The sequence below is a fragment of the Kogia breviceps genome, chromosome 7 (assembly GCF_026419965.1).
Source record: "Kogia breviceps isolate mKogBre1 chromosome 7, mKogBre1 haplotype 1, whole genome shotgun sequence".
Classification (NCBI taxonomy): Eukaryota; Metazoa; Chordata; class Mammalia; order Artiodactyla; family Physeteridae; genus Kogia; species Kogia breviceps.
Window position 1 is genome coordinate 34,652,190 of NC_081316.1, and position 144,179 is coordinate 34,796,368.

Consider the following 144,179-nt stretch of genomic DNA (forward strand, 5'->3'; position numbering starts at 1 on the left):
ACTGATTGCATTGTTTAAATCTTCTATATCCTTATTGCATTTTTTCTGCTTTAGTCTATCAGTTATTAAGAACATGTAAACATTTCCAAATACAGGTGTGGATTTACTATCCTTTTTAGTTCTATCAACATTTTAAAATATATTTTCCTAAGTGTTATTAGATAACACATATTTAGAAGTTATGTATGCTTTTTGAATTACCTTTTTACATCTTTATTGGAGTATAATTGCTTTACAATGTTTAGTTTCTGCTGTATAACAAAGTGAATCAGCTATATGTATACATATATCCCCATATCTCCTCCCTCCCACCCTCCCTATCCCACCCCTCTAGGTGGTCACAAAGCACTGAGCTGATCTCCCTGTGCTATGCAGCTGCTTCCCACTAGCTATTTTACATTTGGTAGTGTATATATGTCAATGCCACTCTCTCACTTCGTTCCAGATTCCCCTCCCCGCCCCCCCACCTTGTGTCCTCAAGTCAATTCTCTACATCTGTGTCTTTATTCCTGCCCCTAGGTTCATAAGAACCATTTTTTTTTTTTTTTAGATTCCATATATATGTGTTAGCATATGGTATTTGTTTTTCTCTTTCTGGCTTACTCCACTCTGTATGACTCCACTCTGACTCCACTCCACTCTATGACTCTAGGTCCATCCATCTCTCTACAAATAATTCAATTTCGTTTCTTTTTATGGCTGAGTAATATTCCATTGTATGCAGGTGCCACATCTTCTTTATCCATTCATCTGTTGATGGACACTTAGGTTGCTTCCATGTCCTGGCTATTGTAAATATTGTTGCAATGAACATTGTGGTACATGACTCTTTTTGAGTTATGGTTTTCTCTGGGTATATGCCCAGTAGTGGGATTGCTGGGTCGTATAGTAGTTCTATTTGTAGTTTTTTGAGGAACCTCCATACTGTTCTCCATAGTGGCTGTATCAATTTACATTCCCACCAGCAGTGTAAGAGTCTTCCCTTTTCTCCACACCCTCTCCAGCATTTATTGTTTCTAGATTTTTTGATGATGGCCATTCTGACGGGTGTGAAGTGATACCTCACTGTGGTTTTGATTTGCGTTTCTCTAATGATTAGTGATGTTGAGCATCCTTTCATGTGTTTGCTGGCAATCTGTATATTTTCTTTGGAGAAATGTCTATTTAGGTCTTCCACCCATTTTTGGATTAAATTACCATTTTTTCATTGTAAAATACATCAATCTCTAATATTACATCTTGCCTCACAATCTTCTTTTTCTGATATATGTATAAATCTGTTTTATTTCATTTCATTTACTTTAGTGTTTCCCTGGCATATCTTTTGTCCATTCTGTTACTTTCAACCTTTTTGTGTCCTTATATGGAATGGTTCAAAAGAAAGCTCTGGAACTTTACCAGGGCTACTTATTCTTGGCAGAACCTAAACTTCACTACTTTTCCTAAGCCCTAAGTCTGTTGAACGTTCAGCTTAACTTCTCTTCTTTTCAGCTATTATTTTTGCTTTCAGAATCTCCAATTTTCTCAAGAGGAAATAATCACCATAAACGCCTTAACTCCCTCAGGCTGTTTTTTCTTTCCTAGATACTGGTTCTGTAAGGCAAGTCCCCCTTTGCCTTGAAATTTTCTGAAGTTTTCAATTATTTTTTTAAACATTTTACCCAGCTTTTCTAGCTGTTCTCAGGGTTCAGTGGTCTGAATAAAACCCAGAATTTTATTATGGAAGTGTAATTTATTGTTGCTGATTAAAAACAGGATGAGTCTAACATGTTCCCATTAAGAATAATGCTTTCTGTATGCTTTTCATTAATTTTTCCTCTTAAATTGATTTTTTCTTCCTTTTCCTTTTCTTAAAAAATTTATATTGCTATTCTCTTCTTTTGATGCTTACTGTTTTTCTGTCTTTGTTCTTTTTAAGTAGCCTAATTAAAAGCTATACATTTTCCCTGAAAACCACCCATAAGAAGTATTTAGTACACCCATAAAATTTCAGCTACACAGTGTTTTCAATACCATGTAACCAAAATTATTTTCTAAATTCCATTTTATGATCTATGAGTTATTTCAAAATTTGTAATATAATTTTCCTGGTTATCTTTTTATTATTGTTTTCTAGTTTCATTTTTATTGTGAACAGAGAAAATTATCTGATCAATTTTTTCACTGAAATTGCTGGGGTTTTTGGTTTGTTTGTTTGTTTTTAATGGCCTAGTATTTGGTCAGGTTTTGTAAATGTTTAGAATTTGCATGAAAAAAATTCCTAGTCTTCAGTTATTGAGTACAACATTTCATGAGGTAAATTAAGATTATTTTTTAATCACATTGTTCAAATGACCAATAGTTTAGTTTAATTTATTTATTTTTATTTTACATTTTTTTGTCCACATGGTAGTTTGTACTCTGTCAACTTGGTGAAGCTGCATTTACCAGAAGTCTTTTCCTTATATGGCATCAGATTAGAGTTACAAAAGAGGCAGACAGAAGGGAATCCACGGCTATTTCTTTCTGAGTGTCTTTGAAGCCAGTTATGGGGAGGGACACACAGAAGGGGGTCCAGTGGGCTCTACTTGTCAATACTCTCTTTCACTCCACATCCAGATCTTTCTGGCCAGGAGTGGCCCTGAGCCCCCGAGTGAAGCTTGGCTGAAAGCTCAGAGTAGTAGCTACACAGGAGCCACAGCTTTCCAGACTCCTTCCTGAGCTTTCCTCCCTAGTCTCACTTCAGTACCTGGATGTTTGTGCACACTCCAATGTGTCCAAACATGGCGGTGTTTCAGGAGAGCTAAATGGTACCTTTCTTCTGACCCTCCAAAACCTCCATCCCAGACCATTACTTTCCAGTTCCTTCCACAATTTCAAAAGGCCTATCTCTATAACAAATCCTCTATTCTACAATATTCACAGTACTTTTGCTGTCCTGATTATATCCTGTCTGAGAATCTATTTGCATTTTTAAAACTTAGAATGTGATACATTTAATTTCTCACCAGTATGCAGTTTTCTTTTCCTGAATATATTGGTAAAATATATTTAAAATAAAAATATATTGGTAAATGTATTTAAAATAAAATATATTTAATCTTATCTCCCCTCTTTTAAAAAGTATTTTCTATAGTTGTTTTATGTAATTATTTTCTTAACTACACAGGCTTAGGGCTCTGAGGGTGTAAGATTTCCATTACTTCTACACACTGCAGGATTAGAACAGTTTGACAAATTTGGAAATCCTGAGTCTACATATTTCTCTGATAGGTTGGAATGATAAATAAATGTTTGAGAGTTATTACAAAAAAATACTTCTGGCTAGGGAATTTGGCATTTTTATGAAATTCTCATCAGTCTTATATCCCACTCCCCAAAGTAACCCTGAAGATTTTAAAAAGCTCCTCTCCCAGAGACTCTGTTCCTAGGGATATGGGATAGGACCAAGGAATATGCATATCTCACAAGCAGCCCAGACAATTCCAAGGAAGCTGGTTGTGGATTTCTTTTGGGGAAAGGTGGACCTAGAAATATTGGAAAATATCTCAACACACTATTTTTCTCCTTGGGCCTTTCTGTTCATTTTAATCACCTTTCAAAGTAGAAAAGATAAAAAGGCAAAACAAAAAACAATTACCACCTTCTCCATTTTTTCTGGACCATCTAGACTCCTTCTTCAAGGACTGTGCATCTCTAAATGTGACAAACATGTAATTTTGTGAATTAAACATGTTATACGTAATGCATTTAAATATTTCTAGACAACAAAAAATGACCTCAAAACCTCTTAGAGCACTCAAATTCAGAAAAAGCATATCAGTATTTTACTGTAAGAATAAATTGAGCTATGTCAAAATGTAGTTTAAAATTAAGTATTACTTTATTCATTGTGCATATTTGAATCTCTTGAGATTTATGTATATGTAACTTGAGATATACTTTTCAAAAAAAAAAAAAGAGATATACTTTTCCTGTGTACCTGCATACCACCCTCCTTGCAAAAAAAAAAAAAAAATGAAAGAAAGAAAAAAAGAGAAGAAAAGAAAGCACTTGTTTTCTTGGTTAACCCCATGGCATATAATCTTTCATAGGAAAGACACACCTAGTCGAACAGTTTTAGGAGAGGGAAGCAGGTATCTAATACACATTGAACCATGCTTTAATATTCTCCTGAATTTTTATATAATCCTGGAATAACTGACATACTTGAATTATTACACATAAAGTAGTGGAGTAAAATACCATCTAGAAAAAAAAATAATATAACAGTAATAGGGATTCATGTGAGCAGACATCTAAGCCTGGCCAATGGTACTTCTTGCAATGCTATTTTCCTTAATAACATTCTTTGATAACATAATAACTGGTACTGATTAAAAACAAAAGAGAATATATTGTTCTTTCACAACAATATATTCACCTTTTGAATCAGCAGCACAAATTCCTCAACCTCAACTGGAGTAATCAACAGAGACCCAGGGCTACACATGGCAGCTGACACTACAAAGTCACTTTGAAATCAAAGTTTGACTTTTGACATATAATAGTTTTCAACTTGAAGTTTCTTTGGCTTTTCTCTCACCCTCATTAGATGGTTTAGGAAAGAGACATTCTTCTTAGCAACCACAGCTGCACAACGCACCTCACAACACCTCTCTCCCCATAGGAGCACACACAGGTTCAAAAGTAGGGAACTCATCTCCTTCCTCTGTCCCTCCTCTTCTTTATCTTCTTCTTTCCTTTTTCTTTTCCTTGATAATTTGCTTGATGGCTTAGTTAAAAGAAGACTGTTAAAGTCAAGAGGAGTCACGAGAGGCAGCAAAAATAAGATAGCATTCCATTTAATTAAGACACCCCCCTCTTCTTGATGGGTTCCTCTAAAAGAAATGTTTTGAAGTGGATTCTGCTTCTTTTGTGCAAAGAAAAACTGACGAAGGTGAAAATTTGAGATGACATTTGAAAAGAGGTGGGTTTTTTTGGATTTTGTACTTCATATTATTTCAAATAAAGTCTCAAATGATTTCTGGAACATTTCTGAAAAAAATAACTATGGATTTGATTGAATTATAAAAACATCTGCCATGCTGATAAATATCAACTTACATCTGGTAGTCAGGTGCTCAACTCAGCCCTCTTACAATAACTAATGGGTTTAACTAGACAAGACAAATCTATCTGAATCGATTTGGCTTTGGATTTTGTTCATCAAGCTTTTAGGAAAGTGAGAGATACTGGTGTTTCCTTTTAAAATGTGAGAAACTTCTTGGTAGACAATTGAAATGTGAATATAAAGTATCTGTCAACATTTTAAAAGGAAAATATCTACCTATCATAGGAAGTATTTACTTATCATAAAAACTATTTCTTCCCTTGCTAGTTTCTCCATACATCCTAGAAACCCAACACTTGAGTTGTTTTAAGATTGCAGTGTACAGATAACCATGTGAATTAAATTTGTCTTTATTTATCTTACAGTCTAGCTCTATAAACACTGTTAAGCCATAAAAATTAAACCTTATATCTGAGAAACCGATTTCCATGCTCTTCCTTATTTTTATTAGCTCCCAGGAAGGAAGCAGTATGAGCTATACAACATCACAGTAACAGAGTTTCCTTTGACAAGCAAAAATACTGCATCTGTGGCCAATTTCATAGTAACACTAACTGGTTCTCTCAAAGAAAATAATCTCCTCAACATGTGAAATCATTCTTCAATAATGAGATCATTTCAAATTATGCAAAAATGTTCATAAAATCTACCCAGTGGATGATAAATTACTGCCAATACTGGGGTAACTGTCTCATGGTTTTATAAATTCATAATGCTCAGTTCTAAATGCTTAATATTGATCATTAGTTAATACTACCTGCCATACACTTAATACTGGCAATTCTATAAAATCGTATTAGGATCAAATAATGAAACACTACTTTTTAAAAAATCTTGTAATAAAGTTTCTTATTTTGTGTGCAATTAAAAAACACTATTCTTTTGAAAATGAAGTGTAATTTGAAACTAGAGATTCAAATGTTATAAAATTAAACTACATCACTCTATAGTGTTTAAAATATATATTAAGTATTTTTTAAGGGAAAATAGAACAAGAATTGGGGTACATGTGCCATAGGCTTAAGTATGAGAGAAATAATTCAACAAATATATTTTTTTTACTTAGCTATCAAATCCATCATTCTTACTTGGTTGATCCACATTTGGTGTTAAACTCTGTGATTGATGTTAAACTAACAATTTCTCTAAAAGAAGCTCACACCTGAGATGTTACATCACATCAAATCAACAGTAAAACCACATCTTGTGGGGCAAAGGCATAGGAACAAGGCACTGAGCGTTGTACAGCAGTGCATCAATAGAAACAATTGTAAACTCATTAGAAGATTTGAGACTGCTTTAAACGGGATAGAATTTCATAAACAACTTGTACCTAACTTATACAAATAGTTAATGCTCAAATAGGCTTCATGACGCAAAATAGGTTTTGTGGAAGAAAAATTATTTTAAAACATAATTCAATGATTTTTTAGATTGAAGTCAATAAATTAATCAATATACACTATCTTGCATTCATTAACTACTAAGAAGACACACTCACTTCTCTATATCTTTCATTTACTTAAAGACCTGAAACAATCTAATACCTTCTTAATGCTGTTTCCCAGATAAGACAATCCAGTCTTAAAACTACTGTTTCTGAAATGTTATATTTAAAGAAATTAGTTGTTAGTCTTTTGCTGAAACCCAAATGTTCAGTCTCTTGAAAAATCAATTTTGTATTTACCTGGAAGGACTATCTGGAATTCTGATGGAAGTTTACCTTATTCAGGATGATTTTGGGAACAAACCCCTGCCATGATATTTACCCAATATTTTTAATATGTAAGTTTTCTTATCTCATCCGATATTGGTTTTTCATCTGCATAGTCTAAAATGGCAGGATATATATATGGCTCAGTAGACCTCTTCACTTCTTTTCTTTTTGTCCCAATACTTTTCTTGATGGGACAGAGATATAACACAACCCAATAGAAAGAAGACCATGAAAATGTGCAGCTGCACTGGAAGGTGATGGGACAGCTCACGTCCAGTGTTTAATTCTAAACTGGAACATCCCATGATCTTCCAATATTCTGATTTCACACATACGTTTAACAATCATTTACAGAACCCCAGAAAACCATATCTGGGGAGGGCCCAGCCAATGAAGCAGATAAGTGGTATTCTTCCAGCCTCCACTAAGTTGGCCTCTATATGAGTGTATAAAAACTTTGAGTTAAGCAAAAAAGAAGAAAGGGTAAAACTGACACTCGGCTTCTGGCTTCTGGCCCCAAACCCAGGGAAAACTGTGAAGTCAGACAGGCAACCAGCCGCTTACTTGTTATGTTGATTAGGTTGCTGATTTAGCCAGATGTACTTTGTTTTCCTGAATAATGAGATGCTTGGCAAAATCACTAGAATTCATTCTCAAGTTCTCTTTTAGTTTGTTAAGCTCAAAGTCATGGAGAATCTTGACAGTCATTAACTTTTCTCGCTTGATTCTTTCCACAACATCTTTTGGAACATCAGGGATCATCCACGCCAACAAAAATTTCATTAGAAACACAACATGCTAGAGGAAACAAAAGAAAATCAGACACACTGCTAATGTTCAGCAGATGTTCTTACAAATTGTTTCATTCGTTCAACAAACTGTGCTCGATACAGTAGCTAGAAGGAGAAACAGAGATATAGTCCCTGTCCTGGAACTTTCCTACAAAGACCAACATTAAGCAAACAAATATATACTAAAATATGTGATTACAGAGATTCCAGTTGAACCTGGTTATTGAATATACTCTTCATCTATGCTTCCTCCTGAAAACCTAATAAAATATTTGTAAAGAAATTTAAAAATTGTATTGTTCACAAAGACACACAAAAAGGAGGAAACAGTGATAACAGACTCGAGAGAGTGAAGAAAGCTGGCACTTAAACTTGTAGTTGGTGATACAGTGATGGTAGAAATCAAGACAAAAGCCAATTTTGTTTCAAATCATCAGAAAAGTTCAGAAAAGAAGGTACTAAGGACTTTGAAGGTGTAGTGTGGGTGGAGTGAAAAATAAGAGGCTTATTTAAAAATTTGTATAAGGGGCAGATGAATTTTCAGAGCCTCTCTCTCAACCATGTTCAGGAACTACTTCTCTCCAACCCCACCCTGGCAGCAACTGAGTACCTCATTTTCTGCAGAAATTATATTTTCTGCAGAAATTAAGACAGAGAGCTATGAACTCACAGGCAGCAGAGATGGTGAAAGATGCAGGTGTGGCACCATACTGAAAACAGGGCAACTCAATGCAATTCAGCATTCTGAACCATGAGATCTCTAGTCCCTCCTGCCTTTCTTGGCTCTCAACACAGTCATGAAATAGCTGAACAAACAGAAGTTTGGAGGATTGTTTCTCTGGTAAAAATAACTAATCAGAGAATTTAGAATTATAGGTATCAAAATTTTGTAGGTCTCAAATGAAAAGGCCCCTTTATCACACTACAGTGAAGCCCACCCAAGTGACGTTCTTCCTGTATGCACACAAAGCTTATAATTGGCTTTCACTGCTTCACTCTTAAATATGAGCAGATTGCCAAGAACAACCAAATACATAAGAAAGTCTCTAACATGAAAGGTTAAGACTGAAGCACACAAATAGGAACTAAGAGGATACCTAGATAATGATGAGAGCAAGAGAAGAGTAGAATAAAAAGACAAAGATATGAATCTGACTATTTATAGGAGAGAAAATAAATGATAAATATAATAGAATTTCAAAACAGTTGTAACATTTGAATAACAGAAGTCCCAGAAAGATAGAACAGAGAAAAGAAGGAAATTGTCAAAGAAATAGTACAAGCAAATTTTCTCAACTTAAAGGGTAATTACATTTGCAGGTCAAAGGGGCTTAGTGAGTGTCCAGAACAATTAATATTAATAGTCCAACATCACATGACTGTCTTGTGAAGTTTCATAAAAGAAGGACTAGTGAGAGAATCCTCAAAGTTTATTGATACATAAAAAAATCATAAACAAAGAATGGGAAATTAGAATGGTATTGTACTTCATAGCAAAGCTAGAAGCTGACAGAAAATAGAGCAATGTCTTGGAAAATTTCAGGAATACCTAAAAAGAGTTGGTTCAGAAATTTTCAGGGAAAATGACTTTTAATCAAATTCTATACCAATTAATTATCTATGTGGAAAAAGAAGAAATTTTAATATTCAAGGTCTCAAAAATTGTCCATTATTTTCCTCAGAAAATTAATGAAAGATGTGCTTTATCAAAATAAGCTAGTAATTCAAGAATGGGAGAAAAATAGATTGAAGAAAATATAGTATTCAGTATAAGAGAAGTTGAAGAGAAGTCCCAGAATGATGGTGAGTCAGAGACTGGGATGATCAAAAAAAATAAATAGAAACAAAAATTTCAAAGAATTCCTTTTGTAATTTACCAGGCTGAAAGGTGATCTAAACTGCTGATGGAAAATGTGAGAATGAAAGTGATAATTTCATAAGGAACTGAGAGGGGTGAGGGTTTAAATTACTTACATGTATAACCTTGATAAAAATAAAACAAATTAAACAAAAACTGATAGGAATTTGTGTTTTCTTGCATTAGACTTATCTAGTCTATTATTGGCCTTTACTGTCGAGTGAAAAAATGCCTAACATTTATTTATCTCTCCCTTATTGACCTTCATGTCTTATGATCTGTAGCACTCAATTTGTAACTTAGTCAAATACCCCCTCTGTATTGGTTCTTTTGTATTGCATGTCTTATAACCATAATTACCCTAGCTTTTCCACAGGTAGGAAACATAATATAGTGGACAGAGCAGAGGCTTGGCAGTGAGACATCTGGCATTGAAACCCAGCTCTAATATTAGCCGATTATCTTTAAACCAACTAATTAATTTTGCTGACTGTTGGATTCATTTGTCAAGGGTGAATAATAAAGCCGAACTTACAAAGTTATTATTATAGCCTCTGGAACCACTATTTATTAATAATAGCTATTCAGTAAAATAAGTGGGTCCTCTGCCCTCTGACTGACCTCAAAGAAAGAGGTCTTATTTTTTCTTTTCTGTTACCTTGGGATCTTCAACAAGAGTAAGTAAGTAATAGGCAATCCATTGTACTTAAAATATTCCTAACTTACTTTTTATGACAACAAATGCTTCCTTCAAAATAGTCTATTGAGATAATGCTAATTTTCTGCAGAACAAATACGCTTAGAAATATATGCCTAAAGGGAGAAAAGAGACTAACTGGCATGAAAGTTAATAAAGGCTTACCTCCATAATTATGATGAAGGTCATCTTAGCAGCAAGGACGTGCCAGTACTGCATACTATGAAAATATTTCTCCTCATGATCAGGAGGATTTCTGTAATCTCTGTACCTGAAAAAAATGGAAGTAAATGCAAAATATAAGCTATAACTTCATACAAAGAGACCTAGTATAAATTCATATTATTTCTTGTAAGAGACCCTTTCAGTTGACAACAAAAGTCAAGTCAAAGGAAAATAATTGTGATTATGAAACATTTATCTTTCCTATACAGATAAAAATAATAGCCATAAGTTACTTTTGTATAGTATATATGTAGCAGGAGACACAAGTGAAACTGCTCTCCTGTCCTTCAGAGACAAATTTCTCTAGAGAGTTAGCAAAATTTGCTCTTTCCATTCCATTCCCTCTCTTCCTACTCCTTAACACACTTAGTTCTATCATCACTCCACTGACACCAACTGTCTCCTATCATTAAATTGAAGGAACATTTTAATCCAGATCTTATTTGACCTGTGAAGAACAGAACTTGACATTGTTGACCATTTCTATTTTCTTGAAACTCTATTTTCTCGGCTTATATGACACTGCATTGTTTTTGTTTTCCTTATTATCCTTCTGGGGTTTTCTTGGTGTTCAATTTGTGAGTTCATTTTTTTCTGCAAGTGTCTAGATATTAATGTTCAAAGATTTAGTTCAGGCAGGAAGTGATGACATCAAGAAATCTGACAGTTGCCCATGTTATGATTCCTCTCTATATAAATATAGAATACAACAATGCTTTTGTCTACCTGTGTTGCAACATTTTGCTGGTATTTTGTTGTTGTTGTTGTAATCCCAGATGAAGCAGTTGGTTTAAGGTTAAAAGACTTGATGTACCATATATATATATATATATATATATATATATATATATATATATATACACACACATACATACCTATACACACATACATAAATAAATATATATAATCTTTAAATCCTAGAGTAAAACGATCCTCACAGTACATGAGACACTGAGTGTGGAAGCAGCAGGTTTACAAATCCAAGTTCACACTCCCTACATGAAGAAACCTTTTAAATGGGATGGCTGGTGAAGTAATCATATTGTTATTTCTCTCTTCCTTACTCTGCCTTTTTTGAGGACACATAGTTAAATTCAAGTAGGTTAAATGCACGTAAAATATGACCATGCTGTATGATTATAGATATTACAACTTGGGACCAAGGAGGTATTTGTTAAAGAAAATTTTTCTAATAAACTTAGAAAATAAGAAACAATTAAAAATTGACATTACCTTTACCCATAATATTATCTACTTTTGGGCATTCTACTTTTTCAAATCAGAACCATACAATGTGTGAATTCTAGAATTGATGCACTTTATCTAGGATTTTTACTGCCCCAAGTAAATTTTTTTTTGTAAGACATGAAGGAAATGGAGAACTTAAGAAATACATTTAAAAAGTAAAACGAAAACAAGAGAAAACCTGCAAGTGGTGAAGTCTCGTTTTTCCGAAGGTACAGTGTGGTTTGGAAAATCAGCTATCAGGAATATTGACAGGCTGTTATTGACATACCCTTTCATAGGCTGAATGGCATTTTTTGAGTAGGCATAGTAGTAAACTAAACGGGGAATCATGTCCGATGTAAATGCAACAATAAAAGCCTAAAGGACAAAACAAGAGGGAGATCATGAGCTAACAATGCAGTTTTACAAATGTGTGATTTGTATATCTTTCAGTTCCATATGCCTTATGGATGCAAAATGATTAGAATGCTATTATTAATCAAGTTAATATGTGAGTCTTTGACCTAGAACATAAAATAGTTCATTTACAGTGTATAATCAGTATTCCAAGATTTCATAGCTAGAAAGTGCTACATTGAAAATTTAACCTAAATGTATCTGTCTCCAAAAACACCATGCCTGTGTCTATCTCCTTCCATCATGGCTTGCCATTTCTTACATTTCTTATTATTTCATAACACAGTTCTACTCTCCTTAACCAAATTTACTGGCCTGGATATATATATATGTGTGTGTGTGTGTGTGTGTGTGTGTGTGTGTGTGTGTGTGTGTGTGTGTGTGTGCAGGGAATGGAGAACGAAGAAATAGAAGACCATACTGGTAAATTTCCCACAGTTCAGTGCAATTAACTTCAGTATTTGATGCCACAGGAATGGTATTTTCCCATCCTTTCCTAAGCTCTGGAATACTATAAATGTCACGTTTCCTTTAGGTAAGATAAGTCAATTTAAAACCATTTGGCTCTGCCATCTACAATTTTAGTGGTAGATTTTAAAAATCTTTTAATATTGCTTCTATAGTTACTGGTCCATTTCATGTTTTATTATCACTTACTGAATATATTTTGGCAGTTTTATTTCTAAAAAAGTGACAATTTCAAATAGATTTTAAAATTATTAGAATAAATGCATACATAACATTCTTATAATTTTCTCACTTGTACCTTGTAATTCTTTGAGATTTTCAATTTTATTTATTTTATCTTTTCAATGAATCAACTCGACTTATTTAGCAATTATATTGCTTTTTGTTTGTTTTCTAATTTATTTCTGTTATATCTTCATTAATTCTTTCTTACTACTTTCTATTGATTAGTTTTACATTTTTTCTTAGTTTCATAAGTTACATGTTCAGTTCATGGTTTCCTTCTTCTTTTTCAATAATAAAAGCATTTATTGGTATATAGTTTTTATAAATATGGTTCTGGCTGATTCCTAAAATCAGCTAGGAAAATTTTGATAGGTTTTCATTTTAATTAAGCTTTCCTTATAACTTCAATTTTATTTCATCTTTGTACAATAAGCTTCCTTGGAAGTGTGAATGTTAAGTAGTTAAATTTTCTTTTTTGGCTATCTTATCAACTTCATTTTTTATACCATTATTGTAGATGAATATTCATTGTAAAATTTATGCTTTTGGGAATTCAGTTTTATTATCATTTTTAATAAGTGCTCCATAAAAATGACAGGTAAATGTTGTGTATTCTGTTTGTAGTACACAACTTTATGTATAATCAAGCTTTAATTGTATTATTAAATCCTTTATACCATTACTTATTTTCTGTCTACTTTGTCACATGCTATGAAACTATATCATGGTATTTTAATAAGCATGTTTTTACAATTTTCCTTGTATAACTAAGAGTTTGCATGTCATAGAGTTGCCTATGTTGTTTAGCACATAAAAGTTTACGGATGTTTTACCTTTATGGACCATGATGAAATCAATGTAAATAAAGATTGAGTTAAACATCATTCACATCTCCCCATCCTCAAGAAAAGAAAAAAAGTACAGTTATTCCACTGAAATAGGTCTACTTACATTAGTTGCAACAGAAAGGACAGCCATTCCATAAAGAATGTCTTGCCAAACACCTATGCTATGAGCCTTAGCAGCTACAGGTCTCCTGTACTGAGTAGTAAGCTTCCAGGCATCCACTCGAATCTCTATTATATTATTCAAGAGAGCAAGAAGAGGAGCCAAAGGAAAAGAGGCCACAAATAATGTAACGAATCCAAACTGGATAACTGCAGGGATAAAAGAAAAATTCACAAACTCATTATTGTGGAGGGTAAAACGGGGAACACTCTGCCTAACTCCTGCTATTCCCTCATTTTGGAGGGATCTACATCAACAAAACACTCCAGGACTCTTTCCAGCTGTCCACGTCCTCTTCCCTATAGGAAGCACAGTGACTTATTTGTTGAGCTGGTCATGCACAGCTCAGCTCCATTCCTGCTGTTTCTTTTGAGACCTGCTTGTCTGAAGAAAGCATTTATTCTTGTTAGATAAGATATTATTATTCATAAAACACAGTCTTTTACTATGGTCTATGTTTAGGTCTATGCTACCCTAGCATTTACATGGGTACTGGGACATCAGTGGGGTAATCAAGTTTTCTATTTTGCTACTCTATGTACTTTTTAAGATCATGGATAATGACCGACACATCTGTATGTTTGGGGTATATAAAAACACTCAACTATAAACCTTATGAACGAATGCATTATTAAAGATTTGAAGATGTTAGCAGATTAAAAGGTAGAACAAAGAAGATATCTGACAACAAATCAGGAAATGAATCATATAAAGCATCAGAAATATATGTGGGCAAAGGAAATATACATATCCTGGAATGAGGTATTTGTTAAGGTCCTGATCCTCTGTACTAACTTGACATCTTTCTAAATAAGTTTTACTCTCTTTCCTCACTGAGGCTTAACACCTGTGTAAGCTGGCTTCTCTCTCCATTTTTCTTCTTTTGTTTCCATCAGTGCTTGGGGTGAAAGAATCCATGCAGCTGGCAAACTGGTAAACTGGGCTTCCCACGTGAGTGAAGAAAAAAATCACAAGAGATACAAAAAATGGCTTTCCATTGAAGGAAAAAAGAAAAAAAAAATCTTCCACTAGTCCTCTGTTTTTAGTTAGATCTTGAGTGTTTCTGGATTTCAGCTCTTCTCATAAGATTTCTCATTAGAATCAGTCTAGTCATCTACTAAACCAAGGGAACAAACTGCCTCCTTCCTGACTTCTCTACTGAACCAAGAAATAGAAAGTTAAGACAAAGTATTTTGTAGAAACAGCTTGAATTTCTAGGTTCAAATCCCAGATCTTTACCTATAATCTCTGTGGCCCATGGAAAATTACTTAATCTATCCAAGTTTCAGTACCCTCTAAGATAAAATGACTATTTCCGTAGAATGTTTCAAGATTAGAGATAATGTATATAAAATATCCAGAATAAATTAACTCTTAGTGGTGTCTCAATAAATGGTAGTTAATCTTGTTATGAAACCCTGATTTCATCTTTTAATTTCAGTTATCATCTCTGATACATTTATGCACAAATTCACTTGAAACATAAGCAATTAATTAAAAATTACAGCCTTATCACTCCATAAAGCAAGGACTACCTAATTTTATAATTGGAGACTTCTTCCTATTTGTCCTGATGTACGTATTTTAATCCAGGTATAATATATATGTTACAGTGGAGAATCGGTAACAAATTTAGGTCATCTCCGTTATTCTACCATGACTTTTATGGGCCATGAGAATAAGTTGGGAAAACAGTCCTCTTTAATTCCACCAAAGAAGCAGAGAAGGACATTTGAGAGGAAACATCCTGGATAGACTCCACAAGCAGTCCCCATTATTATCTCTCCTAAAATTTCATCTAAAGGTCTCTTCTCTTTTCAATGCTTAGAATATTTTATGCATTTCTTGTGTTCAATTTGGCTTTCCCTTGCATAACTGCTTTTTGCCTTCTTTTCGGCTTGAAACAAGGGACATACACAAAATTTATGTCAGACTCTGTCAATGTTTTTCAACATATTCTTTCTATGAGCAGTCACTGAGGCAAATGAAAGGAGAAAGCTACTTAAACTAATTTGAGACAGGTATTAAAAACTGATCCTTACTTATAACAGAATTCCAGAGATTAGCCTTAAAAAATGCAAGTCTTCATAGTTAACAAAAAGAGACTCAGAAAGATATGGCAACATTCCCTCTCTCCTGTGGACATGGAGGGAGAGACAGTGTTCTGCCTTATAAAACTAAGCCAAGGGGAATTCCCTGGTGGTCCAGTGGTTAGGACTCTGCCACAAAATGAAACAAAATAAACAAAAACCTAAGCCAAATAATCTAGGTGGACAAGGTATTAAATTAAGATCTTTCTCAAGAATTGATATTGGAGATTTGTATGAATGTTTGTAACTGGCACTCATTTCTTCTGTTTTAGGTTAAAACAAATCTGCCCTTGTTAAGTGCTGTTTGAAGTGGGGGAGGGTTTCCATTTCCCCCTCCCCCCCAGCCCCTGGCAACCTCTATTCTATCTCTGCCTCTATGTGTTTGACTATTTTGAGTACTTCATGTGAGTAGGAGTGGAATCACACAGTTGACTGGCTTATTTGATGATTTAGCATAGTGTCCTCAAGGTTCAACCATGTTGTAATGTAGAGCAGGATTTGGTTTTTAAGGCTGAATAAAATAAAAATCCATTATATGTATATGTATACCACATTTTTTTATCCATTCATTTATCAATAAATATTTTGATTGTTTCCACAAAAAAAAGTGATCCTTACTTTATCTGGTTCAACAGTATTAACATTAAATCGATAGGAAAAATATCTCTGAGATTGGTGTTATGAAATTAATTTCATTCTGCATTCTATTTGGTGGGAAATAGAAATATTGAACCAATCTTTTCCATATCCACCCATCTATCTTTTCATCCACTAGCCAATGATTTACTGAACACCTACTATGTGCAAGGTAGGAAGAACTATTAAGAGCTGAAAAATACTTATTTTACTCAGCCTGTTCCATGTTTCAAGGCAGTGGTTGAAAATTACCTGTTTCCAAGTACTCATAGAATAGCCCGAGAGAACCAAAAGTTTCAAGGTCATGGTCCTGCTCCCATCGACTGTATAGCTTTTCAGAGTTGGTTCGAGCTTTTCGGCGTCTCCACCAATTCAGAACCAAGCTGTTGCAAGTGATAAAAGTAAATACATGAAATAGGGTTTAAAAGAAAGGGGTCAGAGAATCAGTCTTAGATCTAAAAAATGGCAGTAAGGGAGGGTAAGTAAGTTTAGATCACAGAACATGTAGAGGTCAGACTACAGCTAAAGTCCAAGTCAGAACGTTGTGTTCTGTTCACAGTACTTGATGAGGGAAAAAGATCTTTACTTGGGTGATTGAGAAAGTAAGACAACCCTGACTCTCTGCAGGGAAATGTATTTACTCAGAGACAGTTCTGTTAAAGAGCACGTGGAGTAGAGGATCACTACAGGATGGTTTTTATCTATTTGATTCACTAACCTTTATGTTGTCATGATACTCAGAAGGCCACTTGTGGAAATGAGAAGTGGGTTACAATAGAAAATGTATGACTAGGGAATGAAGAGGTTATCTAACACATGAAAATAAATGCAGTAATCCTACATAAAATATTACCTAACTAAATTCTATACTATATAAAATATATCATGCTAATATTGGATTACTTAAGGAACAAAAAGATTATTTTTATCAGAAACATAATCAATATAAGAGACCATATTAACAACTTTAAGGAGAAAAATATAAAATCATGTTGATTGATGAAGAAAAAATGCATTTGATGTGTTTCAATCACCTACTAAAATCTATTTATGACTGAAAAGTAGGAAAAGAAGAAAATTACCTCAATCTGACCAAAAGCATCTACCAAAATCCTGGAGTTAACATCACTCTTAATAGGGAAAAGTTAGAAGCATTCCCTTTACAATCAAGAACAAAATAAGGGTATGTATGATCACGTTCAAGACTTTATTGGAGATCTTAGCCAGCACAATAAAATGAAAAAGAAAAAGGCAAAAGAATTGGAAATAGAGGAGACATCTATGATTACTAACAGTAATGTGAATGGATTATCTGCATAGAAAACCCAAATGAATTAGACAGAAATTATTAGAAATAATAACAGAGTTTATCAATATATTGCATTCCTATATATCCACAAAACACAGGTAGAAAATATAAATTTTAGAAAGATACCATTTACAATAGCAATTAAAATGAGAAGTACCTAGAAATGGATTTGACCAAAGACTTATAAGACCTGTATGTCGAAGTTTAAATATTTATTTGAATCCATTAAAGTCCAAACTAAATGTTCATGAATAAAAAGACCTGGCATAATAAAATGTCAGTTGTTTTATTGAAACAACTGGAATGTAGTTTCAGTCAAAAAACCAAAATACTTTCCCATGTGAAATCTGACAAGATGTTTCTAAAATTTACACAGAAAGACAAAAGACAAAGGATAGTCAAGATATTCTATAGATGAGGAGTAAGTTGGTAAAACCTGTCCCACAAGATATGAAGAGTTATTATAAAGCTGTATTAAGAGAGTGTAGTATTGGTGTAGGTATAGACAAATCCTGGAACAGAATGGAGGCCTAGTAATAGCCTTGTACTTGCCATTTGGCATAAATAGTATTGTAGATCATGGAGAGTGGGGAAGAGGGACTTCTCAATAAATGGTAACATGATATATATTATATATATATAAAATATATATGTATATATATATGTGTGTGTGTGTGTAAGAAATTAAATTTGACCTTCATATCAAACACAAAAATCTTTTCCATGTATATTAAGAATTTAAAAGAGAAAGGCAACAATAATGTTAAAATGCTAAAAATATTTAGATGTAATTATATGAGAATAGGTTTTTGATCTTAAGGTAGGAAAGGGTGTATTAAATGAGACTTTAAAAATGCTAAACCATAAAAGAAAAGATTGATAAAAATTTTTCTATATTGAAAGTATCTACTTTTGTCCATCTACAGCAGTGGTTCCCAACTGGAAGTGATTTAGCCCACAAGGGGACCTTTGCAGTATCTGGAGGCATTTTTGGCTGCCACAACTGGGGAGGAGGTGGGCTACTGGCATATAGTGGGTAGAGTTCAAGGATGCTGCAAAACATCTTATAATGCAAAGGACAGCACCTCACACCAAACGATTATCTGGTCCAAAATGTCAATAGTATTAAAGATGAGAAACTGTGATTAAAGGTACTATTAAGAAATTTAAAAAAAACTTGTGCTGGGATAAAATATTTGCAACACATATAACCAAAAAGCAAACAAACACAGTAACCAGAGTCATACAGTATTTCTACAAATCAATTAGAAAAAGATAAACATACAAGTAGAAGAATGGTTAAACAACACAAATAAGCATTTCATTGAAGAGAAAACACATATGGTCAAAAGTGACTCATTCATGTTCTTAATCAGGGAAAAGAAAAATAAGACCAAAATGAGATGTCATTTACACCCTCCAAATTGGCAAAAACTAACAAATAAGACAATATGAAATACTGTAGCAAATGTGTGAATTAAAAGGAACACATATTCTGCTTATATCAAAACCGAAATACAAAGAAAAAAGGAATGCTAAAAAGGGAAAAGAACACCTGAGATTTTTGAGACAATATCAAAAAGATGGGCATGCATGTAACTGGAATCACAAAGGAAAAGAGAACACCCAGTTCAAGAAAAAGAACTTTTCTAGGAATCACAGAAGCACTTCTATGTGTTCCATTCCAATTACAAACCCCTTGATCCCCACATAGTAACCCTCATCTTGAATTCTGTAATCACTTCCTTGCTTTCTCAAAAAAAAAATGGTTTTATCATCTATGATCCATTTTGAGTTAATTTTTGAATTAACTCATGGAGTTTTGTTATTTTGCATATGGATGTCCAGTTGTTCCTTCACCAGCTATTGAAAAGACTGTTCTTTCTTCAATGAATTATTTCTGCACCTCTGTCAAAAATAAAATGGCCATATTTGTGTGGATTTATTTCTTCAATCTCTGTTCATTTTGACCTATGTCTATCCCTTCAACAATCAACCCACGTTGATTTAAATGGTTTTATAGTAAGTCGTAAAATTGAATAGTGTAATTTCTCCAAATTTATTCTTCTTTATCAAATTTGTTTTGACTATTCTAGTTCATTTGCCTTCAATATAAATTTTAGCATCTACTTGTCTATATCTACTAAAATCCTACTGATATTTTGATTGGAATAACAAATCTATTTATCAGTTTGGGGGATAATTGGCATCTTTACTAAGTTGAGTCTACCAATCCATCAACACGTTTCTCTCCATTTGCATAGATGTAATTTTTTTTTCAACAGGACTTGTAGTTTTCAGCATAGAAATCTCATATATTTTAAAGATTTATACCAAAGTACTACATTTTTTTTGAGCTACCAATTGCTGTATTAGCCAATGGTTCTTGCATTCCACACTTTCTTTTTTCAGTAGTTCTTCCAATGAGGGTCTATGAATGTAAACTCTTAGTTTTTTCATGTCTAAAAATGCCTTTATTTCACCTGTACTTTATGTAATAGTTAAAATGCTTCTAGAAATCTAAGGTGAACATTTTATTTCACTAAGAACCTTGAAAATACTTTTGCATCTAATGTTATTAGTGAGAAATCTATTGAATGTAGATGGCATTCCTTTTTATTCTGAAAGATTTTAAGATTATTTATCTCTGATGTTCTGTAGATTGACCATAACATATCTGGGTGTGAATTTAATTTTATTTATTTTGCTTCATACTCAGGATTCATTTTCATTTCTGGAACTCATGTTTTTCTTCATTTCTGGAAAATTTTCAGCAATTACCAATTCAAAGGATTTTTTCCTCCACTATTTACTCAATTTTCTTTTTTTGAAACTACTAGCAGATTAATGTAGAAGCCACTATATAGCCTCCTGCCACTTTAATATTTGTAACCTCATTGTCTCTCTGTTGCACCGTACAATGTGGGAATTTCTCAGTACTATTTTCCAATTAACTAACTCAATTGTGTCTGGTCTGTAATTGATACCATCTATTGTTCTCTTTATTTAAAGCATGATTTTACATTTAATAATTAATTCTTTTTCATATTCATTTGTTCTCTTTTAAAAATTTATTTATTTTATTATTTTATTCTATTTATGTTTTTTGGCCGTGTTGGGTCTTCGTTGCTGCACATGGGCTTTTTCTCTGGTTGCGGTGAGCAGGGGTTACTCTTCATTGCAGTGCATGGGCTTCCCAATGCAGTGGCTTCTCCTGTTGCGGAGCATGGGTTCTAGGCACGCTGACTTCAGTAGTTGTGACACGTGGGCTCAGTAGTCATTGCTCACGGGCTCTAGAGCGCAGGCTCAGTAGTTGTGGTGCATGGGCTAAGTTTCTCTGCAGTATGTGGGATCTTCCTGGACCAGGGTTCGAACTTGCGTCCCCTGCATCGGCAGGCGGATTCTTAACAACTGCGCCACCAGGGAAGCCCATATTCATTTGTTCTTGTTTCATTTATATCAGTTTTAATTTAAATTATTTCCTTATCCTTTTTATTGACAGTATCACCTCCTTTTATGTTTTTAGGCTTTGCCAGAATCTCCTACCTGGAGTAAGTTCACTTTCTAAGAATTGATTTTGTTAGTGGCCTTTGTAGCATTAAATCTTATAAGTTTTTGAATTTTGGTCTGTAGGCTTAAATTTACTTGTTTCTTTTTTCTTTACTGTCCTGTCTCTTTTCCTCTCTGTGCATATTTATTTATTTTCCCTCTTGTGTTTGGTTTAGGGGTTACCTCCATTCTGCCTCCAGGTTCTCGATCTAGAGCTAGTATTTAAAAATAACAATTTGGTATTATTTCTCTGTGGCAATATTAGGGATGTGGTGTATCAAATACCATTTGAAAGTATACATCTATGTTCTTCCTTTGTCAGCTCATGAAATAGCACCCCAGGAGTACTATGAAACTGTGGCGGTGGGTGAGAGAGGGGGAGGGTACTTTCAACCATCTTTCATGAGTAAGAATACACCCAGTCCCTGGCTTTAAGTACAGTTAAACTGGCTAGTCCCCTGTCTTAAATGGTGCACTTTTGGTCCACTTCATCCTATAGGTGTTATACCCTGACACTATAATTTCCTAACTCAGAGCCCCACAAGATTACAGGCTTATAATTCTTCCTCTTTTTATCCATGGGAATTTTCACCTTATATTTGAGATCAACTGTCATTTTGGTTTTCTTTTTAAAAACGTATTTGTTATTGCTATGCTTTGGGGACAGAGAGTGGTTCCTTCACGTGCCAGAATTTCATTCATAAACAGTTTCTGTGCCTAGATGTGTAACTGAGAAGGACCCTATGGGGCCTTCCTGGGACAGACTCCTCCCCATATCTTCTGCTTTAGCTCCTCTCGGAAGTAACAGAGAATAGTATCTGATGCACATTTCCTGAGTTGTTTTACAGATGTGAAAACCCCCACCAAATGGAAGATGTTAACTACTTGATGACCATGAACACATAGCCCCCAGACCTGTTAGAGCCTAATGTTAACCCCTGTGACACAGCCCTGTTACCTCATCATCAACCAATCAGATAATTGTGTATGAGCTGATCACATACCCTGTACCCTGTAATCCAAAGCATTTTCAAAGTCCAGGTGAGGGACAGGGGTCCCTCACCTGGACTTTGAAAATGCTTTCCTGAAACCCATCAGGCACTAGCTGTCCCAGACTACTTGTATGGTGAGTTACAATAAACACTGCAATTTCCTTCACCATAACCCGGTGTCAGTAGATTGGCTTTACTGCAGGCAGGTGAGTGGACCCGAGTTTGGTTCAGTAACAGATGTGTCCATGACACACAGATATTTTTAAAGATTTAACTTTTAGTAATTTTGAGAAATAAAATGCAACATGTAGAATAACCTACATAGCATATAACATTTAGATTTCCCAGTGGAAACTTCACAGGAGACAGAGATAACTACCTTCCCCTAAACTTTCTCAAGCAATAGATGTATATTTAAAAGTCTGTATTACCTTAATATATTCTTTTAAAATTAACTAATTAATTAATTTATTATTATTTTTATTTGTAGCTGCATTGGGTCTTCATTGCTGCGTGCGGGCTTTCTCTAGTTGCGGTGCATGGGCTTCTCATTGCGGTGGTTTCTCGTTGCAAAGCATGGGCTTCTAGGCATGCAGGCTTCAGTAGTTGTAGCACATGGGCTCAGTAGTTGTGGCTCACGGGCTCTAGAGCACAAGCTCAGTAGTTTTGGCGCACAGGCTTAGTTGCTCTATGGCATGTGGGATCTTGCCAGACCCAGGGATCGAGCCCATGCCCCTGTATTGGCAGGCAGATTCTTAACCACTGTGCCACCAGGGAAGTCCCAATATATCCTTGACTGTTGATTAAAAGTGAAGTCTTTCTGTTGCTGTTGACTTAAACATTAGCTAACAAAGGCACAACGATAATCAAAGAATTCCATCTTCTTCCAGAGGAAATCTCTCATGCTTACTTTAAAAAAAAGCAAAAACTTGTAAGTCATACATACGGATAAATGGCTTCTTTAATGTTTCCGAAGACCTGTTTCCCAGTCATTATGATGGTCAACTGGGTTGTCAATTCTACTAGACAGCCTCCAGGATCACACTAGTAAGAAGAAAAAGGAGAAAAATAAAGTAAAGGATGAAAGATGGACTTCTGCAACAAAAGAAATCCCAAACCAGAGGGTGAGAATCTGAAGATTTGCACTGGAACAGATATTAAAAAAATATAAATGGATATTTAGTTCCAAGTTCCAAGCATGATCACCAGTCTAGCTACATTAGACTCAGCTGTGAAATATGTTAAAAACAGATTTCTGGGCCTTATTCTTAGAAAATTCCGAATCTTCATATCTGGATTAGGGCTGGAAGTTGTTATTTTCTCCATGTGATCTGGATGCACAGCCAGGTTTGGAAACCACTGAACTGTTCTAACTCTGTACCCATGGTAGAGCCCTTTTTGCTGTACCTCTAGAAATTTATTCATCCTTTGATGGAAGTCTTCAGGAATACAGAACTTACTTATTCCAGTTCATAGTTCATATTTTATACCAAACAATAGGTACAATATAACTTCTTGCCCAAAACAAACTGGAAAGTCTATCAGATAGCAGGATTCTAAGACCAATATGCTCTGTGGACAGAGTTAGTGTCTTAGACTTTTCCTGCAGCTTGATAAAAATCTGAGTTAGTGCGGGGCACACCTAAAGGTATTTAGTTAACACTGAGTTACTGAAGCCACAAACCTCACCTCTCTAGAGAATTCTTACCTCTTCACTTCTCCACACATTAAACAAATATGTGTATTTTCCAGGATAGCCCACGAACTTCCCTTTAAAGAAAGCTACATAGAAGCAGGACGAGTAAAAATTTACAAACTGAAACAGGAACATTTTCAAGGTAAGACTGCTCTCATACTCCTGGTGAGTCCGAGGAATTTCTGGTAAATAAAAAACACCAAGGTTTAATAATGCACCTTCCTGCTTCTCCTTATTTTTTTTACTCCCTGGGGTAAGTGGATATCTAGTCATATTATTCTGAGAGTCTGTTGAAATCTTACCCACTCTGGTCATAACTGACCAATATTAAGCAGCTATGGATGTGCACTAGGCTTTCTATTAGAGATTGTGTATTAATCTAATCACCAGAGAAGGCTGGAAAACTGTCATTAGTACTTTTAGAGCAGTGAAGTACTTGCCTGGGGTCACACAGTCAAAATATGGAATTCAAGTGCCTATTAGACTGAAGAGCCTTATGCTCATCCCCATAACACTATGTGATACCCTGCAAACACATCAGATCTCGCTCCTCTGTTTTCAATCAGGTTTAAACAAAGTCAATCTTATGAAGGGCAGAGGATGATTTCAAACTGAATTGTGCTTTCCTCTCATGAATTAAACAGCTTTATCAGTTTTGAAAACAATGTCATGCAAATGGTGGCAGTAATAGTACATATTTTCCCTCTCCTTCACTTAAAATGCATGATCATGATCTATCATTTTATGAATTCCAAAGATAAGAGAATGTTAGAGTCTCCTCACACCACAGTAAAACAACATGAGGCATGAAAGAGTAAGGGGTCATGCTTTGCTGAACTGATGATCTCCCAAGAGCACAAGCTGATCCAGCCAAATCCATGACATTTTCAGCAACACTGAAATAGTAACACATATTCTAAAGACACAGATAACGCTTCCATTTTACTGAAATTTAGCTGCATTCCTACAAAATCTCTAATGTGAATACAAGAGATTTTTCTCATTGACGAAAGCTGAGATATTTTTTAGGTGCTTTGTTTGTAGGTGCTAATTGCTATAATTTTTTTATTAAGTAAGACTGAGAGAGAAGAACTCCAAATTTGAAAATAGTATTTAATGACAGTTGCTTCCCAGTGCTTACTCTAGTGCTGAGTAAATACTGTGCTGCCTTTTTGGTTGCCACTGGGCACACTGTCAGTGTACAGATTTAGAGGAGGGGGGCATGAGCTCCTGGAGAGAGCAGTCCCAGAAGAAGCTGAGGCCCGGAGTTGAGTCTCTGATCTCATCTCCAACTTGCTGGGGGGCAAGGCCAGGAGCAACTGTGCTCTGTGCTAGTCTTCCTGACTGAACCTACCACTCCACCTGTGACCCCTTCACCTTCCCTCATGGCTTTAGGAGAAATTTTTAGAAGAACATAATCCAGGTTCTAACACATGGCAACTGAAAAGAGAAGCACTAACTTTTAGATTTATTCAGGAGGACCTGATTGTTCTATTTTCCTCACAATGGTTTTCAAAATCCAATACTTCCTAAACACCATACACATGAAATAAAAATTATCTGTGCTTCAGAAATGTGTGAGGATTTTATTTAGGCTTCAACTAACCCCATCAAAGAAGGATTAAGGTAAGAATACTCAAAAAGATCTACAGAGTCCTAATTCTTTTTAGTTATTTTTCCTGCTTCCACTATAATAGGCCTGAATGTAGCCCTTAGGGGATTCTGAAGTACCAGGCTATGGGTCTACCTGTAGAGCAAAACTGCCTTAAAATGTGCCTTTGAAAAATGAACTCCCGGCGCGCGGAGACCCTCTGCACCTCTGCGAACATGGCGCTGCGAGTGCCGCGGGGGGTGCGGGCCGCGGTCTGCAGCCTGAGCGCCATCTCTGCGCCCAACACGTCCTGCCAGCCGCGGCCCTGGGGACTGCAGGTGGGCGCGTCCGGGCGCTGCGCACCGGCCCTGCTCTGCTGCCCGGTCGTAAATTCACAGACAAACGTGAATGGTTAACAACAGAAAACGGTGTTGCAACAGTGGGAATCAGCAATTTTGCACAGGAAGCTTTGGGAGATGTTGTTTACTGTAGTCTGCCTGAAGATGGGACAAAATTGAACAAACACGAGGAATTTGGTGCTTTGGAAAGTGTGAAAGCTGCTAGTGAACTCTATCCTCCTCTATCAGGAGAAGTAACTGAAATTAATGAAGCTCTAGCAGAAAATCCAGGACTTGTCAACAAATCTTGTTATGAAGATGGTTGGCTGATCAAGATGACACTCAGTAACTCTTCAGAACTAGATGAACTAATGAGTGAAGAAGCATATGAGAAATACATAAAATCTATTGAGGAGTGAAAATGGAACCCCTAAATAAACTAGTTTGAAACAAAACAAAAAAAAGAACTGCCTTGGGGATTATCCAGAATGGAGGTATAGTATTGGTAGGAACCCATTTTCAGAGTCATACTAATGATTTGGCCAGCTTACCCATTTTTGTAATCCAGGCAGATATCCTTTCATAAAAGAAATTCAAGATCAAGATGACAATAAAGTTCAAGCACGATCCAGTGAGAGATGTGGTTATCTGGGGAGTGAGGAAACTTCTGACATGCTTTAAGGATGCTTCACTTTCCATGAAGCTAGCAAATGTAGCAAAGACTGACAGGCGGTATACAATCACAGCTACCATACACGCAATGACCAGAGACATCTGGGGAAGGGAAACAAAAACTGGTCACTCTGGTCTCTGAATCCCTGTGATGCATATATATATCTGAAACATACTCTTCTCTTCAACTCATATATTAAGTTTAGCAGATCTGACATGGAAAGCAAGCCAAGTCAGTCCCTCTCACCATAGATGGCAGGAAATGAAAACTAGGAACATAAAAGGGTTAGTGATAAAGCCTATGGTAGCAGCTGAGTAAATCAAAAATAGAAAAGTATTCACTGACCATCCTCTAGGTCTATCCTTTAGAACGAGTTGGAAAACTACCAGCAAGCCAGAGTCTGCTTATGGCCTTACCTGTTCTTGCGTGGCCCTTAAGGTAAGAATATTTTTTGTTTGTTTGCATTTTTAAAGGTTGTAAAGAAAAATAAAGACAATTATGTGTCAGAGACGATTTGTGGCCCACAAAGCCTATAATATATCCTTTACAGCACATGTTTGGTAACCTCTGCTCTGGGTTGTAGCTAAATGTGTAGTGTGCAGATCACTTACTTTCTCAAGAAAAAACCATTTAAAGATTCGATTTCATTTCCTCTCAGAATACTGCCATTAGTAGTCTGATATGCCTGGTAGTTTAGATATTTGTATAAATTTTATACCTTTACATATTATAAAATCACAAAGATCTTTATATCAATGATTGGAGAATTTTATTGTGAAAGTTGAGGAACTGAATCAAATTGAATGAGTACTAGAAATAAATGGCAGTGATCTTTCTAGAACCACACTCCAGAATATTTTTCAAGGAGTGTCCCAAATTGATTATCACCCCCTTTTATTCTATCATCTCTCCTAAAATGATTGTTATATCATCTAGGAAAATACAAATTTAAAATAGAAAAACCAATACCTTTATCAAAAAAGGTTAAAGATAAAAAATTATAGGACAATATGGAATGGTGAGGTTAAAATACAGTCTACAACTGCTAATTATTTACACTTCAACAGGCTAACTTCTCAAAGGGTAACCTTGCCTGTTTTCCTAAAACTAAAGGTCAACTGTAAGAGGACATAAATTTTGAAAGGGGAGGGCAAGAAATAGATTATGATGATGGAGAAATCTATCAGGTAAAAGGCATGGAAAAAATCTGACTCCCTAACAATGGGATATGCTAATTAAATTCTTCATGTAGAAGATGTAACATTTTCTTCCATTTATCTTGGCAAGAGAATGAACCTTAATGGTATAAAGTTTTTCATTTTGTATATTTTAAATGGATAAAAGATAAATTAATAATTTTTTAAAAACACTAAACAAATAGTCTGTAATCAAATTATTTATTAAACCGTTCTGGTTTCAAGTTATTACCAAATTAACAAAGAGCTGGGGAAGGGGGAGGGACGGGCTTTAAGATAAAGCACCTCCCTCTCTCCCCAACTCTTTATCCAAGGTTTAATCATGGCACATCCATGTAAATTACAGTTTATTTTATATAAGAGCTCCATTCAAGATAAAAAAAAATACTGTGGAGTGGGAGGGAAGAGAGGGACTCGAGCCATTGCAGACAAAACTATTGAGGTAATCCCAGTATGATCTTACATGAATAGATGATAATAGTTTTTAAACAATGCTCACCCATAAAGTCACTGTGGCTCCTGATAAAAAGTACCATGGAATACGACTACACAGAGGCAAGTAAGGTTCCATCTCCTGTAATTTTGAAGAAATCACAACAAAATTCAAAATCTACCCTCAAAGTTGGGAATCCAAGCAGTAGTCAAAATCACAAAGCCATGTTAAAGTAGAAACCTCCCCAATGGGTTCACCACAGCTCATGGAATACTACATTCTAGTAGTGGTTCCTTACGTTTAGGTAGAAACCTTTAGGGCTCTCAGATGAAATATTTTACAAATGATATGAGATATAAAGGATACACATTATTTCCTGAGTGTTGAATTAGAGTTGTATTTAGGGAGAAGGAGAGAGGAAAAAACAAAGTAAAAACCTGAGGGCTGCTGCTTAAGTAGACATGCCGTAATGATGTTAAAATTTTCTAATTGAGTTAAACTGAATTGAGTTGAATGCACTGCTCTGTAATTGCTCTGTATGATATTAAGTAGGGTGCTTTCTTTATATTTACAGGATTGTCTTCTTCCACACAGTTCAGGGGCCCAGACTTTTCTACAATTATGGTTTTTTAAGTCATTAATGGAAGATATTAATTATACCAGGTGATATTTTTAGCTATACTGAGAGGCAGTTAGATCTTACGGCCAAAATACTGTCATGCAGTTAAAAAATAGTTGTCAGCAGAAATCTAAAACATGCAATTCTATTTAACATATAAGATTTTACATCTGTACAGTCTCAAGGATTTTTCAGAAAGGACTGAATGCAAACAGAACATAGCACTCAGGGTAGGCTGCCCAAGAGCTCTATTGAACCCCAGGATGTGAGTGGATACATCTGATTATGTACATGTGTATGCATGTGTGTATCCAATGTGTCTGTGTGTTCGTGTGTGTGTGCATATTTGTGTGTGCACGTGTGTGTGTCCATTCCTGCATGTATGTGTTCCCAACAGACTCAAATGTAAGAATTCTGGTTGTGCTTAACCGCTGAAGAAGCACTGCAATGAAGTAAAAACAAAACAAACAAAAAAACCCTCTCATTTCCAAAGCCATTAAAGCTAAGTGAAGTAGATGATTCACAGTGTATCAATACATATTGCTTTTCAACTGGTTTCAAATGTAAACATTCAGTACATCTTGTTTTTGGTCAACAGTGTTTGGCAAAGCCAATAGGCCTGCTTTTATTTTCTTTTTTATCCCATTAAGTATGAACAAATACTTAATAATAATATTGTCATTAGTATGACAATATCTCTTTTAATATATTTTTAATTAATTTCAAATAGCCACCCAAATTGTTAATGTATTTTGAGGTGATTTTTCTCTTCATTTACTGAATTTTTTGTAATGTTTCAAGGCAATTTAATAAACGTTTAGTGAATGCCTGCACTGCAAGAAGAATGTTGAATATTATACACAAGAACAGTGTCCTGAACAAAGTAGGGAATTCTACTGAAGAGACTTTTAGAGACATATTCTATTCTCTCTTTAATAGCATCAGGTAACATGGTGATTATAGATTATGGAAAGGTGGGGACTCTAAGAATATGCAGCCAAGAGTCTGCAAAGTATCTTCCATTTTCAAGTGAAATAAAAATGAGGTACCAAGAAGTCAAATAACTCAGTCAACAACATACAGCCAGTTTGCCAGTTATCCCAAAATCTAGACTTTCCTTTCCAGACACCAGTGCAATGATCTTCCCATTATAATTAATTAGAATGGACTAGGTGAATAAACTTTGGTCGAATAAAGCAATCACTCATAAGCCCACTACCTTAATACAATACTAGTTTAATTTTCACACATTAACTTAGTATCATTTCCATGTCTATATATGTATATATAAAGCCCACAGCATGCACACTATTTTCTGTTTCATTTTATTTCACTTAGTATTAAAACTATGTATTTCATGATATGATGACTTGGATTTGCTTCAAAATAATCTAGTGGCAGGGAGGGGTAGGTGTATAAATGAAAAAAAGTTGCCCATGAAATAATAATAATTGAAGCTGGGTGATGATCCCATCCTGGGGCTCATTATACTTTTCTACCTACTTTTGCATGCGTTCAAAATGTATATTAGAAGCGAGTAAACAAGTTTATGTGATTTATATGTTGTAGAATATTTTAAAGGCAAATTAAAATACACATCATTATTTGAGAGGCCACCCACAGCAGTGTGTCCATTGAAATATACTGCTGATTTCAGTTTCCTAGTTTACCTTAGTCACTGCGTTAATTTTCCTATGTGTACACATAGCTTCAAATTCAGGCCTCAGCTGGAGCTGCTGCTGCTCCTCCTCAAAGTCCACCAGGTCCCACTCATATTCCAGTCTGGCTTGTCGCTGTTTCCAAAACTCCAAGAACAATGTGACTATGGGCAAAGAAATGTATAAAAACAAATATAATAAAGAGATGGAAGAATAAGTGAGATAATAAGGAGATAATAACTAGATTTTTCTTTACTTTAAACAATCATTTTGGTTGTATGATGGTTCTTCTGTTGCTGTTTGATGATAAAATTATAAAATTATTAATTTTGGCATAATACTATGTAATAGTATTGAAATAACTCCTGTATAGAAATACAAATTAGTTTTTAGACAGCAGTCCATGCAAGAAAAATTTTTTTCAGGCACGCTATTTTCTCTCTCTTCATTCAGATAATTTGAAATAATATTTAAACTTGAATTTTTACCAACACCTAGATTTTGTTTGCATGTCTTTTACTGAAATCATTCAAGCAATCGTACCACATTCTCAGGCTTAGGGAAATTTAAGGAAAACATAGGAGCCATTTCATAACACAGTATGTCTTTCTGTCTCTCTCTCTGTCTCTCTTTGCCTCTCTCCCTGTCTCTGTCTCTCTCTATATATATACATGTATAATATATGACATTATATAGTATAATATACTATATATAAGTTTTAAACAAACTTTCACTTAAAGAATAACATATTTACAGAAACGTATATAAAACATTACCAACACCCCCAGAAAAACCTTCCCTTATAACCCTTCTAAGGCATAGATATAACTAGTTTACATATATATACACATATATATATATAAACACACACACACACACACACACACACACACACACACACACACACCAGTTTCTTTACCCATTCATCTGTCAATGGACATTTAGATTGTTTCCACATCTTGGTTAATGTGGAGAGAGTTGCAATGCCCATAAGAGTGCTAACATCTTTTCAAGATCCTGATTTCAATTATTTTGGGTAAATACCCAGAAGTGGGATTGCTAGATTAAATGACAGTTCTATTTTAATTTTTTGAGGCACTTCCACACTGTTTTCCGGTTGTACCATTTAGTATTCCCACCAGGAGTATGCAAGAGTTCATTATAATTCTCCACATCCTCATCATTTTCGTAATAGCCATCCTGACAGGTGTGAGATAACATCTCACTGTGGTCTGATTTGCATTTCTGATAACTAATGACATTAAGTATTTTTTCATATATCTGTTGGCCATTTGTATAACTTCTTCGGGGAAATGTCTATTCAAATCCTTTGTCCATTTTTAATCAGGTTAGATTTTGTTTTTTTTTTTTAACTATTGAGCTACAGGTGTTCCTTATATATATTTTCGAGATTAACCCTTTATCAGATAGATGGTTTGCAAATATTTTCTGCCTTTCAATGGGTTGCCTTTGCACTCTGTTCACTGTTGTCTCTGCTGTGCAGAGCATTTTAGTTTGAGGTAGTCTAGCTTATTTTGTTTGTTTTTGTTGCCTGGGCTTTGGTGTCATCTGCATGAAATCATTGCCAAGACCAATGTCATAAAGATTTTCCTTATACTCTCTTGTAGGATTTTTAAAGTTTCAGGTCTTATGTTTAAGTCTTTAATCCATTTTGAATTGATTTTTGTGATGGTGTAAGATGTGAATGAAAAATGTTGCCTGCCATATCGGCAAACAAAGGATGTTGCAGCCATCAAGCCACTACAGCCCAGTTGGTGAGCCCTGAGGGAACTCAAGATGGGAAAGAACAGGATACTGGCCCTAGATAGCTAAGGTGCATATCAAAGGAATGATTTCAATTAACCCAGATTCTTGCATCTTCCCATACAAAGAAAAGCGCTAATTCATTAACTTAAGGTATCTGGTTTTCTTTAATTAACAGTAATCTTTTGATGTTCTGACTACCTGGTCTTTGTTGCAAAACTCCTACGTATCCTGGCTCCTCCCTTACCTCTTCAGAGCAGTTCCTCAGAGCTATCTGAGAGGCTGCATCCTGGTCTTGAAGTCCTCAGAAAGTCTGCCAAATAAAACATAATTCTCAACTTTCAGGTTGTGGATTTTTTTTCAGTTGACAAAGATAAGGATCCAATTTCATTCTTTTGCATGTCACCATCCAGATTTCCCCAGAACCGTTTGTTGACGAGCCTATCCTTTCCCCATTTTGTTTTCTTGGAAATCCTGTTGAAGATTAATTTACCATATGCATGTGGATTTATTTTTAGGCTCCATTCTGTTTCATTGGTCTGCATGTCTATCTTTATGCCAGTACCATACTGTTTTGATTGCTGCAGCAAACAAACAGTTCTTAAATGGTTTTCTCCCCAGGGCTAAAAGCATAGGTCACAGACACAAATGCCCAACTTCCAATCTTTCTTTGAAAGAGATCTACTTGCAGACTTTAAAAGCTGCTGTCTGAGGGTCCAACTTCCAAACAGCCTGCATCTAGGTGCTGACTGAGATCTTCCCATTTGGGACACTGATGGGTTTTGGCACCCCCCCCCCAAATATTGGGAGCCACTAAGAACAAAGAAGGCAGATTGGACAATCACAGGCCACACTTTCAAGGCTGGGAGAGGTAGCTTTTTACCTAATGCACAGAAATCAACACAGAGAGGCAAGGTAAATGAAGAAACAAAGGAAAATATGTTCCAAATAAAAGAACAAGATAAACTGCAGGAAAAGACCTTAATGAAATGAAAACAAGCAACTTACCTGATAAAGAGTTTGAAATAATGGTCATAAAGATGCTTACTGATGCCTGGAGAACAATGCATGAATAAAGTGAGAATTTGAACAAAGAGACAGAAAATATAAGAAAGTAATAAACAGAGATCATAGAGCTGAAGAATACAATAATTTAATTATAAAATTCAATAGAAGGGTTCAGCAGCATACTACACCAAATGAAGAAAGGGTCAGTAAACCCCAAGAAAGGGAAGTGGAATTCATTCAGTCAGAGGAGAAAAAATGAATGAAATGAAAATGAAAAATGAGTGGAAAAAAAGTGAAGTCAGCTTAAGGGAGTTATGGGACAATATCAAGCAGACCAACATTTGCATTATAAGGGGTCCCAGAAGGAGAAGAGAGAGAGATACAGACAGCATATGCATTATAAGGGGTCCCAGAAGGAGAAGAGAGAGAGATACAGACAGCATATTCAAATAATGGGTAAAAACTTCTCTAACATGGGGAAAAAACCAAATATCATATCTAGGAAACCCACTGAGTTCCAAAAAAGATGAAAACAAAGAGAACCACACTGAGACTTTATATTTAAAAGGTCAGGAGTTAAAGACAAAGAGAGAATCTTATAAGCAAGAAGAGAAAAACAACTTATGTATAAGGGAACCCTCATAAGACTATCAGCAGATTTTTCAGCAGAAACTGCAGGCCAGAAGGGAGTAGCATATAGTCAAAGTACTGAAAAAAATTTGAGAACCAAGAATATTCTACCAGGAAAGTTTTCCAGACAAGTAAAAGTGGAAAGAGTTTATCACAACTAGAATGGCTTTTCAAGAAGTGTTAAAGGGACCTCTTTAAACTGAAATGAAAACATATAAAAGTACAAATCTCATTAGTATAGGTAAATGCATAGTTAAATTTAAAATACTCATGTTATAATGGTGGTAGGTAACTCACTTGTAAATCTATTATGAAGGTTAAAAGACAAAAGTAGTAAAAATAACTGTAACTATAATAAAATTGTATAACTATAATAATTGGTTAAAGGATACACAAGGTAAGAAGATATAAACTGTGACATCAAAAACACAAAACATGGGGCTTCCCTGGTGGCGCAGTGGTTGAGAGTCCGCCTGCCGATGCAGGGGACACGGGTTCGTGCCCTGGTCCGGGAGGATCCCACATGCCACAGAGCGGCTGGGCCCGTGAGCCATGGCCACTGAGCCTGCGCGTCCGGAGCCTGTGCTCCGCAACGGGAGAGGCCACAACAGTGAGAGGCCCACCTAGCACAAAAAAAAAAAAAAAAAAAAAAAAAAAGAAACACACAAAACATGGGAAGGAAAGTAAAAATATAGAGTGTTAGTATGCATTTGGAATTAATTTGCTTTGCTTGCAATAGAACGTTATAACTATAAGATGCTTTATAAAAGCCTCACTGTAATCACAGAGCAAAAACCTATAAAAGACATGCAAAAGATAAAGAAAAAGGAATCTAAGCATACCATTACAGAAAATTATCATACCCCAAAAGAAGAAGGCAAGAGAGGAAGAAAGGAACAAATGAATTACAAAACAATTAACAAAATGGCAATAGTAAGTCCATATCTGTCAATAATTACTTTAAGTAATTAACTAAATTCTCCAATCAAAAGTCATGCAGTGGCTGAATGGATAAAAAATCAAGACTCAACTATGTGCTGCCTACAAGAAACTCACTTCAGCTGTAAGGACACATGTATACTAAAAGTAAAAGGATGGAAAAAGTTATTCCATACAAAACTGAAACCAAAAGAAAGCAAGATTAACTATACTTATATAAGACAAAATAGACTTTAAGACAAAGATCACAATAAGGGGAAAAGAAGATCTTTGTATAATGATAGAGAGATCCATCAAACAAGAAGATATAACACTTATAAATACTTATGCACCCAATAGAGGAGCACCTAAAATATATACAGCAAATGTTAACAGACCTGAAGACAGAAATTGTCAGCAATATGATAATAGTAGGGAACTTCAACACCCCATTTTCAACAATGGATAGATCATCCTGACAGAAAATCAATAAGGAATCATTGGACTTAAACTACATGTTAGACCAGAGGGACTTAACAGGCATTGACAGCACTTTCCATCTAACAGCAGCAGAACACATATTCTTCTAAGTGCACATGGAATGTTCTCCAGGAAAGGTCATATAGTAACAGCACAAAACAAGTCAATAAATTTCAAAAGTTTGAAATCATATCAAGCATCTTTTCTAACCACAATGGTATGAAACTAGAATTACAGGAAAAGTTAAAACTGGAAAATTCACAAATATGTGGAGAATAAAGGACATGCTACTGAACAAACTTTGAAAAATCAACAGAGAAATTAAACAATATCTTGAGACAAATGAAACTGGAAATACAATATACCAAAACTTACGGGATGCAGCAGAAGCAGTTCTAGGAAGGAAGTTTGTAGTGATAAATGCCCACATTAAGAACCAAGAAAAAGCTAAAATGAACAACCTAACTTTAGACATTAAGGAACCAGAAAAAGAAGAGCAAAGTAAGCCAAAGGTAGAAGGAAGGAAATAACAAAGATCAGAGGGTAAATAAATAAAAGAGACAAAAAGACAATAGAAAAGATCAATGAAACTGTTTTATTTTGAAAAGATAAACAATAGAAAACCTTTAGCCATAATTACCAAGACAAAAAGATAAGGCTCAAATAAATAAAATTAGAAACTAAATAAGAGACATGACAACTGATACCACAGAAATACAAAGGATCATGAGACTACTATGAACAATTATGTGCCAACACAGTGGATAACCTAGAAGAAATGGATAAAGTCCTAGAAACATACAACCTACCCAAACTGAATCATGAAGAAATAGAAAATCTTAACAGACCAATTACCAGTAAGGATATTGAGTCAGTAATCAAAAACGTCCCCACCAACAAAAGTCCAGATCAGATAGCTTTACTGGTGAATTCTACCATACATGTAAAGAAGAAATGATCCTTCTCAAACTCTTCCAAAGACTAGAAGAGGAAAGAAAACTTCCAAACTCATTTTATGAGGCCGTCATTATCCTGACACCAAAGTCAGACAAAGACACTACAAGTAAAGAAATTATACTTGATGAACATAGATGCAAAGAACCTGAACAAAAGAGTAGCAAATCAAATTCAGCAATATATTAAAAGAATTATACACGATGATCAAGTGGGATTTACTCCAGGGATACAAGGATAGTTCAACATCCACAAATCAATCAACATGGTATACCACATTAACAAAATAAATGATTAAAAAAAATCATCTCAACAGATGCAGAAAAAGCATTTAACAGTACTGAACATCCATCATGATAAAAACTCTCAAAAACATAGGTATAAATGGAATGTACCTCAATATAATAAGGGCTATACATGACAAGCCCATAGCTACCATCATGGTCAGTGGTGAAAAGGTGAAAGCTTTTCCTCTATGATCAGGGACAAGACAAGAATGCCTATTCTTGCCTCTTCTATTCAATAGAGTACTGGATGTCCTAGCCAGAGCAATTAGTCAAAAATAAATAAATAAATAAAAGACATATAAATTAGAAAGAAAGAAGGAAAGAAGTAAAACTGTCTCTGTTTTCAAATAATATTAAATTATAAAAAACATCCTGAAGACTCCACCAAAAAACTGTTAGAACTAATAAATAAATTTAGTCAAGTTCCAGGATAAAAATAAATATATAAAAACCCGTTGTGTTTCTATATACTACCCATGTACTAACAGAAAGAGAAATTAAGAAAATAATCCCATTTACAATAACATCAAAAAGAACAAAATACCCAGGAATAAATTTAACCAGGGAAATGAAAGATATGTACACTGTATACTACTAGACACTGAGGAAAGAAATTGAAGAAGACACAAATAAACGGAAAGATAGCCCATACTCATGGATTGGAAGAATTAATATAAAAATGTCCATACTATCCAAGCAATCTCCAGATTTAATGCAATCCCTATCAAATTCCAATGCTATTTTTCACAGAAATAGAGAAAACAATCCTAAAATTTGTATGGGGCCACAAAAGACTCCAAATAGCCAAAGCAATCTTGAGAAAGAAGAACAAAGCAGTAGGTGTCATATTCCTGATCTCAAACTATATTACAAAGTTATAATAATCAAAATAGCATGGTACTTTTGGCATGGCATAAAGAGAAACACACAGATCTATGGAACACAATCAAGAGCTCAGAAAATAATCCCACGTATTATGGTCAATTAATATTTGACAAGGGAGCCAAGAATACTCAATGGGGAAAGAACAGTTTCTTCTATAAATGGTTTTGGGAAAATTGGATATTAGTTTGCAAAAGAACAAAACTGAAAAAAAAAGGGAACTCTCATGCACCGTCAGCGGGAATGTAAATTGGTGTAGCTGTTATGGAAAACAATATGAAGGTTCCTTGAGAAATTAAAAATATAAATATAATAGGATGAAGCAATTCCACTTTTATGTATATATCCAAAGGAAACAAAATCATTATCTTGAAGTGATATCTTTACCCCCATGTTCACTGCAGCTGCTGGGTGTTCCATGCATAATTGCTCCTCTATTTGTTACGACATATAAGGTTAGTGTTGGTGTACAATCTCTGTCAATGGAAAGAATTGAAAACTACTACATTTGTTGTAATTTGTGTACCTATAATCCATTTCTGATTCCAAAAAATGACAGAGGCAGGATTTGGTAGCCACATGATGAAGAGATGTCCATACACTAACTTAACCAGAGGAGGTTGCTGGAGAATTGTGGGTAAGACTTCTCTGTCGCCCGTTCTCTCTTTGAATCTGGCCTTTTCTCTTCAGACCATAGCAGGCAAGCAGAAGTAACAGAAACCCATAAGAACCTCTGCTTCATGTACACACCCCCCACAAATGTTGGTGTCCTATTGCCTGAATCAAGCTACCTTGCTCCCTTGGCCAGTTTTTTTTCTTTTTTAAATTAATTAATTAATTAATTTTTGGTTGTGTTGGGTCTTTGCTGTTGCGCGCGGGCTTTCTCTAGTTGCGGCGAGTGGGGGCTACTCTTCGTTGTGGTGTGCGGGCTTCTCATTGCAGTGGCTTCTCTTGCTGTGGAGCATGGGCTCTAGGCACACAAGCTTCAGTAGTTGTGGCACATGGGCTCGTGGGCTCTAGGGCGCAGGCTCAGTAGCTGTGGCACACAGGCTTAGTTGCTCCGCAGCATGTGGGATCTTCCTGGACCAGGGCTCAAACCCGTGACCCCTGCATTGGCAGGTGGATTCTTAACCACTGCGCCACCAGGGAAGTCCCTCCTTGGCCAATTTTTAAATGCACACACTTGCGCTTATTAAAGACTTTTTTGTTAAATTGGAGAGAAAAGTCTCTCTTTTCCCAGAGCCCCCCCAAGTTTTAGACATGTTTTAGAAGTCTTTAGGCCTCCTCTTGCCAAGTTACTCTTACAGAAAATACTTTCCTCACTGATGGCGGGAATAACTTCATAACACTTCTACTTCCCATGTGATACAAAAGAGAAGAGATACTGGGACATTTCCAAAATCAAGGGAAATTCCACCTTACATGGGAGACTTTTACCAAATGGAACTGGAAGCTGGAACTAGAATTTGACACAGGAAATTTAAATTCAAATATTGATGTATTAGCCCTCAACAATTTTTGAGTCTCGTTCCAGTTTGTATCCATGACTCAATATCCTCCAGCCACCAAATACTTATGTTTATTTCTCCTGAATTAAGCACTTATTGAGCCTGTTTTTACCACAGTGCTGAGATAGTGTAATCTGAATACATATGAAGTTTTAAAAATTATAGTGTTTTTCAGAGAAATGAGCAGATGATTAATAGAGACATTTCTGGACCAAGGATCAAGACGAATGACCATTGATGTGGACTCCATCAGTGTACTGATGCTAGCAAAGAAATAAAGATGTAAAATCACCTTTGGTTTGTAAGGTATGCCAACTGCATATGTTATATGAATGGCCATAAAACAGATAACATGGAGAAAACTGTTTTTATGTAACTATTTACTCACCCCAAATTCCCATGAATATTGCAAAGAACACTGTTGACTCATTGTCAAATAAATGGGAGAACTGTAAAACAATAACAACATCACAAAGACTACTTAGTATCAAATGAGCGAGGGAAATTGCAAGTCTTTTCAACATACCAAAATACATACATACCTTTGAAGCCAAACAGGTAGAATTTAGTCTCCAATAGTCACACATTACATCACAGAGTGGGCACATGATAATCTGACCCCCAATCTCAGGGTCACAGATCTCAGTGCTGCAGAGGGAAGAGGAAAGTTTTTGTTTTGTTTTGTTTTGTCCACGCGGTATGGTATGCGGGATCTTAGTTCCCCGACTAGGGATGGAACCCATGCCGCCGGAAGTGGAAGTGTGGAGTCCTAACCACTGGACTGCCAGAGAATTCCCAAGAGCAAAGCTATTTTAAAAGTGATGTGTTTGGGTGAAAGTCCAAAGCTGTTCTTATTGGAACAACTTTATACAGCTTCTTACATATGGCACAAGGGGAAATGAACTAGCAATTTTTGTAGATCAAAACATGCTTTGAGGAACAGAATCTTTAGAGCCCATCATTAAAAACAAATTTTCCATAAAACACCAGGTGAGGGGTAGTTGCTATGTTTGGGTCTTTTTCAGAAATATCAATTATCTGCTGCCATAGGAAACATTCTGACACAAATTCCAGGAAAATAATAGCAACAGTTTCAGTTAGCATAAGATTCTCTATTTGGGCAACTCAGTTGCACTTACCTGCTTGAGTTATCATGCATCGATAATAAGCCATAAATAAAACAAGCTAAGCCAACTATAGCTGCAAAACACAGCATTTCTGTGTAAAATCCGAGAAAGACAAAATAGATGCCAATTTTTTCTCCGTAATAATCCCTATGAAAGAGGGTAAAAAGAGAATCAGAGGTTGTAAGAATGATACAGTTCTGAGAGTCTTGGTTTTGTATTCAGACAAACTTGAATTCTAATTTTGGCTCCATTGCTTTCCAGCTGTGTAATTTTGATAAAGTTACTAAACTTTCTAAACTTTAGTTTCCACATCATAAAATGCAGGATAATGCTTAGCCATAGAATTGGTGTAAGGATTAAAAGAGACAACACATGTAAGTAAGAAGCCAACTGAGTGGAAGTTCAGATTTACTTTTGAAATAATCAGGTAATTTGAAAAGCTTTTAAATTTTAAAGAGAGTTTAAATGTTTTGAAATAAAGTGCAGAACATTCTTCTAGCAATTAACAAATCAAAATCATATTCACAATCTGTGCACGGACTTTTGCTTTATCTCTCTCTAGAATTGAAGAATGTACTCAGACCACAACAGATGAGAGTGGTTGTATGTATGAACTTCCATCTTCCTCTAAATTTGGACTTCTGATGGATGCTTATAGAATTGTAAGACAGGGAGCAAACCAAGGAATCAAGAATGAGTGTTTAATAAAGTTCCATAAAATATACAGTTCAGCACTTGCTTTACAAAGAGTTAAAAAGTGACAGCATTAGTTGGCATAAATGTTCAAGTCTTATAACCAAGTTTTGGAGTTTTTTTTCTGTTGTTTTTTAAACCAACTCTCTCCTTAAGGAATCTCTCAAAGAACCAGAGAACAAGGTTTTCTCTGCCACATAAAACCAGGTTTTTTAAAAAAAACACACAAAATAGGTTAATCTTCTCCCTTATTCACGTAGAGCTCAGCTCACCAAATCCGTGAAGTCTTTCCACAGTTTCCTAGACAGAGAGATGTAATCCCTTTTGGGCTCTAATAGCATGATATATATAAATCTATTATAGCACTTTTTATTAAATTGTAATTTCCACACATGCTCAAAAAACAGGCAAATCTAAACATAAAGGGTTTAAATTTTACATAACATAAACTTATTTAATATAAACTTAATTTCCCAATGAGAAGGTTTAAATTTTTTTTCACTCAATATTAATTTTATTGAATATCCCATTCTTCAGTTTTCAAAATTTCTTATCTTTTCTAATGAAACAGGCATCTTTCTGCTTGTACCATCTTTCATTCTTTCATTATTTTTAGTGATAATAAACATTTTTACATTGTTGTTTTCCCTTGTTCTGTTTTCAAATTACTATAAACTTGAAATTAAATTATAATTCCATTGTATTCCCTTGTTAATTTACCATTTACAACTTCCTTAGGTTCACTCACACAGGATGAGTAAACTTGCTTTTTCTCTTTTTTTTATTTTTGCTGAAAAACATAGCAATTATTATAATACTGCATAACATCAAAATCTAAAAAGAAGAATAAAAACATTTGATTTGGGAAAATTTACTATTCACTGTGTCTATTTCCATTTGATGTTTTAAAAATTATAGAATCAATAATTTTTAAGGTAAAACATCAATATTACTGCTATATGCTTAACCAAAACATTATTTGGGAATTCATAAAGAAACTGGATATTTCAAAGAACTACATTTTTCTTCCTTTCAAATTTCAAGAATCTTGTTCCTTGAGAATTAAAAAAAAAGTCCTCAAGAACTCCAGACCTTTAATTAGTATTTAAAAGATTCTCAAAAAGAGAAATTCTCAAATGAACATTTATTATATATGGAATTATAGAAATAATTTTACTAAACTTTGGATTTGGGGAGCTTAACAACAGATTAACAACTAAACCATCTCTTAAGAATGCAAAAAGAAAGAGACATGTCTTAGATTTGTATTATGGTAAATACATATATATTATTTACATATTACTGAAATAATGTTTAAGATGTTAAATTCTTATTATTCAAAACAAAGAAAATGAGAAAAGGCCAATAATATAAGATACTCTGTAAAGTATCAAACATAAGGAGAATAAATACTTTTTTTGAGTATTAATTTTTTTAGAAAAATTTACCTTTTATTTACACTTATGGTATTTCTTAACCTGTCCATTTTACTTGCTAGATTTTGCACTCATCTGTGGCCCCATAACATTTAACAGGGCATCTCATAGGTAGAAGACATTCAATAGTCTTCGTTGTGAGATCTTCTGAGAAGGCACTGGTCTAATTTCATATTCCCAGGACTTAGTACTTAGTCTGAGACATAGCAAATAATCAAGACAATGATGATGGAATTGAAATAAATACATGTTTGAGGAATGAATGAACAAAATGCAAACATATGGTCTAAAGAGATTCATTTTTATCATGAATTCATGGACATCTGAGAAACTTAGCTTAGTGATTACACTATCCTGGCTTTAATAGCACCATTATAGTCACTGTAAACATATTTGTTCTAACCTATTTGCTATATAGCAGTATATCAATTTTATTTATAAGCATTAAGCCACCCCAATAGATGATATCAAAAGAAAAATTATTTGGAGCTCTTAAATTGGAAAGAAAAAAATGGGATCAGAAGACATATAAAATTAAAGACTGATAAACCAATGATGGTAACCTTTGTATTCCCAGTTCTCCCTGAAAAAATATAATCTAATATGACAAAATGCTCAGTACCCAAAAGGCAGTAAAAATATTTACAAATATTTGGACATGGAACTTTGGTTTGGTGTAGAGATAACATGAAATATGTGAAATCTAGGAATTCAAATCCTATATTCTAAATCTCCGTTCAGGCACCCCTAATCATCCTTTTTTTTTTTAACCCTCTATATCCAATCTACTAGGTCCAATAAATTCTGTCATAAAAATCTTTTTCTTTCTTTCTTTCTTTCTTTTTTATTTTTGACTGTGTCACGAGGCATGTGGGATCTTAGTTCCTCGACCAGGGATTGAACCTGCACCACCTGAACTGGAAGCACAGAGTCTTAACCATTGGGACCACCAGGGAAGTCCCATAAAAGCCTTTTTCTAATCCATAGTCTCCTCTTTCCTGTTATCAGTGCCTTGGATATGACCTTCAATATCTATTACTGGAAAATTTTAAGAGCCTCCTTACTTCCCTGACTTCGGTTTTGCATCCTTCTACTATCTGTCCTGTTTCCAAGAGAGTAATGTTTCTAAAGCACAAGATTAAACAATGACCATTTCCTCCTTCAAACGTTTTGTCCTTTCATCTTAGCAGTGTTCTTCATGATTTTTTACTGATAAAATTCAAATCTTACTAGCCATGCCTCCTAAATGAAGAACTAAATGCACAATGCTCTTCTTTAGCCCAGTGCTCTGTACTTGTTCTCTCAACCTGGGATATTCTTACCTAACTTGTTTACCTAGCAACCTGCTACTTCTCTCAAGACACACTCAAGAATAAGCACTGTGAAACTTTCCCTGAGGTTGTCATAAAGGTAGGTGCTCTTTCCTCTGTGCTGTTTTTTCATAAGTATCACTCTGCTGTAATTATTATGCATTTGTGTGTCTTCCTGCAAATATCTTTGTGTTAGGAAACCACATTCTGATTACCTTTATAGCCCTAGCCTCTTGCTGATATCTAGTGATGCTAAATAAATGCTCATTAAAGGAATGTGGGCATTGTAATTATGTATCTATAGACAATTCCTTTCTACTTTTAAGGATATTTTTATTTTTATCAAGTCTTCCCATAAAAAACTTTTGTAAAACCATAAAATCAACAAGGAGAGGAAATAAAACCACACCTGATATAGGCCTTCAAGCATCATGACAGAGAATACCATGATCTTCAAATTACCTGTAAGTAAAGAAATAAACCCAGTTCCAACTGAGTACCTATTACCAGCAGCAATACCTGAGGTACAGAGAGCAGTGAAGAAGATGCTTAAGAAATTCTAGGGAAAACATGTAAAGTAGGGTGGGACATTAGACAAACACAGACAAAATAATCCCTGGGAAAAAGTCTAACTAAATGCCATAATACTGAACACATGTTGGGACTTGGTAATTTGTAGTACTAGCTAAAAGAAAGGGATCTGAAAATGAGTAAGCCTGGAAGTGGCAGCCTCAGAAAAGCAATGTTTCTGGGGAAGAATCAGATATACAGGGTTGTACTTCTTAAAAGTGGCAGAAAAGAGAGAGAGAGTTAGGATTCTATAGAAATGAAAGAAAAAGCGCATGACAAGCACAGGATATCATCCATGAAAGAAACTGCATGGAATAGGAAAAAAAACTAACAGAAGAGTGTACTTGAATGCTAGAAACTCCATGAATTAAACACAAACAAAAAAGCAGAGCATACTATACAAAATTATGTTAAAAAAAAACCTGAAAATGTGAAACAAAGAGCCTCAGCTAATGAAAATTCTCCCAAAAGAACATGAGGAATACTGTAAAAAAGCAGTACAAACTGAATTAAATGTTCTCAAATAAATAACTGCAAATGTAAGAAAATATCAGAAATATAAAAATAAGAAGAGAAGTGGGAAAAAACAGGAATAAATAAAACGAGATGAAAGAAACCAAAAAACAGAGGAAAGAGAAGAACCCTATAAGATTATGTCAGAACTGATGATGAAATTATGAGGTATTCCAGAGAATAAATGGAAACCAAGTGAAAATCTAATAAAAGATGATAAGAAAAACAGGATACCTATCAAAAGAATGAAAATGACATACAGAAGTAAAAAGGGTCTCAGGAAAATTGTTTGATATGAAGACAGGCAAAAAAGACCAAACATACAGATAACTGGAGTCCAAAGAAAATAATCAAAGCACTGGAAAATAATTATATTTTAAAACTATAACCCAAGAACACTTTCCAGAAAAACAAACAAACATAACAAACAAACAAAATAAAAGATACATATTTAAAGGATCCACCAGGAACAGGGAAAACTGACTTAGAACAACCAATTCCAAGACATAATGGGTTAAAACAATCAGACTTTAAAACAAGCAAACAAGCAAACAAAACTCTCCAAGGCCACAGGCAAGATGATGTAAAGTAATGTACAAAGGCAAAAGAATTTCCTACTAAATGAGGACACACCAGAGACATTTCCACTAAGATCAGGAATAAGGCAAAGACACCAACTATTATTCAACATTGTTCTGTAATTATCAGCCAATTAATTGAATAAAAGAAAATAATTATAGACATAAGAATTGGTAAGGAAAAGTAAAATATTTCTATTTATTTATTTATTTTTTAAAAAATATTTCTATTTAAAGATTACATGATAATATACCTGGATAGCCTTAATGAATCAATAAAACTAATTAAATAAAGAATTCATCAAGTCATTAGAACATAAAACTAACACTCAGAAGACAATAACATGTAACATGTAAGTAAATACATAATTTATAATAGCAACAAAAATATAAAATACTTAGGATTAAACTTAAGAAAGTTTTATAACTCTATAACACTCCTGAAAAACCCAAAAGTAGTCTTAAACTAAGACATAACTTTCCCTTGATTAGAATGTCTCATCATCAAAATACCAGCCTACCTAAGTTAATTTATAAACTTAATTTGATCCCCATAAAAATATCAACCATCTTTTTTAGTAACAAGCTAGATAAGTTGATACTAAAATTTATATGGAAGAATAAACATGTAGAATGTACAAGGAAACACTGAGAGTAAGAGCTATGATGAGGTATTAGCCCAACTAGATATTAAAACATACTAAAGGTAAGCCACTACAATTAAAAGAGCCTTCTGAATCACTTTGCTGCACACCTGAAACTAACACAACATTGCAAATCAACTATACTCTAATATAAAATAAAAATTAAATTAAATAAACAGCCTGCATGGATAGTTAGCTAGATCAACAGAATAGACAGAACATCCAGAAAACAACTCAACTGCATAAAGAAATCTAGTGTATGATAAAGGTGGCACCTCAAATCACTGAGGCAATGATAAACATTTTAATAATAGTTTTGGGACAAGTAGAATAGAAAGTGCATATTTAACTTTATAAGAAACTGTCAAAGTTGTTTTTTTAAAGTTGCTATACCATTTCGCATTCCCATCACCAACGTTTGAGATTTCACGTTGTTCCACATCCCTGAAAGCACTTATTGTTGCCAGTCTTTTAGATTTTAGCAATTCTAGTGTGTGTTTGGTGGTATCTTAATGACATTTTAATTTTTATCCCCTTAGTGAAAAAAGATGTTGTACATCTTTTGATGTACTTATTGGCAATCTATAAATATACTCCTTTCATGATCAATCTTTTATCTTTTGTCCATTTAAAATTTTGTCTTATTATTGAGTTGCAAAAGTTCCTTAAATATTCTGGATAAAAGTCCTTTATCGATATGTGTGTTGCAAGTATTTTCTCCAATCTGTGTTTTGCCTTTTTATTTTTGTAACTGTCTTTTAAAGAGCATACATTTTTAATTTTAATGAAGTTAAATTTATACATTTTTTAAATTGTGCTTTTTGTGTTTGATCTGAAAAGTCCATGCCTAACTCCAAACCACATATAATTTTCTCCTATATGTTCTCTTAGAAGTTTCATAGTTGTAACGCTTATAATTAGTTCTCTCATCCATTTCAAGTTAGTTTAAATTTTTGTACAGGAAAGAAGCAAGATTCACATTTTTCACGTAGATAGCCACTTGTTCTAGCATCATATGTTGAAAGGACTATCCTTTCCCCAATGAATGACCAGGCACCTTTGTTGAAAATCAATTGACTATATATATGTGGATCTATTTCTGGACTCTCCTTTTATTAAAGATTTTTCTTTGGAATAATTTCAAATATATAAAAAAGTTACAATAATAATTCAAATAATACCCATATATCCTTTAATTATTTTATTGTAAAAATATTGTTCCATTTGCATTTTATCTCACTTCATATATTATATTTCCCCATATATATATGCCTTTTTCTGAACCACTTGCAAGTAAGTTGGTTGAATATGTACATCATGGTTCTTTACCCTTAAATACTTTATTGTCTATTACTAAGAATAAGGATATTATCCTACATAATCACTGAGAAGAAACCTTAGGAATAAGAGCTGTTTTCTGCAGTTCCTCCCTCTGTGATAATATAGTGTTTTCTTTCTTGTCTTTTCTATTACCTAGTTAAAAACTTTACACCTAGCTATCAATTCCTTACATTAAATTGTGTTAAAAATTTAAGTTTATTTAAAAAATTATTTCATTACTGAAATGGAAAAGCAGTATAAGTTGCTATAAATGAAAAGTTATAATAATAGGATGAAAAGCTTTAAAATGTTATTAAAGTTAAGCTAGATACTGCCATCTGATAAAAAAAATCTGAGCTTCCACTTTGTTGTAAAAGAAAATCAGCAAATGCTAACAAGGTACTGACCTGAGGTGTAATGCATTTGTCTATATCAAGGGTTATAAGTATAAACCTTTGGGGGATATTTATAGCAGAAACATCTGTAGACAGCTAAATACTCTCAATATATTTTGAACAATGTAAAATATGTAAACCTCATTCTGACAACTTTGCTTTTTTGAAAACATACCATGAAAATATTCCCCAAGGGCACTAACTGTAATAGTGAAAAATTTGAAACAGCCTAATCTTTTTCAATAGAATAGACAAATAAGTTATGCAAAAATTATAATATGGTTCCCTGTGTTGTGTTGAAAAGCACAAGATAGATCTGTATGTATGCCAACATACTATTTAGTGATAAAAGAAAATCTTAGCAAAAAAGTAAATAAAGATTCCATTGCTCCAGGAAAAAAAAAAAAAGTGTATATATTTTACTATGCATGCACATAAAAATAAGACTGAATGGCTATTACCAAATAGCCAGAGTTACTTCTGTGGAATTCAATGGAGGTGTAATTTCACTTAAAACTTTGCACATCTCTTTATTGCTTGGAATTTTTTAGATACATGTCCTACTTTTATAATTAAAAAAATTAAATGGCCATTTATCAGAACAATTAAAATATCCATCCAATCAAGAGTTCATATAAAGATTTACGGAAACCACAGTTTATATGGTAGTTGCCTTCTATTTATTCTTAAAAATTTCCCCTCTTATTTGCCTTAAATGAAACTGTTGGAATAACATTTCACTTGATTTGGATGTAGACATCAAAATCAGTCTCATAAAAAGGAGGCTGTGATGCTGTGCAAGCAGAGCAGTAAACGCATACCTCACTGAGTGAAAATACTGCTACTAGCAACCAGGGGCCTCTAATCTGATTGTTTATTGAAATCATAGCAGGAATCTCCTAACATCCTGTATGCATGTAATATTGTCATGGTTCAAAGCAAGAACCTGCAACCATAGTCTTCTGGCATAGCTAATGAAACTGTCTAAAGAATTGAGATAATAGAACAATTGCCTTCACAACTTTCTGAGATCAACACACACACAAACATCCATAAATGACCTTTCTGCTACGTTCTAAATTCCTAGACTCAGAGGAAAACAAACAAACAAAAAATTATTGTGTTAAACACTAAGTGCTAACCCCACGCTAAGAAAATATACATATATCATTTAATTATCAAATAACCCCATAAGGAGAGTACTATTGCTATTCCTATTTTACAGATATAAGTCTCATAGAGGTTAAATAACCTGACTATATTTATATGCTTCTAAGAGAAAGAGTTTGGATTTGAACCCCATCTACCTAAGGCCCAACTTCTGAACCATCAAGGTATCTCTGCACTGTGGTTAAGACATTCTGGCAACAGCATTTTGCTCACAAATGAATGACTAAATGGTGGCATAGATACAAAACTGGGAAGATGGGAAATGTAGTGGGTAAGAATAGTAGTAAAAAGAATGGAATACGATGCCATTGCGAATAAAAACCACATAATTAAGTTTTAATCAGTTTGATTCTGTGTAAGAAACTTACCTAATCAAATTAAAAGGCTGCTCCTTGTAAAAATAGGAAAACCGAGCCCAGTTCTGGCAAAGTGTGTACCTTTTATTGACAGGATTAGGAGGTTCTGATGGCTTCCAATATTGACCCTACAGACATGCAAGAAGAAATTACTGAATGACAAAGCAAAAGACAAGGGTGAATAAAGGAACACTGCTTTTATAAAAAGCCTAGTGAATGAGGCAAATGTTCTCTTTCACTTTTCGATTTGGATTTTCATATTCTATTGATGTAAATTACTAAATCATTTAGTGTATTGTAGAGTGTAGTACATTTGCTACACTCTACAATAAATGAAAATAATAGTGCTTTATTTATTAAATTTTCACACTCAGCTATCTAAAAACACAAGTTGAAGTCTGAGACTTTGGCTTTACTCAAGCTGTTCCTTTGACCTGGAGTCCTCCTTTCACCTCTACTCAAATTCCAACAGTCACAGCTCAGGGATTCCCACAACTATATAACTGGCTGGGACTTTGGAAATAGGCTGACATTTTTATTGTATAGATGGAAAAACTGAACCCCAAGCAGAGTTAAGTGAATGATCAAAAGTCACACAGCTATGACTGGAATCTCCTCTAGGCAACCTGTCTTGTCCTCACTGGCCATCACTGATACCTGTTTCCCAAAGAACTTAAAATATACAACAGACTTTAGCACTTAAAAGACTCAATATTGTTTCACGTGTAAGTTCCTTCCCCATTTTTAGGTACTGAGTAGGCTTATTAATATAAAGTTAATTAGGGCCTAGCAGAGCACTATCTACACATAACTGTTCAATATTTTCTCTTTAACTGTTTGCCTAGGCAAGTAAACTACTGAAGACAACACTGAGCAAACACCCAATCTAAAATTAAGCACATATGAAAATCTCTGTATGACAAGGTATAAGATTTTATATCATCCAGATTCCAAATTTTGTCTTCTTCTATAGCTTGTCCTACTGAATCTTGAAAAATGAAATAGAAAAAAAGAAAAAAGCTGCCTATTTGCTTATCTTTAAAAAAAAAAAAAAAAGGTTCTCTAAAGCACATAAGAGAAAAATCCAGTACCTAAACCTGTATTCAGGAGAGAAGAAAGGAAAAAAGGTAAAATTAATAGTAAATGATAGCTCTCTGTAGCAAGAGCTCAGTAACACTGATTTTATAGTGACCGTGGAGGACTCTGCTGGAAGGCTAGATATATGGAGTAAAATTGCTGGTGACTGAGGACAGTTTGGCTTTAAGACCTGGTGAAAGTAAGAAAAGAATCAATGCCCTAAAAACAAACAAACAAACAAACAGAATCCTCAAAGTCTTCAAAAAAAGAATGAGCCCTTTTGTGAAGAATGATTAACAAAGAATGTGTTACAAAGTGTTTATTAACCGGCTATCAAATGCTGTGACATTATTTAGAATCCATAATCCCCTAGAAGTTCTTTTGCCCCAGGGAAAAGTGTGTGTCTGTGTGTATGCGGGGTGGGGTAGTTTCTTTAACACAAGTTAAATTCACCTGAATTGATACTAGTGTTAAGAATTGCCACTCATTTTGGAAAATTCCTCTAACATACCAAAGATAATCAACTAACCAATGTTGAACAGACCTAGAGTCAACAGTTAACATACTGTTGAATAAATATTGACAGAGGAAAGCTGGAAAAGAGAGATTGGCTTTGGGCTTTTGGAAACCATGACAGCAACATCATTTTCAAAAACATGGGCAGGACTTCCCTGGTGGCTCAGTGGTCAAGAATCCACCTGCCAATGCAGGGGACACAGGTTTGATCCGTGGTCTGGGAAGATCCCACTTGCCGAGGAGCAACTAAGCCTGTGTGCCAGAACTACTGAGCCTGCACTCTAGAGCCCGGGAGCCGCAACTACTGAGCCTGTGTACTGCAACTACTGAAGCCTGCGTGCCTAGAAACCTGTGCTCCACAAGAAGAAGCCACAGCAATGAGAAACCTACACACTGCAACGAAGAGTAGCCCCTGCTTGCTGTAACTAGAGAAAGCCCATGCGCAGCAACCAAGACCCAATGCACCCAATAAGTAAATAATAAAATAAAAATTAAAAAATAAAATTTTTAAAAAGGGCAATGATTTAGATGCCACTTGTTTAAATAGAAATACCTAGTTCTTTTATATTCCAAAGGAATGTGTTTCTCGAAAAGAGGTCATCATCAAAAAGTCTTTATAAGTATAGCAGAGTTAAACAGGAAAAAAGGAAACCAAGGTTCCAGGAGATGATCCAAAGTACTTTACATGTGTTCAGCCAAATAATATCTACTGACAACAGGTGATGAAATTTAAACACTGAATATCCAAAAGGAAAGGTTTCTCTCAGAAACCCCCAGAAACAAGGCTATCTCGGTTGACAAGCCAAGTTTTAGGTTTGGTTGAATGGTGCACCTTATAAAATGTCACTTCTTTGTTGAACTCAATATTTTTGTACATGATCTGCCAACCTCAATCCTACTCCAGAATCTCGGTTGTCTGAATCTTTCTTATGGACTGAAGTCTTTAGCTTTTATTGCAGTTGTATTTATGCTTTATTTCCCAGAAATTCCTAGTCTGTGAGCTTGGATTCATGGTTGTGTTCCAGTAATACCTAACAGAATGCTTTACATATAATTAAAACCAATTATACATTTGATGAATGAATACATGAATGCATGCAATTTAAGTCCTTTACAACTTAAAAACTTTATAAATAAGAAAAGACTTGATGGATAGAAATTTCCAAAAGTTATGTTCTAAAATGTTCTTTTAATATAACTATTTTCAATATGGGTTCTAAAGAAAATTCATGTGCAAATGTAATAATTTTTAAATGAATTTCCACTGAAATCTCAATGTAGAGAGGTATTAACTATGTGTTTCAGCATAGTTCTCAGCTTGGACCTAGGGAGTCTGTGGTGATTTTCCCAACATGAGCGAGATTAAGCAACCTGTCATAAAACAGGAAGCAAATGGAAGATTCCTTCTCCCAACAAGGCAGCCTCTGAATGTGGGAAAGGGAAAACAGGCTCAGTATTTCAAGACCAAGCACATACTTACATCATGGAGTGGAAAGGCAGATGAATAAGTGTGAGAATTTAGGAGTCTTTCAATCCCAAACCTTTTCTTCCCATCCTCTAGGCCAAAAGGACACCGTGAGAGAATATAATAAACCTATAAGGTAAGCATAAAGAAACACACATTTCAGAACTTTATGCTTTCTATATTTTTTTCAATTCACAATTTAACAGAGTCTACTTTGCCTCAGTACAGTCTCTGATTATGGAAGGAACCTTCCCCTTTTTGTTTGGAGGAAGATGTAGAGGTTGGGGTTGTATGGAGTCACAGGTATTTCACTTCCTGGGTATGAGAGCTCATTATTCCCTTGGGGAGAGGGGGAATGGGTGATATAAGTTATTTTTCTTCTCCTGTCCCAAGCTCCTCTGGGAGTCCTTTGAACCAGAATTCATACTATAATCAGGGTCTCAAGTTAAAATCTAATACCACTGCTACTAATAGTTCAGGTAGGATAATATGGAGTAGAATTGACACTTGGCCAAGCTGTCTTGAATACTTTTCATTAATTACTCTGATATTTTGAATAGGGCCTTTTCTTTTTTTTTTTTTTTTTTTTTTTTTTTTTTTTTTGTGGTACGCGGGCCCCTCACTGTTGTGGCCTCTCCCATTGCGGAGCACAGGCTCCAGACGCGCAGGCTCGGCGGCCATGGCTCACGGGCCCAGCCGCTCCGCGGCATGTGGGATCTTCCCGGACCGGGGCACGAACCCGTGTCTCCTGCATCAGCAGGTGGACCCTCAACCACTGCGCCACCAGGGAAGCCCAGGGCCTTTTCTTGATATCAGAATTTATTAACTCAAGATTATCACACCTCTGCAACTACTTTGCAATCATTTACATATTTTATCAGTTTTGTCCTCTGTATAATTTGGGCTGTGTCCTCTGCTTTTCTATATTTGTCAATTCAATCTCATCTGTTTTTTGTCTTGCAGGAACTTTCCAGTATTTCTGCTTTTCTGACTGCTGCATTTGGCCATTTTAGCACTGTCCTATTTTTCTTTAATATCAAAAAAAAAGTTTATTTCTAAGGCAGGAGAGAATAGAGGTTAAAAGAATCTTCCCAAGCTGACCATAACTTTTTTTTTTTTTTTTTTTTTTACTTTTTTGGTTCCATAAACTTTCTTTTTCTTTTTTTTAAACATCTTTATTGGAGTATAATTGCCCCACAATGTTGTGTTTCTGCTGTATAAAAAAGTGAGCCAGCCATACGTACACATATATCCCCATATCCCTTCCCTCTTACATCTCCCTCCCACCCTCCCCATCCCACCCCTCAGAGTGGTCACAAAGCACTGAGCTGATCACCTTTGTCATAGGCTGCTTCCCACTAGCTATCTAGTCTACATTTGTATATATGTAAATGCCACTCTCTCACTTCTCAGGTTATCCTTCCCCAACCCCGTGTCAAGTCAACTCTCTATGTCCATGTCTTTATTCCTGTCCTGCCCCTAGGTTCCTCAGAACCATTTTTTTTTACATTCAATATATATGTGTTAGCATATGGTATTTGTTTTTCTTTCTGACTTACTTCACTCTCTAGGACAGACTCTAGGTCCATCCACCTCACTATAAATAACTCAATTTCGTTTCTCTTTAAGGCTGAGTAATATTCCATTGTATATATGTGCCATATTTCTTTATCCATTCATCTGTCGATGGACACTTAGGTTGCTTCCATGTCTTGGCTATTGTAAATAGTATGGCAATGAACATTGTGGTACATGTCTCTTTTTGAATTATCGTTTGCTCAGGGTATATGCCCAGTAGTGGGATTGCTGGATCATATGGTAGTTCTATTTTCAGTTTTTTAAGGAATCTCCATACTGTTCTCCACAGTGGCTGTATCAATTTACATTCTCACGAACAGTGCAAAGGGTTCACTTTTCTCCACACCCTCTCCAGCATTTGTTGCTTCTAGATTTTTTGATGATAGCCATTCTGACCTGTGTGAGATGATACCTCATTGTGGTTTTAATTTGCACTCCTCTAATGATTAGTGATGTTGAGCATCCTTTCATGTGTTTGTTGGCAATCTGTATATCTTCTTTGGAGAAATGTCTATTTAGGTCTTCTGCCCATTTTTGGATTGCGTTGTTTGTTTTTTTGATATTGAGTTGCATGAGCTGTTTGTATATTTTGGAGATTAATCCTTTGTCAGTTGCTTCATTAGCAATTATTTTCTCCCATTCTGAGGGTTGCCTTTTCATCTTGTTTATGGTCTGCTTTGCTGTGCAAAAGCTTTTAAGTTTCATTAGGTCTCATTCGTTTACTTTTGTTTTTATTTCCATTTCTCTAGAAGGTGGATCCAAAAGTATCTTGCTGTGATTTATGTCACAGAGTGTTCTGCCTATGTTTTCCTCTAAGAGTTTTATAGTGTCTGGCCTTACATTTAGGTCTTTAATCCATTTTGAGTTTACTTTTGTATATGGTGTTAGAGAGTGTTCTAATTTCATACTTTTACATGTACCTCTCCAGTTTTCCCAGCACCACTTATTGAAGAGGCTGTCTTTTCTCCAGTGTATATTCTTGCCTTCTTTATCAAAGATAAGGTGACCATATGTGCGTGGGTATATCTCTGGGCTTTCTATCCTGTTCCATTGATCTATATTTCTGTTTTTGTGCCAGTACCATACTCTCTTGATTACTGTAGCTTTGTAGTATAGTCTGAAGTCCAAGAGCCTGATTCATCCAGCTCAGTTTTTCTTTCTCAACATTGCATTAGCTATTTGGGGTCTTTAGTGTTTCCATACAAATTGTGAATTTTTTTGCTATAATTCTGTGAAAAATGAAATTGGTAGTTTGATAGGGATTGCACTGAATCTGCAGATTGCTTTGGGTAGTAGAGTCATTTTCACAATGTTGATTCTTCCAATCCAAGAACATGGTATATCTCTCCATCTGTTTGTATCATCTTTAATTTCTTTCATCAGTGTCTTACAGTTTTCTGCATACAGGTCTTTTGTCTCCTTAGATAGGTTTATTCCTAGGTATTTTATTCTTTTTGTTGCAATGGTAAATAGCAGCATTTCCTTAATTTCTCTTTTCATTTTTCATCATTAGTGTATAGGAATGCCAGAGATTTCTGTGCATTAATTTTGTATCCTGCTACTTTAAAAAATTCATTGATTAGCTCTAGTGGTTTTCCGGTAGCATCTTTAGGATTCAGTATATATAGTAACATGTCATCTGCAAACAGTGACAGCTTTACTTCTTTTCCGATTTGGATTCCTTTTACTTCTTCTTCTTCTCTGACTGCTGTGGCTAAAAATTCCAAAACTATGTGGAATAATAGTTGTGAGAGTGGGCAACCTGTCTTGTTGCTGTTCTTAGTAGAAATGGTTTCAATTTTTCACCATTGAGAATGATGTTGGCTGTGGGTTTGTCATATATGGCCTTTATTATGTCAAGGTAAGTTCCCTCTATGCCTACTTTCTGGAGAGTTTTTATCATAAATGGGTGTTGAATCTTGTTGAAAACTTTTCTGCATCTATTGAGATTATCATATGGCTTTTATCCTTCAGCTGGTTAATATGGTGTATCACTGATTGATTTGCATATATTGAAGAATCCTTGCATTCCTGGGATAAACCCCACTTGATCATGGTGTATGATCCTTTTAATGTGTTGTTGGATTCTGTTTGCTAGTATTTTGTTGAGGATTTTTGTTCATCAGAGATATTGGCCTGTAGTTTTCTTTTTTTGTGACATCTTTGTTTTTGGTATCAGGGTGATGGTGGCCTCACAGAATGAGTTTGGGAGTGTTCTGCCCTCTGCTATATTTTGGAAGAGTTTGAGAAGGATAGGTGTTAGCTCTTCTCTAAGTGTTTCATAGAATTCGCCTGTGAAGCCATCTGGTCCTGGGCGTTTGTTTGTTGGAAGATTTTGAATCACAGTTTCAATTCCAGTGCTTGTGATTGGTCTATTTATATTTTCTATTTCTTCCTAGTTCAGTCTCAGAAGGTTGTGCTTTTCTAAGAATTTGTCCATTTCTTCCAGGTTGTCCATTTTATTGGCATACAGTTGCTTGTAGTAATCTCTCAGGATCTTTTGTATTTCTGCAGTGTCAGTTGTTATGTCTCCTTTTCCATTTCTAATTCTATTGATTTGAGTCTTCTCCCTTTTTTTCTTGATGAGTCTGGCTAATGGTTTATCAATTTTGTTTATCTTCTCAAAGAACTAGCTTTTAGTTTTATTGATCTTTGCTATCATTTCCTTCATTTCTTTTTCATTTATTTCTGATATGATCTTTATGATTTCTTTACATCTGCTAAAGTGGAGGATTTTTTGTTCTTCTTTCTCTAATTGCTTTAGGTGTAAGGTTAGGTTGTTCATTTGAGATGTTTCTTGTCTCTTGAGGTAGCATTGTATTGCTATATACTTCCCTCTTAGAACTGCTTTTGCTGCATCCCATAGCTTTTGGGTTGTCATGTCATGTTTTCATTGTCATTTGTTTCTAGGTATTTTTTGATTTCCTCTTTGATTTCTTCAGTGATCCCTTGGTTATTTAGTAGCATATTCTTTACCTTCTATGTGTTTGTATTTTCTACAGTTTTTTTTCCTGTAATTGATATCTTGTCTCATAGCATTGTTGTCAGAAAAGATACTTGATAAAATTTCAATTTTTAAAAATTTACCAAGGCTTGATTTGTGACCCAAGATATTATCTCTCCTGGAGAATATCCATGAGCACTTGAGAAGTAAGTGTATTCTGTTGTTTTTGGATGGAATGTCCTATAAATATCAATTAAGTCCATCTTGTTTAATGTGTCATTTAAAGTTTGTGTTTCCTTATTTATTTTCATTTTGGATGATCTGTCCATTGGTGAAAGTGGGGTGTTAAAGTTCCCTACTATGATTCTATTACTGTCAATTTCCCCTTTTATGGCTGTTAGCACTTGCCTTATGTATTGAGGTGCTCCTATGTTGGGGGCATAAATATTTACAATTGTTTTATCTTCTTTTTGGATTGATCCTTTATCATTATGTAGTTATCCTTCTTTGTCTCTTGTAATAGTCTTTATTTCAAAGTCAATTTTGACTGATATGATAATTGCTACTGCAGCTTTCTTATGATTTCCATTTGCACGGAATATTTTTTTCCATCCCCTCACTTTCAGTCTGTATGTGTCCCTAGGTCTGAAGTGAGTCTCTTGTAGACAGCCTATATACGGGTCTTGTTTTTATATCCATTCAGCCAGTCTATGTCTTTTGGCTGGAGCATTTAATCCATTTACATTTAAGATAGTTATCAACATTTATGTTCCTATTACCATTTTCTTAATTGTTTTGGGTTTGTTATTCTAGGTCTTTTCCTTGTCCTGTGTTTCCTGCCTAGAGAATTTCCTTTAGCATTTGTTGTAAAGCTGGTTTGGTGGTGTTGAATTCTCTTAGCTTTTGCTTGTCTGTAAAGGTTTTAATTCCTCCTTTGAATCTGAATGAGATCCTTGGTGGGTAGTTCAATCTTGGTTGTAGGTTTTTCCCTTTCATCACTTAGATATGTCCTGCCACTCCCATCTGGCCTGCAGAGTTTCTGCTGAAACGTCAGCTGTTAACCTTATGGGGATTCCCTTGTATGTTATTTGTTGCTTTTCCCTTGCTGTTTTTAAGAGTTTTCCTTTGTATTTAATTTTTGATAGTTTGATTAATATGTGTCTCGGTGTGTTTCTCCTTGGCTTTATCCTGTATGGGATTCTCTGAGCTTCCTGGACTTCACTATTTCCTTTCCCATATTAGGGAAGTTTTCAACTGTAATCTCTTCACATATTTTCTCAGTCCCTTTCTTTTTCTCTTCTTCTTCTGGGACCCCTATAATTCGAATGTTGTTGTGCTTAATGTTGTCCCAGAGGTTTCTGCGACTGTCCTCAATTCTTTTCATTCTTTTTTGTTTATTCTGCTCTGCAGTAGCTGTTTCCACTATTTTATCTTCCAGGTCACTTATCCATTCTTCTGCCTCAGTTTTTCTGCTATTGATTCCTTCTAGAGAATTTTAAATTTCATTTATTGTGTTGTTCATCATTTGTTTGCTCTCTAGTTCTTCTAGGTCCTTGTCAAACGTTTCTTGTATTTTCTCCATTCTATTTCCAAGATTTTGGATCATCTTTACTATCATTACTCTGAATTCTTTTTAAGGTATACTGTCTATTTCCTCTTCATTTGTTTGGTTTGATACGTTTTTTATCTTGCTCCTTCATCTGCTGTGTGTTTCTCTGTCTTCTCATTTTGCTTAACTTACTGTGTTTGGGGTCTCCTTTTTGCAGGCTGCAGGTTTGTAGTTCCCGTTATTTTCGGTATCTGCCCAGAGGGGACTGGTGCATGTGTTCTGGTGGATGAGGCTGGATCTTGTCTTTCTGGTGGGCAAGACTGTGTCCAGTGGTGTCTTTTGGGGTGTCTGTGAACTTATGATTTTAGGCAGCCTCTCTGCTTATGGGAGGGGTTGTGTTCCTGTCTTGCTAGTTGTTTGGTATGGGGTGTCCAGCACTGGAGTTTGCTGGTCATTGAGTGGAGCTAGGTCTTAGCGTTGAAATGGAGATCTCTGGGAGATCTCTTGCCAATTGATATTATGAGGTCTCTGGTGGTCCAATATCCTGCACTCGGCTCTCCCACCTCAGAGTCTCAGTCCTGACACCTGGCCAGAGTACCAAGACCCTGTCAGCCACATGGCCAGGTACATGGAGAGTTTCTTGCCTTTTGGGAAGTCTGAGGTCTTCTGCCAGTGTTCAGTAGGTGTTACGTAGGAGCTGTCCCACATGTAGATGTGTTTGATGTATTTGTGGGAAGGAAGGTGATCTCCACATCTTTCTCCTCCAACATCTTGAAGGTCCTTCTTCTTAGCACTGTTTTAGATATACTTCTCTTCACCTCTCCTTTTAAATATTTTATTGTTTAAGGAATTGTTGATTGAAATGTTTGTCACCCTTGACAAACATTAATCATCATTATCTAATCTGGTTATTCATTTTAAGGGCAGTTTAATATTATGTCTTGGTAAATAAATGATAATTTATGCAAAGCTGTTTTAATTTTATAAATAATGTGATAAATATTAACTATTTTACATATTTTGGATTATTTCCCTAGGAAAGATTTACCAAAAAGATTCTACAAAAAGAACTCTGTACTGGGGAGCTAACAAAGTGGAAAATTTTACTCTTCCAGATATTAAGACTTATTATAAAGCTATGGTAATAAATACAGCATGGTGTTGTCAAACCAAAACAAATCTCAACTTAGGAAAGATTTTAACGATTACTGCAAGAGGATGAGGGGGACTGTTGCAATAGAGAGATCTGGGAACATTTGAAAAGCCAAGCATAAAATGACTTCTTTTATAGGGAGAAGTAAGCCAAGTTCAGGAAGTGTCTTTCTTTGTGTTAAGGAAGGGCCAGTCTACATGCCAACATTGGCTAAGGTTGAGGGTGCAGCAAAGTTTAGGGTCTTTTGGGGAAGTAAGTTCAACTGAATTTTGGTTAATTTACCTAACAGTCCTTTGTTTCAAGGGATCAATGAGGATACATAGTTCAGCTAACCATTTATGAAACAAAGAATGGGAATGTGTCTAACCTGTGTCTAACCTTTATTACCATAAAGTAATAACAGAAGAAAGAAACTGTAAGGGTAAGTATAGACCTAAAATACTACTCAGCCACAAAAAAAGAAGTCAATTTTGCCATTCACAACAACATGGATGGACCTGGGGGGTATTATTCTTAGTGAAATAAGTCAGAGAAAGACAAATACTGTAAGCTATCACTTACAGTAGAATGCTATATGTATAAACTAAAAAATAAAATAAATGAATGAATATAACAAAACAAACAGATTCACAAAGATAGAGAACTAGTGGTTACCATTGTGGAGAGGGATGGAGGGAGGGGGTGAAATAGGGATAGGGAATAAGAGGTACAAACTACTATGAATAAAATAAATAGCATACATGGATATATTGTACAGCACAGGGGATATAGCCAGTATTTTATAACTTTAAATGGAGTATAATCTGCAAAATTATTGAATCACTATGTTGTTCAAAAAAAAAATGCCTAGTACATAGTAAGTGCTATTTAAGTGTTTGCTATTATTAACAGTAAGACTATTTTAAGGAATCTCAAAATTATTTTGCACATTTGCAGGGTCACTGGATTAAGTATATACTTGCAAATATGATTACTTTAAGAATACAAATTTGGAAAGAAAGAAAGAGAGGGAGGGAGGGAGGAAGGAAGGAAGGAAGGGAGAAAGAGAGAGAAAGAAGAAAGAGAGTAAAGAAAGATGGAGGGACGGAAGAAGGAAGCAAAGAACTGAAATTTCCCTGGTGCCAAATCTTACAGCATTTCTTTTAGAGAACTTGTAATTTTAAATTCTTTTTCTCTTCTCTTTGAGATGTATGTAAATATTTTTAAAAGCTAAATAAGCCTCTTGACAGTTTCATAACTCAGGAGTGTTTTTCTTAAGTTTTCCAGGAACCATCTCTTTTAAGTGTAAACATCAAGAAAGATAACATCCCTGTTACCTTGGCTCTGTGGGAGTGTAGTCTAGGTACCTGGTTCCACGCTGTAACTACCTGCTCCACATAGATAAATGAGAAGTTTTTATTTTTATTATTATTATTTGGGATAGAGACAACTAATACTGATGAACACTTCAATTAGCAGATGAATTTAGAATAAATTATGTGGCAAACAGTGCTGTCAGGTCAAACAGGGGGGTTATCTATGAATATTCTTTAAGTCATATAGGGATGGGTGGTTCTTTGCCGTAAGCGGTTTTACAGAACAAGAAGAATGGGAGATTTCTTTAAATTGTCCCGATTTTCCAGGAACAGAACTCAGGCATAGTTCAACATTGTCAGTATGGATACAAAAACAGACACAGATCAAAGCAGCAGAATCAAACCCAGAATTAGATCTATGAATATCTAGACACATGAGTTATGACAAAGAGGGAACTGTAAAACAGTATGAAAAGTTGAATGTTTTCAATAATTGGTGTAGGTCAAATCACTACACATGTGGGGGAGAAAAGGCCTCTATTTTGCACCATGAAGAAAAATTAATTCTATGTGGATAGTAGTTCTCAATGTGAAAAGTAAAATAATACAACTTCTAGAATACAGAAAATAACTTCATGATCTTGGTGGTAGTTAAAGGTTAACAGCTTTATTCATAAAGTAAAGGTTCGAGAAAGTAGACTACAGTTGACTCTTGAACAACGTTGGGGTAGGGGCACTGACCCTTTGGGCAGCCAAAAATGTGAGATTAATATATAGTTTGCCTTCTGTACACAAGGTCCCACCATATCTGTGGTTCCACATCTAAGAATTCAACCAACCATGGATCATGCAGTAGTGTAGTATTTACTATTGAAAACAATCCATGTATAAGTGGACCCTTGCATTTCAAACCCATGTTGTTCAAGAGTCAAGTGCGCATTAAAATTAAAAACATTTGTTTATGAAAAGGAATGAAAAAGGAATCAAAAAGTAAGAAAATATCAGTAAAATATATAATGAATATAAAGTGTTCAAATAAAGAATATATAAACTGTTCCTACAAATCAACAAGGGAAGACCTAACTGAAAAACAAAATCAAGAGACAATAGCAGAGACTTAACAGAAGTGCATATCTAAATGCCCAATAAATATAAACAAGGAGATCAATCTCATTTGAGATTGCAAATTAAACCATGATACATACACAAATAAGTTTCCATAGAAATAATGAAAATTAACAAATAAAAGCTCAGACAATTAACCAACCATAGCTAATTTAATCAACCAAATAAATGTTGAGCCAAAGAAGCCAGACTCAAAAGAATATATACCGTGTGACTCCATTTTTTATAAAGTTTAAAAACAGACTATGCTAATCTCTGCTGTTAAAAGTGAAAGTCTACCTCTGCTGAGAGGGTCAGGAATAGTGACTGGAAGGAGGCACTAGGGCTTCTGGAGGGCTAGGAAAGTTTTCTCTTTCGATCTGGGTGGTGGTTACATAGCTGTGTTCATTTTGTGACTGAATTCAAAGAGCAGTGCACACTTGTGGGCCTATCTCTATTTATCTTATGCTACAGTTTAAAAAGAAAGAAAAAGAAATATTGGTACTTTTTAGTGTTGAGAAAGATATGTGGAAAACAGCATTCTCCTATATTGTTAACAGGACTCTAAATTAGTACATAACTTTGTAAAGGGTGATAGTGTAACACATATACATTTTTAAATGCGCATGCTCTTAGATTCAGAAATTTTCTATGTGGTATCTATTTTGCAGAAAAATCTACATATATGCCGAAATATGTAAATACCAGGTTGTAAACAGCAGAATGTTTGCAACATCAGAAAAACTGGAAACAAACTCAAAAACTGTCAGAAGTGAAAATGTTTTATAAAATTATGTTACAGCTATAAATTAGATATTAGAAATATATATCGTGAGCCTCAGATGTCATGATGATTGTGAAGATGCTTTGAAAAGTATGAAATTCTGTACCAATGTAAGATGCTCTTGTAATACTGTACATTTGTACATACGTGAACTACAGTATTCTGGATGAAGATAGGAAGGAAGGGTATTTTCTACATCAATCTTCCAAATAATTTCCTGAACAGAGCAAGAACAGTATTGCTCCACTATGAAGGAGAGGAAATTGTTGAGGGGTTTTTTTGGAATTTTATTTATTTTTTTATACAGCAGGTTCTTATTAGTTATCTATTTTATACATATTAGTGTATATATGTCAATCCCAATCTCCCAATTCATCCCAACTGTTGAGTTTTAATGCTGAATTAATCTAAGACATTGGCACTCTTTACAAAGAACAAGTAAAGATAAATGAGTACTGACATTTCTATATCTGAGCAAGTTGCTAAGTTGTTCCTACAGGTTCACTGGCCTTTTGCTGGCAACTTTTTAATGCAACCAGTATATCTGAAGGATTTACGGTTTGCAGAGTGCTTCATGTACATTCTTTCATTTGATCTTCTGAAAAATGCCAGTCTACCATCCTCTCTGTTTTAAGAGGTTATCTTGTTTAGACAGTAGAGCTATTAACTGAAACCAGGCCATCTGATTCCATACCGTGTGCTCAACATTCCCTTAAAGGTTGCCTCTTATATTTGTTGTTGCTGCTGCTACTTTTTAATCCAGGTAGGAAAAGGAAGAAAATTTTGTTTGTGGATTTGCAATTTTTATATAAATTCTAGGCACTACCTTTTGTTTAATATTTCTGTCAGTGAATTTAAAAATATATATATAACTAGGGACTAGAAAAACGATTATTTCAAAATCCTTCTTAGACCCTTAAGAGTGCTGAACCTAAACGGAAGGAAGTCTCTCATTCTTCAGGGAAAGAGAGTAAGTAGTCTCAAGGGGAAGGGTCTTGTGATTGTTAGGACCCTGGTAACTTCATTAATAGGTAACAGATACATGGGGTAAGAGCAACAAAGAACCTGAATTTTTTTTCCTATAAAGTCAGATCAATAATAATATCTCACACTTATTGAACCCTTAGTATGTTCCAGAAACTAGTCAAAGTCATTCACACCTTAACTCACTGAATTCTCAGGGTAACCTATGAGGTAGCTATTACTCCTTTCTTAACAGGAAAAGACAGTGGCACAGAAACTGTGAATAGGAGACAGGTTTCCAATGGGAAATTTCAAGACCCTAGGACTACAGATGGAGAGGAAATATTATTCAAAAGACTAAAAACAAAAATTAAAAAAAATTAAAAAAAAGAAAGACTGAAAACAGTTTTAAATGAAAGGAAAAAGTTCTGATGTTTCTCAAATGCTATCTATTGTGAACAAAGTAATATGGCACCTGCCATGTCAGTAAACAAGGAATGTTGCCTGCCACAAAGCTGTCAGCCACTGTAGCCTCCCCACAACAGGGAATTCAGGATGGAAAAAACAGGATACACGTCCTACATAGTTAAGAGGCATAGCAAAGAGATAATTTCAATGAGCCCAGACTCTTGCATCTTCCCATGCATAGAAAAGCACTTAAATCATTAACTTGAGATATCTGATTTCTGTGATTAGTAGTAATCTTTTAATGTCCCACTACATGTATTTTTTCCAGCAACAAGTCCTATGTACCCTGGCTCCTCTCTTACCTGTTATAACAGTTCCTCAGAGTTCGCAGTAATGTCCTTGAATAAAACATAATTCTCAACTTTTAGGTTGTGCATTTTTTTCAGTCAACACCATATACAAAGAAATTAAAACATTCCATTTCCAGTTGGAATGACCAATATTCTTTCTGCTATGCACTGAATTTATAAAACCAAACTATAAGTTTATAAAACCATTTTACAAAAATCTTACAAAACCAAAGTCCTCTGGCTCTCAATTAAGTGATTTCCCCAATATTGCAAGAGGCCTCTCTTTGCTGTGTCCTCACTGTCAACCACTCATTTTTAAACAACAGCTGGAGAAGTAGGGAGGTTAACAGGGTTAAGCGGTCCAAGTAGCCTTTCAAACCTGCCCAATACCACTGAACACTTATCGAAATTTACACAGAAACACCTTGTAGACATAGTATCACACACACATACATATAAAAGCACACACAGGCACACATCCCTTACACCAAGGGATGTGCCCAAAGGTCTTCTCTACCTACAATTCTGTTTCTTGATGAGGATGGAAAGAAGCTTGACTCATCTTCAATGAGGAAGAGCTCCTGCCGATGTCTGGTGAATTGGGCAGTGAAATATTCAGCATGAGGATGCTTCACATTCCTTGGGAGCTTCAGAGGCCCAAGCATACAGCTAAAAGGGATTTTGTCAGCTCGAGGAATATCACTCTCCTTAATAGGCATTTTGATTCCCAACACTTCAGCGTAAGTAACTAATACCTCCCAAGGGGCATGGATCTTGACAAAATAAGTTTTCCCATCTTCAGAGTTCTGTATAAAATGGAGGCAAAATAACAGAAAGATTACTGAGTTGATTAAAGAAAGAAAATTTTACAAAAATCTCAAACAAATTAAAGACATCAAGTATTTTCAAGTTATTGAAAAATTTGAGCAAAACTTTGCAAATGCTCAAAACAGTTATACATATTATACTTACATCTTTATGTATATATGTGTATACTATATGTGTGTGTGTGAGAGAGAGAGAGAGAAACAGAGATAGACAGAGACAAAAAATATTTTAAAAAATATATTTCAGGACCAATGTACACTAGTTTGAAGTCCATAGAAACACATGTGGTTCTGGGAAATCTCTTAAGTTTTTAGCAACCAGCTATAAGCTTAGAACTGTGTTTAGGGTATATGAGAAATACATACAAAGTATAAGATATATTCCTCGGGCTTCCCTGGTGGCGCAGTGGTTGAGAATCTGCCTGCTAATGCAGGGGACACGGGTTTGAGCCCTGGTCTGGGAAGATCCCACATGCCGCGGAGCAACTAGGCCCGTGAGCCACAACTACTGAGCCTGAGCGTCTGGAGCCTGTGCTCTACAACAAGAGAGGCTGCGATAGTGAGAGGCCCGTGCACTGCTATGAAGAGTGGCCCCCGCTCGCCGCAACTAGAGAAAGCCCTCGCACAGAAATGAAGACCCAACACAGCCCAAAAAATAAATAAACAAAATTAATTAATTTTTTTTAAAAAAAGATATACTCCCTCTTCTTACCCAGTTTTGATGTATCACTTACACCTAAAGGAGGAACTTTAGGTAATAAGGGTTCATTACACAGGAGAATAATTAAGTTACACATAGAATATGTGGTATAATTCATATTTACTAGTTCAGTAAAAAACAGGGATAAATAAGAAGTAGAGACTATTAATTTAGAAGTAGAGAGTATTAGAGTTTCATGGACAGGGTGGGATCTGAAATAGGTCTTTAAAAGTAATTTTGAAGGAAATTCTAGAAAACCAATAAATGATAGGAGGTTAAAAAAAAACTTGGCATATTCATGAGCACAAAAAGTGTCTTGGCTTAACTAGAAGGTTTTGTTGCAAGATAGCCAGGTTAACTAGTTAGGGTGCTAGATTATAGGCTGCCTTCAAAATGACACAGATATGAAACAAAAACCATGTCTTTACTTCCTCTGGATCTTGACTAGAACTATTTATGCCTATTTTTAAAGTGTTCCACTCATCCCTTATCATCTTAAATTCAGAGCACTGACCTACTTATTTACCTGGAAGACCACAGGCCCTACCATCACCAGTTACATGTCAGTAGCCCAAAAAACTATTGTTTTACTCCCAAACACAAAGTGTAGCCAGTCAAAGGTCAGAGGAGAAGAAAATAAAACTTAAAAAACCAAGACGCTGATACAAATTAACAATTACATTTACCATTTTATCTTCAATTTCCAACTCAAGACCTGTTTTTCTGAGATTTTGTTCAAACTCTTTTCTTCTTTCCTATGGAAAAACAAATTAGTAGAATTATGTAAAACCCTTTTATTTGCCCAGCAATAAACAGACTTCTTACACAATGACTGTGCCTCCAGATGGTCCCTTGGTTGTATATAAAAGTACTCTATGTATTACCCCCATCTGAGTGCCACAGCCTGCTTTTCACCTATATTATAAATCACAGTATAACTATAAAAATCCAATATATCTAGGAATAATCTTCAGAAAATATGCAGGACCTCTATCTGAAAAAAATGTAGAAAACTTTACTAATTAACATAAAAAATTTGATAAACAGAGAGACATATTATACTCCTAGTTGGGAAGATTCAGTACTACAAAGATATCAGTCTTCTTCAAATAAAGGACATATTTAATGCAATTTTAAGCCAAAATATCATCATGACTTTTTAATCATGAAGAATAATTTCACTTAGAAAAAGTAAAATTAAATTTAATTCAATTAAATGCAAATAATCATTACTGTGGGCTTTAAAATAATGATTAATTGTTGAAAAATCTTTTGGCTTTATGATTTAAGTGTGAAAATATTATAACAGTGATTTAAGTATAATTCAAGTATGATTTAACTCATGTAAGTGTGAAAAACTGTAAATGTGACTTAAATGTAAAAAATTATGATTTAAGTGTGAAAAATAGTAACTGAAAATGTAAAAGGTTTCTCTAGGATATTACAGGACACATCTTCAAATGGATATGTCCACCTTGAGAGATCTTCAAACTTTACAAGGAATAAAATATAATTTTAATGGGTTCTTTTTCTCAATTTCTAAAGTTTACTACATGTGAGAATATGTCTATGAATAATTCTCCTTTCTCTGATACCCTTTCACAATTGCCCTTCTCCTAGGTTACCAAAGATAAGTCAGGCTGTGAACATCCAGGAAAGCAAAAACAAAACAAAACAACAGGGGCAGAGAGGGACATTCAAAATATTGTTATCAGTATTTAAAAAAGTGAATCTTTTCACTGTAGTAACAAATGCTTTTGCAAGTCATGTGGACACCAATTCTCTGAGTTCAGTAAAACTGAAGGCCGAGCTAAGAGCATTATTAGGTGACAGACCATTAAACATTACTTTTATGATAAATCACTTTGTAATTTCGGGCTACAATTCAGGAGCTCAAAAAAGATTCAAACTGCTAAAACAGTACCTTTTCTATTCCAATCTACTTATTTATCTGAACAAGCTTAATTTATACAAACATATATAAAAATAGCATATACTTGAAGCTGAACTATCTCATTCTAGGAATAATTCTCATTCATCTACGAATAAGGAAAATATTGTTTTTGGAGTTTTTTTTTAACATCTTTATTGGACTATAATTGTTTTACAATGATGTGTTAGTTTCTGCTTTATAACAAAGTGAATCAGCTATACATAGACATCTATCCCCATATCTCCTCCCTGTCCCACCCCTCTAGGTGGTCACAAAGCACCGAGCTGATCTCCCTGTGCTATGTGTCTGCTTCCCATTAGATGGTGGAATGTGGAAAATACTGTTTAAAGCCCCTGTGTTCATTTCATTAATTGATGCATTTAGGATGACTTTACTTTTGATGTTTGATAACTACTTGTCAAATATTGTAGTAGTATATTCATGATGTTTTATCAATTATACACTTGTACAGTTGTAAAAAAAACAAAAAACCTCATAAGAATTTTAAAGCTTAGACTGTTCTGGTGAAAGGAAATAAAAATATTTCAAGGTATATACACATTTGTTGTAGCAAACTTAAGACTGAACAAACAATAAAAGACTCCCAAAGATAAAACACTTAAATTAGGAAAAAATTATGTGGACAGAGTGGAAGGAAAATTTTAGGTAGAGAAAAATAAATGATGTAAAATTCAGTGTTAAAAAAGAGTTTCTGGGCTTCCCTGGTGGCGCAGTGGTTGGGAGTCCACCTGCCGATGCAGGGGTCACGGGTTCGTGCCCTGGTCCGGGAAGATCCCACATGCTGCCGAGCGACTAGGCCCGTGAGCCATGGCCGCTGGGCCTGCGCGTCCGGAGCCTGTGCTCCGCAACGGGAGGGGCCACAGCAGTGAGAGGCCCGCATACTGCAAAAAAAAAAAAAAAAAAAAAAAAAAAAGAGTTTCTTCATATAATTCATTTTTAAAAATAAATGATGGTGAGTGTCAAATTTCCATGGTATTTACCTTCTAGGGATATATGCTAAAAACTGGACCATTTACAAAACATTATAGATTATATCCTTTGCAACTACTGAAATGTATGATAAATAATTATAGTTGGGGAAGACTTGTAGATGAATCAGGCTTTCAGGGGAAGTCCAGGAGCTCATTTTAGACCCACTGAGTCTGAGATTCTGTAAGACTTCCAAGTAGAGATGCAGAATAGTCACATGGGAAAGAAGTACAAACTGGAAAGGTAAACTTTGGAATTAGCACAAACATGGTTTTAAATTTTAAAACTGTGAGACAGGATGCATCATCAAAGAAATCAAGGTAGGCTGAGAAAAGAAGAGGATTAAGGACTGAACCTAAGGCACTCAACAACAAGAAATCAGGGAGAAGAAAAGATTGAGAAGGAGTGGCTAGTGAAATAAGAAGAAAACTAAGAGAATGTGGAGACCTGGAATCTGAGTGAAGAACATAAACTGTAGAGAAGGAAATGGTAAGCAGTGGCAAATGCTGCTAACAGGTTAAGCAAGATGAGGGTTGAGACTTGATCACTGAATTCATTTATCTGAAGATAAGCAGAGTGGGTGACATTAAGGACTGATAGGAATGGGTTTAAGAGAAAACTGGGCAAAAGGGAAATTGAGAAATCGACATTAGCTGGCAGGGAAATTGAGATTAAGAGGAGGTTTTTGTGCTTGCTTTTTAATTTTTTTTTAATATGGAAGAATTAACAGCACATTTATTTGTTGAAAGAAATGATCCGGTAAAGAACAACACAAAATGCAATTTTAAGAGAGAGGAAAGAATCGTAAAAGCAATATCCCTAAGTAGGTATACAGAAAAGAAATATAACAGGCTTGAAACTGCTATCCTTAGAAAGGCCTGCCTGCAAGGTTGGTTCTGGTGTCTGGGAACTTGGTTTTTGTGAGGGTTCCTACCATTCCCAGAACTACTAAGAGTGGTTCACTTTACCTCAACTGTTTGTACAAACTATGTAGTTCATACTGAACATCTGCTTTCTTCTGGGACTACGAAATGTTGGTATGAGATAGGCAGAAGGTTACAAGGACCAGCCCCCAATAAAATCCTACAGCACTGAGTCTTTAATGAGCTTCCTTAGTAAACAGTACTTCCAATGTGATGTCATACATTGTTACTGGAGGAATTAACTGCATCCTATGTGACTCCACTGGGACAGAACCCTTATAATTGCTCCTGGTTTTCTCTGGACTTTGCCCCATGCATCTTTTCCTTTTGCTGATTCTGCTTTTATTATTTCATTGCAATAAAACATAGCCATTGAGTATGGCTACATGCTGTGTCCTGTGAGTCCTTTCAGTGAGTCAGCAAACCTGGGGGTAGTCTTGTTGACCCCTAAATGGTAAGCAAAAAGAAAGGGATCTAGAACACAAGCAAATGTGTTGGCTTTAGATAGAAGGATAAATAGTTCATCTATGGTAAAAGGAAGAAAGGTAGATTATACAGGTGGAAGATGCTGGTAGATGGACAAATGTGGTAATGAAAATTAAGAATTTCTCTTCTACTTGCTTCAGTTTTCTCAGTGACTTAGAAAAGCGGTCAGCTAAGCTTGAAAATGGGGAGGATACATAGAAGGTGTGAGGGAGAAAAAGTTATAAAACAGTCACCCAGGAGAGTGGGAAACTGAATAAATTAAGGAAGTAAAGTATGACTGCCAGATAGCATTAAGGACTGAGTTGAGATCTATCAGCACAAATATACAAATATGAGATAAAACCAGCAAGTGAATTGTATGTCTGTCTTTCTGCATGGTTCTAGCATTTTCAGGTGGAGAGCTGGGTTTAACTAAAATTGTTTTTCAAAGTTAAGTACAATTGAGAGATGGGCAAGGGATTTGATGGCACATGCAATACAGTATAACGTGATATGAGATTTAAACTGAATAAGCATAAAATAGAGCATAAAGATAAGGAGCAGCAGTAACAAGGTAGTTAAGATAATTGTGTCTTACCTGGTCCTGGTGCAGTTGAAGGAAGAAGGGTATTGGTCAGACATATTCGAGGGATTGGTCAGACAGTTGGATACTTTGAATAAGATTATAAAGAGTTGTAGTTATTGGTAATGACAAGTTCTAGGGGAGTGAATGGATGAGTTAGAGACTAAGATATTTGCAAAAGGGAGTTCAAGGAACAGAGAGGATAGGATGCCAAAATAATCATCTAGATAACCATTGAGATAATCAGTACTTAAAAAGGGAGTATTTGTGGAGAGAGTGATAGTGATCCAGGAGCTAAAATTGTTGAGAAATAGAGCAGAAGACCAGGGACAGATTAATGACAGCAACAATGCAGGGTAGCGATAACTACAATGAGATTTAAAACTCAGGAGTTTCACGGCTGAGCTAGGGAGGATAGACTGTAATCAACAATAAGATAAAAGGAGAGCAGGCATTCACCCATTTCCAGAAAAAGTGTAAGGGAAAAACCACCACCCCTTCAGAGGACTGCTGTGGAAGGCACCAAACCCACACGAGGAGCTACACTCGAAGGGGACATTCAGAGAAGAGCTGAATATGGTGATAGTGAGTGAATTTTAGAGGTCTGGTGGAAGAGTTTCCAGGCAGAGGGTGGAAGAAATGGACAGAAATGGCTATGTACAGGGCCTTATGGGGATAATAGCTACAGTTTTTTACTTTATGTGACATTTATTTCCTATGTAAGTATGTTAGCAAATGTGTGTTTATATGCTTACCCATATGAATTAATATATTAATTCATTATTTCAAATATCTAATATTTATTAAGCATCCATTGTGCTCTAACTGCTGTTCTAAGCATGTGAGTATACAGTAATGAACAAGACAAAGTCCTTGGTTTTGTGAACTTAATTTATGGTGTTAGAGACAGTAAACAAGTAAAAAAAAAAGAATAAATAATGTAAGTTCAGAAATTGATAAGGTCAGAAAGAACATAATATCAAGGCTCTTCAGATAAAATGGATTAATGAAATTTGAAATGAAAATTAAACACAAAAGATAAATATTATATTCAGACATACACCTCAAATTCTGGAGGTCACATTCAATATCAAAGGTGAGCTATATAAAAAATATATCAGTCACTTGGGAGAAGAAAAAGAAATCACTGTCCAAAATATCCAAAAAATAAAATTGACTTTACACATCCATTCTTAGGCTGCGTATTTTGTAGTCTTTTCACTCAGTTTCAGCTTTCAGTAACACTCTGGGGCTGCTAACTTTTACCACATAATTCAGAGGAAACATCCCTGTTAAAGCATAGAACGTGTTTCTTTTTATTATTCCCATCTCTCTTACATAAGTACTTACGGCCTTCAGTTCAGCTTCTTTCTTTATGTCATCAACATAGGAAAGCACAAAATCAATTTGCCTAATCCCATCTCGGAAGAAGATAGAATCTTTGCTTTGTTCATCTTTTTTAAACTGCAGGAGACATGAATGACACAACTTTAAATTATAGTTTTATTTTCAGATGGCAAAAACGTGAAAGGGGTTAGCTAAAATTTGGTCACCATCTAATTTTTTTCAGTCCTGAAATGACAGATGAAGACAACCAGAATTTTCATCAACAGAAGATCATGCTTATTTTAGAAAGTGAAATGCCATAAAGAAGTTACATATTAAACACCAAAGACTCAAGATGAAGCTAAGCATATTTACTACATGCACACACAATAAAAATGCTACAATTATACCAAAACACAAAATGAATACATGTATACATTGATCCCAAAATGCATATTCAGAGAGACTTTTTATCTTCATTAAACAATATACCAATTAGTCCAACAAATAATTCATGGTCACACACTACTTTGGGGGTATAATTAATTATAGACCAATTAATGAATCTCACTGCAAGAACATAAACTTATGACTAATGCTTATATGTATGTTTTCATAAAATTGTTACTTTCTAATTCAACTTTTGAAGGGTTAAAATGAAATCAACGTGCAGTTAAAAATTAGAAAGCAAGTTAGCTTGCCAGCTGGCTTCACTACAAGTAAACTCTCATGCAAATCTCCTTTCAACATCAACTTCCTAAGTGAGCTAAAGGCAATCCGCTGTTTAAATTTGTGTTATCTATTCTCTCAGGATAATAGTTAACCTTACAAATTCAGCTTTCACATGTGTAGTTCATTAATTCCTCCCCTTTCAAAACTGCAAAAACACTAGAGAGCTTCAGAAAGAAAAGATTTCATGTTTGACTGATTTGGTGTTCTTTATAGTTTATATATAATATGTAACAGTTAATATTTGGAATAGGCCACATATAATACCTAGAATGATGTAAATAGATGATGCAGTGCATGTCAGTGGTCTCTCTAACCCTGTGATGCAAATTTATAACATAGGCAACTTTCCAACTGCTTTAGCTAACCTGTGATTGGGGAACTGGGTTTTTAATTTTCATAACTGGTATTTATATTAGTTTATGAGTTTCTTTTATGGTACTCTATGCCGTTTTTCGTTCAAGTCAGGCCAGGCAGATCACCCATAAAAAGGATTGGTTATAGATCAGTCAAGTAAGAATAAGACAAAAATTTCATGTTTGATCTGTGGTCTATGAACAGAATAACTGTATTTTATCTATATGAATGCATAACTGATGTGTCTCAGAAAGAACTAGCTCCCAGTGCACAGGAGGAAATGAGTGGAAAAAAGAATGAAGAAACAAAAATATTCAGGGAGTCTAGAGATTACATATCAAAATACAGTAATTCAAATGTTATGTCTGAGTTCTCTACACCCCAGTCAAAGGATACATAATCATCTCTCTTTTCCTAAAAGAAAGTAAAACAAAACAAACAAAAAGAAAACCCTGAAAAAATTCAAACTGCATGTTATATCTTGATTATAAATCACTAAAAAAGGTGAACAAAACAAAAAAATTATTTGAGCTCTTGTAAATCATCACAGTATTAGCATATCTTATAAAATTCACCAAAATTTGTGGAGCCAACTGGGGAAGGAAAAAAAATACTAATTAGATTAAATATAATCAAAGCAAAAAATTAGAGGGAAAAAACAATAATCCTTTTGCTCTAAATCTGGGACAGTCATATTCTGTATGGTAGAGGGTTCTTTTAAACACCATATATTTATAAGCGGTCATATTGTTTGCACAAGATAAATTTATGTCCACAGACAGAAGTTCTGGTGATAGAATATGTGCACATAGAAATCAACAAAAATCACACTCAAGAGTTCTTGTCTATTAGGGAACAAACAAAGTAACTAGAAGAGTGAATCTAATTATTTCCTGAATGTTCAGTCAAAATGGGTGTATGTAATTCCCTTCTCCTGAAAGGTAGCCAAGGTAACCAGCCTTTGGCTACTTAGAAAAATCCAAATTTCTGTCATTATGTCAGTTTACTATAAACTGTAAAAAAAATTTTAAGTACAGAGAAATCACTGGTAGCCTTGTAAATCACCATGAGGTACATATCTTAGGACTGTTAACAAAAACTGGTTGAAGCCAACTGGGGCAGAAAAACCTGATAATTTTGTTACATATAATTGAACACTATTAAAACACATCATTCTTTTGTTTTGCTCAGGACATGACATTAAGATCATATTTTGCAGTGTGTGTAAGGTTTGTATTTATATTTTTATTTGTGTTTGATTTGTTCTTGGAAATGCCTGTTTATAGTGAGGCAAATATCTGGGTGGCTATTGAATGAGGTCATTTTTCTGAGGTTTATAAACTTGGATTCTTGATGGGGATTCGTAAACTTCTGAAACTGTATGTAAACAGCATGTGAGTATATGTGTATGTGCATGTGTGTGTATTTATGTGTGTATGTAATTACATTTTTTTAGGAAAAGTTTCCAAAGCTTGAATTAGACCCAAAAAAGATTAATAATCACCATTCTAAAACCCCAGTTGCCTGGGGAATAGGAATCAGTGACAAACTCTCCCAAATCAATAGTATTCATTGCAACAAAAATGACTCAGGCTAGCACTGCAGCACTAGCAATGCATCCAAAGCATAAGCAGCATCATTCAGCACTGGTTACCATAAGACGCCGCCTCAGGAACAAATTGTATCGCTTTGCAGACTGTGAAGCAATCAATAGAGAGTTAGCAAATCCTGCCCAAGATTAAAGAAAAGATCCCCTGCAAAAACAGACATGCAAACAAACAAGACTCTCAGTATGATCACTCATGTGAATATGCATGTGTATGTGTAATAATTAAATTGGAGGGTGAGAGAAGACAGAAGAAAAGAATAAAAAAAAATAGGAAGAAAACAATCAAAAATACATGAAAGAAAAAAAAAGGAGACTTCAAAGTAAATTTCCCTAAATCCCTTTACAGTAACTTTAAATAATACACATTTGTGGACCTGGATTAAGAAGCAAAAAAAAAAAAAAAAAAAAGAGAGAGAAAAAAGAATAATGAAGGAAAACATGAGAATGGAAATGCAAAGTAAAATAGGTGTAATAGGTATTCTGTTAAGTATGCCTATACACATCAGACAAAGAAAGCAACATTACTACAGTTATTCTGGGACCATGTATGGTATTAAAAGTTTACCCAATAGTGTAAAATACTTCATTACTGAGAAAACACTGAAATTACCATTATCATGTACATGTGTGTGTAATTACTTTTTTTTAGGAAGAGGTTCCAAACGTTTAATCAGATCCCAAAAAGATTAAGAATCTTTCATTACCATTAAAATACTTCACTACCAAAATACTGAAGAAAAAAAGGAAAAGTCATTTGATTATTTAAATGCTGAGTTGTCTTCAGTCTTCAGTTACCATGACCATTATTTTTAAAATACCAAAGCAATTAATTAAAAACATCTGGGATAATCAATATTTGAAAGAAAACCTATGGCACAAAAAAGTCAAGTATTGTATTTTATAGTATAATGAAATGATAAATTATCTAATAAAATTATCAATAAAGCGCTTCAGTTCTTGTCATGCAAAGTTTTGTTTAAACTGTTGTTTTCCTGGAATAGGCTAAAGAGACCTAAGCAACTGGTGACTAAGGCAGGAAAGTCCCTGCTCTGTAAACTGATGAGCCTACTATGTATAGGTGAGTTAAAATGCTGTTATTTAAAAACAGATACAAGATGGATGTTGGTCATTGTATAAAGCATACTTTAAACTGTTATTTTCTGTTGGGCTGAATCATTTCACCTTAGCACTTTGATTTTCTTGGGATCCTTCATGAGATTCACAAGTTACTGTTTTTCTCAGATGTTTTACCTAAAGTCATCACAGAATTGTTAAGGGAAATGAAACAGTCACACACTAAGAGGCCACATAGGACCATATTATGACTTTCATGGGCCCCTACCTCTATTAAAATTTTTTTAATTAAAAAATACTATATATGATTATTTTTTTTGTTTTTTTAAATTCTGATTTTAAAAGAAATTAAAATTAAAGCATTTCCATGGGCTCCAAAAAGTATCCTGTGCCTACTGTGCCTAAAGAATAAGTTGGCCCTGGAGTCACGGGTTAACTAGTGTCATCACATTAAGAGTACTGAGAATGCAGTGTATAAAAAGTTACCTAGGGTTTCCTTGGTGGTGCAGTGGTTAAGAGTCCGCCTGCCGATGCAGGGGACACGGGTTCGTGCCCCAGTCTGGGAAGAGCCCATATGCCGCGGAGCGGCTAGGCCCATGAGCCATGGCCGCTGAGCCTGCGCATCTGGAGCCTGTGCTCCACAACAGGAGAGGCCACAACAGTGAGAGGCCCGCATACCGCAAAAAAAAAAAAAAAAAGTTACCTAAATGTCTGGTAAAAGCCCTTTGTGATCAACACATCTAATGGCAAGTTACTTTGGAGCTTTTTCAATACCGGATACCCTCATGGTACAAAAACCAATGGGCTCAATATCAACAATTGGTCCTGAAAAAGTACTGACTTAATAGTTAATATATTTTAAACTTGTTTTAAATATATTAAATGAAGATCACCAAAGGACTTGATTACAAAATGATAAAATTAACATTCCAGAGACTAAAATTTTAGAATTAATAACTTTATTATATATTTCCAACATGTGCTGAATATGTGCATGTTTTATTACAAATGGATAACACTAAAACTTATTAGTGTTTTATTAAAAGGTATTTTTATTAAAAGGTATTTTTAAAATCGTTCCTATTTCTTTGTTACTTCAGTAACTAATTGGTGTATTTACTTCTGGTTTTGTCTATGCACTGAATTTTTTAATATAATAAGTGGTTATATTTAATGTACACATTTTTCTTGCCTTTTTAATATTACCATAATATTAAAATAAATTCTCATATATTATAAACTTGCCATAAACATAATTTGTCTATATCTTTTTCAATTCATTAAATTTAATCTAATTTAATTGTAAAAAGATTCTTTAGAGTCTCTTGTCTAGGAATAGAATTGAAAACCTATATTATTGGTGCTACATAGAAGTTGTCAATAGCATTTTTCTCTCATTATACTAATTTGAACACCTTTACTCTTAAATTTTGAATTATTATTCTGCCATGTGTTTTAAATCTGCATATTTTTTTAAACCCAAGATAAAAATTATATATATGTATGGCAATGTCCAATTGGAAATTTAAAAAACGTAATACTTACATGAGTATCAAAAATATGAAGTATTTATGGACAGATTTAACATATATGTGCAATACTTGTATATTGAAAATGAAAATATTGCTGAGATATACTAAAAAAGATCAAAATAGAGATATATTTTATGGTCATGTATTGAAAGATCAATATTGTTAACATGTAAATTCTCCTCACATTGATCTATAGATTCTAGGCAATACCAATCAAAATATCAATAAGATTTTTTCTTTTAGAAATTGGCAAGCTGATTCTAAAATTTATTTGGAAATGTAAAAAATCTAGAGTAGCCAAATAATTTTGATAAAGAAGAATGAATTAAAAATAATTACCTGATTTTAATACTTCCTATAAAGTGAGAATAATCAAGACAGTGTAATATTGGCATAAGAATAGACATATGATGGGACAGAACAGAGAGTTTAGAAATAAACTCACACATACACAGTCAGTTTCCACAAAGGTTCTAAAGTAATTTATGAGGAAAAGACAGTCATTTCAACAGGTAGTGCTAAATATGCATATTTTAAAAGTAAATAAATTTAATTCTCACCACAAGTCGTCTACAAAAGTTAACTCAAAATGAATCCTAGACCAAAAGTAAAAGTTAAAACTATAAAACTGAAGAAAATCTGAGAAAATCTCCCCTACTTTGGTGCAGACAAATATTTCTTAGATAGAGCACAAGAAACATGGATCATAAAAGAAAAAGGATGAGAAATTGAACTTTGAAACTTTGAAACTTTGTATTTTTAAAAATAGTGTTAAGTAAAAGAAAAGGAAAGTCACAGATTGGGAGAAAATGTTTGCAATAAATACAACTGACAAAGGTTTTGCATTCAGAATACATAAAAGCTTCTTAAAAGTCAATAAAAAGATAATCCAATTTCTAAAAATACAGAAAAGATTTGAACATATAGTTAACAGAAGATGTATGAATGGCCAATAAGCCCATGAAAAGATGTGTAACATTATCATTCATCAGGATAATGAGAACTGAAACCATGAGATAACCTCCATTCAGTCACTAAAGTGAAAAAGTTGACAATATCAAGTGCTGGTGAGGATGTAGAGCAACTAGAATTCTCATGCATTACTGGTAGGAATGAAAAATATACAACCACGTTTTAAAATAGTTTAGCAGTTTCATATAAAGTTACACATACATTTTTCATATGGTCCAGAAATTTTACACCTAGGAAATTAATGAAAAGAAATGAAAATATGTCTATACAAACACTTCTTACATGAATGTTCCTAACAGCTTTGCTTATAATGGTCCCCAAACTGAAAACAATTCAAATATCCATCAACAGGTGAATGGATAAACAAATTTTGGTATACCCATACAATGGAATACTACTTAGCAATAAAAGGAAATAAAAGAAACCAAAAAACTACAGATATATTCAACAAGATTCAATTTATCAGTATCATTTGAAGTTTTGGATGAGTCTCTGAACAAAAAAAGCCAGTAGTGAGACACAAAATAGTATATACTATTACATACATCATATAGTATGATTCCATTAACATATTATTTTAGAAAAAAAATTTAAAAAACAAATCAGCGGTTGCCTAGGGCAGAGGTGAAACAGCAAAAGGAAGCTTTTTTGAGGTAATGGAAATCTATATCTTGATTGTTGTGATTCATTAAAATTTGTCAAACCGTACACTTAAAATGGGTGCATTTCATTGTATGTAATGTATAAACAATAAAGATGATAATTTTTAACTTGAACAACTAGAATAGATTGTATGTAGCTAAGATATGAAAGACTTCAAAAGAACAGTTTTTTGTCTGGGGAAAAATTACATTTTAGACATGTAAATCTTGAGATGTCTTTAGATATTTAAATGCATATGATGGGGAAATGGCTGGATATTTAAGTCTGAAGGTCTTAATATTTAAGTCTGATGTCTATATTAGAAACTTAAATTTAAGTGTTACAACATATCATTGGTATTTAATGCCATGAGACTGAATAAGATCTCTAGGAGACAAATGTCTGAGTCCTAGAGCAATCATATCTAAATACATATGTAGATCAATTATAAAAACTAATCTGTATTCATACTTATTGCTTCTGGTTCATTTATTCAAAGGTACATTCTGGCTGGTTTGTGCCTATGTCAAGCATGTCATTAAATATTTGAAATATCTTCCCTGAGGTGAACAAGATCCACACCCCTTCAAAACCTGTTAATAGCATGTTGATTGTTATTAAGGCATGCCTCTAGTGTGCCTTTCCAATTCCCATTCCTCCTTCTTTAAACACTAAGTACTTTTCAAATTATTCCTCCCAACACAAATGGCACTCACTCTGAGACAGGTTCTTTTAGGTATAATTTTCTCCATTTTTCTGTGTTTCATTTAATGGTTTTAGCATCCTTCTAGCAATTTAGCTAGCCATTTAGGTACTCAATCAAATCCACTGTTGACTACTTTATTTAAAATAAAAGGTTAAAAAATAAATAAATAAAATAAAAAAATAAAAGGTTAAATTATGTGAATTCCTCTGTATTTATAGAATCATTAGTAGTGAAGTTCTATCATAAAAATGGTAGGATTACATTTTTTTCCAAAAGGAAAATATATCCAATGATATCCTGCTGGATATCTTTGGCTTGTCTCAGCAGAACCCTTCTCTATCCATCTCTACCCTGCTTTTTTTCTTGGGAGGGCGACTGGTTATACTGATAGGTATCAAAGAGCTCCTTTGACTTCTGGCTTCCCACAAATCATTGGAAGGAGGGAAAAGAGTGTAAATGTCTTCCTTTCTGAGGTTGGATTCAGGAAGGCTGTATCCTTTCCCTGAGGGTCATTAAGCCTCTCAAGAATGTCTCAAGTACATGACTCTCTCCTGGGATCTAATAATTGTTCCCTCCCAATTCCCTTCAGTTCTATGGATGATAATAGATTCATGGTTACTAGATATATACACACTGGGCTTTTCTGGCACCCCATATTTGTAAAAGTTTTTTATTAAGCCCTCCTCAAATTATCCTATTTTGAGTATGCCTAATAGGACCCTGATTGATACAGATTTTTCTTTTGTGATATTTCTATAACATTAAAAGAAAATTTCTCTGGAAAAATAGTTGATTCTGGGACTGACACAGGAAAAGTACAAGACGAGATGAGCTTAGAACATCTTATAATGCCAGAAAGTAAGAAAAGCTAAAAACAAAGCAAAATCAATAGGGTTATATCAAAGGGATACAGGGATCAATCAAAATGCTCTTAATAATCAAAGCAAGGCCAATTTGAGCAACAAAGTAAATGAAGTAGTACTGAGTCTATAATGCAAAATATAAAATAAATATCTCTGAGCCCAAACTGATAAAAATAAATATACAAATAATGTATAAATAAATTGATGAATAAATAAATGAGACCTATTTCTCATAAATAGACCTATTCCAAATAATTCATTTACCCTTAAGGAAGTGGAGCATAATCCCCCAATTCTTGAGTGGGCTGCACATAGTGACTTTCTTCTACAGTATAAAAAGGGAGAAAAACTTCACAGTAGAGCAAGCTGACAAATATGACTTCAAGCCAGGCAATCAAGGTTAACATCAAGAATGATAAGTCATGTGGGTAGGCAATGTACCCTTCATATAATGTGATGAAAAAAGCATTTTACTCCTATTGTCTTCCTCCCAAAAATGCACTATCCCAGTCTAATTATGAGAAAATCATCAGGAAAGCCATAATTGAGGGACATTCTACAAAATACTTGACGAGTACGCCTCAAAACTGTGAAGGTCATTGAAAACGAGAAAAGTCTGAGACACTGTCACAGCCAAAAGGAGCCTGAAGAGATATGACAACTAAATGCAATGTGGTGTCCTGGATGAGATCCTGGAACAGAAAAAGAACACCAGGGAAAAACTAAGGGAATGTGAACAAAGTATGGACTTTAGTTAATAATGATGTACAAATATTGGTTCATTATTTGCAACAAATATATCATATTAATGCAAGATGCAAATAGGGAAAAATGTACATGACGTATAAGGAACTTTATGTACTATGTTCATAATAAATCTGTAAATCTAAAACTATACTAAAATACAAAGTCGATTAAAAAAGGAAAACCTACTGTTTAATTTTAATAACTTACTGTTTGACCAAGGACAACGTCATCATAAAGAATGAAATACCATAAACCACTTTAAAATCATATGGAATTTAAAACTTCAATTGTTAGTATATGACTTAATTGGGGAAATTATTTGCAACATATCATGGGCAAGGGGATAATAATAAATATGTGACCAGCTCCAAAAAATCAAGAAAAAAAAATAGAAAATCTAACAGCTTGACAGGAAAATAGACAAAGAAATATAGACAGAATGATCCAGCAAAATAAATTAAAATGACCATCAATGTAGAAAAAGATAAAATGTCTCACTCATATTGTGAGAAATGAAAGTTTAAACTATCCTAGGATACAGAGCTAACTGAAAAAGTTCTCAAATGAAAAAGGTCCACTATCTATCTCTCTAACAGACAGGCAAACATCTAAACTTATTAATAGACTGTTAATGAAGCTATGGAGAAATAGGACTCTCATATATTTCTTATAAATGCAAAACGGAGGGGAATTTGGCAATATATGGTAAAATTACATATGCCTTTATTTTTTGTTACTTAATTCCTACTTAGATACATTTGGCCAAAATATTATAAAACTTATTCCCAAGGGTTAAAGACGAAAAAGAGAAAGATTTCCAAGATTAAAAACAAGGTGAACATCCATCAGTAAAGGGACTGGATGAATACACTATCTTAAACCCGCACAATAGAATACTATGCCACATACTAACAAATTAGAGTGAACTTGATACACAGCATAGAGTGAACTACAGGATATGTTTTTAAGTGAAAACCAAAGAACAGTTCAGTATATACAGTATGCTGCCCTTAAAGAAGCAGGAAGAATATAAATATACATATGTATGTAGACACACACACACACACACACACACACACACACACACACACACACAGAAAAGTAAAGGATACACTGGAAAGATAAACTAAATAAAAATGGTTACTAAAGAAGGTCTAAGAGGAGAAACAAGGAAGAAATTTTTCTCTGAAATGCTTTGTTTCATAGTTTCAAACTGAGATAGATTTACCTTCAAGCTAATAAAGTCTTAGCTTCAGGGCCTCTTACTTGCACCAGTCCCTTCAAGGATTTAGGAAGGATTCTAGCAATGTGTTCTCACAGTCAAACATTTTAATAAAAATTTTAAAGTAAATTATTGTCCCATTATTCTTCTTGAAAAATGACACCAAAATGGCATAAGCTTTAGGCTCCACTAAACTTTATTTGATCTACGGTTTTCAACTTTGGAATAGTGAATGTTTTACATGGTCAAAAAATAAACATAAATTTAAAAGAAAAATAAAAACAATAAAATTTCAAGTATTATAATCTGATCAATCCTACAACCTTCATTCTGGAACATAAAGATCAGTACTCTAGTGAAAAGGGAAACATCTGTACCAAAACTGTCAGTATAAGACTATAACTCTATTTCCCCATCTTCCCAAACAGCATCTTTTATTTACTACACAACTAACAAAAAATTCTGAATCCCTTTATTAACCTCTTAATTGATATTCAAATTTGATTTTAAAATAAACTGTACTTCTTCATGATTATTCTTAGGCATGTACTTACAGGTAAGAAGAAAGACGTATGGAGAGAGAATACTAAATTAGGCCCCAGAAACTAGAACGTGAGTTCTAGTCCAGGATCTTCCCCCCTAAACATATGGATAATTTTGGTCAAGTCATTAAACTTCTCAGATCCTTCATTTTCTCATCTGTAAAACTGAGAAAGTAAAATGCTAGCAAAATGCTATGCTTTATGTGTCATTCTCATTAATGTGTCTGATGACTATTTTTCCCATAAGAAACTGATTTTTTTCTGAAGTAATAAATTCTCTAATATCATGTATAAGAACCTGAAAAACAACTGCGAACTGAGAAATAGTCAAGATTTCTGATACAAAAAAAAAAACACCCCGTCATGTCCATGCACGAAAGTATAGTACAGATGACTGCTTACCCTTGGTTCTTCACTGATGAGAAAACTGGATTCTCTGCTGCTCAGGTCCTGCTAATAGCACCATGGAGAAGATAGACTGCCGTTAATAATAATAATGCAAGTGGGGAGTATATAACTTTTAACAATAAAAACTCTAGGTTCTCTGTGCAGAAGTACTATACCCACAACTCAGGGGAGCTATGAAGCACCTGAAATTGGATGCAAAACTGCGTGTACATATATGTATACATGTGCATGTGTGGGTGTATAATGTGTGTATGTTTATGCGGGGAGAGAGAGAGAGAGAGAGAGAGAGAGAGAGAGAGGGCGCTTGAGAAAGAATGAGAATTTTGGTGGTAGCTTTAACAAATCATAAAAAAAAAATATGAGATACAAGAAATGATTAAGAAGTACTACATCGCAGAGAAATAACAAGGAGTTCCAATCTTTTAATGATGCTGAATCCTGAACAGGACCAAAAGAAAGGACAGAATTAATTGGCTATTTTAGGCCTTTCACCATTTGTTTGAAATTATTAAAGTGAATACCCTGGAAAATGCATCACCAGAATTCTTAAGGATTTATACTTATAACCCAAGAGAAAAGCCATACATAGATATAAATACACAAAACCACTTGTAGTTAAAGTAATAGTGATGCCTCCCTTGGTGTACGGTGGATTTAAATTTTCACGCTCCATGATAGCTTGCACACCACAGCACATACTCCTGAGATCACTAAAATATTTCGCTTTCTCTCCCTCCCTCTCTCTCTGTCCTCTTTTTGTCAGTCTAGCTAGAGGTTTGTCAATTTTATTATCTATCAAAGAGCTAACTTTTTGTTTTAATGCTTTTCTCTAATATTTTTCTGTTTTCAACTTACTGATTACTGCTCTTATCTTTATTATTGCCTTCCTTCTGTTTTGTCTGGGTTTATTTTGCTCTTATTTCTTGAAAGGGAAGCTTATTATTGATTTAAGACTTTTCCTCTCTACTAACATAAATGTTTAGTGCTACAAATTTGCTACAAATTTCTGTTTCAGCATTAATCTCGCTACATCCTTCAAATGTTAATATGTTGCATTTTCACTTTTATTCAGGTCACTTTTTTTTTTTGTCTGTTTGTTTTCCTTTTGTTTTTTCCTTTAGGCTTTCTCTGACCCGTGGACTGTTTAGAAGTATGCTGTTTAGTTTCCAAAAGTTGGAGATGTTCCTGTTAACAATGGTTACTGATTTCTAGTTTGATTACATTGTGGTTCAAGAACACATTCCATTATTTCCATTATTTTAAATTTGTTGAGGTTTGTTTTATTGCCCAGAATATAGTCTGTCTTGGCATGTGTTCCATCAGCACCTGAAAAGGATGTGTATTTTGCTGGTGTCAGGTGGAATACCATATAAATGTTGGCTACATCCTGTTAGTTGATGTGAGTTCATCAATCTTACTGATTTTCTATTCAATTGTTTCATCTATTATTGACAAAAGAGTGAAGTCTCCAGTTATAATTATAGAATTGTGTATTACTCCTTCCCATTTATTAGTTTATGCTTCGCATATTATGATGCTATTATTTTGTGCATGCAAATTTAGTATTGCTATGTTTCATTGTTGGATGGACTCCTTTTATCATTATGTCATGTCCTGCTCTGTCCATGGTAATTTTCTTTACTCCAATGTGTAATCGGCATTAATGATGTGATATTAATATAACACTCATGCTTTCTTTTTGTTAATGTTTGCATTTTTCATCTATAATGTATATTTTTAATCCTTTTACTTGCATTTTTTAATCCACTTTGCCAAACTCTTTTTTCTTTTCAATTTGTGTGTTTAGACTATTTACACTTCATGTAATTATTGGTGTATTAGGAATTAAAAGTTCTGCCATTTTATTTTTGTGTTTTCTGTTTGTTTCTTCTGTATTATATTTCTCTGTTTTATTTTTCATGACTTCCCATGGGTTATTGGAAATATTTTTATAATTCCATTTTGATTTATCTAAACAGTTTTTGAGTATATCTCTTTGTATGGTTTTTTAAATGGTTGCTTTGATATTAATTACATTATATATACATTATTTATCATCGTTTACAGTATACATGTTTTACTTGTCAAATGAAGTATAAAACCCTCACTTCCCTTTACAATCCCAAACCTTCTTTGTTTATAATTGTCTTAACTATTTCTCTGCATATATTGAGAACCACATCAGACATTGTAAAGTTTTTACTTCAACTGTCAAAACATAATTTTGAAAACTCGAGAAAATCTATTGCATTTACTCATGCTTTTACTCTTTGTGTTGATTTTTCCCTTCTTCTCCATGCTACAAAATTCCTTATTTTATCATTTTCTTTCTGTTAGAGTACTTCCTTTGGCCAATCTTTTAGAATAGATGTGCTGGTGAAAAATTTTTTTAGCCTTCCTTCCTTTGTGAATGTCTTGATTTCTCTGTTCATTCCTGAAGGGTATTTTCACTGGCTATCGAATTCTGATTTGGCACTGAGCTCTTGAAAAAAATCTGTATTGCTTCCTTTAGCCTCCATGGTTTCTAATGTGAAATCTACTGTCATTTTAATGACTTTCCCACTAGAGTTAAGGTGTTGTTTCTCTCTCACTGCTTTCAAGATTTTTTTTTCTTTAATTTTCTGAACAAGTTTCAGTTTGATTGGTATGAATTTCTTTGGGTTTATCCTATTTATGGCTCCCTCAGCTTCTTGAATCTGTAAGGTTTATGTCTTTTAACAAACTGAGATATTTCCAGTTGTTATTTCTTCAAAATTGTTTTTTCAGCCCACGCTCTTCTCCTAGGACTACCAATAACACTAAAGTTTGACCTTTGACATAGTTTCACAGGTCCCTGAGGCTCTGTTCATTTTTTTTTCTTCAGTTTCTTTCTCTCTGCTGTTTAGGTTGGGTAATTTCTAGTCTATCTCCAAATTCAGTGATTCATTCCTCTATCCCTTCTCCTCTGCTGTTGAGTTTTTTTTGTCAGTTATCCTATTCCTCAGTTCTAAAATTTCTACTATGTTCTTCTTTAAAACATGTTTTTTTTGCTGAGAATTTTTAGTTTTTATTTGTTTCAAGAATGTTCATAACTGCTCATTGAAGCATTTTTATGACTGTTGCTTTAAAATCCTAATCAGCTCATTGTACATCTGTGTCACCTCAACATTGGTATCTAGAGATTGTCTTTTCTCATTCAAGTTGATATCCTTCTGGTTCTTGGCATTGTATGTGATTTTCTACAGAAATCTGGGCTTTGGGGCTATTATAAGACTCTAGATTCTATTTAAATCTTCTGTTTTACCAGGTCTCCTCTGACACCACTCTGGTCGGATCAGTGGGATGATGCCTCACTACCTGGTGGGGGTAGAAGTCCAGGTTCCCCCCTCAGCCTCTGTGGGCACCAGCGGGTGGTGAGATGGTGGGACGGTTTCCCATTACTGCTGTGTGGGGTGGGAGTTCGAGTTTATCATTAGGTCCTTCCTGATCCCAACCTACCTGGAAAGGGCAAGGGTGCCACCTGCTGCTCCCCTCATGGCCTCATTGTCACCATGGCAGGGAGTGGTATGGGAGTGGATTTTCTACTTCTAGACAGTGGTAAAACTCCTGGCTCTCCACCAGGCCACTGCTGACACCAACACAGCAAAAAAAGGGTTGATACCTTGTTACCACTGAAAAGAGTGGAAGTCCAGGCCATCCACCTTGTCTCCACTGACACCATGCAGGGGAGCGTGTGACAGGGACACGTTATCACCCAGTGGGGGATGAAAGTCTTGGCTCCCCACTCAGCCTTCTCTGACACCAACTCTATGGGAAGTTGGGACACCTTGTTACACCAGGCAGGGGTGAAAGTCTAGTCTCCCCACGTGAGCTCTCTTGGAGGGGATGGTGGCAGGACTACAATTTTTTCCAGTGGTGGTTGGCTACAACGAGCAGTTATTGACCAAAAATTGTCTGTCCTCCTACATCACCCTGTTCCTGGACCATTGGCTAGGGAGTACAGGTTTTTCTTGATGCTTTATTTGTCTGTGCCAGTTAGCATTTCTGTATTACTGGTTTCTCAAGCACCCAGTCTGCAACATAGGAAGCAAAGAGAAAATCCAGGGAACTAACTTCACTGTTGTTCCTTGGGTCCCGAAGTTCCTAGCCAGTTTGTCTTCTTCTCTAACATTCAGTCTTATTATGTTTGTTTTACATATAATGTCCAGGGTTTTTAGCTATACTTAGGAAAAGAAATAGAGAAAATTTTGTCTACTCCATCTTTCTGGAAGTAGGAGCAACAGTCACTTTGCAGCTAATTCAGTAATATACCCATTTAATAACTCTAAACCTTATTAGCCATTCTTCATCTTTGTTTTGGAGAAGTGCTGTTTTTATTCCAACATACTTTATATTAAAAAAATATATATGCTAGACCTAACTATAGGTTAAGCCTAAAGGGAGTTTAGTATGATAGTGCTTTTCTCATAGGGTTGAACATTCCCTTGTCACTTACTGCCTTTGTATAAAAGTAACACTAAAAAAAACTAAAAATTATGACATATGCTATTTCTAAAATACTATGGTTGCTCTTGAAATGTGCAGAGGTAAGGAACAGTATAAATATGACTTGAGAATATTTTTTTGTTACAGAAGTGTAAGTTTGGAATATACATATAAATATGAAAGATACACAAAGAAGCAAAGATATGAAGTAATTCATAATTACTTGAAGTTAACTTGAACAATACATATAAAGATCTGTAAGAAGTATATTATTGCTATGTCAATATAAACAAAATGAAAATGACATTATTATTATCATTCAAGTTGCATCAGTCAATCTCATAAGATAAATCTTTCCTCAGTCTGCTCCAAAGACATGTAAGCTTTAATTTTTGCTGTTCTTTATTTTCTAGATAATTGTCTTAATTCACTAACTCACTCAATAAATATGTTCTCTGTGCCACATTACATCACTTTAGTTATGGAGCCTATGCTTTATGACAGTGGTTTCCAAACTTTAATGGCAATATGAATAACCTGGGGTGCTCTTTTTAAATCATGACTCCCTAACCTTATCCCCAACAATATTGATTAGTAGTCTGAGGTTGGTCCCAGGAGTCTGCATTTTTAAGAAATTCTTCATATAATCCTTATTCAGGTGGTCTACAAATTACACTGTAAAAATAACTGGACCAAATGATTTTCATAGTTTATTCAACTCTCATATTCTATTTTTCCCAGCATTTTGGTCACTGAGCTTCTAAAGGATCCCACAACTTCCAGAAATCTTAAGTCAACCAGCTAAATGAGCCAGTTTATCCAGCTAAGTAGCACACAGCCAACCTATTCTGGTAAGTTGTGTTTCCCAGGGTGGGAATTTCAGTCACTCCTAAAAAGCTATTTTTAAAGAGACTTTTTCTATTTGGTTGTTCATCCCTAACCCAATTCAAGGACATCCAACTCTATAAGTATGGCTCTGGGTCAACTACAGCCTACCAGAAAGATTATTTTATCTGAAATACTTTTAGAATGCTTACACTCTGTATACAAAAAAAAAAAAAAAAAAAAAAAATTAAGTTGTTAGTATCTATTTGCAAGTTTATATAAATAAAATAAGGACTTTGCTTAAGAGAATCCTATATTTTTGCAAATTGTATTTAACTTTATTATTTATAATTTTATTTAATATATTTACTTATTCAGGTTGAGTAACTTAAACCCTGGCATAGTCATCAATAAGCACTTATCAGGTTCAAAATGGCAGTATAAGGAGATCCCGAACTCACCTCCTCCCACAGACACACCAAATCTCCAGCTACAAATGGAACAATTCCCTCTAAAAAATGAAAACTGACTAGCACCTCCAAACCAAAGGATAAAAGGGCCACAATGATGAGGGTGGGAAAAACAGAGATGCAATCCCACCAAAAATCCCACTCTTGGGTGCGGCTCACCCACAATCAGGAAGGATCTCACAAATATGGAGTTTCTTCCTGAGAAATGACGGGTTTGTGCCCCACATCAGGCACCCCAACCCTTGGGACCTGCACTGGAGGGACAAGCCCCCAAAATGAATGGTTTGAAAACCAACAGGGCTTATGTTCAGGAGACCCAAAGGGCTATAGGGAGCTAAGATTCTACTTTTAAAGGGCTCATCTACAGACTCACTCACCCTGGGACCCACCACAAAAGAAGCAGTTTGAAAAGCACCTAAATTATATGTGAAAAATATTCATTTGCCAATCTTAAAGCATCTCTCAGAGGGGCAGGGCCTGTTAGGACTCTCTCTAGGGATAGAGGTGTTGGTGGGGGCCATTTTTGCCCTCTCCCTCTACCTTGCTAGCACCAGTGGGTGCACACAGTGATAGCACTCTCCCACTGTCCAGCTAAAGCCAGTGGGAGTGCCTCATCCCTGCACTCTCCTGCTCCATCACTAAAAGCAGTGGGTGTACCCAGCCCTGTGCTCTCCTGCTGCCTCTAAAGCCTTACCACTAAACCAGACTTACACAAAATGTTAAAGAACTTCTTTAAGCTGAAAAAATATGAGCACTAATTAATAACAAGAAAACATATGTAAGTAAAAATCTCACTGGTGAAGATAAATATATAGTAAAAGTAGTGGATTATTAAAAAGCTAGTATGAAGGATAAAAGACAAAAGTAGTAAAAATAACTATAACTACAATATTTAGTTAAGGGATACACAAAATAATAAGATGTAAAATGTGACCTCAAAAACATAGAACTTGTGAGGGAGTAAAAATGTGGAGTTTTAAAATGCATTCAAACAACTAGCTATCAATTTAATATGACTGTATGTGTGTACACACACACACACACACACACACACACACACACACAGGCTAATATATGTGAGTTTCATGGTAACCACAAAGCAAAAATCTATAGTAGACACAAAAAAGATAATGAGAAAGGAATCCAACCATACCACTACAGAAACTCATCAAACCACAAGGGGAGAGAGCAAGAGATGAAGAAAGGAACAGAGAGGAAAATAACCAGAAAACAATGAACAAAATGGCAATAAGTACAATTAATGTAAATGCAAGCAAACTCAGTGATTATTATGAACAATTATATGTCAACAAATTGGACAGCATAGAAGAGTTGGACAAATTCCTATAAACATACAATCTTTCAAGACTGAATCAGAAAGAAATAGAAAGTCTGAACAGACTGATTACTAATAAGGAAATTGAGTAAGTGATCAAAAACTTCTCAACAAATAAAATTCCAGGATGAGATGGCTTCACTGGAGAATTCTAACAAACATTCAAAGAAAATTTAATATCTATCATTCTCAAACTCTTCCAAAAAATTGAAGAAGAGGAAACACTTCCAAACTCATTTTATGAGGCCAGCATTAGCCTGATAACAAAACCAGACAAGGACACCACACACAAAAAAAGAAAATTACAGAATACACCTCTTGAACACAAATGAAAATATCCTCAACAAAATATTAGCAAGCAAAATTCAAAAATACATTAAAAGGATCATATACCATGATCAAGTGGAAATTGATTCCAGGGATGCAAGGATGGTTCAACATCAGCAAATCAATCAACATAATACAGCACATTGACAAAACAAAAGATAAAAGTCATACCACCATATCAAAGATAAAAATAGTAAGATACAGAAAAACAGTGTGACAAAATTCAACATCCATTTATGATTAAAAACTCTCAACAAAGTGGGTATAGGAGGAACATATATCACCATAATAAAGGCTATATATGACAATCCACCAGCTAACATCATACTAAACAGCTTTCAGCTTTTCCTGTAAGATCAGGAACAAGAAAAGGATGCCCACTCTTGCCACTTTCAGCCAACATAGTATTGGAAGTCCTAGCCAGATCAATTAGGCAAGAAAAATAAATAGAAGGCCTACAAATTGGAAAGGAAAAGTAAAACTGTCACTATTCACAGATGACATGAGTTTATATAACCGAAACCCTGAAGACTCCACCAAAAAACTGTTAGAATTATTAAATTTAGTAAAGTTGCAGGGTATAAAATCAATACACATGACTCATGTACCACAATGTTCACTGCAGCTCTATTTACAATAGCCAGGACATGGAAGCAACCTAAATGTCCATCGACAGATGAACAAATAAACATTTTTCCAAAGAAATACAGATGGCCAACAGGCACATGAAAAGACGTTCAGCATCATTAATCATCAGAGAAATGCAAATCAAAACCACAATGAGATATGACCTCACACTTGTCAGAATGGCTATCATCAGAAAGACAAGAAATAACAAGTGTTGGCAAGGATGTAGAGAAAAGGGAACCCCTGTCCACTGCTGGTGGGAATATAAATTGATACAGATACTAAGGGAAAGAGTATGGAGATTCTTCAAAAATTTAAAAACAGAACTACCACAGGATGTGACAATTCCACTTCTGGTTATTTATCCAAAGAATATGAAAACACTAATTTGAAAAGATACATGCACCCATACATTCACTGCAGCATTATTTACAATAGCCAAAATATGGAAACAACCTTAAGTATACATGAATGAATGATTAATAAATAAGATGTATATACATATGTATATATGTATACACACACATATATACATATGTATATGTATATACATATACATATGTATATATGTATATATATGTTAGATGTATGTATATATATGTTAGATGTATATATATATATATATATATATATATATATATGCAATGGAATACTTCTTAGTCATAAAAAAAGAATAAAATCTTACCAATTGCAACATCAATGGACCTTGAGGGTATTACACTAAGTGAAATAAGTGAAATAAGTCAGACAGAGAAAGACAAAAGACTGTATGATTTCACTTATATGTGGAGTCTAAAAAACAAAACAAATGAACAAATAGAACAAAACTTACAGATACAGAGAACAGACTGGTGGTTGCAAGAGGAGAGGTGGCTGGAGGTAGGCAAAATGGGTGAAAGGTGCCAAGAGGTACAAACTTTCAGTTACATATAAGACATGGGGATGTAATTTATAGCAAAGTGACTATAGTCAATAGTATTGTATTGCATATTTGAAAGTTGCTAAGAGAATAAATCTTAAAAGCTATCATCACAAGGGACTTCCCTGAGGGTCCAGTGGCTAAGACTCCACCTTCCAATGCAGGGGGTGCGGGTTCAATCCCTGGGAGGAAGCTAAGATCCCACATGCCTCGGCGCCAAAAAACCAAAACATAAAACAGAAGCAATATTGTAACAAATTCAATAAAGACTTTATAAAAATATAGGAGCCTTCACTGAAGCTGTTTAAAAAAAAAAGTTGTCATCACAAGAAAAAAAAATCTGTGACTTTGTATGATGATGGATGGTAATTAGACTTACTGTGGTGGTATTTCACAGTGTATACAGATATGAATCATTATATTGTATACTTGAAATTAATATAATATTATATGTCAATTATACCTCAGTAAAAATGCACTAATCACATACTACTAATAACTTTAACAAAAAAAGCTATCAAATATTATACCTGCATTATAGTCAAGCAAAGTATTAAGCCAAATACTATTATCTTGCATATCAAGTCTCAACATTTCTGAGTTTATATCACAGAAAGCCTCAAAACAAATCCAAACTTATGGTTGCTCCCTTATAACATACAGAAAGATTCAGTATTAAATCTTCATGAAACATGGAACTTGCTTTACTTACTTAAAAATGAATAGGTTGGAGGAGAAAACATTAAGAATGTAGTATAAGTAAATAACTGGAGTACAAAGACCTAAGTATTCATATGAAGTACATTTCTAACCTTGGCTCAATTTTTTGTTCTGACTTATAGGAGGCTAACACATATATTTAACTTACCTCACTTACTTCAAAAAAACGTTCTTCTCTACTGGCTCTTCTCCCTAAATTAAACAACAACAAAATCATGTTAAAACAGCCAACCAATCAAAGTATGTTAAAAGTCTGCATAAGGAGAAAATAGGAATTCAAAATTTAAACAAAAGAAGTCCAAAGAAAATAATGTTGGAAGAAAACATCCAAGATCTTCCTGGAGCTAAGTTGTTCAAAACAAACTCAAAAGAATTCAGCACCAAAAACTGTCTATAATATAGAGGAAAATCATCAAATACTAATGTGTAGGTTATAATCTCACCCACTAAGAAATAAACTTAACTCTGATGAATACAGTTGTAATTCCATAGCCACACAACTGCTGAGAGGAAAACATTCAGTAGGGATGTCCATCCCTATCTCTTAGTTCTCACCATGTGAGATTTATTATTCTATCAGTGTGTTTTCCTGGAACTGAACCTGGTTCAGTTACAAGTAAAGTACTGGTTACAAGTAAAGTACTAACAGAGGACTACCAGTTTTAAATAGGCCAAATTACTTTCCTGACACAGATATCTTCATGATAGTTATGTGCTGAGTCATCTGGACTGAAATACATCGTCAAATAAGTTTCTGACGCTAAAAACTGTTAAATATAGAATTCTGATTCTTATTCTCTAGGGACTCCAATTTGCAAAACACTGAGAAATATTTCACGAGGGTGTGGAGAAAAGGGAACACTCTTGCACTGCTGGTGGGAATGTAAATTGATACAGCCACTATGGAAAACAGTATGGAGGTTCCTTAAAAAACTACAAATAGAACTACCATACAACCCAGCAATCCCACTACTGGGCATATACCCTGAGAAAACCATAATTCTAAAAGAGTAATGTACCAAAATGTTCATTGCAGCTCTATTTACAATAGCCAGGACATGGAAGCAACCTAAGTGTCCAACATCGGATGAATGGATAAAGAAGCTGTGGCACATATATACAATGGAATATTACTCAGCCATAAAAAGAAACGAAATTGAATTATTTGTAGTGAGGTGGATGGATCTAGAGTCTGTCATACAGAGTGAAATAAGTCAGAAAGAGAGAAACAAATACCATACGCTAACACATATATATGGAATCTAAGGGGGAAAAAAAAAGGTCATGAAGAACCTAGGGGTAAGATGGGAATAAAGACACAGACCTACTAGAGAATGGACTTGAGGACATGGGGAGGGGGAAGGGTAAGCTGGGACAAAGTGTGAGAGTGGCATGGACTTATATACACTACCAAACATAAAATCGATAGCTAGTGGGAAGCAGCCACATAACACAGGGAGATCAGCTCGGTGCTCTGTGACCACCTAGAGGGGTGAGATAGGGAGGGTGGGAGGGAAAGAGATGCAAGAGGGAAGAGATATGGGAACATATGCATATGTATAACTGATTCACTTTGTTATAAAGCAGAAACTAACACACCAGTGTAAAGCAATTATACTCCAACAAACATGTTAAAAAAAAATATCGTATGCTAACACATATATACAGAATCTAACAAAACAAAACAAAAAATGGTTCTGATGAACCCAGGGGCAGGACAGGAGTAAAGACACAGATGCAGAGAATGGATTTGAGGACATGGGGAGGGGGAAGGGTAAGGTAGGACAAAGTGAGAGAGTGGCATGGACATATATTCACTACCAAATGTAAAACAGATAGCTAGTGGGAAGCAGCCGCATAGCACAGGGAGATCAGCTTGGTGCTCTGTGACCACCTAGAGGGGTGGGATTGGCAGGTGAGGGTGGGAGGGAGATGCAAGAGGGAGGAGATACAGGGATATATGTATATGTGTAGCTGATTCACTTTGTTATACAGCAAAAACTAACCCAACAATGTAAGCAATTATACTCCAATAAAGATGTTAAAAAAAAAAAAAAACTTGGGGGAGAAAATCACAATGGGAATGGAATAAAATATTGCTACCACTTAAGAGCCATCCACAGTAACTGTAATTTTAGGAAGTATTAGTATATAATCTGAAAATACAGAAAATATAAACCTACCATTTGTATAGTTTTATTTCTTTCCCGATTTTGTTTATTGTGATAAAATACAAATAATATAACATTTACCATATTAACCATTAACCAGCACAGTTCAACAGTATTAAATTCATTCATAATATTGAGCAACCATCACCAACATCCAACTCAGAACTCTTTTCATCTTGTAAAACTGAAACACTATACTCATTACCAACTCCTTACTCTCCCCTTTTCCAGCCCCAGGCAACCACCATTCTACTTTCTGTCTCTATGATTTTGACTACTCTAAGTACCACATATAAGTGGAATCATGTAGTATTTTTCATTGTGTGAGTGGTTTATTTCACATAGCATGTCCTCAAGTTTCATCAATGCTGTAGCATATGTCAGAATTTCCTGCCTTTTAAGGCTGAATAATATTCCATTGTATATGTATGCCACATTTTGCTTACCCATTCATCCACTGATGGACACTTCTGTTGCTTCCACATTTTAGCTGCTGTGAATAATGCTGCTATCTACATGGGTGTACAAATATCTCCAAGATCCTGCTTTCAATTCTTTTGGGTATATACACAAGGTGGAATTGCTAGATCTTATGGTAATTCTTTTTTTAAGGAACCACCATACTGTACCATTTTACATTTCCAACAAGAGTGCACCAGGTTTCCAATTACTCCACATCCTCTCCAACCTTTGTTTTTTTTTTTTTTTTTTTTTTTTTTTTTGATAGTAGGCGTCCTAATGGATTTGAGGTGGTACCTCGTTGTAGTTTTGATTTGCACTCCCCTAATGATTATGATGTTGAGTATCTTTTCATGTTCTTCTTGGCCATTTTTATATCTTCTTTATAGAAATGCCTATTCAAGTCCTTTGCCCATTTTAAAATCAGGTTGTTTGGTTTTTTATCATTGAGTTTTAGGAGTTCTCTAACTGGATCAGATATATGATTTGCTCATATTTTATCCCATTCTGTGGTTTGTCTTTTTACTTTACTTGCAGTGTCTTTTGAGGTACAATTTATTTTCATATTTGTGAGGTCAATTTGTCTATTTTTCTTTTCTTGCCTGTGCCTTTGGTGTCATATCCAAGAAACCACTGTCAAAGCCAATGTCATGAAACTTTTGTCCTATGTTTTCTTCTAAGAGTTTTATTGTTTTATGTCTTACATTTAGGTCTTTGATCCATTCTGAGTTAATTTCTGTATATGGTGTTAGGTAAGGACCCAACTTCACATTTTTGCACATGGATATCCAAATTTCCCAGCACCATTTATTGAAAAGACTGACCTTTCCCCATTGAATGGCCTTGGCATCCTTGTAAAAAATAATTTGACCATATATATGCAAGAGTTTATTTCTGGGCTCTCTATTCTAGTCCATTGGTCTATATATCTGTCTTTATGCCAGTACCATACTATTTTGATAACTGTAGCTTTGTAGTTAACCTTGAAATCAGTGAGTCATCCAGCTTTGTTCTTCTTTTTCAAGATTGATTGGCTATTTGGGGTCCCTTGAGAGTCCATATGAATTTTAGGATGGGTTTTCCTATTTCTACAAAATACATAATTAAAATTTTGATAGGAATAGCACTGAATCTATAAATCACTTTGGTGGTATTGATATCTCAACAATATTAAGTCTTCTAATCCATGAACAAGAGATGTGTTTGCATGTATTTATGACTTTTAAAATTTCTCTCAGCAATGTTTTATAGTCTTATTTGTACAAGTCATCACATTCTTGGTTAATTTATTCTTAAGTACCTAATTCTTTTTGATACTAATGTAAAAAAAATTTCTTATTGAGATTGTTCATTGTTTATATACAAAAATGCGACTGATTTTTGTGTGTTGACTTCATATTATGATATTTTATAAATGTTGACCGCATTTATAGTTCTAACAGGTTTTTTATGGAATTTTTAGGGTTTGCTACATAAAAGATCATATCATCTGTGAACAGAGCCAATTTTAATTCTTCCTTTCCAATTTGGATGTCTTTTATTCCTTTTTCTTGCCTAACTGTTCTGGGTAGAACTTCCAGTACTATATTGAACAGAAGTGGAAAAGCGGATATCCATGGTAAATACCAATAAACTTAACTCACATACACAAAAGCTCTTTGAAGTTCCTAATGATTGTTAAGAGTATAAAGGGGTTCTGAGATCAAAAAGTTTTAAAATGCTGTCTTAGGTATAAACTCAGAAATACATGCACTGTGGGAACATACAAGAATGTTCATAACAGTATTATTGGGGTTAACTAGAAAATCAACATCACCTCAAATATCCAGAAATAGTACAATGGATCAATAAAATGTGGTATAATCATACCATGTTTTATAGTTAGCAACAAAAGTGAATTAATTTTAATTACATGCAAAAACATAGATAAATCTCCCAAAAATAGTTCAGCAAAAAAGGCAGAAATATTTAGTAATATTTCAGTTATATAAAGTTAGCTATGCAAAACCAAAGTATGTTACTTAGGGTTGAACAGTTAAGGGTAGATGTTGTTGGGATACAATTCTCCTTGGGTCTTTCAAGTTTCTGCACATCTTGCAAATGAGACACGAGACACGGACTGTCCTTTGTTTTGGATTATCCTCTCAAGGATCTTTGTTGAGATAGAGATAGAGACTCCTTCAGGAGCAAAGGACACATTTGCTTACTGTCTTGGAAGACTGGATCAGTGCCTCCTTCCAGAGCAAAGGGAAGGCAAATTACTGACCAATAAAAAGACTGAAGTTCCCTAAGCTCAGATTGCTCTACTGTACTGCAAACCACCCACCGAATGTGCAGACCCTCTCTGCATTGATCTGTGGCAACTTGGGCTCAGGAAACTGGAACACGCTGCTACTCACCCTATTGTTAATGCTGTGAATAGTAAACTGTCCTCTGTCTCTGATCCAGGTGTCTCATATCTTCTACCAGTAACCATGAAATTGTAACAGGCTACTTGGTTAACTTCCATGTGCGGTAAAATCTCAGACTTTTCACAGCTCTTGACATTGATCATCAGTATAATATTGATAATGACAGTGTGATAATGGCTAACATGTATTGATTTTCTGTTGTTAAGAAATTTACAGTACAGTAGAAGAGACAGACCAAAAATTGTGATAAATGCTATAAAAGAGAGAAAAAGAGCAAAGAGAGAGGGAGAGAGAAACAGGGAGGGGTGCAAGTTAGACATGAGAAACTCAGAAAATCTCTCTGAGGGAGTAATGTTTATACTGAGATGTGAAAGTTGAGAGGATACAAGTCACATAAGAACACATAAAGGCTGTAAGACAGGAATAGTTTTAGGTGTTGAAAGAAACGAAGGTCAAGGTAGAGATGAGTAGGTAAATGGCAGAGAGGCCTGAGAAGATGTTGAACAGGCATGGAGTGGGAGACAGTTTGTGGAGGACCTTGTATGCCTGTATTTTTTCCTAAGAGAAACAGTAAGCCACAAAAAAGCTTTTAAATGGAATTTACATTTAAATTTTATGAAGAGCAGTAGTTGCTGACTGGAGAATGGGTTAAAAGAAATTAAGAATGGAGAAAGGAAACAAATTATGAGGTTGCTGCAATGAATCACAAGAGATGACGGCAGTCTGGCCTAGAGTTGGAACAGTGCAAATGAAGGCACATAAATGGATTTTAGATATTTGAGTAAAAATTGGAAACAAACTGCTATCAAATTTTAGATGTGCAGGTGGAGAGACAAAGAAGATTAAAGACTCCTAGGCTTGAGCAATTCAAGATTTCATTTAATGAAATGGAGAAGATTATTAATGGTGGGCAACGAACACAGCAGATGCTGCTGGCTCCCCACAAATATCCTTTCTCTTCCTCGTTCTTTACCAACAAAATACTAATTATATGGTACAGCAAAAAGCTCTAGCAAAAAAAGAACAAAAAACAAAAAACAAAAAAACACATTTTCTAGCCTCCTTGCAACTTAAGAATATGACATAAATTCAGAGTTACCAAATATCACATAAATGGAATTAATGTCTATCTCCTAAGATATGTGCAAGCATTAAATGAAAAATACGCATGTAAATTGCTTCATGCAGTCATTGGCACAGAAGTGATCAATGAATATTAGTTATTCTTGTTGATATTGCTATTATTTATTAGGATATATTCTTTTCTTTTATTAATTTTCAAAACCGTTTAAAATTCTTTGGGATGACTTTTAGAGTGTCAGAATAAAGATGAAAGAATATCTTTTGTATTCAGGTCTTTTTGTTGCAAGATCTATTAAAAAGTTAATAGCTAGCATAAGCAAAGCTTGAAAACTAACAAACTGTAGCTACAGCCATATCACAACTTTTCTGAGTACAGGTTTTCTCATCTAAAAGATTAAAAATATAAGTAAAAATTATTTGAAAAATATAAAATATTATACAGTACCATCATCAAAGGGTTTTACCCATGAATACTGTCTAGATGTACAGCTCAAAATTCCATAATGTCTTGACCACCTCTCATTGGACTTTCCAATAAAAAGGAAACCAATCTAGCAAACTCTTAGAATAAGTTGATAAAGAACAAGATTCTAAGAAATACATGCTTTGTCTCTCAACGTATTGTACTTGCACACTGACGTAAGGAGGCTTTTATTTTCTTGAGGTCAAAAACAGTCACTATTGTGCATAGAACTAAATATAGTTCCAAGCACAGAGCAAACAAATGCACACCTTAAGCTAGAGTTATAGAGTATTTTATAATTCTGTAGTTTAGAAAAGAAAGTAGAAAAACTGGAAGCATTAACCCCTCCTTCCTCTAATTATTTTTGCTGCATTTAACATAAAACACCTAGTTAAAAAATATTTTCAAACTGCTATCAGAACTTGATGCAATGCATTTATTTAAGAATGTGGAAAGGGGTCAGTCAGTACAGTTCCTCTAGATTATCTCCTGTCCGTACTAGTTCTCTCTTATGCTTTCGCCTTTCAACTTGCTGCTTCCTCGCCCTGGATCTAACAACAGTATCTTTTTTGGCTAATTCTTGCTTATTTTTCACTTTATATCAGTTTTGACATCCTCCTTTCAAGCCTTGCCTGCAACCTCCTCATCTGCCCCACAGTTAGCCTCTTCCCTGCCCCCATACCACCCTGAACTTAAGCCCTTTGCGGCTACCTAGCCCAATTATACCTCCCTCCACAAGACAGCAAGCTCCCTGAGAGCCAGGTAGAGTGCACTTTGTAAACCATAACCCTTTCTGAAAAGCAGAAAGATTAAAGAATATAGATGTATTTCCTCACACATCACGCTCCCTCTGACACAAAGTGCTCACTAACTCACTCTTACTCTCTCTCTCTCACACACACACACACACACGTCATCAGATGTTCACACATGCCATAGACTCAGATACACTTTCACACTCGCTCAGAGAGTATAAAGATGAAGAAACTGTGCATAATCTCCAAACCTCTGTCAAAACAGAGGCCTTTCTGAAGAGGCAAGATTTGAAGCCAACAACTCTAGAGCGGCTTCTCATTATTCCTGCAACTTCCTCTAAAGTCAATAGAATTGACTGTACTTTTCCTGTGGGCTAGAAACCAGATCAATCACTATGGAGAATCATAAAATATGAGCTAAAATTTAAGCCAGCCCAAAGACAGCTTGGAGTTTTCACTGAAAGCACATTACTAAGAATACACACTGAGGCAAACCCAGAACCCCAAAATAGCCCTTGCATTTACCAAACGGTCTTCTCAGTTTACACTTCTTCCAGCAGCATAAAATAACATATATGCAATCAAATATTCATATTATTAAAGGATAGGTGGTTTGGTTAAATACAATGCTTGATGTAGTTGTAAAGACGCAAGCAACTTTACATTCAATTTTAAAACTGCCTTTTCCAATGTTAAACCCTTAAACTTTCTTTTCCAATGCTGAATGTGTCATAAATCAGCCAAAGAAAGAATATTTCAAATCATAATTTCCTTACAATGTCAACCAGTCAAAATAGTTCAATTTCAGCAACATTGATATTTTACTAGCAGTGTTTCTTTACATAACTATTTAAATGGTCTATTACACATTGCCCTTATAATTTCATTTTAAAAATTATTAGATTGTGGGAAAACAGCTAATTGGAGATCACTGATTGCTTAAATGTTCAACTGTTAAGAAAATAAACTGAGAAAATATAACAAATCCTAGAAACATCTATTATGTCTGAAAGACACAATATTAAATTCTCTCTCCGGTTAGAAATTTTATCTCATGTAAATCAATTGTTTAACTTTCTCATATTTACTCTTCAAAGATGATTTAGCAACTACATAATACACAGATCCAGGCTTACCTATATTGGGGAATTTACTCTAAGAAATCCATTTATATTTTAAACACAGGAATAAAAGTAGCTCTTAAAAATTCATGCTGTGGAACCCAGTATTGTTCAGCCTTCTGCAACCAACACTTTTGTTTTCATAACTGTGTCATTAAACTCCAAAAAGAAACATATATTTAGAACTGGGTTTCCAAAATCCACGTGACTGTCAATGTTAAAAAATACATCCTCATTGCAATGCACTTTTCATATAACCCTAGAAGTAACAGAAATCCTAATAATGGGCAATAAAACCAACTCAGCATATTAATCAACATATTGAAAGACATTTAGAAAAATAAGAGTCATCTGAGTGGGCTGGACCACCCTGCTCCTTAGGCTCTGCTCTTACTAATGCCACTGTCTTCTGCTATTTGGATTCTGGATCTATGAACAAAACAGGTTATAGGAATTTGGGCAGGATGCATTCATGAGACCCAACCATCAAATACATGTATTCCACATTAATATCCTTTTCTCCTACCTCCACCCAAATCAGAGGCAAAGCTTTTATCACAACAAGAGGAAATATAAATCGATTACAAAAGTCTTTGCCAAGAAAAGGGGAACTGAAATTACTTCAGGAAAAGTTCTAAAACTTTCCTGGGATGGACTGAAGCTTCAGTATGATCTCAAGCTTAAGTAACACTTATTCATGTATACATTCTAGTAAGCAAAATTATCCTGAGGCTAAATTAGATCTTCTAACATCTGAGAGAGAGTAATGGTCAATCTCTGTAATGCCATATTGATATATTTTTCCTTCATTATATGTATAAAGTACATACTCCACATTTTTTCCCTCCACTCCTCCTTCAATGAAGAATATATTTCTCATAGCTTTACTTCAGAAGGACTGATTATAAGTAAATACTGAATGCTTCAAATGAAAAAAAAATCTATTAAGAGCTTCAGATTACTGAAATTACAATAGGAAATAATTCTCTGCAAAGGAGGAAACCACTGAATAAGTACAGAATAGGACTTCTAATTTTATTTGTCTAAAAGACATTTGACTTCTTTTGCACACTGAACATCAATCATTTTCCCTAACAAGTTTACTGCATTATTTAGCAGAGCCATTAGTCAAAGTTTAAAGTTTTCAATAGTTGTATTTCCCTCTATCTTTAAATTATTTTTTGTTTAAAAAAAGGGGAGTTGCTTCAAGTGACACCATCAAGAACATGGAAAGAGAACCCACCAAATGGAAGAAAATATTTGCAAATCATATACACTGAATATATAAAGAACATTTACAACACAATAATTAAAAGGCAAATAACTCAATTTTTTAAATGGGCAAAGGATCTGAAGACATTTCTCCAATGAAGATATATGAGTGGTCAATAAGCATTGAAAAAGGTACTTAACACATTTAGTCACTGAAACAAAGTAAGTCAAAACCACGTTGAGATAGCATTTCACAACAACTAGCGTTGCTATAAATAAAAAAGACAGACGATAACAAATGTTAGTGAAGATGTGGAGAAACTGGAACTGTTATATATTACTGGTGAAAATATGAAAAATGATGCAGACACTTGGAAAACAGTTTGGCAGTTTCTCAAAATGTTTTATATAGAGCTACCATATGATTCAGCAATTCCACTGCTAGGTGTATACCCAAGAAAGATAGACACATACTTTCATACAAAATCTTGCAATAAATCTTCATAGCAGCATTATTCACAGTAGCCAAGAAACTGGAAATAATCCAAATGTGCATCAATTGATGAATGGATAAAGTGTGTATATATCTATACAATGGAAAATTATTTGGCAATAAAAAGGAATAATGCACTGATACAAGTTACAACATGGATGAACTTCAAAAACACTATGCTAAGAGAAAGAAGCCAGTTACAAAGACCACATATTGTATGAGTCTTACATGAAGTGTCCAGAATAGGCAAATCTAGAGAGACAGTAAATAGACTAGAGCCTGCCTAGAGCTGAGGGTAGGGGAAGGGGGGGGGCGGGGGAGGAGGAATGACTACTAAGAGGTTTCTATTTGGGGTGATGAGAATGTTCTAAAATTAGATTATGGTGATCACAAAATTGTAAATATACCAAAATTTGAATTGTACGTTTTAAATGGGTGACTTTAATTGTATGTAAATAAAGTATATCTCAAGCTGTTAAGAAAGGGGAGGAGGAGGATGCAGTAATGCACTTTATTTCTTGGTGTCTTTGAACACTAAATAGAATGACTTCTTAGATCGTTTATCACTTAAAAAAAAAAACTGTTTCCATGTTTAGATCTAACACTAAACAAGACATGAAAGTAGAGTATCATTGAGAGAACTGAGTATCATCGAGGGCCCTGGGCGATAGACCCAGAAAAGTACATGTATTTTCAGGAAAATGCGTGTACTAAAATAGACCCACAGAATACAGGTCCGGGGTGGACACACGGGAGTTTCCAGGGGTTGGCCTTCTCTCTGTTCCGTCCTGTCCCAGAGGGCTTGGTATTTCCCTGGACCCACACCTGTTTAGCTTCTGGCCGGTTGCTGGGGCCTCAGGCATGGCTCAGGAAGAAAGTCCAAGTATCATGGGTACTGGGAGACGGGAAACCCCGAAGCAAACAATGGGCAAACATTTTTCAACTGAACTAAAGATTCAATGAAAGCTTGTAAAACAGCATCCTCCCCAAGTGCATAAGAATCTCAAATTGATGGACCTTAGGGTTCGGTCTGCCCTTCCATGATTAACGATAATCTCAAAGCTTGAGCAGTAATCGGAGAATAGAAAGGGGCAACAAGACTCGAGGGCCAGCTCCCCACACAGGGAACTGCTGTCATGTGCCCTAAGCTTAGGCTCTCTCGGTGGGAGACTCCTTCTTTCCTCCGCCTAGGTTCAGAGGCCCGAGCACCTCAGTTCACTCGCCCGGCGTGCTCGCCTCCCCTCCCTGCACTGTGCGACCGCTCCGCGGCGTCCAGAGGAGCAAGGAGGGCGGTCTCGGAACCGCACGGGTGGCTCTGCACAGGTGCTGGCCTCGCGGGAGCAGCCCGAAAAAATCCCCGGCCCGGGCAGGGAGTGTTCGCCTGCAGTCCCCGTCTCACGCAGGGCACGCCGCTACGCGAACATCCCCGGGATCCGGCCCGCAGGGCCGCCAACGTCCCCCAGGGCCCCCGCGCCGAGACTGGCGCGGTCCACTCACGGAGCCCGACCCTGCTCCCCTCGCCACCCCGCCGTCTCCTACCTTCCTCCTGCACCATTTCCAGGACATCCGGGTCGCCCATCTTCGCCAGCTCGTTGATGACACTGCTCGAGGGGCAGCAGACTGCCGACCGCTGCGACTGGAGGCGAGATCTGGCCTGGAGACTGAATCTGATCGTGGGCCGCCGCACTTGCGCCGGGATCAAGAGATCCTCTTTATAAACCTCATTCTCCTCGGATTCCACCAGCGTCGGGGGCTTCAGCCAGCTGGGCTTCTTCTACAGCTGGTACTTCCACTCGACCTGGCCCTTGACCCTGGCTTCACCGCCCTCTCCCTGTAGCGCTCCTGGTACCTCTCCCAGTACGCTTCCCGGAACGTGCCGGCCTGCCAGTCTCCCGGCTTCCACGAGCCCTGTGTCCTCTGGCTCCCTGGCGGCTTTTCTTTTGAGTACGCCTGGGCGCTCTCTCCCCGCCTCTCTCTACTCCTCCCCAAGTCCTCCAGGGGGGCCTCTATCTCCCCGCCCCCCGGCCCGCCTGGCTCCAGGCCACCCCGCCCCTCTTTGCTCCCGCCCTCTGACTCGCTCGGCCCCGGCTCCGCCGCCTCCTGTCCCGCTTTGGGGCCTGCTGTCTCCCGGGCCCCTCGGCCGGGCAGCTCCCTTCTCAACAGGCCATGCTGGTCCCATCCCACCGGGTTGGCCCTCGTCCCGGGCTCCTGGTTCTCCCTGTTCTCCCGGGCTGCCGCCTCCCCTCTCTCTGAACTACCCCCCGATGCCAGCCGACGGGCCAGCTGCGTCCTCAGCCAGTTGGCCTGGTCCTCTTCCATCGGCCCAGCCCTCCGCCTAGCATGGGCGGCACTCGAAGAGAACCCCTTACCAGTTGAGGAGTTATTTTTTGTCGGGTGAGAAAAAGCCCTCCTTCCTTAAGGCGACCCCACCCCCTTAAGGCCCGCGAGTGGCCGGGTCTCCAAGGTTCTAGCAGCCCCCTCCCTCCCGAGTCCTGCGCGTGGTTATTAACTTCGCAGCTGGTAGGGTCCGCTTCCGGGATGCAAACGCGATTTCTAACACAGTTGGTGGAAAGTCAAACATGTTTGTTGTGAATTCGAATTCAGTCTCTGCCCCTTAAAAGTTGGATGGCATTGGTCAAGTTTCTATAAGCCTAACAGTAGCCACCTAAGGGACTTTTGAGGGTCACATTATACAGTGCGGGCATAATGTGTTGAAAATTTAGCTGCTATCAAGACTAACCCATTTTCCATTGAGCCCTGCTCCACCTCAAAGTGTGTCTTAGTGCCTTGAGAACTTCAACCTCAGGCAGAGCGAATGGTCACCACTCTTCACAGGCTCCTCTGAATTGGTTCTAGGTTTTTGAGACCTTATCAACTGCCACCTCCCCAATAACTGGGAGATAAGAAGAATTACCCTCCAACAAGGGAAAAATAGGTAAGTGCTGATGAACTAAGGTGAGGTAGAGGTCTGAGCTGAGGGCCTTGAGAGTGCTAAGGAGGGCATGACTTTGAGTTTGGGGCAGGCATGGGATGATTTAAGAATAAGGAGGACATAACCAAGGAAGACTTGACCTTTCTTAATTTTCAGGTTACTCTATTTTTCCCCCCTTCTACTGACGTTTTAGAAGCAAGAATTACCTTTTACAGATGAGAGAATAGGCCTTGAGACAAGTGTTTTGGTGAAGGTCATGGTTAACTGTGGAAATGGAAATCACCTTTTTTTTCCTATACATTGCTATCTGTTCTCTATTTAAACCTCTAGGAATATATCAGTTCTGATCAAGTGATTTCAGACTATAGGCAATTCCTTACTTGATGCATTCTGGAATTGTGTTTGAAATGTGAATATACATAAGTCAAGCAATAGACTTACATATAATTATAATAAATTGCGAGTTATGATACAAGTGTTTGGTTTTTACTTCTTGATTAATCATTGTTTGAGTCTAATAAAAGGTTTACGATGTGACATTTCATGTTCTTCCCATATATCACGTACTCTGCTAGGTGCTGTAGATATTGTGATTTAGCAGATGGTACAATCTTTGCTTTATGTAGATTAAATAAAAATAAAAACAATAAAATTATTGTTCTATAATTTTATATAATTATGTTTTCTATTCTTGATTCTGTACCATATTTGAAGTGATATATGAAAAGACATTTAATGATGATTTTGTGCAAAATTAAGTGGAACATTTTGATGCCAAATTTGCTAATATTTTATCAACTTCTCTAAACTTTGTTAACAAAAAGTTGGCTCTTTGTGTTCTTTTGATAAGGTATCAAAAGAAGGTATGTAGGGCTTCCCTGGTGGTGCAGTGGTTGAGAATCCGCCTGCTGATGCAGGGGACACGGGTTCGTGCCCCAGTCCGGGAAGATCCCACATGCCGCGGAGCGGCTGGGCCCGTGAGCCATGGCCGCTGAGCCTGCGCGTCCGGAGCCTGTGCTCCTCAACGGGAGAGACCACAACAGTGAGAGGCCCGCGTACCGCAAAAAAAAAAAAAAAAAAAAAAAAGAAGGCATGTATCTTATACCATAACTCTTGAGATATTGAGAAATTTTCTCTGAATTCTTATTACTGAAATACTTTATTTTGCTTATCCATTCATCATTTTAGGATCTGTCAATTTCCTCCATTGCTATACCTTGCCTCTTTAGACCCAATCTTTAACCATACATTTCCAGAATTATGTTATGAATAATGAATACATGTTCTTTTAAAGTAATTGAACACACAGTTTTGTATTGAGACCAAAAAGTTATCATTTTTAGCCCTCCAAATAATTTCAGCCTTTGTTTCCAGATTATTCAGCCTTTGTTTCAATGTTATTGCATCATCTGGTAGTGCCTTTTTAAAAAAAATTTGCCTCTTGTGTCCTACACTAAGGGTGGTATGCAAAAGTGTTTAAATGACAATAGAAACACAGCTGTAGATATAAAAATGGTGATACTTTGGTAACTAAACTGTCAAATGATTGCTTAAAATACTTGTTTGCCAACTGGTAAGTCAAAGTATGAATTCTCTGTAGGAAAGCATTTCAGGGGTGTCAGTATATAACACATGAAAGCCTGAGCTGTATGAAAGTTAAGTGTGTAAAATTGAGCAACACCTGCATGTGAATATTTTTTATTCTAGCAGCCTGGTTAAATAGGTGGATTTAACTCTGAAGAGGACAAGTTCATGAGCTACACTCTGGAGGCCAGAAAAGACCTTGGAAAGTCATCTAATGAATCCTTCTCCCTGCTGGTATCTAAAGCAAGGGTATGGCAGCTCCAGTCTGTCATTTGGATCAGTCGGCTTTCTCGATTTCTCTACATGCCAAAGCTTTAACTCCTACAGTAAGTGTCTCCTTTTGGGCTACTTGGCAATCATTTACTTTTTAACCCCTAAAAGTTTCATTTATTCCATGTATTTTCAACATCATTACAATCCATATAAAACAGCATGCTCTAGGGTATGGATCTTTGAATCAGGAGTCAAAAGATTTGCATTTTATCTTTGTCTCTGTCCCTTAATGAGCTAAAAGGCACAATGAACTTGAACAGATGACTTAGCATCCCTCCTTCCTCATCTGTGAATATTAAGGCTCTTAACTTGTTCCACCCATCTCCCAAAGTTGTTGGGAAAGTCAGACAAATCATATGCAAGAAAGGACTTTGGAAACAATAAAAATGTAACAAACATGAGACAGTTTTATTGACTAGCAGAGCTAGTTATAGATTTAGCAGTCAGTAAGGATATTAGTTGTGGGATATTTTTTCCCCTGCAACAAAATGCTGCTTCAGCCATTTCTCTGGGATTTGCAGGCATTTTCTCACTCCACACAGACTCCTCACTCACTACATACTGGTTTCAGAGGAGGGGGCCAAGTCTCCTTATTTGCAATATTTATTTCTTTGAATCCTGACTTATTTAGGCCCTGGACTTTTACAATAAGCCCTAGTCCTGTTTACTAGGACCTTCATCGATCCTACCATCTGACATTCTCCCCTTTCCTAAAAAAATGCTCACTTTACAGGCTGGCCTCTGGAACTATTGTGGTCATCAGAAAAGCCAGTACAATTCTGAGCACTTGGGTGGCATGTCTACTATGCCTTGTAACTAGAAAAATGCAGTTGGTTCCCAGACTGAAGAGCTGGGGGACTGTCTCAGCAGAAGGCCAGGAACAAGAATGTTTTCATCTCTCCCATGCCTGTTTGCAACAGCCACTGAGATTACAAATGACACCCTTCTTCCTGCAGTCTGCCAGTGACTTTCTGTCACATATAAGGGAAAATCTAAACACCTTTCTTGTCAGTAGGAGTGCCACACTATATTTACGTGATCTAAGTCTACTTCCCACCTGTCCCATCACGTTCTAGCCATGCTGTCTTGTTGCTGTTCCTCAAACCGAATGAGCACTTTCCCATCATTTCCTGAGCACTTTGCACTGACTGTTCTGCCCATAAAGATCTTCACAGGGATGCTTGGTGGTTCACTGTCTTCCGTCATTTAGTTTTCTATGCAAATGTCACTTCCTTGGGAAGAACTTGGCTGACCACCCTAAGACAATAACCTCACATCACTATCCTCTTAGCTGTATTTTTCTTCATAGCTGCTATCTCTTTCTGACTTTGCATATTTAATTGCTGATACATATTTATTTTTGTATAAGATCGATGGAGCCTGAGGTTTTCTCAGTTTTCTTCTCTGTTGTACCTGTGGCACTTAGAATGGTGCCTGGCATAGAAAGGTTCTCATAAATATTTGTTGAATGAATGATACGTCAAAGGTCTATCATCACATTTCCTATTCCCTGAGTCAGTGGCTGACTCCTCCCTTGCTTTCCTGAATCTGGGAGAATAATTGGATTACATACTTGCAGCAGCTTGTTGGCTCAGTGCCATTCTGAGAAATAATTTTCGAATTCTGAAAAAAAACATAAAATTTACCTAAAGAAACAACTAGAATCAGCAGAGATAGAGACAGTAAATCAGGACTTTGCCTCACTATCTGAGCACCAATCTCTTGGCTTTTCTTTGAAGACATATTCTAGACCTTTGGCAAGCAGTGGCATCAGATGACAAGAAGAGGTAAGAAAGACCCATCTGTGCTTTAGTGCTACTATATTCTTGTAATAACAAGTGTCCTTTGGTATAAAGCAATCACATCCTCTTGTTTAAATGTCAGATGATTAGGATTGTTATTTTTCTTTGGCATACACATAAACAGGAGATTTAAAAAACAAACAAACCCATGTCGTCTACACTGGCTGCATCAAATAAGAATCTGGATCTTGGGCCTTGAGTGGAGATACCTATATTACTATATTTCCCTTTCATCTTTCACAGATAAAGTTTTCCATCAGGGAAACTATACCCACTGGGTCTAGATTTTCTTTACCATCATATCTTTTTTGAACCTTGTCATGCAACTGAAAGAAACTGTTCCCTTAAAGGTTATCCTTCATTGCCTTGTATCAGCCATTATATCCAGTGCCTCTTTCCAGATCTTCGGAATGGGCCTGTGCTATTCTGAGTCTCCATCCATAATTCTGAGTCTCCCACTCTTTAGGAAGTATGATATGGAAGAAAGAGCATGCATGTTAAAGTCAGAGGTTCTGGATCAGGCAGACCTGTCCAAGTTCGAAGTGGCCGCATAAATTTTAGCTAGTGGGCTAACCTCTCTAAACCTTAATTTCCTAATCTGTATAATGGAGACAATCATATCCAGCAAACAGTGTGGTTATGAAAATTAAATAATAATGCTAAGTCCTAGGCACATAGTATACATTAAAAGAATGCCAGTCTTAATCTTTCTTTTGTACATTCAATGATTTCCTTTCCTCTTTCATCTTCTTTCAGCAAAATCTCCCTTGTTATTCTCATTTACTCTTTTTTTTTCATTAACTCTCTCTTCTTTGAGGCGCCCAGTCAAATATCCAGCTCCACACTAACTGCTTATTGAAAATTTCTAAAGTCTTAAATCACTTGTATGTTTTAATATTACTCTAATTTGAACAGATACAAGGCTAAATCAGTTTCCTCCAAACTAGTTCAACTCTCCCACTTATTTCAAAGTCACCAGGATTATCTCAAGTTGGTGATTAGTAATTATAATAGCTACTATTATTCAAATATGTATTAATGTGCTTTGCATTTATTACTACATTTATTCCTCATGATGATGTAAGGTAGGTACTTATTATCAGACACCTCTGTATGTACTACACATCTTGGCTCACCCTCTTTTAAAATTAACTTTATTGAGATATAATGTACATTAGTAATTATAATTATGTTAATAATTAAAATCACTAATTTTAAGTGTGCAATTAGATAGATTTGTGACATGTATATAGTTATGTAACAATCACCACATTCACAATATAGAACATTTCCCAAAACTATTCCACACATTTGTAGTCAATCCCTTTATCCAATCTAGTAGCCTCTGGCAATTGCTGATATTCTTTCTATCACTAACTTTTTGGCTCACCTTTATATGCCAGTTTTTACTATAGCAATTAATTATGCACATGTACAATTTGAAAGAATCTTGCTTTGACTCGACTGAGTATCTCATACTTCCTGGTTTTTCCATCACCATGAAGTGAGCTTCCTATGCTTGTCCACTCCACACTATTCTGACACACATGCACACCTTTAAGTAAGAGAACGTTAACACAACATAAAGCTACTCTGACCAACTGGGAATGAGGGATAAATATTCCCCTTTTTTATGTCTTGGAGAGGCAATTCTGAGATGCATTTAACACAGCTCTTCAGGGGTTCATCAGAGGGATTTACCCCTTTTAGCCCTTGGATTGGCTTGTCTTCCTTTCATGTTTGTTCATGTTTGACTCTTCCCACCTCCAAACCACCCCCAAACCTTCCTTAATATCACTTCTCAAAATAATCTTCCTGTATATAAGTCTTACCTCGGGCTCTGCTATTAGGGGAAATCCAGACTAAGACGAAATTATTATTTTTATCCCTATTTTAAAAAATGATTTAGTAAACTAAGGCTTAAAAAGGTTAACTGCCCACAGTTGCATAGCTATTAAAAGAGCGAGAGCTTCGACCCATCGTAACCTGATTCCACAATTCGTGTTCTTAATCACCACATAGCTTTTCAAGGTGGAAACTAAAATCAGCTTTGATTTTGTGCAATATTTTTAAACTGTGTATCTAAATTACCAATTTTCTTCTTTTGAAATGTGTCACTCTTCAGTTATTGAAAATTATTTCATCCAGCTGGAAGTCACACTGGGTAATCTCCTACTGCTTTCACTTTATAGCCCCCATCTTTGATTACTATGATAGCCTGATAGTCTATTTTCTTCCTTCCCATCAAGCAATACTGTTTATGGATAAGTGTGTCGGCTTTGGGGTTTGATGAAACTGATCTTAAATCTTAGCTCTCTCAGTTCTTAACCATGTGATATTTGGTGAGACGCTTAATCTCTCTGAGCCTCCGTTTCTTTATTTATAAGATGGAGAAAATAATTCCTAACTCACAGGGTTGTTTGGTGCAATGAATATAATAACTCATGTTTTCACTTGTTCAAATAGTAAACCATGGGTTGCCATTTTTACTTTATTGTATTTGTTACTGTTGTTGACTTGACTTTAAGTGGTAAAGTTTTTGAGAGGATGGAGCCTTTTATTGTTAAATATATATCCATGGCTTTAATTTCTATGAAGGAATTTATTTTTATTAGTCTGAAACTTTTTGTAATCTATGAAGCAAACGAAAGATTTTGGGATTTTGAAATCAAATGCATCATGCATAAAAATATCGATACAAATATTGCTTGAAGTAATGGAAGGAACTCTTAAGACCCAGCAGAATCACATATTGATTAAAGTGCTCCATTATGTAGCATTCAGATGATCTTTTGTGCTGTGGCAATGAAATAAAAGCTTCTGAGAAACAGTAATTTCCCATTAAAAGATGATTTAATGCTTAGATTTAAATATGCTGTCATCCAATTCATGTTCCCCAAAATATACCCACTATTGAAATTTTAAAGGAGTCCTTAAAACTTGGGTTAAATAGAAAACCAAACTTGACTGAAATACAGGAGCTTCAAGTTAGTGAAAGCATACAGTTTTGTACACTAAAATTTGCCAGGCCTTTTATAAAATATGTTTGTGCAAATTTAGTCTATTTTCAAAGTACCTAATTTGGTTACAATTTCAACCATAAGTACAAAGAAAATGCAATTAAAGGGTGTCACTGCATCAGTGGTTACATCTGGCATTTTATCTACCTAATTAAATCCTCTTTCTAGTACTCCACCCAAAGGCTACATGGTTTTAACCAGTAGCATAAGAAACATGAAGAATATATTTGACTCTCCGCAAATCATGAGCATACTTGTAACTGAGCCTGCTGTGGTTTGTAATTTCATGTTTTAAGAAGAAAGTTCTTAATCACATTCTTTATTTAGTTCCCCCAAGCTAGATACTTATTTGTAGCTGCAAGCAGTCACTCACAGAGAAAATGAGCCCACCCTGCTTGATTACATACTTGCTTTACATTAAGGGGTTGGCTCTATCCCAGAATTGCCAGAAAAGTCATCTTCAAAGACGAAGAAATGGGAGTCTGTAAAAGAAAAACAGGCTGCTTCAAAAGTTTACTGACCAACATCTACTTTACTGAGGTCAGAGAAAGTCCTGCAGATGGACCCCAGGGCAGGGTCTGAAGGACCAGGACTTGTCCAGGTAGGGTGTTCAGCCAGAAGAAAAAAGAACAGATAAGCACTCTGAGCATATTTTACATCTGTGATTATTCAATTATTTGTTCACTAATCTCTCCTCCTTTACTCCATGAGGACTCGAACCATGTCTCTTACTCATCGCTGCATCCACCAGCGGCAAGCACGGGGCTTGACATATGAATATTCAGATGAATTGATATCCAAATGAATCTCTCCTTCATTGTTTTGCTCTTTGATAGTTTCTTTTTTGGGTGTCTTTTCTTCCCAGCTAGACTGTAGTCATCTGAGAGCAAAGACCGTATCTTTTATTCTACCAAGATACTTTCCAATGATGTTCCATTCAAATTAGTGTCAAGACCTATGGGATGTTAAGCTGTGAATTTGAGAAAGTAAAGGAAAAGGTAAGGAAGCAAGAATGGTGTTAAGGAGTTGTGATGCTTTATGCACAGCACATCTCTAAGTATACATATGAACGTCCCAAATTTGATCATTTGTGATCTATAAATTCTATATTAATTTCATATGGCTTTACCTAGCTACTGGAAAGTGACAAAGGTTGAGAAATCCAGAAAAAACCCATAGTATTTGGGTGGGCAAACTGAAGTCTAAATTACTGTTCCGCTACTTAATAGTTCCATAATCTGGCACAAGCTTCCAATTCTTGTTCGATCTCAGTTTCCTCAGTTGTGAAATGAGTACGTGTCTTTTTTTGGAGGGATGTTGAGGAGATTAGGTGAATGGAGAATTTAAAGCTCTAACCCATTACAGACCAATAAAATTAGCTCCACTCCCCAATCATCTTGCGCAAGTATTGTAACATCTCCTCACCTGAATCTGCTTATCTGTAAAACAGGCAAAACGGATAAAGAAATTAAATATGAATCAGAGTTCATACTCATAAGTACTACACTATAATTTTAAATTAGCTCCTAATGACTGTAAATTCAAGTTGTTTAAAAATTAACAGTCCTGCATACAATAAGATACGGAGCTTGTATAGGACATAGAAAAAAGGATGTGTGTGTTTATCTGTGTGTGTGTGAGAGAGAGAGAGAGAGAGAGGCTAAAGTTTTCTGTGTCTGGGCTTGGTTCACCTATTTTTTCTTCTCAATGCATGAATGAGTGACTAGTATGTGTCACACTTCATAAATCTTTGCATGCCTAACCTTCATTTAGTAGGAACGTGAGGTGTTTATCTCTGAGTCAGTTTGCATGTCTGCTCACGCTATAGGGTTAGCTGTTCTGAAGGTTCATAGTACCAGAACGTGTATCATTTTCTTTGTATTTAGGGATCTTTCAGTCATTTTATTCAACAGATTTTAATTCTGACTCTGGCACTGTTCTAAGGGCTTTATATGTATGAACTCATTTAATCTTTCTAACAACCTCATACAATATATACTATTCTCCCTCTTCTTCTTACGAAGAAACTGAGGTGCAAAGGGTTTTCAGTAACTTGCCCACCCACAGTCACAGCAGGTAGGTGAAGCCAGGATTTCCATGGAGGTAGATAAGCTCAGGAGATCATGCTCTTCCTCTGCACTATTTTGCCTCCTAATGGTTTATAAACTTTACACATTACAGCTGAAAACTCTTACTGCCTAGCAGATGTGTTAAGCAAAAGTGATTACCAATTAATATTATGTAAATGACTGTGAGGGATGCCCTGACAAAGATACCTCTCTAACTGCCTATAATTGCACCATTAAAGTTTCATTTATTTGCATCACAAGTTACCCCCTTTAATATGTATAAAGGCTGGGCAGGGGCAAGGAAGGAGAGAAATGAATCCTGGAGCATTGGAAAACTGCTTAGAGGTCTTGACTGGATTTGGTGCCTCAGTAAGAAAAAGGCAGAGTGGACAGAAAAGAACTTCCCTATTAGGTAAATTGTCAAAACAGTGAGTTCATTACCATGAGTTACTGCTTGTGAACAAGGAAACTGAACATCAGAGAGCTTAAGGACTTGCCCATGGTCACAAAGCTGGTTAGGAGCACAGCATGGATTAGAAATTGTGTCTAACTAACCCCATATTCAACTGCCATTTCCTCCATTACCCTGGGTACCTTCTAGAGGAGAGGAGAAGAGGAGAAAAAGGGGAAGAGGTGATTTAGGGACTCAAAGGGGGAAACAGAAGAGTTAGGAGAAAAATAAACCTCTTTCTAAGTTTCTAAGGTTGGCCTATTCTTCAACTTTTTATTTCTATTCTTTTGTCATGAATTCATGTCACCTTGTTATCCCCTATATTCTGCTTTGCTTGAAAGGACTTTATTGACTGACCATGTTGTGCAAAGTACTATGCTTGCTGCTGTGTGTGTCTGCAGAGAGAGAAATATTTTGTTCTCTAAACCAATGAATTTATGATCTGGATAGTGAAATAATGTGCACATGTTTTCCAGGATACAGCCCAAGTTTCTGAGCCTGGCACCAAGGCTCTTCCCAAGTGGACCACCACCTTCCTCACTGCCCTCAAAGCTCTTGCCTTCTCCTCACTTTGACCTCATTTAAGAACATCCACCTACTTACCATGCAGGCCCGTGCCTTGGTAAGTACTGTTTTCTGGAGTGTGTTTCTCATTTGAGGGCACTCCTCTCCCTCCTAACTCCTAACATAGAAACGGATGGAGTAGCAGCTAAAGAACAGTCTCATGATATAGACTTTGCCAATTAGATGCTCCCATTTAGGTCTTTGTAACCTAAGAAAATGGCACACATACATATACACACAAAGACCTGAATTCATTCATCATGGTGGTAAATGGAATCTAACAGAGAGACCATGTTTAGATATGTCATGATATCTAGGATGGCAGGTACATTGGCTAGACCATTCCTGCCATAAGATGGTTATTATCCCTCGTGTTCCTGGGCCCTTTAAAACTGCTTTGATTCCTATCTCTTTCCTAAGCCTGGTCCTCCTGTGAAATGTTGAATCTCTGAGCCCTAATAGTCTTTCATTAAGGCCTCTTCTATTGCTGCAACCAAAACAGCTAATTGTCCATTCTCTGTCCTCAGACTATGAAATCTTCTCTCAAGCATTTTCTGGTATCTATGATCTGAATTAAATATTATCTTCTTTTTGAAATGTGCCCATTACTATATGAGGTAGGTACGTTGAAAAATATAGGTAAGTAATTTGAAAGAATGTTATTCTATAAGAGTATACATAGCATAATATAATACAGCATAGTTCAGTATAGTGTAGTATATATTAAGTCCTTTCATAGAACAAAGATGAGGTATCTTCAGGACTTAACTAATGAAAGTTTATTATATTACAAGTGATCTTCTTGGGTGTTCTACCATTTCTCTCTCTCTTTTCTGCTTTTCTCTCATTCATTCATTCAACTAATATCACTGAGCATCTTTGGTATTGATTAGAATTGTGCAAGGCTCTGGGGACACAATAGTGGCCAAGAAAAATAAGGTCCCTATTCTAATGAAACTTCTGGTGTCTGGGGAGAGAGAAATAAACAGGTTAAAAATTAAAATGATCTATTTTAAAGGGTTATAAGAACAACAATAGAGTGATGTGTTAGAGAATTATTGGGTTGGGGGCATATAGTTTATGTAGGGAGAGCTAGGAAGGCTTCTTTGGAGAGATGTCGTTTTAAGCTGAGGCTTGAATGATGAGAAGAAACTAACTGCATAGAATAGAAGGAAGGGTATTCCAGGTAGAGAAAGTAGCATGCACAAAGGTCACGTGGTACGTTCAAGTCCAGGAAGGAGACCAGTGTGAATGATAGGAGAGGAGGTAAGAGGGCCAAGTAAGGATTCTTTTATTAGGCTCTAAGTGGTCACTTGAAATGTATGAATTTTACACTTCCATTTTTCATGGATTATCCTCTGCATTCTGTGTCTTTGGATTTCAACCTTCCTAATTAGGAAGGGTCTAATTGAATAGATCACCTTCGTTGCTTGTATTAATTAAGAGAATGTTTCCTCCTCTGATGGATAACTGTCGAAATCTCAGTGACCTAATCCTGAGTGAAACAGAAGTATATTTCTTACTTCGTGAAATTCCAAAATGGTGTTCCTGATTGGTGTTGGGGAGCTCTATTTTACTTAATTGTTCAGGGACTCAGACTGATAGAAGATTCACTATCATCAACCCATGGCTTTCAACTTTGCCCTGAATGTAGATATCCAGACTGGGGGTGGGTTAGGAAGTTTGGGGAAAGAAGTGAACGGGTGACCTCATGAGAGGGTTTTATGGGCCAGCTGGAAGTGATGCACAGCATTTCTGCTCACATCCTGTTGGGCAGAATTCAGCTATATGACCACACCAAACTGCAAGAGAGTGGGAAATGCAGTCTGCACGGTGCCCAGGAATAAAGGGAAATAGTTCAATCCACCATGGTCTGTGTAGTGAATTGCCTGAGGTTGCCTTTCTTGGTAGGTATCAGTGGAGCACAGTGTAACTGGCAGACACTGTGAGGCTTCCTACCCATGGGAGGTGGGTAAAGACAAAAAGTATTTTGAAAAATAAAATTCAAGTAAATTTAAATTTTTCTAGAAAATGAAAAACACTAAAATTTTGATAATACAAACTACAGAAATTGTCTTGCCTAGTTGAGATGGACAGAAAATCTAGTGATTCTCACCTGAAGGAACAGTTCCATAGGGCAGTGTAGTGGGATGAATAGTTCCCCACCAAAAGACATGTTTAAGTCCTAACCCCTGGTACTTGTGAATGTGACCTTATTTGGAAATAGAATCTTTGTAGATGTGACTAAATTGAGTATCTTGGGATGAGATCACTGTGTATTTAGAGGTCATTTTGCATGGAAATATGAAGCAGAAAGGAAGTAGACTTCCACCTTAATTTTATCCCCAGTCAGTACTTCCAATGCACCCCCATACCCCCTCTCCCAGCAAAGTATTTTCCCTTACCATTTCCAGGGATCCTCAAAGAGCACCTGTCAAACATTCTCAAAACTCAGTCTTTCCACTCAGCCACAAGCAGCATATAGCACCTGCTACATCTCACTCAGCTCTCCCTTGTCAAAATCCAGCATTTCACAACTGCTTGAAGGAACTTCAGGGGACCTGTGATAATACATGCATGTAGTTCAACTAAAGCTGCTGAGGTCCCTGGAGGTCAAAGCAGGATATTTTAAGGAAGGGAGGGGAATGATCCTCTGCTCAATTTTCTAACAACCAAGTCCCACGGGGGCAGTGCCAGTTCCTCTTGCTAGGTCCCTCATGACAGGGGCTCCATTATACCCTGATTCTAATTCCTCTCTTACCCAGGAGCTCTCATATGACCCAAGAGGTGTGATGGGCAGCAAACACGACCCCATTGCCTTTACCCTTTCCATCTCTTCCATTGCCTTGGCACCTCCTTCTTGAAAAAAAACCCCAAAACCAAAAAACAGACAAACAAAAAACCCCTTTGTTCTTCCAGACAAAGAGACTTTTGGCAAGAGAGAGGAGAGTCACATAACCACACACACCTCCACTCCAGGTGACATGCACATTGCATAAGGAAAAAGTAGAAGGAAAGGAGATGATTATTGGTATAGAGCAAATCTTCAGCTGTCAGTGATTACACCTCCTCTCCTGAGGCTGATCCTCTTGTGCTGAGGAGCCATCAGAGATTTTGAACTTGTAGTTCAGCTTTTGTATGACCTGCTATATATTTCCAGTGCCTAGGGGAAGTTCACTTCTCCAAGTCTTGGTGGGATATTAGTTGATGAGATATTTATAAGGTGTAGCTGGCAGACTTTGGCTCGGTTCAACCACAGGATTTGAGTTGAGAATGGAAAGAATAGCATCTGGTGGTTGCATTAGCCCTGTAAAAGAGGCTTCAGGAAAAGTGCCAGCATCCTCTTAGATCTGCTCATTTTGTACATATAGAGGCTAAAAGAAGGCCTAATGGAAGAGAAAGGATTCCAGTTTCAGCCCAGGAAGGAAGCCAAGGACAATAACAGAGGAAAAGGAAAGTGAATTAGTTTGAGGAATGCATTCAGGGTTAGAAACAGAGAACTGGAAGGTGTTGGGGAAATAAGTGTGATATGTCAAATATATATAGGTGATGTTGTATTAGTTTGCTAGGGCTGCCACTGGGTGGCTTAACAGAAATTTATTTTCTTACAGTTCCGGAGGCTAGGAGTCTAAGATAAGATGTTAGCAAGTTCAGTTTGGTTCAGTTTCTCTTCCTCCTTGGCTTGCGGATGGCCATTGTTTCTGCGTCCCTACATCGTTGTCCCTCTGTGCACACTTGCCCCTGGTGTCTCTGTATATCCAGATTTCCTCTTCTTATAAGGATCCCAGTCATATTGGATTAGGTTACACCTTATCAGCCTCATTTTAGCTTTTTAATTCTTTAGAGGCTTTATCTCCGAATACAGTCACGTCCTCAAGTATTGGGGCGTAAGCCTCCAACATATGAAATTCGGGGCAAACACAATTCAACCCATAACAGATATACATTCAGGATAATGAACAAACATGATTTTTTGCACAATTGAAACACTAATTCATGTTAGTTTTCCACTGTCCCTTAAATACTTGTTTGGTAGAGGTAAACATTTCCTAACCCTGGATGGTATTTAGAAAGAATCCAATACTTTTCTACTTTTAAAGAGTTAAAATATCACTTAACTTTACAAAATATTATTTCAATTCAGTAATTAGAATGTGCCCATTTCCAGATATCAATTAAGTGATTCAACTGTTATTGAAAGATAAGATTTCTTACCTCCCTCTGTGCTAAGGTCTGTAGATGGCAGCTGCCTGCCTTCAGGAAAGAGGTTGTATAATTGACTCCTTCATCTCTCTGCCCTTCTCCTAATCCACTTGCTAGCTGATGTTTTTGGTTTCTAGAAGCAAAGCTGAGAAGAAAGGAAGTAGAAGTGAGGAAAGGTATTGTCTTAGTCAGCTTGTGCTGCTATAACAAATACCATAGACTGGGTGTCTTAAACAACAGATATCTATTTCTCACAGTTCTAGAGACAAGGAAGTCCAAGATCAAGGTGCTAGTCAATTCAGTTCTTGGTGAGGGCTTTCTTCCTGGCTTGTAGAAAACCACCTTCTCAATGTGTCCTTGTATGGCCTTTCTTCAATGTATGTAGGTGGAGAGAGAGATCGCTCCTCTTCTTACAAGGGCACTAATCCCATCATGACCTAATCTAAATCTAATTAACTCCTAAAGGCCTTGCCTCAAAATAGTCACACTGTGGGTTAGCCCTTCAACTTATGAATTTTGGGGGACACAAATATTCAGCCCATAATAGGCACAGAGGCATCCTGGCTAGGCTGGATGGCTTCATGATCTCAGTTGCTGACAAATGTTATTGGATCCTTAGTGACTACCATTGGTGAGCACCTCTCTCCAGCAATTCCCTTGACCTGGGTGGCCACTTCCTTATTCCAAGTGGTTGCTTATAGCGCATTTCCTTAGCCCCTGGCCATATCCAGCTTCTTGCAGCTAGGGCTCCTCTACCCTTCTAGGCAGCTTCGTTGGTCAAGAAACTAGGATAACCCAATACTGCCTCTTGCTCCTGCATGGTTTACAACTGGTTAATGGGAAAACTCTCTCATTCCCCTTGCTTCAACAAAGCCTGAGAGTTCAGGCCTGTCCCAGTATAACTCTGTCTACCTTGCTGCCATAGACTGTATTGGTACAAATCATTTACTGGTTGTCATTTTCTTAATTACAGTAACAAATTTTAAGTCTTGTGAGTGATCCTGTGAGTACTTGTCTGCTTGATAATCTTCAAGTAAAGGTTTAGCCAAGGTCTGGGGTGGGGTGGATGGAGGACTCACAGTATAGAAACAGCTTTCTCCAAGGAAATATCTTCCCCAATTCTTCTGCCTACTCTCCAATCCTTCCATATTCTTGACTTGGTTGCTACTTTCAAGAATCAGTTGAAATATCTCATCTCTTTTATTTTGGGATCCGGTCAATTCACACATATACTTACTTACCCAAAGAGAGTTAGTGATTGTGAGAGAGAGAGAGGGAAGTATGAAAAGTATTGAAAGAGATACAGATAGAAATAGAGGGACAAGGATAAATAGGGAGGTAGAAAAAAGGGAGGAAGGAAAGGGGAGAAAGAGACAAAGAATGAGGAAATATGCTAAGAATATTGAAGGTATTTATGTAGGAATGGCGGAAAAGATGATTTAGGTATTCCTCTTCGTACATTTTGTCTTTTCCAAATATTTTACACTGATTTTGAGAATAAACTTTTCATTTTAGAATAGCTTTAGATTTTCAGAAAAATTGCAAAGATAGTAGGGAGAGTTCCCATATACCCCTCAATCAGGTTCACTGATTATTAATATCTTATATTAGTATAGTACATATGTTACATTTATGAAGCAAAATTGATATATTATCATTAAGTTCATATCTGTTCAAATTTCCCTACTTTTTACCTAATGTCATTTCTCTTCCAAGATCCCACTCAGTATGCCACATTACATTTAGTAGGTCACATCTCCATAGAATCCTTTTGGCTCTGATATTTTCTCATTCTTTCTTTGTTTTTGATGACCTGAACAGTTCTGAGGAGTATTGGTCAGGTATTTTCTAGACTATCAGTCAGTTGGGATTTGTCTGAACTTTGTCTCATGATTAGATTGAGGTAAAGTATTTTGGGAAGACCACAGAGGTAAAGTGCCATTTTCATCCCATTATATCAAGGATAAGTACTATCAAAATGACTTATCATTATTATTATTATTTTTTTTGTGTGTGTGTGGTACGCGGGCCTCTCACTGTTGTGGCCTCTCCCGCTGCGGAGCACAGGCTCTGGATGCGCAGGCTCAGCGGCCATGGCTCACGGGCCCAGCCGCTCCGCGGCATGTGGGATCCTCCCGGACCGGGGCACAAACCCACGTCTCCTGCATCGGCAGGTGGACCCCCAACCACTGCGCCACCAGGGAAGCCCGACTTATCATTATTGATGTTAACCTTGTTTACCTGGATGAGATAGTGTTTGGTAGATTTCTTTACTGCTGTTATTCTTTCTACCTCTTTTTCATACTGTCTGCTTTGACAGGAAGCCCACACTTAAGGAGTAAGGAGTTATGCTCCATCTCCTTGGGGACAAAATCAAGGCATAAATTATTTGGAATTTTTCTGCATAGGAGATTTGTCTCTGGTCCCCCATTTATTTACTCAGTCATTTACTTGTATCAGTATGGACTCATTGATAATTATTTTATACTTTGAGTAATATTGTAAAAAACTAAGTAAATGGAAATATTTCTAATTTGGCATCAAATTGAAATGTATTAATAAGTCCAGAAGAACCTTCATATTAACTTTTTCATATAAGCTAAATTTAACCAAATGTAATTAGCTTTGTAAAAAATAATTTTTTCAAGTAACATAACTAAAGGAAATAAAAGAACTAACCAAATTAATTTTAAAAATATTTTTAAACCAAATAATTTTTGAACTATACCCTTATTCTAAAGACAAAAAAAATATAAACTAGCTTTGAACTCTACTCAGTAGGTTTGTATTTCACAGTACCATGAGTCTAGTAATTCGCAAACTACTTTTTGCATATTGCAGTATTGAGCTAATGAGGAAAGACATTGATGATGTTTGGAGCCAGGGTTGTCACTCTTAGAGAAGGGAGGTACAAACATAGAATAGTGAAAAGCTAGAAGGAACCCCGTAGTATTAGATTAGAATTTTCCATGGTTGAAACAGGAAAAGTACAAGATGAGCTTGGAACATTTTGTGGTGCCACAAAGTAAGGAAGTGCTCAAAGAAAAAAATATATGGAGACATGTCAAAATGATGAAGGCCTAGCCTGAAGAGGCTTCCTGTGGCCAAATCTGGCACAATTGGAATATCAAAATAAAGAATTACGGTAATGAATTATAATCCATTGATTAAAAGAAGAATCCATGTGCCTATACTGCTGATAAGTAAATTGGGGAGAAAGGAAAAATTTTACAGTAGAAGAATGCCAACTACTAAAAGTAGAAGGAATGATGGTATTAGAAAGTCACCATCTTGTGATTATTATAGCAATAATTGATTCAGGCATGAATCATTAAAGGATGATAAAGCTATAATGCACACTTTGATGAGAAATAGGATACATACATTATCTCAAAATATCTTCCCAGAAATTACTTACTAGTCACCAAAAATGGGACATCTGATGTGATGCATTACCTCATTAATATCCCAGACAAAAAAGTATACTCTGAATTGAATTATAAGAAAAAACCCCCACAAATTCTTGTGAGACATTACACGTAACTAGCTTGTAGTCTTTGAAAAACTCAATGTTACCAGAGACAAAGAAAGCCTAAAGAACTGTTCCAGACATTAAGGAAATACTGAAAGCCAAATGTATTGTGTAACCCTGAATTAGTTTCTTGATTGAAGAAAAAAATTCTAAAATGGAAATTTCTGGTATATAGGTGAAATTTGAATATGGAATGTACATTATATAATAGTAGAAAATTTAACACAGTAGTAGAATTACTAGTGGCCAAAAAATCATAAGACAACATATATTCAGCTTCAATAGTAATTAAGCAATGCTATATAAAAAAAGGTCATATTATTCAATGTTGGTAAGTACATAACAAAATAAGTACTCTGATATACTACTCATAAGTATGTGTCTTGGTGTATGATTGGATGGGTGGTTGAATGCATAGATAGATAGGTAAATGGACAGTGATATATCTTTTAACCTGAACATTTTCAGTTTTTAAATGTATCTTACCTAATAAGAGCTATTTTTACTATTCTTGCATCTTTGGGGAAACATTGATTTTTTTCAAAATACAATTTACAAATGTTTCTTTTCTCTAATTATAAGATTGGTATGTGCCCATTCTAGAAAATTCAGAAAGTATGAAAAATATTTAAAGAAAATAAAATGTATCTGTAATCCAACTGCATAAATTAACCACCATTAATAAAAGAACATTAAAAATATATTGGGAAATACTGTGTATATAATCTTATTTCCCATTAAAAATTTTAACATTATATCATAATGTTATCAAATATCATTTAATAGTTTTTGAATACCTAAATTTTAATGACAACATATTCTGTCTATGGCTATAACAGAAGTTTATTATAGCATTTTCTTTACTGTAAGGTATTAAGTTTATTTCCACTTTGTTGCTATTATATTGCTCTGGCAAATGTCTGTACATTCATATTTTACATATCTCTCATTTTCTTAAGGTAGATTTAAAGAAGTAAATTTTCAGATTAAAAAATCTATCTATCTAAACACATGCATCTTCACATTGTTTTCTGGAATTTGTTTTTGGTTTTTGTTTGTTTGACCAGTTTAATACCCTTGCCAATGGTGTATGAGAGTATCTATTTTGCTGTATATAATATTTACTAGCATTTAATGCTTTAATTTTGTTTTTGTTTAGATTATATTGCTTTTTTACTATTATAGATAAACTTTTTTCTTATAGTTGTTTTGCCATGCTACTTCTGTGAATTGTTTTCATGCTTTGCTCACATTTTTGTTGAGATGTTAGAGTTTTTCATTGATTTATGTGACATATATATGTGTGTGTGTGTGTGTGTATATATATATATATATATATATATATATATAGAGAGAGAGAGAGAGAGAGAGAGAGAGAGAGAGAGAAAGACAGAGAGTTATAAAGACAGAGAGATACGTACCAATATACTATAGCTAAAGGTATAAAGCTGGACCTATAGCTGGAGAAAAAAATAGAAATAGAGGCATAAGTATAGAGGGATGGAAGAAGGAAGGAAAGGAGAGAGACACAGAGAGAGAGGGTAGCAATGAAATATATGATATAGATATAGATTTTTCATTATTTTAAGATTCCTGAGGAAGAGATCATTTTTTCTGGTTGATTTTTATTATAATTCTTCTGATAGTAATATGTTTCTCTAGATTAACATAATTACCTGTTCCGTTATCTTAAAGCAGCGTGTGTATTCTATAGAGAGATACTTTTTAAAGAGTGCATATAGTATATTATTTTAATGTAACTTTTTCTTGCTCCCTTTAGTGAGAAAATCTACTTATGTACCCTTTGTAAAATTTCTGACCTCTTTTTCAGCATTTAGTGCCCTCTGGTGTTTGCAAAGAAGGGATGGCAATATATTTTAACTCTAATTTGTTTCCTGCTTATTAGGATTCCTTGGTATGCATGAACTGTATCAATACAGATTGAGCTAATGCTTGAATATTTTCACATTTACTTCAGAAACAAAAATAAGTGACAGACAACTAGTTATTTGGGGAGAGTGCTGGCATTAGAAATTATCTGGGATTTCCATCTGGCAAATGACAGAAGGAAATTGCCTGGGAAACTTAGTTACCAGAGTGACCCTCCTTTACAAAGTCAGAAAATGAAATATTCACATTCAGTCTGTGAAGTCCACTGACTTGATAATATAGCAAATATTGTGAGAATAAAAGCAGCAGGAGGGAAAGGGAACTACCAGGGGGAAGAAAGGAGGAGAGGAAAAAGAGCAATATCTATTTTTTGTCAAAGGACTACCGTATTCTTTCCAGGGGATTCACTTCCTCTTCATGATTTTTCAATTTTCCATCTAATATAGAGATTCTACACTCACCACCTCTGAAGCTTTGGGTTATTTCATTTATTTAATGTGGGCTTCAGTTTTCTTCTCTGTACACTGAAATTTATCTAGTTCAGTAATTTTCAAAATTTTTGAGGAGGAAGAGGAAGAGTAGGCACTTATAAAACAAAATATTCCATGGAAGTCTAATGTAAAATGCAGAGAAAATCAAAGTTAACCCAGTTCAAGTGGAACAGAGAGCATGGAAGGTGTTTGGTTCCCGCCCCCCCATTTAACCTTCCCGCTAGTTTACCTCCCAGTTGATCTCTAGATCACTTCTGAGGCTTTCTAAGTGCTTGAGGGACACATTTTGACCAATAAGGGCAGCAGAAGGGAAATTCACGAAATGCCTCCTCTCCATACCTGTGTAAATGTTACCCTAAAATGCAGTAAGTCTGCTCTCTATAACCGATTTTGTATTTCGGAAACAATGTTTCTTCTGTATTTCAGTAATATTTCTTTTTTTAAAACATCTTTATTGGAGTATAATTGCTTTACAATGGTGTGTTAGTTTGTGCTGTATAACGAAGTGAATCAGCTATATATAAATTTATATCCCCGTGTCTCCTCCCTCTTGCGTCTCCCTGCCACCCTCCCTATCCCACCACTCTAGGTGGACACAAAGCACCGAGCTGATCTCCCTTTGCTATGTGGCTGCTTCCCACTAGCTAGCAGTTTTACAGTTGGTAGTGTATATATGTCCATGCCACTCTCTCACTTTGTCACAGCTGACCCTTCCCCCTCCCCATGTGCTCAAGTCCATTTATTTATGTGCTTAACAAATACTTAAATGATAACCAGACATTACGGTACATTCTGGGGGTAGAATAAATTGATTGTTCTCTGTTCTTATAAGTGTATAGTCCTCCTATAGGGGAGATAAAGATTAAAGAAATGATAATATAAATGATATAACATTATGAAGGTGACACATTAATGAAGGAGAGGTCAGTGTTACCATGAGAGCATATGATAGGGAGATTCGATCTAGACAGTAATATCAGGAAGGCTATTTAGGGGAGATGAATAAAGTGAGAGCTAAAGACATGTTAAGAGTGACCTGGGTAAAGCGAAGAAGTAGGAGTATTTCATGCAGAACACAGGGCAAGAAGGAGTGTGGCACTTCAATTAATTGAAGATGGCCATTGTGGCTAAAACAAAAGAAACCAAGGGGCAGGGGAGGAATGGGATAAGTAGGTGCCAGGACAAACAGAGCGTTATACACTACTCAAGGATTTTGATCTGCATCCTAAGAGAGAAATAGACAGCTATTAAAGTGTTTTAAGCAGAAGTGACATCATTTGATCACTCTAGCTATAACATGATGGAGGTATTATTATGGTGCCTTGGACTAGAATGTGTGCATGGAGATAGAAAAAAATAGATATAAGGCAAAAAATTGACTCAACTTGGTGATGGATGGGAGAGGAAAGTATCAAGGATAACCCCACATTTCTGTCATATTCAATTGAATGGATGAGACATGTATCATCACAAGAAGGATAAGACTTTTGGAGAAGGAAGGGGGGGTCATGATTGTGGTTTCGATGTACTGTGTTTGAAGAGCTTTTGAGACAATTTGCCAAGTTGACTATTGGAAATTCATACTCGAAATACAAAGAACCGATCTGAGCTGGAGATAAGATTTGGGAGTCATCTATGTTTAGGGCGGAATGGACACATGAGCATAGATGATGGTTCCAAAAGAAAACATGCAAAATGACAATATAATAGAGTCTCTGATAGAACTTTTGGGAGCTTCAACATTGTATATCTAAGTAAAGGATGCAAAAGAGTTCAAAGTTAACAGCTGTAGCTATGACCAAATCAAGAGAATTATTGTGTCCTGGTATGCTGAGGAAGAAAGTATTTCAAGGAGTGTGCAGAAGAATCAAACAATACTGAGAAGTATTGGATTTAGCAACAGGAGGCCTTGAGTGCACTTCATGAGACCTGTTTTAGCAGAATGATAGAGGCAAAACTCCAGACTGCTGTATTTAGAGGACTGAGTTGGAGCTAAGTTGAAACATTTCTTTACAGAATTTTGGCTTTAAAGGTGAGAAGCGGGATAGGCTGCTAACTGGTATAGGACGTAGCAGGGAGAGAAAGATTTCTATTTTTATTTTTTGGCTGTGCCGAGGGGCATGTGGGAGCTTAGTTCCTGGACCAGGGATAAAACCTGTGCCCTCCGCAGTGAAAGCACAGAGTCCTAACCACTGGACCACCAGGGAATTCCCAGGATTTCTGTTTTTTAATCGGAGAGACTTGAGGATGATTAAACACCAATAGAACAATCTAGAGAGATGTTGCAATATATAAGAAAGAAAAGGAATCAAGGGAATAATCAATAATGCCATTTTCCAGAGAAGAGTGAAGATGAGATTGAAAGCATAGACAGAGGTACTAACCTCATATAGGCAAAGGTGCTGTACTTCTATTTCAACCAAAGAGAAACACTGTTAGCTTAGTTCCATATATATGGCAAATTTGAGTATTTCGTGGCAAGTGAAGGGAGCATTTGTGTGTGTGTGTGTGTATATATACATAATTCTTGTACTTTCTGTTAAAGAGTGACATCATCTGCTAAATTTTGAGAAGGGTGAGTTAAGATTTGAGGTTAGAGTATAAAGTCAGAGTAAAGGAAGAAGAATGAGTTGACTAGACAAATGTAGAGTATGTTCTGGCATTGTTGAGCATGTATCAAGGTTGGTTACCATGAATTTATGTGTATTCAGTCTGTTTTCCTTGACTAACTCACTTTTATTTTGTTTTGCCTTTTACCACATACAGTTTAGCTGGAACAAATGTAATAAGAAGGCAATGATGGAAATAAAATTTTATGTCTATTTCAAACAGTCTGCATGGTGTTCTGCCCATTCACTATACATAATAACATTTTGAAATTCCCTGGAGCTACTCCTGATGTAATTGAATACGTAGAAATGTAAAACAGTGATTTAGCAGATAAAACCACTTAAAACAAGAGGAAAGAGGACAGAAGAGATCACATGACCACAGAATCTAATGGGGCAGTGACGTTTTGACATACTAACCCTTCCTGAGGTTGAGGAGAGATGAAGGAGGCATAGAATGATTTCTTTGTGCTTTCAGAATGCTTATGGAAGCAAATCTACAGTGAGATGAAGCACACTAGTGTATATAGGTGAAAATGTTGCTATATAAAAGGAAGGAAATGGGGATTTAACGTGACTAATTTCACTTCTAAATCAATGTTTCACGCCATTGTATGAAACCTTGAGTCCCAAACGTGAAAGAGCAGGTAAAAAATGGTGAGATAGCAAATCCTATAATATTTTGCTGCTGCCTCTTCTTTCTGTATGCTCTCTATTATCCTTTCAGTGAGACTGACTTATGTAAGCAAATACTTTTGTTTCCAATAAAATCAAACTTTAGTGTAATAACTAGTATAGCTCATGTTACTTCAGCTCTCCAATATATTAGGTGCATGTGTGGTAAGAAATGTGACCTTCCCAAAGAGAGGTCTGCCTTTGTTCCAGATTCCTGGGAAGTAACCTAAAAGCCCTTGGGTTTTCCTGAGTGATAGGAATATCTTTGTTATTCAAGGTGGACCCCTTGGACCTCACCTGATAATTTCTGCTACCTGCTACAAAGGTGCTCATGGTGGGTGCCTATGGCCATGTGGTGTTAGCCCAATCTCCAGGGAAGGAGTGGGCACTGGAGATTGAATTCAACCACATGTGCAATGATTCAACCAATCATGCAACCAATTAATGAACCCCAGTGAAAGCTCTGGACATCAAAGCTCAGGTAAGCTGCCCTGGTTGGAAATACTTGTGCATATTGCCATAGTTCATGACCAGGAGGAGGTAATACTATCTGTCTATGACTCCACAGGGAGAGGATGACTGGAACTCCATGACTGGACTCCTCCTAGACCTGCCCTATGCATTCCTTCCTTTGGCTTTTTCTAATTTGCCTCTTTTCTCTGTAATAAATGTGAGCCTTAAGTATCATAGTGAGTTCTGTGAGTCTTTCTAGTGATTTATCAAAACCAATGGTGGAGCCATCAAACTTGTAGTTGGTGTCAGAAATCTTGGGCAGCCTTGGCAGTCTGAAAAGTTGTGCCCTTAACCTCAAAATCTGGCTAAGTCCTGGCCAAACAGAACCACATCAAAGCTTTTGAATACCTCCTCTTGATTATCTACATGATTTTGAATCTAAAAGGCATATCTCTTTTGCATCCTAAATTAAGGTTTACCTGTCATTCAAATATAGTTCTTTTCCAAAAATCTTTTTCCCTTCTACTCACCTCTCACTTCAGAAACAGTGCCCCACCGGGAGGCTTAGCAGTGAAATCAGAAGACCCCTTTACTAAAAAAACCATCTCTGAAATCAGCATTTCTGGGTCTCAAAATCTTAGAGTTGTGTATCAGTCAATGCTCAATCAGAAGACAAACACTACACCATATTGAATAGGGAAAGTTTAATTTAAAGAATTATCAACTGTAACAGGATTGAAGTAATGAGGCTTTGTGAGGAAGAAGTAAAGAGAGTTCTAAAGAATACAGGAATAGCAGATATAATGAGGAGTTAGCACCTCTGGGGCTGAAATAGAGCACCCAATGGGAGACCCACCTCTAAGCCCCAGGGCTGAGATCCAGATCTTGTTAGAGAAGGCTCTTCTCTGGTTCACTGGGTGATAGATTGTTCTGGTGTCTCACTAGTGGAACTTGCTGCAATGGACCCTCTGAACTTGTAGGAAATCCACCTTCTAGGGGGTGGGGAAAGTTATCTACAAAAAGTCGACTTATTTGAATTGCAGAAATTCCTGGGTGCGGGGATTCTTGGGGAAGCTGTTGCCCACTGTTCACTGCAGGAGCCAGGCTTTGGGGAAGCCACACTCACTACAGGAGCAGAACCCTGCTGAGAAAGCCCTGCATAAGCAGGAGGGAAAACCCCTTCCTTCTGCAGTGTCTCTCCAGCGCCCTCTACTGACAAAGCTTAACACTGTGCTTGCTGACAAAGAAAAACTGTTAAAACGGTCCAGCTCCATTTTCATAGCAGGAAATGAATCATGAATTTGGCCCTGAAAAGAAAGATTGATAACTGGAAAAAGCATAAATCTATATGATAGTTTATTTTACTATCTGGGAGGCTAAGGGACTTACCTAAGTTTACACAGTGAGGAGATGGGACCAGGTCCCAGATCTTCCAATGCCCAATCCAGTGTAAAATATATATATTGCACCATATATTTTTTACATGTAAAAATATATATTACACCATAAAATATATGTGTAAAATTTATATGTTACCTCATGAGTTCATCCAATTTAAAATTGTTTTCCCCCCTCCAAATTATGTTCTTCTGAAAGGATTTTCTCTCTTTAAAGTCATAACAACAAAAACAATGGCTATATGCATTGGGCAGAAACTATGTACTCAAAAAACCTGGTGAAAAGGTAATACTATCCTTATTTTACAGATGAAAAAAGTAGGCTTAGGGAGGTCAAGTGATTTACTTAATGTCAGACAGTAAGTGGCAGTGTAGTTTGTCTGATTCCAAAACCTGGCTTTTAACCATTATGCTAGTTGAATCAAATACTCTATTCATTACAGCCAAGAAATTCTTACCTAAGTAGCAGAATGGGAGTGTTCCTAGGATTAGGGGAAAGGAGATAATTATGGAGCAATTATGGAAGGAAAAGACGTCTCTAAAGTGAAAGGTAGACCAGCATGCTTACTTGCATATGTAGGGGTGGGAGTCTGAGGTGGGAGGGTTGTAGACAAGTTAAGTTGAGGAAACGCTGTTTATTGGCAGCCGGGCAGACACTGGAGGGCAATGGGCAGCTGGGATTGGGCTAGGAATGCAGGAGGCAGGAAGCCTTTACAGATCATCAATGCTTCTTTCACAGCTGGTTAAAAATACAGCTTTCTGCTTACCCCCTTCACCTGTGGCTGGTCCAGTGATCTGTGGTAAGGTGTGGGAATGTGCGTGTGTGTGCATGTGTGTGGGTGTCAGTCTCCCTCCTCCTCATTCCGACACCCTGCTGGGTTCAGGAACCACTAAGCTAGCCCATCCCCTCATTTCACAGATGAGAAACTGAGGCCTCAGAGAGCAGACATGATTTACCCCATGCCATGGAGGGAGTGTGTGAAACTTGGCATTCTCCTCCTCTGTTTCGGACCTCATACACACAGGTGCTAATCAAGAGGATGTAAATTCAGCTGAGTTGCAGAGGTTCTCTCCTTTTTTGGCTTGTTCCTTTAGCTGTATACTATAAATTATATTTTTATATTTGGAAGTGAGTAGCCACATCTTTTAAATAAGGGAAGGGTATGGATCTTGAACAATCACTGTGGTTTTATAATGCCACCACAAATTGCATTTTTGGTGCAGAAGGGCCTGGAAATTTTGCCAAGTTGTTCAGAATACATGCAGTATAGGTATAACCTTTTTCATAGAGCATAACTGCTCTGGTGGTTTCATCTGAGTCCTTGGTTAGAAAATAAATTTTCAGTGAGATGAATAAAATGTCACTTGAGGTTGGGAAAGGAACACTTTAATATTCTTGAATAAGCTATATTAAATTATTCAGTCCAGTAAAGGGAGATCTCCAGTTTGTTGCTGGTTGGTGGGCTCAGATTGGCTGCTTCCATGACTCTGAAGTTATTTGTGCATGTTCGCTTAGGAAATGCAAAGAGATTTTCTTGTGAATTTACAGAAAAAATGCACAAATATTGGTAAGCATATTTACAGTAGAAAGAGAAGAGAAAAACAAAAAACACTTTGTACAATTTAAAACATAAAATTCTACAAAACTACAGTTCTACAAAACACTTTGTAGAATAATAGAACTGGGAAATATCTTAGATATATTCTCATCTAGCCTCTTAACACTAGGGTAACTTGAGAGTTGAGTTTTTCCTTTGATAGACAACTATGCCTTCAGAAGGCCTTTTAATAATGCAAACAGACATGAAGTACCATATAGACCCGGAATTGAAGTTGTAATTACAAAAACCACCAAAGCAAAACCACAAAGTTAGAGCTAAAAGGGAACTAAACCACGCCTTGTCTAAACTCCTCGTTTCTAAACTGGGAAAGAAAGCACTGTTGAGATTGAGGCCTTTCCAAGCAAAGCCATAAATGATTGTTTCTGTTTTTCTCTTGGTAATGCTGACATTTGCCAGGTGTAGGACTTCAGGCACTACCACCAGTGACCTTCACTAATCTCCTTTGTAAAATTGGGATAATAATTCTTTATAGGGTTTTTGTGAGGATTAAATAAATGAATAGTTAGAAAAGTAATTTTAAAATGTGAAGTACTATCTATTCATATAAGTAAAATATACCAATATACAAGAGCAATATAAGTATTATTGGGTTTTGTTATTCAAAGAAAAACACCCAGATAAATTTAAGTGCTAAGTAGAGCTTTTACTTTCATGCAAGGAAATTCAGTTTTTAGAAGAGCTGACTTCCAAGGAAAACAGGCAGCATTTAACTCAAATTTTAAAATATATGTTATAAATTGATAGGAGTCAGAATTGCAGGAGTGAAAGTTTCTGTTCCTGTTTTGAAATGTGCTAAACCTTCATCTATTTTAGTGCTAAACATCAGACTATGGATCATTTAAATTATGTTATCAATGATCTGTTATGCTTAGTGCACCTTCTATTATCACGGTAAAAATTTGTCAGAGACAACAAATGGAATATGGGACAAGTTCACAGTGATGAAGGCAGCATGGAAAGTCCAACTTGGGAGAGCTTCTGTGGAGAAGGGGCCTCTTGGGGTTCTACCCCCTCCCCATCACTTCTACCTCTGCCCTTCTCTTCTCCCTTAAACAATATTATGTTCTTTTTCAGCACTTATAACCATGTGATACATATTTATATACTTGTTTTATTGTCTGTATCCCCCAATAAATGTAAGCACCATGAGGAAATAAAAGGAAGATACCCAAGAAGAGTGTCTGGACATACTAGGCACTTGGTAATCATTTATTGAATGAATGTTAAAAGTCAGAAGATGGGAGAAATTGAGTCATTAGATGTAAGCACCAATTATTTAAAAGGGTTTTTTTTTTTTTTGAGACTCCAAACACAGTCTTTCTGTGTTTTTGCTCATTCTGAAACAGCACACCTCAGATGGGACTCGAACCCAGTCAAAACCCAGATTGGGACTCAAACCCACTGTCTTTTAATTGAGATCTCACACCTGGTCTCAGGACTTAATGAGGTTCTTTATGTCTCAGCGCAGAAGGAATTCAGGAGGAGGCAAAGTGGTAAGTAACAAATAGATTTATTTAGAGAGATACACATTCCATAGACAGAATGCAGTCAGTTTCAAAAGGCAAGAACGGCCATGGGAGAAACACACTCCACACACGCAGTGTGGGCCATCTCAGAAGGTGAGAGGTCCTGAAATATGGGGTGGCTAGTTTTTATGAGCTGGGTAATTTCGTAGGTTAATGAGTGGGGGGATTATTCTAACTATTTCAGGGGGAAGAGGTGGGGATTTCCAGGAATTGGGCCACTGCCCACTTTTTGGCCTTTTATGGTCCACCTCAGAACTGTCCTGGCACCTGTGGATGTGTCATTTAGCATGCTAATGTACTACAATGAGCATATACTGAGGCTCAATGTCTACTGGAAGTCAAATCTTCCACCATCTTGGGCCTAATAGGTTCTAACAAATTATGTTGTATCCTCAACAGATGTGTCATTCTTTTAAAGGTTGTGCCCTGCCCCTTCCCTCCTGCTTCAATTCCATTTGAGGAAATTGAGCAATCCTAAGGTCTGATGCCACTTCAGGTGTCTCCACATAATTCAATAGCAGTTCAGAGTAGGTTTCGCTTTATACATCTGTTTATGTTTACTTAGTGAGGGCTTAGTTATTTTAGGAAGCCAAGTTTATTTACCTGAAGTGATGCTAGGTAAAATTTCTATACTCTTGAAAATGTGCGTTCATGTTTTAAATCTAAGTGCCAAACTTGCCCTTGTTCCTGTTGCAACTTGTAAAAAGGTTTTCCAGTATGTTAGCTGCCTTTCTGTAATGGACGTGTATTGTTTCTGTCTAGGATTTAGCCTTTTTGACACTATTCTTACAGTTTCCTGACACGAGGTTGCAAAGGTGTAAAAGAAGTGCTCCTGACTGAGAGCCTATCCACAGCTTGACTAAACTTTGGTTTCTTCCAGAGCCCAGGCCCCCAGACCTCCCTTTTCTTGGAGTATTTACTTTAGAAAATCTGTAATCCCAAATCCTTTCCCTACTCTTTTGAGATGTAAATCTTTTAAAAAGATAATTGCTAATTTTACAACCCAAGTATGCTGTCTTTGTCAAGGACTTGAGAATCATCTCTGAAATGTAATTATCAAGGAAGACAGGGTCCCTATCTCCCAGTCTCTGTGGGAGGCTAGTGGGAGACTAACTTCAGCTGGCTCCTTGCTCCAAATTGTAAAACTACCTCCTGCCGTGAACGTACAAGAAATTTTACTTTTCCTTTGGGTTTGGCCGGTTAGCAAACACAGATGACCTGCTCTTTCCACCCCAGCTCTTGAAACTCTTCAGCCCTTTTGCTCAAAGGAGCTGGGCAGCGAGATTTTGTCTCTAGTCTCTCCCCTATGGTAATAGTATTGGAATAAAATAAATTTCTGTCTGCTCATCTTGTCCAGTGTGATTTTTCTTTAGCACCCCTCTTTTCTATACTTGCTTTCAAAATCAGAGCTCTTTTGAATGCTCTGTATAGACTCCAGTTGGGTTCTCTGAATAACTGATAATATCCTTATAATATGTAACTGAATGGTAAGGATTTTATTTCTTGAATTTATTTTTTTCTTGAATATATTATTTTTTCCTTTTGGAGCTTCATGACAATAGCTGTTTGGAGATATGGTTCATCATTATTCTTCTTATTTACATTGGCAATGACCATTTAATAAAATAGTTAAATTTCACATAGTGCTTTACATAGTATTTTATATATTACTTATATGTATAAATCTCCTGAAGGATATGCATATACTTTATGAAATTCAAGGTTTTTATTGAGTGCCTTTCTTAGTATATTAATATATTTGGGGGCAGGTGTCTGATTCCAGCTTTTAGTAAAAACATTTTTTGGAAATGTCTGACGGATCTTATAGTTCAGGGTAATTCCATCCAGATTAGATCATTTGAGAAACGGGAACTGTATAAATCGGTATTTGGTGATTACTTAGTGAATCAGTCAAAGGCCAGTAAGCCACACTCTTGGCAAGAGACACCAGAGAATCAAGGCTTATTAATAATACTCTTCCTAGAGTTTTGCTGAGTACAAATATAACATGTAAGAAAAGGGAAAAGTAAAGTTCAGTTCAGCCCCCAAAAAGCATAAGCATTATTCATTTTCTAGTGATGTTATAAATTTTTGGTATCAAGAATTTTGCTTACCTTTTCCCTTTTTTCTCCCCCTGGGTCTTGAAAATGGTTGGTTAACAATAGGCCCTTATTAAGTGAACAGAAAAGATTCTCTGCTTTAATCTCATTTAAAGTTCATAGCTGATAGAACAAAAGCAAAAGAATTAACTGATTTTTCTTCTAATGATGCCAAGTGCATAGTGTCACCAGGAGAGGAGTATACTGTGGAGGTTAAATTCTTCACTGGAAGGGAGGGTGTTACTCTCTGAGGAAAATTTTGTTGCAAAAATATAATACTAGTAAACGTTTTTTGGACAATTTTATGTGCCAGGGTCAGGCTAAATACTTCACATTAAGTATCGCCTTTTAATCTTCATAATGACAATATACATTAGACCCTATTATTATCCCCATTTTACAGAACAGGATGTTTTACTGACCCTTTCGAGTCGTGCCCCAACAAGGGTCCTCCTGCCTGGTATTGTTTAAGCCAATACAGCGAGACCGAGTTCGGTTCAGAAGCAAAGAAAAGTTTTATGCTCTGATCAGAGAATGGAGAGATGCGAGCTTTTCCTTTACAGCACGCATTTTCCCCAAAAGGCCATGAGCAGGGTTGCTTTACAGGGTTCCAGTCTGCGGGGAGGGGCGGAATTCTCGCGGGGCGGAGTTCTCGCGGGGCTTGCGCAGGTGTGCTGCTCAAGTCGCTCAGATCCCTGTGCCTGGGCAGCATCTCCGAGAAAGGCCTGCCGCCATCTTGAATTGAGGTGTGGGTGTCGGGCGCAGCCATTTCTCACTAGGAACTCTGGTCTGAAGTGCCCGATGCAAGGCCTCTGCACGTGTCCCTCTACGAGCAAGTGAAACTGGACGAAGCACAAAGGAAAAAAAAGTTAGTCTTTATTTTATTAGCCAGATTTTATAATTATTTCCCAGGAATTGTTAACGGTCTTTGCCGGTGACAGATGCTCTGGTTATTATCTTGTCTACGAACAACTACGCTCTTGAACCATCCCCACTTCCCCATTTTTCCCCTATTGTCAGCTCTCAAGAGCCGGAATTGATAAGTCTAAGAAGAAACAGAAGAAGGAAGAGACTAAAGGTTAAAAGAGGTGAGAGGTTTTACCGGGCAGAAACCCTGTTGAAGCGATCAGAAATGGAGAGCAGAGGCTAATTAGCTGAGGGGCAGTGTGGAATTTAGATTAGAATTTTGTGTCTTCCTCACATTTACAATTAGGATAGAGGATAAATATTCAGATGATGTTAAGGTGGAAACTTAAATGGGTGGCTTTTCTTGCCTTTCTTTGCTAACCTGCGAGAATTGAATGTAAGTGTTTCTCCTCACCCCCTGGATGGCTTTAAGATTAAGTCTTCTTTTCCCTCAAAGGGGAATGATTTAGAGCCTGATTTTAATGAGCCACTAAAGTCAATGGAGAAAAGTGAAAAGGAAGCCTAGGGTTTGACGAAAGAGGCTGAGAGGGTAGAAGTAATGGACGGCAGAGAAAGACTTCCCTCAGTTCATGGCTAAGGAAAAGAGGGGGAGCTGTGTGGGTCCGGGCCTGTTGGGATCCAACCCCTGACTCCTGGCACTGCCCTGGAGAGGCTACAGAAGCTCTGAGGAGAAGGGCTGTGTGAAGAGTCTAGGGAGGGGATAGTCACTGCCCTTTTGCTTCTCCTAGCTAAGTAGGGAAAGGCGGTAAAGATTTCTCCCTTTCTCTTCATTGTGTTAAGTCTAGCAAGGGATAGCTTTTGCCTTTCTTAAGCCTAAGTGTTCAGGGAGGTGCTGTAAGAGGCAGAGCTTAACGGCAAGGTGCCTGTGAGCATTGGATTAAGAGAATCTTGCCATCCCATCCCACCCCAGGGGGGAGGTCAACCTCAGGACCTCTTGGGCAAGTTCCCCTTCTGGATGTTTTTTTTTTTTTCTTTTTCTCATGACCTGTATTGGTGGGTATGTTGCATTTTGTTGCGTTGGTATTCTTTAGTCCAGTAATCTTAAGGATTCTGAATTTAATCTAAATACATTGCTAGTTTATTAATATTCTTACAACTGAATTTTCCTGCTCTTTTGGCTTATGATTGCAAGAAGCCCTGAGCTAAAATAGTATTCTCTGTGTTCTGAAGGAACCAAGAGAATCCAATTGCAGTTCCAGTTCTGCAGTTTACCCACTATGAAGCCTAGACAAGTGACTGCCCCCACTAGGCCTCAGATTTCCCCTCTGTAAAAATGTGGAGGGTGGGCTGGTTGCTGGATATAGCTGCAGTCAATTCTGATGATTGTAGATCCCTTTATTCTCCGGTATAGGGTCAGTTATGTAAATATTACCCACAAGCTGCCAAATGGGCCAGCTTAGAAAAACTAAAAAATATAATGGTATTTAGCAATTACCCTGGGGAATCAATTCAGATAGAAAAGGGAGTAGTAAATCTAACAGAACTGAATATTGGAGGAGTTGTTAATTTGGTGGCCTCTGCTGCTGTGCTTTCTTGACTGAAATTTTAAGTGATGAAGAAGGGAATGAGAAAAGCAAGCCTGGGGAGGTGGAGAAGAAGCCATGCTAGTGGACTGCAGTTGCCATCTCCTTGTACCAGGATTGTCTGAGCTGTATGAAAAAGACATCTTCTTAGCTATATCTGGAAAAAGAGGGCTCCTTTTGAGCATGTTATATAGCCAAATACCTGTGGATTAAGAGTCAGAAGATTTACTTCATTATTATTAATAATAAAAATAACAGTTGTATTATGTATTCAGCACTTAACTATATGCCAGGACCAAGGGCTTTTGCTACCTGATCTCATTTCATTTGTACAACAACCCTTTGAAGTAGGTATTTTTAGACACTGTTTTAGAGACAGGGGAAATGAGACTCCAAAAATATTAATGATTTGCCCAAGATGAACTAGGTAAAGAAGCTGTCATTTGGGGAGGAAATGTAAAGAAAATGGCCCTCACTTCCCTAGTTTATCCCCCTTCTACGCTCCTTTTTTCCATTTCATTTGGAAATGAAATCACATGATGAACTGTATGCAATCCACACTTAAAGTAGGGAAAAAGTCCCCAAAGGGTAACAATTTGAGAAGGTTTCTGTGAAAGTGGAAAGAAACAGATTTCTTGGTGCAGGAGTGGGGAAATGCCACAGATGATTGTGTAGGCACATATAAGACTCAGATTTTTTTTTCAACATATTTCTAATTCTGTATCTTCTCATCTTTGGTCAATGTCCTGACAGCAATCCCAGTAGACAGACTATGGTTCTCTTCCACGTCAGCAATTTGTCCTACAGTGTGGAAAGGCATTGATTATAAACTCATCTTAACACTTGAGGAAAGAAGAGTGAGCCATAAATATCCTAAAGAGACAAAGTTGGTTTTTTGACTCCATGGGTTCAAAGCAGAATTTCAATTCACAAAAACCATCTCCCTTCCACTGCCTTCACTTCATCTTGATTAAAGGAATTGAAAAAATTATAGTCTTCACTTAGTCCTAGTTAGAAAGAGAAATTCAGTATTGCATATTTGAAAGTTGCTAAGAGGGTGAATCTTAAAAGTTCTCATTGCAAGAAAAACAATTATTAACTACGTGTGGTGATGGATGTTAACCAGGATTGTTTTGGTGATTGTTTTGCAATATATACAAACATCAAATCATTATGTTGTACACCAGAAACTAATATAATGTTATATGTCAATAATAGCTCAGTTTTAAAAAAGAGAAATTAATACGTGTGGAGAGGGGGTGCAGGTGGGATTGCAGGTTAGTGCTACAATCTAAGACTTTATAGATTGGGAGTTTGGAATTGATATTTACACACTGTTATATTTAAAATAAAATACCTTTCCATGAAAAAAAAATAAGCCTTCAAGTATAAACCTTAGGCTAACTTTCCCAAAATGATCCCAGGGAACACTAGTCTTCACAAGTTACTCTCTAAATTAAAGCCTCTGTGGTCAAATTCCTTTGGGGAATTTGCATTCTCTTCCAATGTCAATGAGAGGTTACTAGCACTTAGGGTCAACAATTCTTTGTTGTGTGGTATTGTCCCAAGTATTGCAGGGCGTTCAGCATCCATGCTACCTGGCCTTTAAGTGCAAGGAGTTTCTCAGCCATCATGGTAATCAAAATTTGCCCTAAAAACATTTCTAAATGACCCTTGATGGAGGGTACCAAATCTCACGGAGAACAAATGTAGCTATAACGTTATGCAAATTCACAGAGCATTTATTTTCCGGTGTATTAAAGACTCTGAGAATAATTCCTTTAAAAAAACAGTTTTTATTCAATTCAGCATGCCCTAAATAAATATAGATCTTCCCATCTTTTCCCCTTCACTCTCCACCTTCCCACCCCCACCCTTTGTGGGTTTTTTTAGAACACCATTTGAAATCCCATGAAATGCCTTTTGAAAAATACTGCTTTAGCAAAAAGGACCAGGAGGGGAATATTTGAATGTGAAGAGATAGTAATGATCATCTAATACATGGCACCTACTATTCGTCCCATGAGCTAGTGGCCAACTTGGCGCTGGAGACTTAAAATGTATCTATCTGTCTATCTGCCACACCACGTGGCCTGTGAGATCTTAGTTCTCCCACCGAGGATTGAACCTGGGCCACAACAGTGAAAGTGCCTAGATCTAACCACTGGACCCACAGGGAATTCCCTAAAATTTTTGTTTTAAATGTGATTATCACTCATGATCACTTGAGCCATTGGGACCTAACCATCTATTTCTCTGTGAGACCAGTTCCCCAGCAATCAGGCTAACTGGCTTAGAACAGTGAGTCATTTTATTTGATGCTGATAGTAATTCATTATGCAGTTTGAGCTATTCAGGTTTCATTTCACTAATACTTCATCACGAGACAAGAGGGATCCTTGTGAAAGGTTTCCTGCTAAAAGGAAAATAGATGTGATATGGCCTTTCTATGCATTTTACTTGTATTTGGGTCGTGGGTAATTCTCATATACCAACTGTGGACCCTTTAACTCATCTGTTTTCAATTAAAAATATTAAACTAGGTGTGCATAGATGTCTAATTATGTAGTAGTCAGAGAAAAAAATGTATTTTCCTATATTTCAAACTCTGTGTTTTGTCAATGTAAGAAAACAGCCCAGAAAGTGGTCATTGGCAAAGATGTGATTTGGACCTAGAAATCCTCACTCCTAGGCCATAATCTTTATGCTGCTCCTTTTTGTTATCTCTTAATAAAGGAACTACTGAGATGTGGGAAAAGAAGTAATTGCAGTGTGCAATGAGAGGTGGATGAAGGAAAGAAATTGAGCTTGAATTGGAGGGTCCTATAACAGAAAGTTCTCAGAAAACCATTATTTAACTGTTCCAGTGCTAAAAAAAAAAAAAAAAAAAAAGTAAAAAACCAAACCGAACCCCAAAACTCATTTTATGCCAAATATATAAGCAAAGTAAACTTAATGACTGCTTTGGTGAACCATTAATGCCTGAAGTCTCTGTTATCAAAGAGCTGTGAGCCCAGATAGCAGGTTCAACTTTCTTGGGGCCTATAATAACAGATCAAATAAAGCTTTGCTTTTTTCTTTTTTTGTCCAAATGCAGTTTAAAAGGAGGTTTAAGTTTCCTAAATTCCAGCCTGTCTTGGGCAGGTCTTGATAAGATTATATGGTCTTTTCTTAAAAGACCTCAAATATTCCTTTCATCCCTTTCTCAGTCACACACAGTACATTTTTTCTTCTGCTATTTGACTGATAAGGTTTTCTGGATACTGCTCTCTCTCTCTTGCTGTAGCTGTACAAATGAGTTCAGAAATGAGACAGTGACTCTAAACTGTATTCTTTTTGATAGTTTTTCTTCATTAAAAAACTCTCTGTATGTACTATTCTCATGCTTAAAAATCCAAATGATAGGAGCTGTCTCATTATAACCAGCTGAGTCCTGAATTACAGTTTACTTAGCATGCTTTCCCCAGGCGTATTAGCTCTTTTTATGTCAAAATAACAAAAATAGTTAGCTTGAAAGGGCTTGAGGTGTGAGAATGTGGAACAATCAATGGTAGTTTTTAGAGAAAGTGGCTTTTGAATTATGTGTCAAAGCAGAATTCCAAGACTCAAATACCTGGTAGAATTGGAGCACAAAACAATAATGAGTGAAATTGGCCAAATATCCAAAAACTAACCGCTCATGCCTGATGATAATAGGCAATTGACATTAGGTCAGTGTGGATTAGGTCACAGGGAATCCTGGTAACTGGCATACCACAGTGGGTACGCTTCATCTGGGGGAATATTGGCTCACTGTTGGCAACCTTTCAAGGGAAACTAAATCTAGGTTTTAAATATTGGCAACCACTTCATGAAAACATTAAGTGGATGAACATATCAAAGAAAATGGACTGAGTCTCACTGGTTCATGGCTTTAATAGACTTAGTCCTATCTTCACATCTCTGCACTTTTGAACTAGAATCTTCCAGTAGCAGGCACCATTCAGATGCCTTTCCTCTTTCTGGAGCTGGTTTTCAGTGTACAGATATCATAAGTGTTTTTAGCTTCTGATTCTAACAGTTAAAAGAACCAGCAGGGGGAACCCACAGACTTTGCGACTTAAAACTAAAGGAAGAGATTTTTTAAAAAAAATTTATGCATAGAACAACTTTTAAAGCAATTTTGAGGACCAGCAACTAGCTTGCAGCTTTCTGGCTACCAATTTGAATTGTATATTACATACCAACCCTTGTTTAAATATTGTTATGCCAATCATCAGTTATATAATTGGAAACATTGAATTCAAAGTCTTTTCTGAAAATTTGGGCAGCACATGAAACATGACTTAAATGCTGAAAGTAATTCCCTCATTTGGATTTGTCTGAGTGCTGCCTCAGTTGAGCAAGTGGGTGATGTGTCCTGTCATATTCATATTGACACAAAATGGACTGATATTAACCAGTGTTATATTATCATGATCTCGCTATGAGTGGAGCATTGTATTATGCACCATGGTGTTGCCAAATTTTATACTATTGATTCTTTGCCTTTAAAGAATGTTAGGAATGTTTGGCTAATTCTAAAAGCATGCACACAGGTGCGTACACACACACACACACACACACACACACACACACACACACACACACACAGAGAAAGAGAGAGAAATGGCTAGATTAGTATGGTCTGTCCTAGGGAGAAGGCTTATATAGGATTGTTGTAAGCAATTACTTAACTTTTATCTTGTAATGGCATATGTAAAAAATGATAATACTTGTAGGGACATTGGGGAAACTTAATGGGTCTGATTGTATAAAAGATGAACAGCTCTGGCTTCCCCAGGCCATACCTGGCCATGAAGAAGGCTGCGGGTATGAGTATCTGGGCAGACCCTCAGTCCACTGGTGGCATGGCAGAGTGCTATGAAATACTGGTTTGGGGTCCTCTGCTATAGGCTGGTAAAGAGAAAGGTGATAAAAATAGAACCAACTTTGGGGATGGCTTCCCTTTTAATTTTTACTTATTCCTAATGTTGATTTAGTTATTTCCTGTTAGCATTTATCAAAAAAATTAAATCCTTTGTCATTTTTTCTTCACTTAGAAAATACGGGATAAAATTAAAGATTTGGTTATCCAGAAATGTTCTCCTCTTTTCTAAGTTCTAAGAATGATGCCTCTTATCTTTAGAAAAGATGAAATCCTTTTCCATGTATGCATTTATCCTACTGCAAGAGCTGGTTTGGCTCATTCACTTTTGGTTTTACTATTGTTGTAGTGGAAAAGAGAGATCAGCAAGCAGAGAAAAAGAGAATAAGGT

The 144,179-nt window shown here is 36.0% G+C and overlaps 1 protein-coding gene, 1 long non-coding RNA gene and 1 pseudogene across 3 annotated transcripts; 2 read left to right on the plus strand and 1 right to left on the minus strand.

Moving 5' to 3' along the window:
- Positions 1-5,426: 5,426 nt before the first annotated feature.
- Positions 5,427-105,559, minus strand: ANO5 (anoctamin 5). Its single transcript, XM_059068236.2, is given in 23 exon segments — positions 5,427-7,607; positions 10,321-10,426; positions 11,807-11,985; positions 13,669-13,874; positions 16,704-16,834; positions 23,248-23,345; positions 24,010-24,179; positions 26,478-26,700; positions 28,295-28,369; positions 30,518-30,669; positions 39,325-39,385; positions 39,479-39,584; positions 40,076-40,210; positions 49,061-49,176; positions 52,122-52,235; positions 64,756-65,040; positions 66,448-66,516; positions 72,006-72,119; positions 74,722-74,763; positions 83,379-83,429; positions 93,221-93,264; positions 104,780-105,052; positions 105,055-105,559. Coding segments are annotated over 23 exon segments (3,477 nt in total). The 3' UTR covers positions 5,427-7,385.
- Positions 25,825-26,384, plus strand: LOC131759299 (glycine cleavage system H protein, mitochondrial-like; annotated as a pseudogene).
- Positions 105,157-116,552, plus strand: LOC136794491 (uncharacterized). 2 transcript variants are annotated; one of them, XR_010841343.1, is made up of 5 exons: positions 105,157-105,184; positions 106,097-106,175; positions 107,880-108,082; positions 115,848-115,993; positions 116,463-116,552. It is a non-coding gene; the product is annotated as an uncharacterized lncRNA (long non-coding RNA). The 2 variants fall into 2 exon arrangements; XR_010841344.1 differs by lacking the exons at positions 115,848-115,993; positions 116,463-116,552 and adding an exon at positions 113,717-113,786.
- Positions 116,553-144,179: the final 27,627 nt, after the last annotated feature.